Below are 134,173 nucleotides of genomic sequence, written 5' to 3'. Positions count from 1 at the left end.
TTAGATGAAATTTCAGCAGGTAATTTATCTTTTTTTTTTTTGCCAAATGGAGTCTACTTTACTGTAAGACATCCTATAAAACTGTGGTAAATCTTACCTGTGCTGAGAAAATACATAAAACTGCTCATTAGAGAGCCATGTTGACTGAGTAAGAGCGATCCCAAGTTTTAAGTGCTTGTTAGTAAGAAGTCGTTTATGTTGTTTTGTGTCCTAATTTAAATTTATGGATGGAGACAGAGATGTTCACTGCACACACATCACTTGGGCAGGCTCAGACATTCTCACCCACTCTACCTGTCAGAAGTCACTTCTAAAGAGATTTCAGAAGTCACTTCTAAAATCTCTTCCTCAAGACAATTAACAAATGTTTTTCATTGAATCAAAAATTAACAGGACATGAAGGAAAAAATTTGTTTTCAGTATTCTTATTCTATTCTCATAACACGAGTCTCAGCATTATTTTTTAAAAACGCACAGTGGACATTCTTTATCTGTTGGTTTTTCAGGTGCTTTTCAGTAGTACTAGTCCTGAATTAATTGAATGTATTCACCAAAGAGTTAAATAGGAGGCTCTACCTCTTTAAAAATATATCTGGAATCCATCCACTGTTTTCCAATTTTGTCACCACCAACTACCTAGATCAAAGGCTGCTACAGGAGTCTCCCAGTTGGAATTCCTGACTCCCTTTTACAAGTCCTTATTTTTGCAATTGCTGCTGCACTTAACTTTTAAACACACACATGATCGTATCACTTCCCTCCATAAAACCAAGAACTTAATTTAGTGCATAGAAGGACACCAACCCTCCCACCTAGGCCTTCCAGGACCTGTGTGATAGGGCTCCTGCTTCCCAATGCTTATTCCAAGTTTGTTGCCAATCCCAAATACTCTTCCCTTTGCCTGGAACATTTTCCAATCAGATCTTCATCTGTCTACTGCTTCTCAGCTGTGAGCCGAGCTCTCTCCACAGCGTCATGCTTCCTTACCACCTATTGCCTTATTTAATAGTATAATAATCCATCAGCCACCTCTTCCTACTGGAATATGTTACATGACAGAGGGATTGGTCTGTTTTCATTTCTTTAATTTCCAGCATAGCATCTAGCACAAGGCACCCAATACACGTTTGCCAGTGAATGTTGAACATGCTAGCACAGTAGCTAAGAGCTTGGGCTTTGGAGTTAAGCCAATCTGGGTTTAAATACCAGGTTTTCAATTGACAAGTTCTGTGATTCATTTGGGTTAAGCTCTTTTTTTTTTTTTTTTTTTTTTTAAAAAAGACTTGATTTCTTTATATGATATAAATATTTGTAGGGCAAAACAAATACAAATATAAATGAGCTAACTGGGACTCAAGTTTACTTTGCCAGAGTTCACAACATTCATCTATTATTCAAGGAGCAGGGAGACATAAAAATACAGGAATATCAAGCACTTCAGATCATCACTAGAAAATGATTTTCTTTCAAGACCTAAGAAGCGCTGTGCCTTAGGAGGGTGTGCATAGGCTCTGAAGTCAAGACTACCTGGTCCACACCTTGCTCCTGCACTTGCACATTGGCCAGTTGGCTGCACTCCCCATGCCTTGCTCAGCTTCCTCGTGAAGAGCAGTATCTCCTTCAGAGACAGGCAGCGATGCCTGGGACAGTTCTCAGCACCTGGCTACTTCGCTCACACTAAGTGTACACTGGTTACTATCAGACTGAATTAAAAATAGTTCTTAGACTAAAAATCTAGTTATCAAGAATTCCACTGGAATGGAAAAATGCACTTCATCGATGTGCAAATCTGAATGAGTTTAAAATCATGTCAACAGGTGAACCATGAACAGAGTGGGCTTTGACTTAGCAACTCAGGGTTTCTGCTGGCTGCAAACAACTGACACCTTCCTTTGAGGTTCATCATCATTGCTCTTAACAATTGATGTTATGGGGATAGTCATATTGCCTTCTCTATTTATGGAAGCTCACCAGAAAATTTCCAATACATATAGAATCGTGGGAAGACTTCATAATGCATTCAACAAATTCTCCCTACTCTTTCAGTTATTTAAATACTTCAATTCCCTGTACTTGGTGCAGAGCTGGTCTTACATTCCATGTCCAGTGAATTTCAGGTCAGAAGATATGCTAAGGCACTTCCTCCCAATGCGCACTGCCCATTAAAGTTCAAGAGATAATCGTACTAGATGCAAATGAACTGAATCCCTTGTCTAAAAGGAATTTACACATGCTGTCTTATCACACGTTGGGTGGGGGATAGCCTGTGTGTATACCAGGGCAGAGGAGGAAGGGGAGGGAACAAAGGGCGGGCAGGGGGCAACACGAACAAATCAATTTCACCTACATTTCCTCTTCTTTTTGGCTGGATGGAAATATTGCTTTGTTTGTTCAGGTGACATAAAGGTGAAAATGGTAGGTCTCAATTTATATTTTACTTCAAATATCAAAGGTCATAAAGGGGCCTGCAAACCAAGGGCTCTTTAGACTCTGTGTGCGTGCATACGTGTGCTGAAGTGGTTCTGTTTTAATGCCACATGGGTTTTTCCACACACTGGTTTCTGGCATCAGGCTCTGGTCTGCAGGACACCAGAGCGCCTTTGTGTCCCTTGCTGACACTATGGCATTGTGTTTTTCTACCCATTATCCAAGGATAAATGACCTAGATATTGTGCCTATTAAAGCCTCCTTTTTTCCTTTGCCCTTTTGTTCTTCGGTGTACCACATTATCACATGCTGCACACATTTTTAAGTATTCTCCGTCTCAGATGCCCTTTGGGGGAAGAGTAGGAGGAGGATTTTGTGTGCTTTTTCTGTTGAGATATCCGGCATAGAACTGTGTGAAGGTAATTCAAGGTTTTCCTTCCCATCTAGTCTCAAAGACAATCACTTTAGGGTATTACTAATAGCTAATCTGGTATAAGAGGATATATCAAGAAACTGTACAAAAGCCAGAATGCTGTATTTGCATCTATTGCGAATACAAAAAATAGAGTGAACACCAGTTTCCCTACATACTACATTCTATAATTACATCTCTGCATATCATGGGTCACTTTTATTAAAAGCATCATTACTACAGTTGGCAGCAATTTACATTTTATCTTACATGATAGCAGTTTTCAAAGGAAAAATAAAAGGACATCACAACAAAGAAAAACAATACATTTACAAAGTCATGTCTGTAAACTTCAAGGCTAGTTTAGAGCTGAGGTAATGCTGTTTTAGCTTTGTGGCTAAAGTAACAAAGTCCTTTAATTTAAAAAAGGTACCTGATTCTCACTTCTCTCACTCTTTATTTATTTTTCTATTTATTTTGTTTATACCAGTGCATTACAAGACCACGAGACAATGGAACTGTAGTTCTGTCTGGCAAGAACCCTCCCAGTAGGTTAATTTTCCAAAGGGACCCTTCACATTCAACAGCTGCCTTATTATTGCTGCGCCTCGGGACAGAGGCGTTCACACTAGCGTGGAGATTGTCAGAGTGTGTGGATGTGTGTGTATGCGCAATGTGGGAACCCCCGTACAGTCCAAAAGGGAAACGAATGAGCAAGTATGATATGTATGGTAAATTTCATCTTGACCTTCACAGCAAAAAAAAAAAAAAAAAAAAAAAAAAAATTAAAAGTTAAAATTAAAAAATTAAATATATAACTTCATACTTCCTTTGAGCAGCACTTCCTTCCATTAGTGCCACTCAGTTACAAATTGCTCTTTATTATAATACCAATGGTACCAAAAGAAAAAAAAAAGCAGAGCATTATGTAAGTTTCCTTAAAAAGACATGATCACCTCTCAAATTTCATCTCTCCTAGGGATAATAAATAATGCACTGCACAATACTTAATGACCAAGATACCTTTTGACACACCTGTATAACATGACTTGGACTTTTTTTTTTTTCTTTTTTTTTCTTTTGCTACACTATGTTACAGAACAGCTTATAAAACTAGGTATGAACATTAACTGTGAGTGTAAACAGTAGGACTACCACTTGTCAAAAGTTTTAAACACTTTAACTGGAACTGGTACTGGTTATTCATCATTTTCATTGTTTTCTATCTCGTCCCCCCCATCGAGCGAGTCGAGCTCTTCACCCTGTGCTGTCTCGTCTTCGAGGACGGAGGACTCCGCAGTCTTGTCCAGGCTCTCCTCCGCATCGCTGCCTTCCAGGTTCTCTGCATCCTTAAAGGGGCCTCCCTCGGCCTTGTCAGCAGCCTTTTCTTCACTGGAACCCACGGCATTCTGGAGTCCGGCCAATGCGGGGAACCCAGGCAGCGTCAATCCCCCCAGTCCTGGAGGTAGAAACATGGATGGGTAGAAGAGGCCTGGGGCCATGGTGGACAGGAGGAAAGGGTTGAAGGCGAGCGGGTTGGAGGGCAATCCGGCCGGGGCAGTAGCAGCACCAACAGATCCATTCGCAGAGTCAGTAGCTGAAACAGCATCTGTGCTTTTCTCAGAGTCTTTGTTCTCGTCTTCCTTCTCCTTTCCTTTCTCTTCTCCTTTTGAAGTGCCGTCTTCCGGTTCTCCTTGACTAGAAACAGTAGTGGTGTTTCCAGTAGCAGCTGAGAGAGGGCTGTTCAGCAGCCCGCCCAGTCCGAACACGTTGGGCAGGCCTGCCATTCCTGGCAGCATCAGGTTCAGCACGGCAGCAGGGTTCTTAGCATCGCCTCCGGCGGTGGCAGCTGTCGCCAGTCCTGGAGGGAAGCCCATGAGACCCGCCAGCTGGAGGGACTGGAGATTCTGGAGGTTCTGCAGGCTCGTCAGGTCCATCCCAGCAAACAGGCTGTTCACCAACAAGGGATTGATCCCTGACGTGGAGGCGACAGCAGCAGCGGCTGCAGCTGCTCGGGCAATTTCGCTCTTGGGCCTTCTTCCTCTTCTGCTTGCTCCTTCTCCCCTCACCACAGGTCCAGTGAGAAGGCGGTCAAACATGGACTCGGGAACAAAACCCTAAAGGAACAACGGCAAAGGCAAACAATGGCTTCAGAGGTTGCAGAAGAAGAAAACTTGATTTCACTGTGGGCACCTGTGATAACTGGAAGTGATGTTCTAAAGGGAAATACGTCAGCCATCATTCCCATTCTAAAAGCTCAATGGTAAAACTTAGGAAAGAAAAAGTGTGTGTTCATTATCATCATGCCAGCTTGCTGAATTGCAGAAAAATTGTCCAAGGTAAATGTCACATCAGCTACTTCCATCATGCAAGAACTAAGTCATCAAAAAGCAGCCGATGACTGGTGACAGTATGTGACGCATATACACACCATACCACCACGCTGTACCTCTTCAACGTGGATAATTTTCATGTGCAAATTAAATAGCTTTCAATTAAAAAAATGACTATGGGAGAAAATTTATCAAATAATGAAAGTTAAATACCTTATAGGATTTTTATACACATGATAATCTTTTCTTTTGGATATTTCAAAAATTAAGTAATAGGAAAAAAGTAATTGAAAAAGATGGAAAATTGAATTAACTCAGATTATATGTTAGTGTCCATCCTAGAGAAATGAAAAGTCATGTTTACAACAAAACCTGTATACAAATGTTTGTAGCAGTTCCATTTTAAATTTCAAAAATCTGAAGTCCACTCAGAGGTCCTTCTGTGAATGCTGGACTAACATGTGGAGGTATATCCAAGCAATGAAATATTCAATAATGGAACAGAACCAACTTTTAAGACACACAACCCCTTGGATGAATAATATAATAAGCAGAAGAAATCATCTCAGAAGGTTGCAGACTTTATATTTTCATTTTACCTTCTCAACAAGATAGAACTCTAAGGTATGAAGTTAGGTCAGTAAAGGTTAGGAGCTTGGGTCGGGGAGAGGATAGCACAAGGAGACAGGCGGGAGGGAATCTATCCTGACCATAGTGGCAGTTCATAGGACAGTGATGCATGTCACAACTGATGGAAGTACACACCAACAGGAAATAGTCAATTATATTGTATAATCCAAACATATATAAAACAATTCATGTCATTAATCAGTAATTTTAAAATTGGAAATCATAATTAATACTTTTTTTTTTAAAGAAAGAGTGAGAGAGAGGAGAGAGAGGGAGAGAGAATTTTAATATTTATTTTTTAGTATTTGGCGGACACAACATCTTTGTCTGTATGTGGTGCTGAGGATCGAACCCGGGCCGCACGCATGCCAGGCGAGTGCGCTACCGCTTGAGCCACATCCCCAGCCCAATTAATACTCTTAATGAACTCAACCAGCACGAACTCCACTGTATAGAGGAGCTGTTCAATAGGCTTACCAGGAGCAAGTCCACCTCCAAGACTGTGAATGTGTTTCTACACAAGCCTTTTAAACCACAGTCAATTCACTTCAGATTAATGATGTATTGACGTAAGGAACGATGATGTGTTAATGAAATAGTAAAATCATGTACTATGTCCGTTCTTTTAAGATAAGAATAAGTTACAGCTAAATAATCAATGGCCAATGGAAGATAAAGGAACACAGTTGTATATGGATACCTTTCTAAAAAGAGATGCAGAGTTTGTACTTACAGACTGCTTAACTATATCAGTCCAGTCTGGAGCAACTGCAAATTCAGGATTTTCTTCTAGCCACCTGGGTAGATCCTTCATTGGAGGTGCCATAGCTCCACCCATCTGGGAAAGGCATTTTAGGAAGGATTAAAAACCCCAGAGTCTTCCCTCCCAACTCCCCTCATTTCTTCTTCCTGCCCCACCTGTATACACACGCATACACATACTCTAAGAGAAATGGAATTCTTCCTCCTTACAAACAATGGCAGGAAAAGACACTTCTTTCGGGGTTTAATAAAAATCATGGCAATCAAGTCCCTTTTCCAACCTTTACCTTCTTCCCATTTCGCTTATTGACAACAGGTACCCTTTCTTCTCCTGTCAAAGTGTTTATATCCAATTTATTAGGATTTCGACATCGATGTCGTTTCTGTTTCGGTTTCTGAAACGAGGAAAACAGCACATCTGTGTTCTTCTGCAAAAGAAAAAATGCATTCAGTAAAACTGTTTTTAGCACCAACTCTTTCCTATACAAATGCCAAAGAGAAGCGTCAGGTCATTTTCAACTCTTATGGAGGTTTCAAGAACCATTTGAAGCATTCAGAGGCTATACTGTTCTTTAAAAGGAACCCCAGGCCCTGGACTATCAAGAACTAAGCAAACATATAAGAATCTGCTCAATCAATAACTCCTTTAAAGGGTTTGTTCAAAAGTTTAACTAATTTATGGTATTTAAACAACAGCTTTCTATAGTCCCTTCACTGATTTCTAGTCAGCAACTTGAACACAGAGAAAAAGTGAGATTTTTGTTCCCGAATCTTGTGTATTGATGATGTGGTAAGGGTGGGGCAGCGAGGAGGTCTTTAACAGCAAGAACTGAGTGGGCCTAAACTAACAACAACAACAATCCGAAACCAAGGCCCAGAACACTTTATATTTTTAAAAACACCAATCACATAAGTATAGGAAATAAAAGATTTGTGTTGCCAGCTAGCAAAGGGTTTGTAACCAATTATCTGGAGATATTAACCACCTATCGCTTGATATTAGTCAATAAAATCTATGGCCATCAGGGCCTAGTGGCATGTATCTGTAATCCTAGCAACTCGGGAGGCTGAGACAGAAGGATCTTAAGGCCAGCCTTAGCAACTTAATGAGGTCCTAGGCAACTTAGTGAAACCTGGTCTTGATAAATAAAACAAGTTGGGGAAGCAGCTCAGTGCTCCAAAAAAAAAAAAAAAAAAATCGAGTCAAATTAACTGGTCAAATCTCTGAAAGTAATGACCTTGCAGCTTTCTAGGATGGTTAAACCTTGTCTGAAACCCCCTAAAGTGCATTTGAGACTGTTATCCCAACAATGAGTCCACCTGGGAAGCACGCTATGGGAAGACCAGCTGAAGAAATCATGTCTCTTATGTGGGAGAAGTGTAAAAATGAATAATGAACATCTATAAGGAACTCTAAGAACGTACTTCAGCAGGACAGAACCTGTAGCTAGTTTTTCTAATTTAAGAGACACAATGACAAGAAACTGGGGAAGGTTCAAAGAGGATGCATTCAAGCAAAAGGCAGAGGGACCTGTCATCAGGGATTTCCATGTTGGATGGGAATGAGGAGGCCTGGCCCAACAGGGTTCCTGCCAATTCTAAACTCCATAATACTTACTGGTACGTAACTTGGCATGTCAACAGTGTAAGTAGGGTGCAGCTTCAGCCATTCCACTAAATCCTTATTTTTAGGAGCATCTTCCCCCACCAGCCTTGTCCCATCTTCTAGATTGATAACAGGGATCCGCGTGTCTGGGTCCAGCTGTCCGGGAGAAGGAATGTTTCTTATTGGTGGAGTTTCTATATCTTCTTCAAAAGCTTTGGTCACCTCAGCATCCTCCTGCAGAAAGTTGACAATGATCTGAATTCTCAGATGAAGACAGAGATCCTGACAATGTCCCATCCCAAGAAAACACTCTTGGCCTAATGGATCTTTCAAAGAGGGGGAATATAAGTTCCTTGAAACAATGCCAGTTTTGGAATGACTATTAAATTAGAACACGATGCTTTATACCATTCTTCACAATGTAGAATTAGTAATTGGGTAGAAAATTCGAAGTCCATCATGGCTCCATGCTTTGAAATGCTAGGCAAGCCGCTAGAACACAATGTGGGCAACAGGATCTGAGCTCAACAGGCACAAAAGGTGGGTTGAGAAGCATCTGTTCAAGGTATAGTTTTGTTGGTGGAGTGACATTTTGTGGTAGGTTATGTGGCAATACTGGAAAGAACAACCCTAACAGAAGCCAGCATCCAGTTACTGGTCCTTAAACTCTGTTCTCTCAACCTCCAGACCCCCATTTCTCTACTCCCACAGCTTTATCTTTTCCCACCATGGTCTTCCAACTTTCCTAAACGGTCTGATTCTAGTCCCAGCCCACTTCAATTCAATCTCCCCACTGCTACACTGGAATGAGTTTCCCAAAATACCACTTTGGTTCGATATTTAATGCTCCCTTACTTAAACCACTGTGACAACTGGATCCCTTGCTTTCAGGGTAGTCCAAGTTCCTCAGCATGGCAACCCAGGCCCTCCACAATCTGCACCTGCCTTATCTCCAAGCTTCTCTCCGCTGAAGTCTGCCTCCTCACCAAGTTTCCCAGCCAGTAACTTCCAGTTCATCAGACACTGAGGCTCTCTCTCTTGCTCCATACCTCTGGCTCCTACGTGATCTTCAAAACTTAATAAAAATATGACCATCTCTGGAAAAATTTCCTCCTGGATCTCCCTCCACCTCCCACCCATGCACTCCACCCATATCCTCCTCCTTCCACTCCCAGTCTTCTTTTGGACTCAAAATGTACCTGGGGCACACCTTGGTCATGACACACATATACAACTATTATATATCATTACAAGTTGAGCCTCTCTTTGAAATGCTTGGAACCAGGAAGTGTTTCAGATTTGGGATATTTTTTAGATTTTGGAATATTTGCTTATACCTAATGAGATATATCTGGGATAGCCGTCAAGTCTAAACATGCAATTCATTTATGTTTTATATAACCTTTATACACAGAGAGTAAAGGTAGTTTTGTGCAATATTCTTAGGGGATCTACATTTTGACTGTGACCTTTCATGTGAGGTCAGATGTGGAATTTTCTACTTGTAGTGTCATGTTACTTGAAAGTGTCAGATTTTTGAGCATTCTGGATTTGTGAATTAGGGATGCTCCACCTGTACTTATCTGTCATCCTAACCCCAATTGTTAGAATGGGGTTAGGAACAGCAAGACCTTACTCTTTGAATCTCAATGCCTGTCATAAAAAACAAGCCCTGCTTCTACAATTTTTCTGGAGAGACCCTGACATATCATGGCAGCAGGAAATAGTCTCCAGTTAGAGTGTTGACTAATGTAAGATTTTAGGGTTCATTCTGCTCCACAGTGCTGGGTAGTCAGGTATGCATTCCCTGGGGCAGATCGGCCCTTGGTTTTGACAGGGTTAAAAGGCCTGGGCTAGAGAGAGCCCTCTGTAGAGGGAGGATGGACACCAAGGGGCTCCTGCTGCTCATCTGTCATCTGCTTCAACTGTCATTTTTGGATATTCGCAGTGATCCAGTGGTTCCTGTGATTCTGATTGGCTGCTAGCTCTGTTCTAATGTATTGTCTAGCACAGTCAGGATTGCAAGAGGTATCAGCTCTGCTTGCAGTTAGGCTACTAACCACAACTGTCAAAGTCTTCAAAAAAAAAAAAAACAAAACACTGGGGCAAGAGGGATCTTGAATTGGTATATGTTTTGTTGCCTGTGTTTTTATTCTGAATTAATATCACAGATCAGGCCAACAGTTAAACAGCACATCTGCCTAGGGTTTGTTGTAGCAATTCACAATATGTTTTTATTCATTATTGCTTTAATTATGGCTCAGAATTCTTTTGACTCTCTTTCAGCTAACAGGTGGTTTTCTGACCATGATAAATGCTAAATGCTATGGAGGATAAGGCAGTTAGGCATTGTTTTCCTAGCTGTGGTTACACCTAGGCCCCAGGCAGCTTCTGATTTAGCAGTTTACAACAGATTGGAATTCCTGGGGGATTTCATTTAACCCTTAGTTTTTCCCAACCTGTTTTCAATGCACTGCTGGGTGGGGGCTCCCCATTACACCCAGCTGAGCAGCAGATGTACTTTTTGTATCCTGGGAGGTAGCGGGAGGGTTGAGGGTAGGTCAAAAAGTTAATATGTCAATGTTCTGAAGGGTGATGGGAGTAAAAACTTGGTGATATTAAAGATGATTTGAATTTAGATTTTTTTTAAGAATAAAAGCATTCTTTTATATATCTGCAATAGATGATAACAATTAAATAAGTCACACATGAATCATTGAAATTAGAGTGAGGGCAAAGACCTATTAGATCATCCAACCAATTCCCCAGCGAACACAGAATTATTCCCTACAGGGTTTCAGGGGTGCTTTGTACAGTCTCTTTTGAAAGACTGGAGCAATTGGGGCCCTCAATTATTTCCTGAGAGAGATGCTTTCTCTTATAAAGGACCACACTGTTTTCCTCCTTTGGCTGATATTTAAGCTAAAAAAAAATATGTCTATATGGTGCATGCAAAATCATTTGCACAAGGAGACTGACTGGAGGTAGAAATTATACCTACAGATCTACTAGAAAATGGCATGCTTGCACTTGACATTCTTTTGGCACTCTTATTTATGGTTTTTGCACTTGAATTTGCATACTCCTTGGAGGTGGCAATAGTTCTCAAATATTCTTTGGAGACCTCCCTCTTTTGGACATAACTATCATCCATGGGTCAGGGGTAACATTGCATCTCTGAACATGAAATTAGGGGAACACAGGCTATGGAATAATTTCTGTTTAGACTGTCCATGTTTTCAGGGTAAAGAACACTCAGTCATCCAGGAAATAGCAACTGCTTAGCATTCCTCTCTCTTAGGAACAGACTGGTATTGTCTTTTCCTGGGCTGTTTGCATTGGACAGGCTACTGATTGTGTGCACATGACGCACATGATGGGGGTGGTGGTGTCCAGGACAGACACTCCACCCCCAAAGATTCAGTAATCAGGGGCATGGAGCTGCAGAGCCAGTCTGGTGTGGTGTGTGCGTGTGCACAGGGTGTGTGGGGGGGGAGTTGTGGCGGGGTGGGGTGGGGTGTGCGGGAACAGAAAAAAAACTTCCTGCTCAGTTGCTGTGCTTTGTGTCAGACAGCCTTTAAAAGAAAGTTTTCAGTTCTATGAGGTCAGATTTTAAGATTTCTAAGAGGCCAGTTGCAGACACTGAAAGGGATGAATTGCAGATTTTTAAGAACTCTCATAGAATGCTGTGATAGGAACACCTCCCATCCCATCCCCCTCACCCTGCCTTCCAGAGTGGTCAATGTGCAGGCAATGAACTTGAAAATGAAGAACAAAGAAACAAGCTTCCTGTCTTGGAGGAGCTCATGAATAGGTGAGGCAGGCAGGCGTGGAAATAATTTGGAAGCATTAAGGGCTATGACATGGAGGGGGTGGGGAGGCCAGGAGACACAGGGGAATGGTAACCAAACAAGCCTGGGACTTGGAAACTTCCTAGGGGAGCTGGACAGGAAGCATGATGCCAGGAAAAGTGGAGGGAAGTTTTCAAACAAGAGAGGATTCGCAGAGGCAGGAGAAGCTTTCAAGTTGGGTGGGGAGTCCATGCCAGTTCCCGCAGTCTATAGGAAGGAGCTCACTGTCCTCATTTTGCAAGTGAGAAGAAGCAAGGTGGCCACTCACACAGCCAATGGTAGAGCCTAGATGCAAAACAGGTCCTTCTTAACATACTGCCCATGCTCTTCAGGGAAAACAAAAGCAAAAACAAAAACAAAAACAAACAAACAAAAAAAAACAAAGGATGTCAGAGTATAAGTTCAAGGTGTGCATCATTTCCTGAAGCAAACAGGTGCCCATAGGAACAGCAGAGCTGAGGGGAACTTCTACTGGGCCAGGACCTTCTGTCACCACCTTGTACCAGACAGAGGCAGGGCTGTGCCTCTGATTACAGGAGAGAAGAAATTGGTTCCTGCAGAGTTTATCAGCTCTTATAATTACTCTGGATGACTCAAGCTGTGGCAAAATCAAGGGCCTTCTGCAGACTGACTGTCCTGACCAGGGCTGAGTCAGCTGGGGCTGTGGGAGCCACAGTGGGCCTGTGGTCATGGTCAAGGAAAATATGTAGCTTTGTGGTCATGTATTTCCAACAGGCATGTGAAATATGGGGAAGCTGTGGGAGTATTCTATAACTCAGAAACAGGAGGAGGGTGAGAAGGACAGAGTGGCAGAAGCAGAAGACAAGCAACTGGACATGTGGGATGGATATGGATGTTGGGCTCTCCTTGTTATGTGGACATTATTTCCACTGGTATGATGTTCCTGCCTATTTCCCCATGCCTTAGTCACTCGTACTCTGTTATTTCTGTGGAAACTGCTCAACTCTGCCATTAAAGTGCAAAAACAACTTGTCTACCTGTAAAAAAATGAGTGTGGCTGTGCTCCAGTAAAATTTTGTGGTACTTTCTTAACCCTTTTTAGGCGCTGTAACAAAATACCATAAACCAGGTGGCTTATAAACAATAGAAGTTTATTTCTGGCTATTGTGGAGGCTGGGAAGTCCAAGATCAAGGGGTTGGCAGATTTGCATTCTGGTGAGCATTCACGTCTTGATTCATAGATGGTTGTGTTCTTCTCAATAAGGAAGAGGCAAGGCAACCCTTTAGGGTCTCTTATAAAGGCATTAATCACATTCATGAAGGTGTGCCTTCACCATCCAATCAAGTCCAAAGCCTACCTTCTAATGCCAGCACATTAGTGTTAAGGTTTCAATATGTTCTTCCATGTAGGATGGGATTACTTCCTGATAAACTCATTGTGAGTTGAAATCATAAGTTGGAAATATATTTAGTATATCTGACCTACCACCAAACATCATGGCTTAGTACAGCCCACTTTAAATGTTCTCAGAATATTTACATTCACTTACAGTTGAGTGAATTACCTAGCATAAAGCCTATTGTATAACAAAGTGTTGACTATCTCATGTAATTTATTGACTACTTGACTAAACATGGGAAACAGATGTTTGTATGGCTAGATTTTCCCTCCATTGAAAAGTTAAAAAATCTTAAGTTGAACCATCAGCAACTGGGGGCTGTTTGTACTTTACATGAGAAGGTTAAATAACATAATATGGGAAAAAAGCAGTGCCTGATGTTTTGTCATATAAGTATTTAGTAAATGTTCCTTTTCTGTTTTGTGCTTGGAATCTGCACCAATAAGGCCGAGGTTGACCTTGGTGGAAATGGGGGTGCTGTAAACTTTTCTCCTGAGACATAGTCCACCCATAATTCAACCTGGCAAAAATCCTCTTGCTTATGGTGAAAATGTATAGAGAGAAAAATTGTGAAAGTGTACTATGGAAATAAACTAGTGGCTCCCATCAGAAAATTCAGGCTGTGCCCACCTGACCTGGGGGACTCATCTCGAGTATGTCAATACCTGTCTTAATGACACACAGAGAGGATATGTGTAATCGTATTCCTGCCTTGAATAAATGTGGACATTTATCTGGCTTTTAATCCCATCTTGAAAAATGGATTCAGCTCCACAAAATATGTAAGAGAAATGAGAAATGTATATCTAACTGAAGATACGGAGGAAAGTCAGGAGGGAGAATCCATAATGCATTCCATAGTGCAAAAACACAAAGCTACGTTCCATTAGATTTTTTTTTTATTCTGTTAGATCTCTCTCTCTCTCTTCCTTCTTTCTCTCCCTCCTTCCCATCTTCCTTCCATCCCTCCTCTACCTTGATCTCTTTTGCAGGGCCTCATACGTGCTAACCAAGTTCTTTGCCACCGAGCTACGTCCCCAGCTCTTGCCAGTATTTTTGGTCTTCCTCTCTTCTCTTGCCTCCAAGTCCTGTCTATTTTCCTGAGCAATTCAGCTCAGCATTTCTTGTTCTTTCCCAGAATATCCTGCTGGGATTATGTTCCTTCTAAGTGTTCATCCTTCAGATGTTCCTTTCTTAATTGTAGATGAGTGGTAAACTGTTCAATTTTTGTTTTACCAAAATATTATTTTTTCTTTTTTTTGTTAATTATGAAAAAGTCTTTAAGAAAAATTAATAGATCCCCAATTCAAAGAGAAACATTTCTCATTCTAGTTTTTTTTTTCATTTTAAATCTTGTAGGTTAAGTTCAAACTATTTTAAAGTTCGTTTTAGGAACAAAAACACAATGCTAATCCTGTAGGGATTGGTCAGACCTTGATTTAAAACTTTCTTTGTATTATGATTTCCTTTTGAGTGTATTTTAATAAGTGAATCTTGCTAAATTTTTAAACTGTGTGTGTGTGTGTGTGTGTGTGTGTGTGTGCGCGCGGGCGTGCGCTGAGGATTAAACCTAGGACTTACATGTGGATTTTTGTAGCACACCCTTGTGAACACTGGGCAGATATGCTCTTTTAGAAAACTCAAAGACACTCGATCCCTAGGGTTGGGGATATATCTCAGTGCTAGAGCATGGCCTCTCATGTGCTGCAAAATATCCACATTTTTTTGTGTGTGAGGATTACTGGGGATTGAACTCAGGGGCACTCGACCACTGAGTCACATCCCCAGCCCTATTTTGTATTTTTTATTTCGAGACGGGATCTCACTGAGTTGCTTAGAGTCTGGCTTTGAACTTGAGATCCTCCTGTCTCAGACTCCAGAGCCACTGGGATTATAGACCATGCCACCTTGCCCAGCTCAAAGATCCACATTTAACATACTTTAACTCAAATAACATCACTCTGAAGTATACTACCAAAATGTTACTCAAGAAAAGCAGAAGGAAATAGATTTTAGTTTATTCAATCTCACATACTAGAAGAAAAGTTTGCATGAGAAAGCACCAAAGAGGTATTTTTTTTTTAATTCCAGATATCACAGACTCTTGGTGCAAAATGGGTTCCACAGCTTCCTCTATTTATAAGTTGCTTTTCACTACTTGTTGGCTGCCTGTGAAAATTTGATTGAAATAACTCAAAGGTTCCTACAAAACTAGTCTTCTCCACCCATGCTGTTCTGACTGATGTAGCCAGCCCATAATAGCCCCTCACTACATGACTCCAATATGGTGGCCTAGGCCTCCGACACCTCTAACCCTCCATCATCTGGTTGCTGTAATCCCCACTGCTGGCCCCTGTTGTGGAATTTGGGAACAGTTCTATGTGTCTGTGTTGCACGATGGCCCTGTATCTTGACATAGCCTCCACAGCTTATTTGTAGTGGCAGATTGAACGTCTGCTTTGCCTATCATTGCTCCATCAGGGCTAGTCTCAGAATGGATGCTCACCATGTTGAGTGTAGTTGTAGATATTGTTCTCAGTTGCTTTGTAGGCCAGCTCCCCGACCCCGACTCCATATGGATACAGTGGCTAGTGGTGCTCTGAACATGAACTCACCATCTCCATGTCTACAGTTATACATGCCTGGAGATTAATTGAAGCCTCTCCCAAATGGTCAGTGGGGAAACTGTAGCCGCCACTGAGGCAGCTGAACTTCTCAAAACCTCCAGAGCCTGCCCAGTAGGCACCAGACCTCATCATCTCCAGCCCTGCCCACCTCACAATGCCATTGTAGTTCCAGGCTCTGCCTGGACAGTCATAGGGCCCTGGCCACTGCACCGACATAACTTTAGAGGCAGATCAGAGGATAAGTTAACTTCCTCCTGACTGCTTTTAAGCACTTCCATATACCTATGCCCTCATCTCTCCTGTGCTTCTCAGCTAACCTGTGAGGCAAACTGTACTAGGACTCCCCTGTAGTCTTGCCTTCAGGGTCCACAGGTAACATTGATCCTTTTTGGCTTGATTTCCAGTCCTTAGAAGAACTGAATAATTTCTTCCTTTGTGCATCCAAATGGGACTCCCTGAAGCTACATGAAGCTGTCATTGGTAGTGTCAGAGCTGGTGAGACCCCTATGCTTCAACACCCAATCCACCTCAGTTTCTGTGTGCCTGGAACATCTCAAAGAACCAGTGTCCTATGTTTTTGCTGTCTTTTCAGGGCCATTTTATTTTTTTAAACATCATCTTCTGATTCAAGTTCAACAAAAGCCTCACCACTCTGTCTGCCTTCTCTAGTGAAAACAGAATGGACCCCAGGACCCCAGTGTGAATTGTGCAGTCACACAGAATTGAGCAGTAATAGGACAGGCCACGGAGCTTGATCTCACCTCCTTTATGGACAATTGACAGGGCAGGTGTCACACAAGCTTGGGCACAGATTACTGTGGCTTATGGAACAATCACGGAACCTTCAGTGGAAGACTCTTATATTAGGTAAAAAATTGTCCTCTGAGGAAGGAAGGGCTGATTTTTAATTTTATCAAGCAGCATAGCTTGGGCCACAGAAGCCCAAATTCTCCATGATGCTCCAACATGCAGAGGGCTCTGGGAAAGTCCAGGTGCTTCTTCTTTTTGTTCTTTTTTTTTTTTAATTAATTTTTATTGTAGGTTGTTCAAACTTCTTTTTGTTCTTGACCTTCCTAAATAAGACATGATGCAGTCCTGCTTCCATGATGGAGCCAGAAGAATGCTATTTTCTTTTCTTTCTTTCTTCTTTGGTACTGGGGATTGAACAAAGGGACACTTAACCACTGAGCATCACCTCCAGGCCTTTTGATTTTTTGAGACAAAGTCTCATTAAGTTCCGGAGCCCTGACCTTGAACTTGTAATCCTCCTTCCTCAGCCTCCTGAGTTGCTGGAATTATAGGCATGCACCACTGCACCTGGCGTATTTTCTACCATTCTTGAGAGAATACTTCCGATGCCATTCTAGGTTGACACTTAATTTTCTCTCAGCCTTTGATGACACAATTCCACTGCCTTTTGGTTTCATAATTTCTGGTGGAAGTCTGCTTTCAAACTATTGTTATTTTGTGGTAGATATTTTGTGGTAGATGCTTTGTCTTTTCTCTTCCTACCCGCTGCCCCCCCCCCTTTTTTTTTTTTGGTTACTGGAGATTTAACCCAGGGGTACTCAACCATTAAGCCACATCCCCAGCCCTTTTTATTTTTATTTTTTTTTTATTTTGAGTTAAGATCTTGCTGAGTTGCTCAGGGCCTCACTAAGTTGCTGAGGTTGGCTTGAACTTATAACCTTCCTGCCTCAGTCTCTCAAGCTGCTTGAATTATAGGAATCTGCCACCATGCTCAACACTTTGTTTTTTCTTTCCTGTTGCTTTAACATTTTCTCTGGCTTTGGTGTTTCACATGATGTACCTAGTGTATATGATTATTTTTTTGAGGAATTGTTCTGCTTGGGATGCATAATTCCTGTCCCTGTGGATTTATGTCTTTCATTAGTTCTAGCATTTTCTTAGCTATTATAACTTCACACAGTCTCTCCTCCATTCTTTCTGTTCTCTAGTGTAGAACAGTGTTTGGATGTACATTAGAACTTCTCATTCTCTCCTTCCTTTCTCTTAACAGTTTTCTATTTTCTTATCTTTTTTGAGTTGCATTCTTTAGAACAACTTTCAGTTCACGGCTCCTTTCTTCTTTCATATTTATTTTGCAGTTTCACCTATTAGACTACCATCTTTGCATACACATATGTATATATGTATAGTTTAATGTAGCCAGATTGTTTAATTAAATGTAGCTTTCATTTTTATAAATTCTACTTCGTTCATTGTGAAATGTATTTGGTCTTTTATTGTCCCTTCTTTTTTGTGGTACTAAATATTGGACCCAGAAATGCTCTACCACTGAACTACACCTTTGACTCTTTCTTTTATTTTGAGACAGGATCTTGCTAAGTTGCCCACATTGGCATTGAACTTGAGATCTTCCTGTCTCAGCCTCCGGGATAGCTTGTATTACAGGTGTGTGTCACTACATCCAGCTGTTTGGTCATTTTTTATAATCCCCCTTTCCATGTTCATTCTTTTCTATCTCTTTCAACATTTTATACATATTTTATATATGTATGTATGTATGTATGTTTTAATTGTGATAAAATATACATAGCATAAAATTTACCATACTAACTAATTTTAAGTATACAATTCAGTGGCATTAAGCATATTCACATTGAACATAGTTATTTTATAATCTATATCTGGTAATTCTAATATTTGAAGTCCTCTGGGGTTAAATAATGCTTATTGTTTCTATTGAATCTCACTTGTGGTTGTTGGTAATCTATAGGTTTGGTAATTTCTTTCTGTTTTTTGAAACTTAGATTTAATTAAACTTAACCCTCTCTACCCCATCTACTGTAATTCATTTCTCTCCTTGTTTTTTTCCCCATTCCCCTCACAACCTCTTATATGTAGTTTTGTATAACAATGAGGGTCTCCTTCCATTTCCATGCAATTTCCCTTTTTCTGAATTACAGTAAATGGGGTAGAGAGAGAAGATGGGAGGGAAGGGGAGGGGGGATAGTAGAGGATAGGAAAGGTAGCAGAATACAACAGTTATTAATATGGCATTATGTAAAAATGTGGATGTGTAACCGATGTGATTCTGCAATCTGTATTTGGGATAAAAATGGGAGTTCACAACCCACTTGAATCTTATGTATGAAATATGATAAGTCAAGAGCTTTGTAATGTTTTGAACAACCAAAAAAAAAAAAAAAAAGAAAAGAGGTGGGAAGAAATCAGTAAAGATGATAAATATTATAAAAATTTGTATGTCAAATCTATGAAATGCCTTATGCAAAATGTATATTATAGTTATAATGCATTATATGATATCTTATCTATGTTATTTTTTAAAGTATTATAATTTGTTTAAAATTTCAGGATACACACAATTTATAATGGCAAGATATTTTTAGTGGTGGGGTAAAAATAGCTGAGATCAAATAAGTTGGTAATTAATCTACAAAATAAAGTAAATACATTTCCAAAAAAAAAAAAAAAAAAAAAACAATAAACTTAACCTGTAGCAATCTTTGTAGGACTTTGTAGGAGAGAATTGGCATTTTCCTTTGCCAGACATTAATTTTCTCTGTTTGGGGTGTTTAAGATTATCTGGACTGGGCACAGTGGTCTACGCCTTTAATCCCAGCAGCCAGGAAGCTGAGGCAGGAGGATAGCATGTTTAAAGCTAGACTCAGTAACTTAGCAAGACCCTGTTCCAAAATGAAAAAAATAAAAAGGTTTGGAGATGTCGCTCCAGAAAAATAAGAGTTGATGCTACTCAGGAAACAAATACTAATACCAGAATTCTAGAACAGTGTTGGCAAAATAGCGCTCAGGCCAAGCACCTGTCTTTAAAAATAAAGTTTTATTGACACATGACCATGCCTATTCATTATGCACGGTCATTCATGCCCATTTATTTACAAATGGTCTATGTCTGCTTTTGTGCTACAATGGTAGGTTTAAGAGCTTGCAATTGACCCCATATGGCCCACAAGCCTAAAATATTTATTGTATGAACCTTTAAGAAACCTTTCATGGTTATTCAGGGAAATACCATCTCTGGAGCCTGCACAAAGAGGAGGGGTAAACCTGAGACTTAAATAATGCTTTGCAGTGAAAGGGTGTCCCTCATGAAAGCAGGCACATAGTTAGCAACTCCTCAGGAGACTATTGTTATTGTTTGGATACAAGGTGTCCCCCTCAAAGCTCCTGTGTTGCTACAGGATTATTCAAAGGCAAAACAATTAGATTGTGAGAGCTGTAACCTAATCATTCCATCCTAGTTTGAATGGACTCTATAGTGGTAACTGTAGGCAGGTGGGGCATGACTGGAGGCCTGGGTCAAGGGAGTGTGCCCTGGAAAGGTTCATCTTCTCTATGGCCCCTTCTCCCCTCTCTCTCTGCTTCCTTGCTGCCATGTGAAGGAGTAGCTTCCCTCCTCCAAGCTCTCTGCCATGATGTTTTGCCTCACCTTGGGCCTAGAATAATGGAGTTGTGTATCTATGGATGGAGACTTCGGAAACCAAGAACCCACACATTCTTTTTTGCCTCTAGGTTTTTCTAGTTAGATGATACAAAAGCTGACTAAAACAACCATCTTTGTTGTTTTTATCATTATTACTACTAATATTTTCCACTGGAGCTATGGAAAATTGCCCTTTGGCTTGTTTTGCAAGTTGGATTTTTTTTTTCCTAGTCCACCCTTTCACTGCCAAGTGAGCTTCTTTGAAGGTTTAAGCATTATTTAAGTCTCAGGTCTACTCCTTCTCTTTGTGCAGGCTCCAAAGGCCGTAGTTCCCTAAACAATCATGAAAAGTTTCTTAAAGATTCATACAATAAATATTTTCGGCTTGTGGGCCATATGGGGTCAATTGCAACCTCTTAAACTTATCATTGTAGCACAAAAGCAGACATAGACCGTTTGTAAATAAATGGACATGAATGACAGTGCATAATGAATAGGGATGGCCATGTGCCAATAAAACTTTATTTATAAAAACAGGTGCTTGACCTGAGCGCTATTTTGCCAACACTGTTCTGGAATTCTGGTATTAGTGTTTCCTGAATAGCATCAACTCTTATTTTTCTGGGGGAGGAGGAAGGTACATGGTTAATTTTGTTTTGTTTTACTTTTTATATTTCTGGAAATTTTCTTTATTATCTTGAAAGTTAATAAACTCATTTGACACATTTAACATTTCAATTTATCCAACATCTCAGTGTTTTGCAATGGAAGGATTTAAAAAAAAATATCTTCTATCGTTCCTGTAGCAAAATCCCACAATTTCTCTTTCCTCTTTAGTTGATATATGAGCTCAACAAAAACTCATAAGTTAGCTAAATGATAGCCATCTGATTTTCCTTAAGCATCTCTTGAGTTCTTTAACATCTTGTCATAACAATTTATAGTTTCTTTTGCCTCTGAGAATTTATAGTCTCAAAATATCAAGATTTCCAATGATAAATGCTAAGATTCTGACTTCTTTTCTGTTATGTCAGAGGATGGAGTATAGACAGTCCCCACCTGACTTAATGATGATTAGACTTATGAGCTTTCAACTTTATAATGGTGTGAAAGCATACCTGAGCAATTATTCAGTTTTTCCACTTTCAGTACAGTATTCAAAAAACTACATGAGATAGTCAAAACCTTTTGAAATTGTGGGGAAAATAAGAATTTTATAAGATACTCATTTTTCAAATATGACATAAACTGAAATGTGGCATGGCTTAGAGGAGATGATGTAATTTAAGGAAAGGGAATGCATTTGATTTTGGTGCATAGAATATCCTCCTTTAGACAACAGAGGTTTAATGACACATGGTCCAGTTGCTATATTGAGATTTTTTTTAAAAACAGCTTTATTGAGATAACATTAACATATGAAAATTCTATATATTTAAGATGCACAACTTGATGTTATGATATATGTATACATTTTGAAATGATCACCATGATGAAGCTAATTAGCATAACCATTACCTCTAATTGTTACTGTGTGTGTGTGTGTGTGTGTGTGTGTGTGTGTGTGTGAGAGAGAGAGAGAGAGAGAGAGAGAGAGAGAGAGAGAGAGAAAAGGTGTGTGGGGGAGAGAGATATGATGGTCTTTTCAGTGAGAACAATCAGTGCTATAGTGTGTAGTATTTATGCAGCATCAGTAGTATTGTAAACATGTTTTCCAAGTTTAAAGTTTTAGGGTCAACCTACATTGACACAGCAAGGAAGTCCCAGCTATCATTAAGGAAAATGGTGAATCTTACAAATCTGGGAGTTTCAGAGGTCTGCACACAGCTGCCTGTGGCTGGGAGGACAAAACCCTCCAGGAGTAATCTTGTCTCTAAATTAGTAGTAGTATGAGGGGTGAGAGTTTGAGGGAGAATTTATGTTTTAAAAGTTTTGGTATGTTCTAAAACTTTTAAAACTCTCTGGATTTTTTTTTTTTTTATACCAGGGAGTTGAATCTCAGGGGCACTCAACCTCTGAGCCATATCTCTGGCCCTATTTTGTATTTTATTTAGAGACAGGGTCTCACTGAGTTGCTTAGCACCTTGCTTTTACTGAGGCTGGCTTTGAACTTGTGATCCTCCTGTCTCAGCCTCTCTAGCTGCTGGGATTACAGGCATGCACCACTGCACCCGGCCTCTGGATCATTTTTATAACCTTGCTTTAGAAAGAGTTATCCTGTAGTTCTTTTATTTCACAATATTTATGGAACATTTCCTACATTCCATTTGTCAGGCACTGAGGAAGAGAACAAGAGAAAAATATCCTTGTCCCCATGTGGCTTATATTTCACTAGGGGAGAATGTGCCTTTCTACAAATGTCTTTAGCAATCAGGGAAATGCAAATCAAAACCATCCTGAGATTTCATCTCACTGCAGTCAGAATGACCAGTCATCAAGAATATAAATAATAATAACTGTTGGTGAGGTTGTGGGGAAAAAGGTATGCCCATACATTGTTGGTGGGATGGCAAATTAGTGTAACCACTCTGAAAGCAATATGAAGATTCTTTAAAAAACTACGATTGGAACCACCATATAACCCAGCTATCCCACTCTTTGGTGTTTATCCAAAAGAACTAAAATCAGCATGTTATAGTGATTTGTGCATACCAGTGTTTATAACAGCACAATTCACAATAGCCGAATTATGGAACCTAGGTGTCCCTCAAAAGATGAATGGAAGCCAGACACAATGGGGCACACCTGTAATTCCAGTGGCTCTGGAGACTGAGACAGGAGGATCATGAGTTCAAAGCCATCCTCAGCAAAGGCGAGGCAGCGAGGAGCTAAGCAGTTCAATGAGACCCTGTCTCTAAATAAAACACAGAATAGGTCTGGGGATGTGGCTCAGTGGCTGGGTACCCCTGAGTTCAATCTCCGGTACCCCCCCAAAAAAGAGATGAATGGATAAATAAAATGTTGTATACATATACAATAGTGTTTTACTCAGTCATGAGAAGAGAAATTATGCATTTGCTGGTAAATGGATGGAACTGGAGGACATCATGCTAGGTGAAATAAGTCAGACTCAGAAAGTCAAGAGTTGAAGGTTTTCTCTCCTGTGTGAAAACTAGAGAGAAATAAGGAATGAACAAAAAAAGGGAGGGGGGAACCTAATGAAAATAGAATGTATAACTGTGTATAATTTAGAGGAAGAAAGGAGGGATGGGGAAGGGGAGGAACTACAAAATGAAATTGACTAAATTATGCTATGTCAATGTATGAATATATCACAGTGAATTCTATTTTTATATATAATTATTGAACATAAATTAAAATGAATTAATAAAATGTTTTAGAAAAATAATAAATGAATAAATTAGAAAAAATAAATTAATAGAAGGAAAACCAATACAGTAAAGGAAGAGGATTGGGAGAAGGTAGAGGGGAGGTAAAAGGGTAGTACTGAGGATTGAAATGGAGCAAAGTATGTTATGTGTACTAATGAATATGTCAAAATGAACTCCAAAGTGGTGTAAAACTCTAATGTACTAGTAAAAGCATAAATAAAATAATTTATCTTTTGGAAAATCCTTAAAAAAAAAACCCTCCAAATTTGCCAAAATTTCTTAATAAAAATTATATTGAAAAAAAAGGGAAAGGAATTGGGATATCATTGATATCTCCATCACGTTTAGCAACAGTAGGTTCTAAGGCCCTGTATACTTTGGTGATTCCTTATTCTCTATCTTCAATCCAGATCTTATTCCACAGGGTCAGTTCTGCATGTAGGGGTGTCTAATGAACATCGCAAACCCCATCTTCCTCCAGTATCCTGCAGCTCCATCAAAACACACTCCTTCCATTTTCCATCTCCCTTCTCTTCTCCCATCCTCCCACCATCTAGAAGCAATCACTGGAAGCTCAGGCTTGCTGACTGTACCTCCTGTGTAGCTAGAGCTCAACTTCCTGTCTAGGTATGGTACCCACCACTCCTCAGTCACCATCTCTCACTTGGATTATTGCAACATGCTTTTCAATGCTCTCCAATCCATCCTCCTACATGGCAGTCAGAGCCTTGTCTCAAACAGAAACTATCACCTCATTGATCTGCCTAAAGACATTCAAGAGTGTCTTAGACTGTTCTGTGCTAACGGAGGAATAATTTATGATGAACACAAATTTGTTGGCTTGTGGTTCTGGAGGCTGGGAAATCCCAGATCAAGTCTGGCAGCAGATGGGACATTTTGGAAGGCAGGAGGTCAAGAGCACAAGAGAATGAACCTACTCCCACAGCCCTTTTTATAACGGCACTAGTCTACTCATGAGGGCTCATGGCCATTCTCGGTTCTGGGGTCCTACCTTCTTCATTGAAATCTTGATACTATTCCTTCCTTGGGCACGTTATTTAACTTCTTGTAAGCTCAGTGAGCACCTGTGACATGGGGATCATGGTGAACTTCACTTCTTGTGGGTTGTTGGAGACTTGTATTTTGCCCTGTAGCACCTGGTACTCGTCTCTCACCATCTGGTCTCAATGAGGTTCTCTGAATGGCTTCCCCATGCCCTCTGCTTGTTGCTGCCCTGCTCTATCTTGATGACACACACCCACTTTGTCATCCTGGTAGATTGTCTGTGAGAGCATGAGCTCCACCATTGTGGAGACCACTGCCCTGTTTTCTACAACATTCCCAGTGTTCTCTACAGTGCTTGGCAATGGGAGGGCTCAGTAAAAAAATGAGGAACACCTGAGACAGATGCAGAAGTCAGTTAGTCTGGCTTGATCTTGGGAAGAACACTCTGACCTTGAGGTCTCAGGGACCCTGGACCCTGAAACACCCAAGCAAGACAGCTCCACCTCTGGCAATGCACCAGTCATTGTATAATTTAGAAGATCTTTAGTAAGTGTATTCCTTCATCTACCCTTAAGAATGCTGGTTTCTCCACCGCATGACCCAGCTATACCATTGAAGAATTTAGGGTAATTTTGGGGTAGCATTAGAATTTACCTTGAAGAATTTGAGTCATCTTACCATAGTGATATATGCATACCGATATTTATGGCAGCACAATTCACAATAACTATACTATAGAAACAGCCTAGGTGTCCACCAGTGGATGAATGGGTAAAGAAAATGTAGTATATACATACAACAGAGTTTTATTCAGTCATAAAGAAAAATGAAATTATGCCACTTGTAGGAAAATGGATGGAGCTAGCGACCATCATTAAGTGAAAAAGTCAAACTCAGAAGGCATGTTTTCTCCCATGCAGAAGCTAGAGAGAAAAAAAGGAAAACAAAGGTAGGGGTGGATCTCCTAAAAACTTAAAGGAAGATCAGTAGAGGAAAAGGACCAAGGAGTGGGAGGCAGAGAAGGAAGGGAAAATGCTGGGGAGTGATATTGACCAAACTATATTGTTACATTGTGTGCATGTACGAATATGTAATAATAAATGCCATCAATATGTACAACTATAATGCACCAACAAAAAATGTGGGAAAAATGCTGGTTTCTCAGCCATATTTCTAACTTAAATAACATTAGAAGACATGTCTACACATCTGAATGGTACCAGATAACCTGTAGGGGGATTTAGGGCTACATTTGTGGAGTGCCATGTAGTCCTGGGTAGGCAGTGTCTCTGCTGGGAAATTGCCTTATTTTATGGGGAAGTGTTTTTTATTCACCGATGCCCCCATGTAAACCTGCCACAGGACCAGCCCTCCTCCTGCAGGGAGGAGCTCTCAGCTGAGACGGGTGGACCCCTCTCATGGTGTGACAGGAGCTCAGGCAGTGATTTGGCTCCTTTAAGAGTGGGGACAGGCTGCTAGAGTTCCAAGGCTCCCACTGCTCACAGCCAGCAGCAGAGCCCAGCTGTCTGCAGCCCCGAGGGGACTTCACTGTGTTTACACGGATGGTCATATGGTAACCTCTTCCAGCTCACGGGCAGGCTGCACAGTTACCTCATCTGCAGTCCAATGACTTCATCCACGTAAAATGTAGCATGTGGGAACTGGGAGCAGAGCAGGGCCAGCCTCTCATTGGAGTCCAGGAGAAGCTGTCCTCCATGTGGGCTCAGGGAATCAGCCCTAGAGCTGTCCACTTAGTAATTATTTCCAGCCCAGAGCTGACTCAGAGCCAAGTGGATGTGTTCTCCTGGGAGGGGAGCTGGGAGGCGCCTGTGCAGACATGTGTACCCACACCTGGAACTTGCTTATCGCAGGTGATTCCTCCTCCCCCACCCCAGTTGGGCCACACTGGGTAAAGCGGCTGTTGCCTCAGATTCTTAGGCAGGAACCTCCAAAATGTTGTTGCACAAACAGGATGCAAAGCACAAGGAGAGAGAAAAAGGCACATGGTGTTCTAACTTGGGGGCGGAAGCATCACTAGATATATATATATTTTTATTGTTTATCACTACCTTTGAATTATATTTGTTCTCCCCCTCCAAAAAAATATTGCATGTGATGACTAGGAATATAAAATAAATTACCTTTGCCATAGGCTGCTGGGTTTATTAGCCCCTTTCAAGCTCTTCACCATGTAAAGGACAGGTTGACCTACAGTTGTCTCCTCCTTCCAGCAGGCTCCTTCTCTCTCTGTAACAGGAGCTCTGCTATTTGTGCATTTAATAGCTTAACCCTTTGAGTCAATCCAAGGCTCTATATTCTTTCTGGGATTTCTTTTGGGAGAGCATTACAATTTTTTTTTCCAGCTTTATTGAGATACAACGGACATTTAAAAAATATATATATTTATCGTGGACAACAGCATGTTTCAATGTATGTATACATTGTGAAATGATTAGCACAATCAAGCTGATTATCCTACCCATCTTTCACATACTTGTCACTGTGTGTGTGTGTTTGTGTGTGTGTGTGTGGGGGGGTAAGAACATGTAAGATCTACACTCTTAGCCATTATCATGTATAATATACATTATTATTAACTATAGTTACAATGCTGTACAATAGATCTCCAGAACTTATTCATCCTGTCTCACTGAGCCTTCATCCTCTTTGACCAGACATCTTGTATGTATGTGTGTGTGTATAAAGATATATATATATATATATATATATATATATATATATATATATATATACACACACACACACACACACACACACACACACACAGATGGAAAAACAAGCCCAGGAAATAAAATGGAAAGAACAACACAAAAGTTAAATAGCCCTAGAGGTCAAGAATTTATTTGGATAAGCTTTGCACAGCAAAAAAGACTCTTGAAGGGGAGACTGCTCATCTTAAAGAGCAAATGTTAATAAACTTACCATCATCCCCCTGATTACATGAAGCTCAATTAGCAATACAGGACCCGTTGCCCTTGTTCTTTAAATGCAGGACAAAACCAGTTATTAGTGTGGTATCTAAGTCTTGTGGGGGTGGGAGGCAAAGTCATGGCTATAATGAGCAAAAAAGCAGGGGTCATTATTTTGATGGTGTGTTTGCTGTTGACTCCTGGTTGTGCACTTGACATATTCTTTCTTATTAGCAAGCTTGGAACAGCGGTGGAGAGTGTTCAAATGATTTTCCCCAAAAATCTGAGCTTTAGGACAGTTCTCCTACATGTAGATGAATACCTCTCTAAGCAAATTGCCTCCCAGCCTGTCCAAAATCACCTCTGCTGCTGGCAAATGGTTTTTCAGAGTAAGGTAAGCACTGCAGAGAACCCGAGGCTGTATATTTAAACAATTACAGGCCTGTGTGTATTTCAGCCTCCTGCTGCATGGTCCGGAGCAAGATGGTGTAATATGTGCATTTTACATATCAATAGCAGAGGAGGCTGTTTCCAGATGGCTGTACCTATTTCAAAGCCACCTTTTTATTCAGAAGGAAGACTGTGTGACCTCCCTCCAAGTAAATGTGTTTTGTAAGCCCTGGGAATGAATGCTTAAAAAATGGTCCTGGGCTATATTTCATGTCCAGTCCAACGTGTTGTGTGTGCACAGCTGTTCGGGGCTGGCATGTGGTAGCATATTAAAAGGAAGATTACCATTTCCAATTTTTTCCCCTTCTGAAAGCTTGATATGCATATATGAAACTTGTGGAAAAAAAATAGGCATAATGAGACAGGGAAGCTGGGTCTCAAGGCACTAGTCGGTGCACATCTGGAGTTTGTAGCATTCTAGAGATAGTTACTTATTCCCAGGAGCCGCAGCCGGAGTGGGAATGGTAGCCCGGTATCCATGGTGAGCTTCCCTATCTCACCATGCCAGGTGTGCGTGTGTGTTATTTCTTGGAAAGGCTGTCCTCTGAGGGGATGGGGAGGGGAGAGGACAAGAGAGGAGAGAAGGGAAAAAACAGAAGGGAGGTAATTAGGCACCACCTTGCCCAGCAGAGCCAGCTCAGGCGTCTGAAATCGAGGATGGGTATTGGAAGGGCGCTGGTGGAGTCAGATGATGCATTCAGAGTCTTCTTGCCGCCTGCCAACTCCAGGCTTGTTTCTATGGGTACGAGGCCAGGGAAGAGAAACCCTGGGGTCAGAAAAGGCGCACAGATAACAATACCAAGCAGGATGGGCCTTGCTCCTTGCCTTTTGTGCAGTTTCATTTTAATCTTGAACTGGCAACCTGAATGCATGCTGGTCCCTCCACACTGTCCCTCTCCCCCAGTTAGGAAATTGGAAATGTTTCAAATCTTGTAAGCTGTTATTTAGAGAAAGGCTTCATGGAATATTGCTTTCATTGCATAATTGGCCCATCTTTCTATTCCCATTTAGCGGACAGAGAAAGTGAGGAGTTGGAAACTGTATGGACCCGCCTTATAATAAGAGGGAAATGGCACAACTGGGAAGTTTTCCCAAGAAAAGAATTTGTTATAAATTTCATAGATCCAGGACATGCGTGATTTTCTTTCTTTCTTTCTTTTCTTCCCCCCCCCCCAAGCTTCAAGATTGTGAAGTTCCAGATGCTCTCTGTAAAAAACAATGCCCCACAGGGAGGGGAAGTGTGAGGTCCGGCTTGAGGCCACCCTTATAGAGGGCTATAAACAGCAGCTGCTTCTATTGTGCGTGCCAAGTGCTGCCTATTAGGGTAGGTCTCCGAACTCCTTGTTTCTTTCTCTTCAACCAGATGTGACCAAGCGGGAGTTTGTCAATTCAGAGGTGGACCCCAGATGGTGGGAACCAGGAAGCGGAGGGGGCACAGGGGGCTCTGGGGAGGCCCTCGCCTCTTTCTGCGGTGCTTTGGCTTCCATCTCTGCGTCTCATCTGCATTCCCTCCGCTCCCAGTTCTCTATAGCGGAGGCTGAGAGGAAAAGGGGACCCGAGTGTGTGATCTGCAAGCTCAAATGTGGGCATGTGGCGGGTGCATGACACACTGGAGGGGAAAGGTGACAGCGAAAGAGCACTCGGAGGAACCCCATTTAAATACCCCCAAAGGGAGGGCATGAAGAGGGTAAATAATGCTGCTTAGACCAAGCAGGACTGGAGGGTGAAACAAGAAAATGCGGGCTGGAAGAGACACAGATGTTTCTCTCAGCTCACCTGCCAAGGGCTCATCAGTTCTTGGGTTAGCAGGGCATAAACTGTCATTCTCAACCTCAGAATCATGCAAATCTAGTTACTTGTGCACACGCGTATTTACCCATTTGCCATTTAAGAAACCGAGTTCAGCATTCTTAAACCCTTATTTTTCTTATCCTTTTTGGTTCTTCTCGCGTGATAGAGGACCTTGGAGACAAGACTGAAAACAGCTGTCCGCCCAAGTTCCCTAGCTAGCAAGCACAGAGGGGGAGATGGGGAAGGAACATCTTTCACAGAACCCTCGACAGTCTCTGCATGCAAGTAACACGGCCCAGGCAAGTGGTCCTCAAAGTAACGGCCTCTGTTGTTTTGCCCTTTCCTTTTCATGGAGATGATGAGAATCGTCGAAAAGTTTATCTTCTGAAGTGCTCAACTGTATTGCCAGAGCTGTTTCTGTCACAGCGATTTCCCAATTATACAAGCAAATTCTCCAACACAGCTCGTAGAAGTAATGGGTGGAGTGATACAGAGAACAATTCAAAAGTATAGTATGGCCGAATTAAAGATCTGAATAGGTCATGGCACATCATTCCTATAGATGCCAGAGAAACTCTTGCATAGGTGTATATGGAAACAAATGTATAAAGATGTTTCAGTTGGAGTTGGAGGCAGCATAAGTACTCAAAATTTGGGGAATGGATAAAATGTGGCACGAGTTTATGGTGGAATATCCATGCAGCAGTTGTCATCATGAAGAACCACAGTTCTTTTTTAAAAAATTAATTTAATTTTTTAGTTGTAGTTAGACACAATACCTTTCTTTCACTTATTTATTTTTATGTGGTGGTAAGGATCGAACTCAGGGTCTCACATGGGCGAGGTGAGCTCTCTACCACTGAGCCTCAACCCCAGCCTTGAACCACAGTTTCTTTAGAAAGAAATGAAAATGCAGGCAGCAGAAGAATACAATCTATAGAATGATACCTGTTAATCAGCTTTACATTACTGTAACAACTTCCTGCGATGAATCAATTTAAAAAAGAGGAAAGTTTCATTTTGGCTCACAATATTAGAGGTTTCAGTCCATGGTTGCTGTAAGCTTATGGGGAGGCAAAATATCATGGCAGAAGCATGTGACAAGGATACTGCTCACCTCACGTAGGGAAGCATAAGGTAGGCAGGGGCTGGGGTACAAATATCCCCTTTAATGGCATGTCTCCAATGATCTAACTTCCTTCTACTAGGCCCTACTTTTTAAAGACTGGGACATTCAAGATACAAGCAATAGCAATACCACTTTAATAATGTTAAGGAATGTATATTAATATAAACAATACTGTATTTTTATATCTCCAAGGGCAAATTCCTAATATGTTAGATGAGTGTCTATTGGGTGGGGAGAAAGGAAGGAGACAAGACCCTGGGTATCAAGAATAAAGGGAGCCAGGCATGGTGATGCACGCCTGTAATCCTAGTGATTTGGGAAGCTGAGGCAGGAGGATTGCGAGTTCAAAGCCAGGCTCAGCAAAAGTGAGGCACTAAGCAAATCAGTGAAATCCTGTTTCTAAAGAAAATGCAAAATAGTCTGGAGATGTGGCTCAGTGGCTTAGTGCCCTTGAGTTCAATCCCAGTACAAAAAAAAAAGAAAAGAAGAAAGGGGAAAAATTAAATAAAGAAGAGAGTGGTATGGTTTGAACTGACCAATGATGATAATTAATGTGCCATAGAGTGAAGAAGCCATTAACTCAGTTTTGCACTTAAATTCGTAAGTATAAAATTTTCCTTTTTCTGTCTCTCCCCTATCTACCTGCCTAAAAAATAGCAGGGTTTCTGTGGTAAGAAGTACTAAAGAAATGCACAATTCATATATAATATTATCATCAACAATCAGTCATCAAATACTCTTTAGACCTATACTGTGGGTTTAGTCCTGCACTAGATATGACAGAAGCATATGAGAGCATATGGTATTGTCCTTGGCCTTATCATGCAGATTGGAAATTTTATGTGAAAAATAACCTGCAATTCAAAACAGCTTTTAATTAAGGCCCAAACTGTGGAAGATATACCACATGAGCTGCATGAGGTTTGAAAAGAAAAAAAAAAAAAAAGATGGTAAGGAAAACAGTGGTTTGAGAAATTTTCCTAGAGAAAGACGCTCTACATTGGCCCTTACAGGAGATGGGGGTTGCTTTGGTGGAGGGATAGAGAACTGAAGCCTGGGAGCAGCTGTATTCAGGGACAGATCCCACAGAAAATGCAAGTTTGAGGTGTGAGTTGGGGTGTAGTATCCACTTACCTTCTGGTAGCGTTCAGCTCTGGGGACTGTGCCTTGTCCCCAGGGTTCTGCAGGAGGTCATTGGCAAAACCTCGTTCAGGCTTTCCTGCACCCTGTTCAGCATGTGGGTGCTTGAGAGTGGGATTTGGGATTTGGTCATGAGAACCTATTGGTCACCACAGGCATCCCTGTAACTTTATTTGCCCTTTCAGACTTGGGCTGTCTCCCAACATTGCTCCATTGCTCCTTCTGTGAGAAAAAGGGAAGGGGTCACGTCTCAAGGCAACAGGCCTACATTAGCAACGTTGCATAGACAGTTCTCTGCATGCCACAGACAGATCTTCCAGTGATCATTTAAAAAAGCTTTTTAAAAGTCAAAATCATACTTGTGGGAATTTAAAGAGTTGACTCACTATGGTTTCTTAAGGAAACCAGAAGTCCCAGTCCCCTCCCTCCCATTTCTCCCTGCTCAGACACAGTCACTTGAAGCTGTGTGGATAGATTCCTTTTGCATTTACATCTATATTTCTGCCTAATGGGTGTGATATTGCTGCCTTTTGATTTTTTCGTTTTAGGCACTATCTATGGACCTCATATTGTATAAGCAAAAGGTCAGTTAGCTTTCTTTTCATTTCCTCCCTTAGCCACGAACATTTCCTATCCCCCGTTTCCCCAGGTACTTTGGTTGGATCAATATTCAGAGTATGTTATTCAAAACTGAGCCTTTCAGCAACTATGATTATTTTTTTCTTTTCCGGGTAACTTTTTGATCTTTGGATCTGGTGGCTATATCTACCAGCAGTGTGGAAATATAACTAATGCAATTATAGGATTAATTCTTTATATCATTCGATTTTAATTGTTTTTACATCTAAACTTAAAAATGGACAGTTTTTGAGAACTTTTGAGTATGTTTGGCATACCTTGGGTATGTAAATCGCTTTTCATTTTCTAATTTAATGAAAACTCAATATAGCTGAAATAAGTATTCTAAGAAATTTTAGTGTGCAAATTGTGATGGGTGGCAAATGCAAAAAACACATTGGATCTGAAAGATTTAGTTTAAAAAAGAACATAAAATATCTAAGTACTAATATTTATGTTGATTTTATGTTGAAATCATATTTTGGGTATATTAAGTATGATGTACTATTAACCCAGTAAGTTCCTTTTTTTTTTTTTTTTTTTTTTGTGGTTCTGAGGATTGAACCCATGGCCTTGTGCATGTGAGGCAAGCACTCTACCAAGTGAGCTATATCCCCAGCCCCCTAATTTAATTCTGCAAATATTTCAACAAAATTGACATAGGTGCATTAAAATAGATTGGAAAACTTAATCCAGAGCTTATATATTATTAAAATAATTAGTATTATTAGAATTATATTCTTTTATCATATCATATCTTTATTACATGCTATATAATTATATATTATCTATTAAATTTGAGTTTTCAATTGGGCATTGTGGTGCACACCTGTAATCCCAGTGGCTCAAGAGGGTAAGGAGGAGGATCCTGAATTCAAAGCCAGGCTCAGCAAAAATCAAGGCACTAAACAACTCAGTGAGACTCTTTCTCTAAATAAAATACAAAAAATAGGGCTGGGGATGTGGCTCAGTGGTCGAGTACCCCTGAACTGAATCTCTAGTAACCACTTCCAACACCCCACCCCCCCAAAAAAAAACAAAAAAAAAACAAATTGAGTTTTTATAGGTGTTTCACATCTGGAGTGATGGGAAAATATAAATGAAAATGAATTTCAGCTGGCTTTTTAAAACATGATTATAAACTGTTGAAAATGGCACATTTCTATTGGATATGGCTGTGTGGTATTACATTTCATTTATTTGTTTGGTTTTTCTGTGAATTTATCGACCTCCAATCCTACAGCAGTGCTCTGAGTTTCCTCTTGGGATGGGCATTCCCACCAGCATTCTGTATCCTGTGTCCTCTGATGAACTCTCATCTGGACTGGCAGCTGTCATCCTGAGGCTCCCCTTCACTAATATCCTGGGAATACTTACATTGTTCAATTGTGTTCGTGCCTGTTTACCGAATCTTATGACTTTTCCCTTTTTGTTTAATGAAACACCCTTTCCAGTAGTTTCCTAAGAAAAGTGTGTGGGAGGTAATTTTTTTGCAACCTCTTACATTTGAAAATTCTCTATACACCCTTGATGTAGTTTGTCTGGGTAGGTGAGTCCTGTATGGAAATAATTTCTCAGAAATTGGAAGCCACTGTGCCATTGTCTTCCAACTTGTTGTGTTGCTGTTGAAGCTCTAAGTCGTTTGATTTGTTATTCTTTGTATGCACCATTTCTCTTGCAGGTATTGCTCTCTGTCTTCTTGTAGAATCACCTTTTTTTTTTTTTTTCACCAGCGCAGCAAACTTTCATGATGATGTGTCTTGGTGTGAGTCACACACTTCAATTTCGGGAAATTTCCTTGACTTACTTCATTGGTGATTTCCTACCCTCCATTTTTTTTCATTTCTTCTCTTTTCATTTGCATGAAATAGTTATTGGTCTCTACAGGTCTCAAATTGTCATATCTTTTCTCTTTTATTTTCCACTTATGTCTTTTGCTCTTCTTTCTAAAAAGTTTAGCTTTTTTTTCCAACTCTTCTGCTGAGTTATTCATTTATATATCATATTTTTGATTTTTCAAAGCTCTTTTTTTTTCTCCTTGACTATCTTTCCTTTTTAATTGCATCTGGCTCTTGTTTTATGGATATGTATTTTCTATATCTCCTTCTTCAAGAACGATAATGTTTTTCTTTTCCTTACATACCCTCTGTTTCTTCCCAATTCCATTTCTTCTGTGTGTTTGATATCTCTTTATGATAAAGGATACTCTAGATGGATAGAATTCTGGGGTTGTTTGTGCCTGTTTAGTTGCATGCGGTTGACCTTCTAACAGCAGGGTGCTGTGGGGGAAATCCTCAAGTGAGTTAGTTGCTTTAGGTATTTCCTGGAGAGCTGGTCAGATTTCCCAGAAGAGATTTGGTCAGTCTGGCAGGTAAAATCTTGGCTGCCTGACTCCTGGGAGTTGACTTGAGGGCTTGGGATTTCAACATTTAACATGTGTACATTCACTAGCCCTTGTTTTCATAGGGCACCCCAGCCTGCTCTTGGCTGCCTCTGCCAGTATCTATTTCTGCATTAACAAACTTCATGGTTTGAGACAACCATTTTATTTTGCTTCTGATTTTTTTCTCTCTTTTTTTTTTATTTATTTCTTACATACATAACAATAGTGGAATACATTACATTCACAATTATCCATTCACAGCACAGTTTTTTATAACTCTGTATGTAAACTATGTTCACACCAAATTATGCCATTACACATGAGCTCTCTTATTTTTTTTGCATACAATTCTTAATACACCTTTATACCACCATTTATCATATCTCTGTTTGTATATAAGGTATGCCAACTAGGATGCTCCTGATCTTTAATATCAGGCTTTTGGCAAGCTTGGTTGGGTGGTGTGTTGGGTTACATGGCCTCAGTTGGTGCAGCTGGGACTGAAGGTTCATTTCTATGTGGTTTATTCCCTGCATGGCTGGAGCTCCTTGGCCTCTCTGTCTCTTTCCATCTCTCTGTCTCTGTCTCTGCCTTTGCCTATCTTTTTCCAAGGTGTTTTACCCTCTAGGGCCTCTGTGTGGCTTGGGCTTCTCACAGCATGGAGGTCTCTGTGTGGTCACATTATTTACGTGTTGCCAACTTCTAGTGGGCATGAAGCAGAAGCTGCTCGTGCTTAGAACTGGCATGGTTCTCTTGCCTTGTCCCTCAGATTCAAGGATATGAAAAGATAGAAGTACAGGGGATGGAACCCAGGACCCCGTACAAGCTAGGCAAGTGCTCGACCATGGCAGAGACTTCTATCATCTTCTGGATGGAAGAGGAAGGCCACATTGCAAATGATCATGTAGCTTTAGAGAATGTCATCCTTGGAAACTTTAATCTGCTGCACTGTCAAATTAAAATTGATTTAAAAGAACTTTTAGTGAGCATGATTTTCATTGGATGGGAATATTTATTAATTTTGTTTCCTTTTTATAGCTGTTCTTTATAATGTCCGTGCAACATTGTTGAAAATTCAAATGAAAGATTGTGCTCAGCCAATCTTTCATGCACTTGTAGTCCCAGGTACTCAAGAGGCTGAGGCAGAAAGAGCTCAGAAATTCGAGGCCAGCCTACTTAACATAGAATTATTTTTAAAATAAATAAATAAACATTTTCCCTGAGTCCTCAAATCATTTTCTTTCTTTTTGTGTCTTTTTTTTTCATGTTTTGTGTTTTTTTTTTTTTTTTAATTCAGAAGGGGATCTAAATTCATTCACTTTGGAGACTTAAGATGATTTTGTCAGTGATAGTGTTGGTTCCTATTATCTTAGTTCCAAAGGGTAAATTTTTTAATTTAGTGAATGGTTTTATCTTCCTTTCTTGGGTGTCCATTCATCTGGGAGAAGTTGGTTTGGAGGGCAGTTTTTTTTTCTCAGGGGTTCACTGTTTTTCAAAACAGTTCCTTATAAGCCTTTGTGGGCAGGTACTGATGGGACACCTCAGGTCTCCCCAAGTCCCTCCTGGGCAGCTGGCAGTTCTGAGGGGCATGGCTCTCACTTGCCACAGTTCCATTCTCTTCCAGTTCAAGTCCCAGAACTTCCCAGATCTTTGGGCAGGATTCCACCCACTTACTTCCCACAGGGGCTTTCTTTGTTGCTGTTGAATGGTGGTTGTCAGTACTTTGATCTGTCTTTTCCACCATTATTCACACAGCCTTCCTCCAAGTTCCTCGCCCATTGAGACCATTTTCCCCCTTAATTTACATTAATGGTATCGACTTTTCTCATCACTTAGGATAACTCTATTAATATCATTTCATTGAGATTTTGGGAAGGGAGGGGCCTTAAACAAGCTCAAATTACCATCTTTTAAGTTTCATTGGTCATTTTCTTCTTGATTTGAATCAGGTCTAAAAAGAAATGCTCCAAAAATTTGATTGTGTTGAAAAGAATGGGCATTTTATTTTCTATGGAAAAGAAGAGAGGAAACACCTGCAGTAGGGACACTCAATCCTGGTTGCAGGGGGTGTGTTGACGAAATGCCAGTGGCCAGGCTACACCCCTGAAGCTATGATTTGATTGGCTGGGCCAGTGCTCAGCCACCAGCTTTCATACAAACTCCCTGGGGTGGATTTGGAATTGAGTGAGCTGAGAACTATGGATCCTGAGCCTGTGAGTGCCCTGGGAATAGGGGAAAAGGAGGCAAAGGAAACATCAAAAGGAAAAAGGAAGACATCACCAGGAAGAGGGAAGAGCACCGGATTTAATCCCTGTGTCCTCAGCTCCAAAGGATGTTTGTGTAACCTTATGTTACTTCTTTGGGATGCTGTTTCTCTCTGCAAAATAGTAACAAGGATGCCTACCTCATAGCATTGATGCAGGACAAAAATCACACGCCTGTGAATGTGAATGTTTTTTATGAGAGAGAGAGAGAGAGAGAGAGAGAGAATATTAGAAGAGGGGAAAAGTAAAGTGAAATAAAGGAGAAACTCTCAAGATAGAGAATAATGGTTTTCTTTTTGTTGGCTGCCTGACCTTGACCATGAATCTAAAACACCATTTTTTTTTTTTTAACAGTAAGAAACTTCAGGGGACTTTCCAGGAAGGGAACTGAGAGGGGCCTACAAGTGAGTTCCAGGAATTTGAATGCTCACCTCTAGGGCCATCACAATTTCATCAGCTCACTGAGTGTACCCTTATGATAGGTTATCCATATTTCATGCCAATTCTCCCAAGAGAACATCTGCAATGTAACTCAGGATTGATGGGCAGGTGGAGTAAGTCTTTGAAGAAATTTTATTTTTTTTAAAATAAAGTTTGTGCAAAGACCTCACACCTAACTAAAACAAAAGAAGTCTCTATCATGGGGGCTAGGGTTACGGTTCAGTAGTAGAGTGCTTGTCCAGCACATGTGAGGAACTGGGTTTGATCCTCAGTGCCAAAAAAAAACAAAACAAAAAACAAAAACAAAAACAAAAAAAAAAACAAAAACAAAAAACAACAAACAAACAAACAAAAAAACAAAACTAAAAAAAAACAACAAAAACTAAAATAAAGGTATTGTGTCCATCTACTACTACTACTAAAAAGAGAGAGAGAGAGAGAGAGAGAGAGAGAGAGAGAGAGAGAGAGAAGTCTCTAGCATATTCTTCAACAAGACTCCCAAAACACAAGAAGTAAAATCAAGAATCAGTAAATAGGATGGTAATAAACTAAAAAGCTTCTTCATAGTAAAGGAAACAATCAAAACTTGAAAAGAGAGCCTACAGAATGGGAGAAAATCTTTACCACCTGCACTTCAGATACAGCATTAATCTCCAGGATATATAAAGAACTCAAAAAACTCAATTCCCCCACCCCCCCCCAAAAAAAAAACCAAAACACCAAATAACCCAGTCAATAAGTGAGTAAAGGAACTTCACAGAAGAAGTATGAAAATATATGAAAAAATGTTCAGCGTCTCTAGCAATTAGAGAAATGTAAATTAAAACTATACTGAGATTCCATGTCACTCCAGTCAGTATGGCAATTATCAAGAATACAAGTAACAAGAAATGTTGGTGAGAATGTGAGGAAGAAGGTACACTCACATATTTCTGGTGGGACTGCAAATTTGTGCAACCGCTCTGTAAAGCAGAATAGAGATTAATCAGAAAAAATTAGAAGGTATTGACTTTTCTCGCTACTTAGGATAACTCTGTTAGTAAAGGAACTTTACAGAAGAAGTATGAGGATATATGAAAAAGTGCTCAGCATCTCTAGCAATTAGAGAAATGTAAATTAAAACTATACTGAGCTCAAAGAAATCTCTCCCTTTTTTAACTCCATCCTGCCCCAGATGTGAATCATTTGTTCAGTGTACCAACCCTGTGCATGTTAATCATCCAGTAGTCCCTTAATAGCATTCTGAATTATCAAATTGATTGTGGTTGTACTGTAATACTTATGTTCAAGTTACCCCTACAGTGTAGCCTAACACTACGTCACAATGTCTACGTCATTTACCTCCTTTCATCTCATAATAGGCATTGTATTATCTCACATCATGACAAGAGAGTTGACTACCAGTATATGCTTTTAGAAAGAGAGGTCACACATAACTTTAATTATAGTTTATTGTTATGATTGTTCTCTTATTATTATTTAATGTTATTAATGTCTTATTGTGTCTGATTTGTAAATTAAACTTTATAAGTATGTACCTGTCATCCACAGTGTGTACATATATTGGGTTTGGTACTATCTGCAGTTACAGGCACCTACTAGGGGGACTTGCAATGTATTCTGCATGGACAAGGGGGGTACTACTATTGGGTTTTGCACATACCACTACAGGGTTTTGAGATGAGTTATCCTGGTTTCGGGTTTGTCCTACATCCAGTGATTGGTGTTCTTATAAGAGACTGGAATTAAGAGACAGGAAAAAAAGGAGAAAATAAATGCCATTTGAAAATGGACAAGATATACCTGGAGCCACTTGAAGATGGGAGAAGCAAGGAAGGATTTGGAGCCTTTAGAGGGAACATGGTTCTGTTTCTACCTTGAATTTGGACTTGTGGTTTCCAGAACTATGAGAGGATAAATTATTTTGTTGTTTTTAGCCACCAAATTTATGATAATTGGAAACAGATATGCCCTTCCTTATTCTGTCTTTCTCTTTCCTTTCTCCTCCTTCAGCTTAATTATAATGTTTAAGATAGGACCTAATTATGCTGGAGCAAAGAACACAAGTCCCAGCAGAAGGTAAGTGATATGCAAGTTAAATGACTAAACAGGACCACAAAATGAGTATCACAAGCCAGCAGGAAGCCAAGTGCTAAGGGAAGAGTGCCTGCAATAAGTACAGGAAGGTCAGGGGCTTCTTTGTCCTCCAACCCAGTTTTTCTCTTGATCAAACATCCCTTGATGCTGAGAACTAGCTTCCTCTCTCACTGCCTGGAGAGATGCACCTAATGAAATGACATCACTTTTGTCCCTCAAATTCTGAGCCTCCAACTAGACTCTTTGAGTTCCAAGATATTTTCCAGATCATGTTTATAGCATTTTTATATATTTCTTACCTCCTATAGTTATTTTTAGAGTATGTGTAACTTAAGGATGGCCAACAAAAAAATCTCTGGGTTGTTTAATCCCTTATGAAATACCATGAGAAAGTCAAGACCCACCCCCCACCCCACCACCGCATTGAAGAAATGCTGGGAAGAAATATGTTCTTTAAAAATAAACAAGGCCATTAATCCTCCAGCCCCAATCCCTTTGGAAGGCAGACATGTATGGAAATCTCGGTCTTGTCAGTAGCTGACTTCTGAGATAGGAACAGAAGCTCCGGTGACTACACAAAACAAACACACACATTATAAAAGTACTTCTGAAAAGTTAATTTTGAAACATCAACAAGCAAGATTTAGCAATCAGGTACGGGAGAATTGAATCTCCAGAGTCACCCTATCATGATACTCAAAATGTCTATTTTTCAACAGCAACAGAAAAGCAATGTATACACAGAGAAACAGGAAATGTGACTCCTTCCTAGGTAGAAAGAGTTTCCCTGAGAAATTCTGGACATTGAAAGATGAAGATGTTTAATTTACTGTCTTAAATATGTTCAATGTGCTAGAAGAAACCATGGACAGAGAACTAAAAGAAATCAGTAACACCATGGATGAGCAAAATGGGAAAAATCAACGAGAGAGAAATTATAAAAACCAGTCAAGCAGAAGAGCTGGAAAGTACAAAAACTGAAAAAGAAAACTCCCTGTAGGGATTCAGCAGCAGATCTGAGCAGGCAAAGTGTATGACTGATGAACTGGAAGGTGAGACAATTGTAATAATCCAGTATGAGGATCAGAAAGGAAAAAAAAAGATGAAAAATGGTCAGAGCATGATGGATCTGTAGATTAGTATAAAAATATGAATATCAGCATTGTAGGAGTCACAGAAGGGGAAGAAAAAAATGTGAATAGATAATTGCTGAAATATTTGCCAAATTTGAGGACATGATCATACATATTCCGAAAGCCTAATGAACTCCAAGGAGGATAATTTTTTGAAACTCAAAGAGAATTTTGAAAGCAATGAAAAAGACAAGTTACTACTCCTTACCAAGTCTCCACCATAAGATTAACAACTGATTGCTTTTCAGAAACCATAGATGCTGAAGGGCAGTGGGCTGACATAAAGCCCTGAAAGATTAAGACTCACTAAGCATGGCAAAACCCAACTTTTAAGAATGAAGGAGAAATTATAAGTAAAAGCTGAGGGAGTTCATCACCAGCAATCCTACTCTGCAAGAAATGTCACAGTTAGTTTTTCAGTCCCAGATGCAAAGGTAATAAATTGAAGCCATAAGGAGAAATAAAGACCATTGGTAAAAGCAACTAAATTTGTGAATATAAAATCCAGTATCATGGTACTTTTGGTTTGATGTGTAAGTTCACTTTTTTCTTGTATTATTTGATAGGCAAATGTACCAAATGATTCTAAGTCTATGTAAATGGGCATGTAATATAGGAAGGTATAATCGGTGACAATAACTATATAAAGGAGAAGGAAAGGATATGTATATAAGTAGAGAGTTTTTATATTATTGAAACTAGGCTAATATTATTCTCACTAGTTTGCAATACATTTAAGATATTTTTTTAAAGGGAGAGAGAGAGAGAGAGAGAGAGAGAGAGAGAGAGAGAGAGAGAGAGGGAATCTTTTTTTTTGTAGAAGGACACAACACAATGCCTTTATTTATTTTTATTTTTTATTTTTGAGAGAGAGAAAGAATTTTTTTTGCGGATACAACATCTTTGTTTTTTGTATGTGGTGTTGAGGATTGAACCCAGGCCGCACGCATGCCAGGCGAGCGCTCCACCGCTGAGCCACAATCCCAGCCCCATTTAATATATTAATTGTAATCCCCAAGATAATCACTAAGAAAATAACTTTAAAAATACAGAAAAAGAAAAAAAAAAGAAATTAAAAATGCTATAAAACCAAGCACTACCAAAACATTCTACATTTTTTTCAGAGCACCTTCTAATGTTTTTTATTTATGAATTATCACAAAGGGAATCATTTATATACACTAGACTTTGATAACTTGGGAAACTTAGCCATGAGGTAGTGCATTGAGTCACTTTTACAAGGCCAAGTGCAGCCTTGGGTTAAAGAAAGAACATAGTAAAATGGAGAGATTAGCAGACTAGAAATCAGTAAAAGTGAGTCCTAGCTGCCTGGGTTCTTTGTATTAGCAAGCCATGCAATATTGGACAAATGTTTTCATATCTGTAAAGGGAAGATGTTTATATTAGTCAGTCTTTTGTTACTGTAATTAAATACCAGAGACAGGTTAACTTTACAGAGAAAAAAAGTTGATTTAGTGCACAGATTTGGAGGTTTCACAGCATGGTGCTAGCATCATCTTGCTCATGGTGGATGATACTACAATGTTGAGAGCATATTTGAGAGGGAAAGATTATATTAGCAAACAGAAAAATCCAAGAGATTGTGATCCCATACTCTTTCCTGAGGTCAGTGCCCTTATTGATCTAAGGAGCTCTTGCTAGGCTCCACCTTTTCAAGGTCCACCACCTCCTCACACTGCCACACTGGGAACAATGAACCCTTGGGAGACACACTCAAACCATATCCAAGTCATCACAGGGTTGGACTAGATAATTCCAAAGGTCTCTTCCAAGCTTATGAAATGCACTATGGTCACACCTTCTGAATCGATGAGCATAAATAATGGAAACTGCTTTTTACTCACTTCCAGTGCAGATGTGTACTCCCTGATAGTCATTTTAAGACAGATGAAAATATCACATGGTTGGAAGAGATGCTGAGACATGATTTAGTGCAAGAGCGACATCTGCACAATATAGAAACCTTCCCTCTGTGTCAGGTGTTTTGGATTCTTTCCAGAGGTATCCCTCCCAGGCCCTGGGTTAGGGAGACATTTAGTTCAAGTAAACAAATATTCATGGAGAGTCCTTTTGTGTGCCACGTCATGTCCTCAAATCTGCACACAGAAAAAATCAGAGTGAGTTCTTTCTACCTTAAAGAGTCCACATACTATATCTACCTCGGGAGGAAACTGGTACTTAGAAAGACCAGGTTTTGTGAATGACATCACACAATAAGAGGCATGGCTGGTACAGGAAGCCAGAGATCTTGCCACACTATCAGGCTATCATGGGTCAACCCCTGGACCATTTTGTTGATGTCCAGACAAGGTTACTGTAGAATTCTTCTTGGAAGTAAAACTCTAGTCTGCCACACCAGACTGTGAGGATTTTGTCGTAATCAGTAGCCTGACCCATCTCATATTGAGATTAATACTTTTTCTTCTTAATTGAAAGACATAATCTCTGCCCTTTTCTGTGTCTGGTCAGTGACTTACGTTCTCACTGAACACTCTGCAGAAGACCCAAATACAGCATCCTTGGGGCAGGATGGGAAAAGGAGAATTGGAACTCCTCACTTGAGCCCTGTGAGATCTTCAGGGCCAAGCACTGTGCGTGTTCCAGTGGCCAGGTTGTAAAGTGTGTGCTTTCTTTCTCCAGAGGTGAGGAAACAGGCCAGGTTCCTGTCCTTGGCCTTGGTGAAAGCTTAGCTGTTAAAGGCTTCCCTTTTCTCTAACCTTTGACTCTTAACTAATTATAGATGGTCCTCAATTTATGATGATTTGACTTATGATTTTTTTTTAAAGAGAGAGAGAGAGAGAGAGAATTTTTTAATATTTATTTTTTAGTTTTCAGCCGACACATCTTATAATGCTGTGAAAGGGATTTAGTAGAAACCATGCTTCTGATTTTGACTTTTGATCTTCCTCTGGACATACGCAGCATGACCCTCTGCCCCAATGCTGGTTGGTCAGAGTGAGCAGCAGCTGCCTGTCACAAAGGGAAGCAGCCCGAGCTCTGCAGGGTGCTGGGAGGCTAAGCCCTGAGGATTAGGAGATCAGGAGTATTTTGTGTACTTTCCATTTGCCATTTTACAACTTACAATAAGTACATCAATGTAACCCCAAAATAACTTGAGGTGAGCATTTTTTTTTAATGGGCTTTGGTATGGGCATCTATTTTAATTTGATGCCTGCTTCATCACATCCTTGAAATAATTTCATCTATTTTAAAATAATACTCAAGGTCAGAATTGAACAGTCAATTAAAAATTAAGCATAGGGAGACTGAGGTAGGAGGATTGTGAGTTCAAAGCCAGCCTCAGCAACTTAGAGAGGTGTTATGATTTAGATGTGGTGTCCCCCCAAAACTCAAGTGTGAGACAATGCAAGAAGGTTCAGAAAACAAATGATTGGGTTGAGAGACCCTTAACCCAATCAGTGAATTAATCCCCTGATAGGGATTAACTGAGTGGTAACTGAAGTGGTGGGTGTGGCTGGAAGAGGTGGGATTTAGGGCCTGGCTTTGAGGTACATATTTGTATCTGGTGAGTGCACTTTCTCTGTGCTTCCTGATCATCAAGATGTGAGCTGTTTCCCTCTGCCACCTTCTCCCTCCATGATATTCAACCTCACTTTGAGCCCTGAGGAATAGAGCCAGCCTTCTATGGACTAAGACCTCTGAAACTGTGAGCCCTTAAATAAACTCTTCTTCCTCTATAATTGTGCTGGTCGGTTCCTTTGGTCACAGCAGTGAAAAAGCTGACTCAAACAAGAGGCCCTAAGCAACTCAGATCCTGTCTCTAAATAAAGTGCAAAAAAAAGGGGGTAGAGATGTGGCTCAGAGATTAAGTGCCCCAGTACTAAAAAAATCAAGTGAATAAGTAAACAAGTAAATAAATAAATAAAATGAAGCATAGGGACTGCTGTGGGCTGAACGGTGGCCAAAACACATCAGGTTCAAAGGTTGCTAATCCCTGGAACCTATAAATATTACCTCATTTGAAAAGAGGATCTTTGCAGATGTGACTGAGTTAAGGATTTGGAGAAGGGGTGCTTGTCCTTGGAGAGGGAGAGGGAGATGACACAGAGAAGAGGGGAGGTGTGTCAAGAAGGTGGTGGAGATGCAGTGATAGGGCCACAAGCAAAGGGAAATGGCTGGAAGAGGTGGGGAGGAATGGATCCTCCTCTAGAGCCCCAGGAGGGTGGCCTGTTGAGACTTTGATTTTGGCCTGGTGATGGTGATATTGAATTTTTGACCTCCAGAACCATGAGAGAAGAAATTCTGATGTTTGAAACCATCAGAATTGTGTTGTCTGTTATAGCAGCCACAGGAAACCAACAGAGATGAAGGAGCCTGGGTGCTGTTGTTAGGGCAGTCTGGTGAAGCCTAGAGATCCCTTCTCAGACGATGTTAAATTGTTACAATAAGATACACAGAATTATGCAGAGAGCCAAAGACACTGAAATAGGCTTGTTAGAACACAAAGAAACAAAGTGGTGCAGCTTTGAGCACATTAATCAAGACAAGGCATTCCAAGCAGCGTATGGTGGTGTACGGTGGTAAACACAGCTGCTTGGGAGGCTGAGGCAGGAGGATTGCAAGTTCAAGGCCAGCCTGAGCAACGAAAGAGGCACTGTCTGAATATAAAATAGAAAGACTAGGGGTGTAGTTCTGCATTTCAAATACAGAGAAGTTAGAGATGATATTATTTATTGAAAGACATCAGAGCACTTCACAGCAGGTTGCTGTGACTCAGCCTGAGCCAACCCAGGAAAGATAGAGGGGCCTTTGAAAGGAGGTGGAGACCATGTGCCATCTACAGAAGTCTCCGCTTTCCTCTTGTTTTGAAGTCCCAGATTTTTACAGTGACTGCAGAGTCACTGGAAAATATCTGGTGTCCCCTGGTGACTAAGTTATGGAGATGGCTCTGTGGTTGCCTGTTTGTAATTGGAGAAAATGCTGAATTTTGGGTCATGAACCTAAGGCACAAGACCCCAGTCTCAATGGCAAAGGAAGAGCGCGGGGTGACCTGAAGGCCAGGAGGGCCAAGCTGTCAGGGTGTTTGCAAGGACGGCGGTCTGCGCAGGCGCGGGTCCTCTCGCGCCCTGCCTCTGTAGGAGGCAGCAAGCGGTTAAGGCAGGCATGGCAAATTGGACAGGGTGTCAGGTTGACTATGAAACATGACGGATTAACAGCCGAGGCTGGTGGTGTGACCTGCTTTCAGACACTTCATTTAGAAGTTATCATATTGCTGGATGCTTCCTATAATTTGTGATGATGCTGATTGTAATAAATCGTGAGTTTCTGGCAAACTCCACCAGCCCGCTCCAATGACTGAACAGAGAAAATGTGTAATTCTATGGGAACATTCATGCCACGAATGAGAGCGAGGGTCTGGCCGTAACAACAGAATGCTCAGTCAGTGAACAAAGTAATTAAATCAAGCTAATTAAATCACAATAAAAAATAATTTTAATTTAATTAATTTCTCTGCACTGATGGAACATTATGTGGAAACCAAGAGGCTTTCTGAACGCTAATAGAATTTAGGAGCTGGGACACCAAAGTTGTGGTCACTGGTGTGGTACGTGGGTTAATGTTGAGGGAATGAAATTAAAATACACTTACCCGAGCTGCTGATATGTTGACTGAGTCACAAATGGAAAATGATTTTGGAAGCAAGATAATGGGGTCTTGCCCTTTCCCTGTTAGGTTTCAGTACTAACTGGGCCAATAAATGTCAAATTTGGCAATAATTTAAGAGTTCCTAAGTAAAATAGGTGGTGCATGATTGCCTCACTGTGTTGGAATTGGAGGGAATAATTGGTGAGTAGAAGTACTATACTAGGGACACTTGCCTACTGTCAGCCTACCCGTAGCCCCTGGGGTGATAACAGCCATAAAAGCATTACAACTAGAATCCTGTGAGATCCCCCATCAAGGACTAAGCAAGTGGCAATGAGTTTTTCACATGAAAAATTTAGATGAGCTATAGAGAAGGACTTCCTGTCTGGGACAGATGTTAAGCCAGTTACTTACTTCTTGAAGACATTAACTATGGCAAATCTCTCCCAGTCCCTCAAACCTTTTATCCCAAATCAAGCACAGAGCTCTATACTAGCTGGAACTCAAATAATAATGATTAAATTAAATCATTGTGGTCTCATGAGAAATTTCTTCCCTCAGGGCTTGAATGTTAGGATGCATACTCTTCTTCCAGGGTTGCTTAGACGTTGTTGGGTTCAGAAGCAGGAGGAGGCTCACACAAGACGACCTCTCAAGGTCACCTCCCTGAGACTAATTTTGTCATGTAAGCAACACTGGAATTCTAAGTGTGTGTTAGCAGGCGCTCGCATAATTACCAACTGTGATTTTAGAGGAGTTCTGTGCTTTGGATCCCAATATTATTTATCATGCACGTTATTTTAATTAATATGTTGTGTGTGTGCCAACATTTGAACCAGACCTCATTATGACTAGTCGGGGCACCACATTGTTTGTGGAGTGGAATTGTTTTCTGGGATGCAGCTGTTTTCCCTCCTCGGCAGCCAGCAAGGGCAGGAGAGCCAAGAGCCACAGAGTGTGCAGCCATCCTCTGCCCTTGACTAGCCAGCAAGAGTTGTTTCTCCATCCCCTGGAGGGGTGGGCTTACCCCAGGGAGGACTCTGGAAGATGCATGAGGTTACCCTGGAGTAGGAAGGTGTCTGAGCAAGATGCATGAGGTTACCCTGGAGTAGGAAGGTGTCTGAGAGCTACACCACAGCCTCAGAAATACAGGGTCCAGGTGCCTGAAGAGGGAATTGAACCTTTTTGTTGGTTGCTAGATCGTGGGTGCAATTCAAGATGGCGCCATGTACCTGAGCTGCAGCTACCAATGCACACAACCAGAGGCCTGGTGGGTCCTGTTCTTCCTGCCAGTGCTTCCCACTCATCCTCTGAGGTTTAGAATGACATATTCCTGGAGGAGAATTTTGTCTTTCTGACTTAACCTATATTCTAGCCAGTTTGTTTGGTTGAGTCCCAGCTTGGTCTACACCCTATGCTCCTTCTCCCCCAAATCTCCTTTCTTGTCTCCACAAATGACCTTCCTCATGGAGGGAAGACATGGTACAGATCATCCCAGAGGAACCCCTTTTCTTCCTAGGACATCTTTCCATTCTAATATCTGCTGTCTCTTATATGATACTTCATGTTCTTGTATTTGCTAATAAGAATGAAAACTATACTGGCTTTGATCATTTTCCCACACTCGAAGAGACTCATAAGGTCTAGTCTTATCATATGATTTAAAACAGTGCTTCAGGGTTGGGGCTGTAGCTCAAAGGCAGAGTGCTTGCCTAGCCTATTCCAGGCCCTAGGATTAATCCCCAATACTGGGGGGAGGGGCAAAAAAGCTTCCAATAATACTATAAATGTCATTCACATCCAAAACCTGCCAAACAACGTGTTAAGCACTTTATCTGCATCATTGCATTAAATTCTCCCAAGAACTCTATGAGGTAGGTGCTGTTTTAATTTGCTTCCTATAGATGAGGTAATGGTGGCTTATGGGACTTACATAACTTAACCCCAGTCACAGTGAGGTGGAGGCAGAGCTGCTGCTGGAATCGAGGTCCCTCTCTTTCCAAATCTCCTCTTCACCCTCATCCTGATGCACCCTGGGTTCTGCTCACCTCCTCCCAACACTGAGCTGTCCACCAATACACACCTGTTCACCTGTACCCTTTGCCTAAGCTCCACATCCTCTCCCCACTCCTGTTTCCCAACCTGAAAAGCTATTTTCAAAAGGAAAATTTGGGACTACTTGAGAATGTTAGGGCTATCCCTCCCCACACACTCACTTACAAAGTCAATTAACTACACACTGTGTATCTATATTGGTCCAAGGATTCTGTTATGGGAGAAATCTCTTTAAAGGGCTTGCTTTAAAGTCCTAAGGATGTGTCAAATATTGGGCTTTCAATTAGCTGCGAGTCCCCAGCCTCTGTGCATGTCAAGTGGCTGTGTGTTCAGTGGTACACTCTGTGTTTTAGGGATAACTGGGGCCGTTTGCAGGCAATAGACAGCTCCTATGCCACCCTGAGAGCTTCACGTTAATCATCACTGCTCTCTCACTTTTTGATCTTTTTCTCCAAATTGACTTTGTCCGCTCTCATCCCCATCTCTGAGCCGGCCCCGCCCTTCTCTGTCCTCTTGACTCTGTGCAGTTGACTCCACATGATGATTGTCTGGGTGGCCTTTGCCTGCTTCATCCTTCTCTGCTGAAAAAAGAAGAAGAATAGAAATCCCCGAAAGAGAAAATATTTACCAGTTCTGCAATGGCTTGAATTAATGAAATAATGCTGTGGGGCATTTAGATTGAACCTATGTAATTGTAGGTTGCGAAGGATAATAGTAGCTCATGCAGGGATATCATTTTGTGCTATTTTACTTTCAGGTTTTTGTTAATCCAGTGGGTTTGGTGGAATTAGAGGGCTGCTGTGAAGGAAAAAAAAAAAAAAAAAAGCCCCACAACCTGCTGGTGCGAGAACGGCCTTGTCAAACTAGCAGGTAGTTGCACGTTTAGCCTTTATCCAGCGTACAATAAGGGCAATCACCAGGGCCTGTAGAAAGAGTATTGAACTGTCGACACAGGACATTTTTGTTGAAAGTAGTCCTTTTGATTTCATCTTCCTGGACTAATGTAATAAAAACAGACATTATGGAACACATTCATCTCAGTTTGATAGAGACCATCATGAATACCCAGCAACGTTTGCAGTCATAAAGGTTATTTGACTGCTGTAAGTGACTTGGAAGATGATTGTTGATCCAGAGGTTGTGAACACCTTATTCCAGATAAGGATGGATAGCCGTTCCATGGAGCGGGCCAGTGTGTGGAGAGGGTTGCCATTCTGTTTCTACTCAGGGGATATAGAACTTCTAAAAGCACCCCCAATCTCAGCCGCAAGCGCAGTTCCTCTCATTAGCAAAGCCTCGTGTTTATCTTCAAGGAGGAAGAAAGGAAAACAAAGTGAAAAGAACTCAAAACTTATATTTGCTGATCAGATGGCTGTTTCTATGGAAACAGTAATGGAGTCAGGAACCAGCCCATGAGCAGCCAGGGTCAGAGGCCTGGTTCATGTCAGTCTCTCCATATTCTTGAATTCCATCGTCTGTGGCTCTGGGAGTTTATGACCTCAGTGGGGGCCATTGGCAAAGAAAGGAGCTTCACATAACTGGAGAATTTAGGAGTTTTGCCCCAAACAAAAAGCTCACAGATGTTAGGCTAACTCTGGCCTTTGAAAGGATCCAAACTTACTAAACCTTCTCATTTCTTTGCTACTTGAAGCATTCCAAGTTTGCTGTAACACGGTAAACATCACTCCCAACATTTATTTGGGTGGTTACTAGGGTGTTATTTTTCATGCACCCGTAAAAGGGCACTGGAAGGAACAGCTTATTCTCCATCAATTATATCCTGCCCTGAGTTTCTAGGTAACATTGTGCTGGATGATAGAATGAGAACAGGTGAGTAATTGCAGATTGGATTCGAAATACAGTATATAAATATAAATATAGTTCCTTCAACTGAATGAAAAGCATGAGCTGATATTTCTTTGAGACTCAAAAGGCTTAGGTCTCATTTTTCTAATAATTACTCTTTTTTTAAAAAAATAATTTTTCATTTGTTCTAATTAGTTATACATGGCAGCCGAATGCATTTTGACTCATTGTACACAAATGGAGCACAACTTTTTATTTATCTGATTGTACATGATGCAGAGTCACACCATTTGTGCAATCATTCATGTACATAGGGTAATAATGCCTATCTCATTCCACTATCTTTCTCACCCCATAACCCTTCCCCTCCCCTTAAGCCCCTTTGCCCAATTCTTTAAATTCCTCCATTCTTCCTTTGTCCCCCCTTCCCCCATTATGTATCAGCATTCGTTTATCAGAGAAAACATTTGGCCTTTGTTTTGGGGGGTTGGCTTACTTCACATAGTATGATATTCTCCAACTCCGTCCATTTCCCTGCAAATGCCACATTTTCATTCTTCTTTAAAGTTAAGTAATATTCCATTGTGTATGTATTCCAAAGTTTCTTTTCCATTCATCTATTGAAGGGCATCTAGTTTGGTTCCATAGTTTAGCTATTGTGAATTGAGCTGCTATAAATATTGATGTGGCTGCATTACTAGAGTAAGCTGATTTTAAGTCCTTTGGGTATATACGGAGGAGTGGAATAGCTGGGTCAAATGGTGGTTTCATTCCAAGTTTTCTAAGGAATCTCCATACTGCTTTTCAGATTGGTTGTACCAATTTGTAGTCCCACCAGCAACGTATGAGTGTGCCTTTTCTCCCACATCCTCACTAACACTTATTGTTGCTTGTATTCTTGATAATTGCTATTCTGATTAGAGTGAGATGAAATCTTAGGATTTTTTGATTTGCATTTCTTTAATTGCTAGAGATGTTGAACATTTTTTCATATATTTGCTGATCAGTTGTATTTCTTCTTCTGTGAAGTGTCTGCTCTGTTCCTTAGCCCATTTATTGATTGGGTTATTTGGTTTTTTTTTTTTTTTGGTATCAAGTTTTTTGAGTTCTTTATATATCCTGGAGATTAGTGTTCTATCTGATGTATGTGTGGTAAAGATTTTTCTCCCCTTCTGTAGGCTCTCTCTTCACATTATTGTTCCCTTTGCTGAGGAAGAAACGATTTAGTTTGAATCTGTCCCATTTATTGTTTCTTCATTTTATTTCTTACACTTCAGGAATCTTGTTAAGGAAGTCATTTCCTAAGCCGATATGATGAAGATTTGGGCCTACTTTTTCTTCCATTAGGAACAGGGTCTCTGGTCTAATTCCTAGGTCCTTGATCCACTTTGGGTTGAGTTTTGTGCAGGGTGAGAAATAGGGATTTAATTTCATTTTGATGCATATGGATTTCCAGTTTTCCTAGCACTATTTGTTGAATAGCTATCTTTTCTCCAGAGTATGTTTTCGGCACCTTTGTCTCGTATGAAATAATTGTGGGTTTGTCTCTGTGTCCTCTGTTCTGTTCCATTGGTCTATGTGTCTATTTTGGTACCAATACCATGCTGTTTTTGATTCTATAACTCTGTAGTATAGTTTATGGTCTGGTATTGTGAAACCTCCTGCTTCACTTTTCTTGCAAAGTATTGCTTTGACTATTCTGGGTCTCTTATTTTTTCAAATGAATTCCATGATTGGTTTTTCTATTTCTGTGAGGAATGTTGTTGGGATTTTAGTTGGAATTGCATTAAATCTGTATAATGTTTTTGGTAGTATGGTCATTCTGACAATATTAATTCTGCTTATCCAAGGTCAAAGGAGATCTTTCCATATTCTAAGGTTTTCTTTAATTTCTTTTTTTAGTGTTCTGTAGTTTTCATTGTAGAGGTCTTTCACCTTTTTTGTTAGGTTGATTTCCAAGTTTTTTTTTATATACTATTATGAGTGGGGTAATTTTCTTAATTTCTCTTTCAGAAGATTCATCTCTAATGTACAGAAATGCATTTGATTTTTGGGTGTTGATTTTATATCCTGCTACTTTGCTGAATTCTTTTATTAGTTCTAGAAGTTTTCTGGTGGAATTTTTTGGATCCTTTAAGTATTGAATTATGTCATGGGCAAATAGTGATAGTTTGAGTTTTTCTTTTCCTGTTCATATCCCTTTATTTATTTTGCCTGTCTAATTGCTCTGGCCATTGTTTTAAGGACTATGTTAAATAGAAGAGGTGAAAGAGGGCATCCCTGTCTTGTTCCAGTTTTTAGAGGGAATGCTTTAAATTTTTCTCCATTTAGAATGATGTTGGCTGTGGGCGTAGCATATATAGCTTTTACAATGTTGAGATGTTCCTACCATCCCTAGTTTTTCTAGTGCTTTGAACATGAAGGGGTGCTGTATTTTGTCAAATGCTTTTTTTTTTTTTTACATCTATTGAGATGATCATATGATTTTTATCTTTAAGTCTATTGATATGATTTCTCTATGTTGAACCAACCCTGCATCCCTGGGATGAACTCCACTTGGTCATGGTGTACTATCTTTTTAATATGTTCTTGTATGTGATTTGCCAGAATTTTATTGAGGATTTTTGCATCTATGTTCATCAAGGATAGGTATTACAGTTTCTACCTTGTAGACTCATAGTATCCCTGCAGGTTTCTAATACCTTGTCTTTAAGGGGGAGATCAATATTAACAGCACCCAATACAAACAATCTGCAGCCTTAAACCAAATAGCTCCTATTAAGACATTTATAGTTTTGTCACAAAAAAAACAGAAGTGATGTGTTTGATTATTGTCTACAATATAAACAGTAGGTTTGCAAAAATGTCCACAGTTTATAATGGTGGACAAAGAGATACAGGGGGAGGGGTGTAAGATGAGATGTTACTGAGGTAAGAGGTGAGAACGTAGAGTATTAGATCACAGAAAGTGTGAAAGAGGAATCAAAATAAATTGGCTGTTAGTAGGAGAAAAGGGAGAAAGAGATTCCAGGGAGACAGACAAATGGGCAAAAATATAGAGGGACAGTAAAATAAATAAATAGATAAATAAATAATACAAATTAAAAAAGAAAAAGAAACAAAAAATGTAAAAATAAAATAAAATAATATACAACAAAAGCATAATATACTACTCAGACATCCCAGTTCTCAGTAGCCTGAAGCATGAAAATTACTTGGTTTCACAAATGTTGGGGATGTGGGCGGGAGGTGGTGGGAAGAAAGAAAAAAAAATATCTCAAAGGAAAATTGAACCATTGTTTCTGTTGGAGTTTAGTATCCTCCCAGCATCTCTTCTCATCTGATAGGTGGGGTTGTCTGGAGTTTGCTGGTATATCCACTCTCAGGATGATGAGGTTATTAGGATGGGTGGGTTAGTCCTGGAGGTGGAACTCTTGGAGGTGGGGTACAGCAATTGCGGGCCCCTGTTGGAAGACTGTACCCCAAGAATCTCCTTTGGTGTCTACTTGTGTGATGTGGGAGCCTGGTCTTAGCCCCTTACCTCCCCTGTGGACCCTATAATTCCTGGTCTCTAATTTAGTCTCTAAACTATATCCCTCTTGCCCCAGCTCTTTTGATTTCCCAATCAGGAACCACTCTCTCCAGACCTGTGTACCTGTTGCGGACAGCTGTTTTGTATCAGGCAGATCAGGACCAGGCATCGAGAGCTGTGGGATGGCCATGTGCCTGCAAGCGCTGGGCCAGGTTGGTGGCTGGGGTAAGGGTTGGGAGGCTAGGATTGGGGAGCCGGAGGGCCCTGTTGTTGCCAAATCTGAGCAACCAGGTGATGGGTGGATGCCTGATTGGGAACGGAGACAGGGACTAGGCTGCTGTTGGGTCCCAGCAAGTGCTGCCTGAGTTGGTCCTGGGAACCCAGTGGGTGCGAGGCTGGTTGGCTGGGTGACCCAGGATCCAGATGCCCTCATACCCTCTTCTAGCCTACCAATCCCAATCCTGTGGAAAGCTCTCTCCTGCCTCTGCAGCAAGATGGTGACTATTAGTATACCTAGCAAGGCGACCTCAAGTGTAACCAATCCTACAGGGACCTCGGTGATGGTCTACCAGGCCCTGACTGTAGTCCCTAAATGGAAGTGGCTGCATCCCTAGTTGGTGGGGACGGAAGCAGCTAACCTGTAGGTACCTTGATGTTGGGCTTCCAGACCCTGCCAGTGTCCCAAGATGGAAGCTGCACCAACTTAAGATGGCAATGGCAGCAGTGTATGTAACCCAAGATGGCTGCGGAGGTGTCTCAAGATGGAGGTGACAGCTGTCAGAGATGGGGCAGCCAGTGCGGGCCATGCTGTGGCATTGGGTAGCCTGTTTGGAGATGCAGTGGTGTGGTGGGCAGTGCTGTGGCAGGTGGCTCCTGTCTGGGGTCCCACAGTGGAGGTACCACATCGAGGGGGCTATGGGTGGCAATTGCAGTGTCCCAAAATGGAGGTGGCCCGGGGAGCCCTGCAGCAGGGGTGGGGTCCAGCGAAGCGGTCTAATAATTACTCTTGAATTCACTGTGTTTCATACTATTCACTTACTCATGCATCTGCTCAGTAAGCAACTCCACTAGTGAGAGCCACGGTCATTTGGGGTGTGGTGATGGTCCAGTCTGGAGAACTGGGCAGTGCTCCTGCGCTTAGTTGCAAGGAGTTTATTTGTTTAAGGAAGAAAAGAAAGAATAACAGCGGAGTCAATGAAGAACAGGAAAAGATCTGAGATTTGTTTTGTGTGTGTGCCTGGTGATTTAACAAAAAACAAAAACAAAAACAAACCTACCTTTCAAAATTTAACTTCAGAAGCTTGATTTCCATATATCTATATCTATATCCCATATCCCTATTTTCAAGCTTTCAAGGAATATTATGAAGGTCAAATGAGATAGTGATGTCAGGTACTCAGCACAGTCCCTGTTGCATTGTTCATGCTCAATAGCAGTGATCATTATAATGACAATGAGTGTGGAGGACAAGGACTAATCAAAGTGCCAGTGGGAAATGGTGGTGGCCAGAAATGGGCTGGGGAGAGCAGTGGATCTGACAGCTGTGTGGTGGGCAGTACTGGCAGGGTCAGTAAGTGTGGATGTCTTGGTGAGACAACTTCCAGGGGTCTGGTTGGGGGCTCAGTGGTTCCTCCGCTGAGATGAACACAGAGGGAGCAGCAGGGAATGCCCACAAAGTCAAAGACCACACAACACTGTCAGTCTGTTTTATGTTGCTGTCACAGAACACCAGAAACTGGGTGATTGCCTGTGAACAGGAATCTACTTGGCCATGGTTCTGAAGGTTGGGAAGTATAGATCCAGGGGCTGCCTCTGGGAGGACCTTCCTGCCGTACCATAAGTGGCAGAAGGCATCACGTGGGCAAGAGATTGGATTAAAGCCTCTGGAATCAGTGTTGATCCATTCAGGAGGGTGGAGCCCTCAGGACCTACACCTCCCACCAGCCCCACCTCCCATTACTGTTGCATTGGGGATTAAGTTTCCAACTCACACTTTTGGGGGGACACATTCAAACCACAGCAAACACGGATATCCAAACCAGTGATCTTCAGAGCTTGTTTTACAACCCTGAACTGAAATCAGAACTATGCAAAACAGCATAGTTGAATGGGGAAGTGGGGATGAAGAAAATCTCAGTAGGAATAGATGGGGCTCACAGCATCCTGGATGACCTCTCCTCAATGCTACGTGATGTCGTGCACCTCCTCTTCTCAGTCTGCCTTGCACATACTGGTGACAAGGCCTGCTTCTCTCTAGCTCCCCGACCACCTGTAAGAATCCTGCCAGACTTCTCATTGCCACCCATGACCTGCCCTGCCAGTGACCTTTGATCTTCTCTGCACACCAGACCTAAAACCATTACACATAAACCCACTGCTGGAAATAAAAAAAAAAAAAAAAAAAAGAAAGAAAGAAATAAAAAGAGTTGGGGAAGGGGAGTTATGAATCCTGCTTCTTCGTGTTCTAGCCAGAGCAATAAAATTTATTCCCAATACTAATACTGCAATTTAAATTTATTATCTTTGTGCTTTACAGTATCCATAGCAGTAAAATCTATTCCCAAGAGAATCATTACAATCTCTAACTACTTAAGAAATTATTTTTGTTTATGTTTTAAAGCCACAGCAATAAAATTTAACACCAACAATAATACTACAACTTTGTATGCCTTTAAAACGCGCCATAAATGATAATTGTGAGAAGAATGTCTGTAAACAAGTAAATGTTTTTCCAGGAGAATAAATTTTTTTTTTGTCTCACAGTAAGACTCAGATGTTTCCCAGTGTGTGGAGAGACACACTCCTTTCCAGTTGGTCGACCAGTCCTGTTGACCCTCTGTCCTCAGTATGTCTCCAGTTGGCTTATTCCTCTCTCCAGATTGTTGTTCTGGTCCAAGGAGTATCTTGGTCCTGGGTAACAACATTGCCTCCTCCTCACCTCCTGTCCCACCCTGTGACCCATTCTCTACACAGCAGCTAAAAAAGAATGTTTCCAAACACAAATCTTTCCAGTTTCAAGGGAAAAAAAAACAGCAGGGGGGATAGAAAAGAAGTTCTATAACAGTTCAAGAAGGTGACCTGCAGAATGCCAACACTGTACTGGGCAAATGATCTTGTTTCTGTAACAAATCAGAGACACAAAAGACCTAGGGGGGAAGGAAAGGAGGAGACCATGATCAAACCAGAGAGAACCAAGAACTCTAAACACAGCCACCAAGTGTCACCTATGGGCTTTGTGTGGCTTCTGACCCCAAGAACCTAACTGTATAAAGACATATTTGAGAAACCAGGGAAATGTGAATATGGCCTGGATTTTACATGATATTAAAGAACTACTGTTAATTTTGTTGGCCTGTGGTTTATGTTACCTAAGCAAAAAGGCTTCATTTATCAATTAGAGGTACGCTCTTGGGTATTTATGGGGGAAATGACATGATGTCTTGTGTTTGTTTTAAAACACCCAGCCCTCTGTTTCCCCTGAGTGGATGGTGGTGGGATAGATGAGAATTAGGAATGACAGAATGCTGATCCTTGCTGAAGCTCAGGGGCTAAACACCCAAGGGTTTGTTATATGTTCTGTTTACTTTTCTGAATGTTGGAAAAGTGGTATAATTAAAAGTAAAAACATTCAAGAGATGAGGCCACAGGAAGTATTTTTTTTCTTTTCAATAGTAACTGATTTATTAAAGAAAGATATTTTTTCATCACCTACTTCAATGAAGATTTTTTTTTTTAACTGAATACCTATCTTGTGCAAAATTTGTTAAGACAGCTTTTTTGTTAAGGAAGCTTGCCATCTGGTAGAAAAGAGGAGACTTGTGTGTGAAAAGGTAAATAATAATAATAATAATAATAATAATAATAATAATAATAATAATAATATAAGAAGCTAGTCAACAACATATAAAACAGTCCAAAGGGAGACCTCGAATTTCAAATTACAGAACACCATGCATGTTATGCTACTTTTTGAATGTATAAGGAGAAAAATAAGAATCTGTACTCATATTTGTTTGTAGAAGCATAAAGCTAGGAAGGACATATAAGAAACTATGAGCCAGGTGCGGTGGCTCACACTTCTAATTGCAGCAGCTCAGGAGGCTGACATAGGAGGATCTCAAGTTCAAGGTCAACCTCAATAATTTAGCGGGTCCCTAAGCAACTTAGTGAGACCCTGTATTAAAATAAAAAAAATAAAAGGACTGAAGATGTGACTCAGTGGTTGAGTGCCTCTGAGTTCAATTCCTGGCATTAAAAAAAAAAAAAAAAGAAAGAAAGAAACTAAAACTATGAAAAATGGTTTTGATTGTTGGAAGGAGGAGAACCAGGCCAGGAGGTGCTTTTTACTGAATAGCTTTTATACTTTCTGGTTTTTGAAAACATGTGAATATATACCATATTCAAAAATTAAAAATTGGGGCTGGGATTGTGGCTCAGTGGTAGAGCGCCCACCCTAGCACGGGCGGGACTCAGGTTCGATCCTCAGCACCACGTAAAAATAAAGGTATTGTGTTGTGTCCATCTACACCTAAAAAAAAAATTTAAAAATAAAAAGCAAGTGCTTGGACTCGAGGTGTGGCTCTGTGGCTCTGTGGTTCTTTGGCTCTGTGGCTCTGTGGCAGTGTACCTTCAAGCACTTGCAAGGCTCTGGGTTCCATCCCCAGCCCTGAAAAACAGGAGGGAAGAGGAGGAGGAGGAGGAGGAGGAGGAGGAGGAGGAGGAGGAGGAGGAGGAGGAGGAGGAGAAGGAGCACTCTAAGCTCCTCTTCCTATGGAATCCTTATGAAGGGTTCATTATCCTAAGTCCTTGCCATGGCTTTTCAGGACAGCCACAATCTGGCTTCTGTGTTCTCCCTCTAGAGTCTCTACCTCTTGAGTCCTGAGTCCCACCAGGTTATGCTCTCAAGGATCTCAGCTCCACCCTGCTCCTTCCAACACTGGACTCCAATATGATTTTTTGCTCCATCGGCTTGCTTTCCTTTCCCATGTGGCCTGACCAAATCCCACCATTGCTTCGGGTTATACTCAAGAGAGACCTCTTGCCAGGCACAGCACACCTGTCATCCCAGTGGCTTGTGGGGGCTGAGGCAGGAGGATCAAGAGTTCAAAGCCAGCCTCAGCAACTTAGTAAAGCCCTGAGCAACTCAGTGAGATCGTATCTCTAAATAAAATATAAAAAAGGGTTGGGGATGTGGCTCAGTTGTTAAGCACCCCTGGGTTCAATCTTGAGAGAGAGAGAGAGAGAGAGAGAGAGAGAGAGAGAGAGAGAGAGCTCGCTCTTTCCCAGGCAGCCATCTGTCCCTCATCTCCTTGAGTGACTGAAGTCCAGTCAGGTACTCGCTTTAAGCCCCTTTGGTATATGCTTCCAGAAAACCCTGAGACTCTTTTGACAGGGTGACATGTCCAACTTGCATGCAATCATCTGACTTCATCTTTTTTACTGTTCTGTAAACTCTGAGGAGTCCAGCTAACTCTTTTTTTCCTATGCTCCATCACCTTTTCCTGAGTTTCATATTTTGCGGAGTTCAACTCAGGACATGTAAGTGAAGGAGCCACCATTACAGAAAAAGAAACAGAGGATTGGTTTTTATGTATAGAATCGAATCCGTGTAATTCAGGGGCTGAGAGAGTTTCTGCAGGAAGTGAATGAAGACAAAGAGAAAACCTGCTGCTAGGATGATCAGAAAGAATTGGCACCAGTGGGCAAGTGGTGAACAAGAAGGGCTGTTGGAGTCAGAGATCTTCCTGGACTTCACGTAGGGGATGGCAAACATTTGTACTAGGAAGAGGAGAGCTGTGGGGAAAAAATGGACGCAGAGAAAAGACTTTCAAAGTTGATTCAAAAGTAAAGGGAAACGACTTATGTAGGGGTTCTTGGAGAGGTGTTGGTGTTTGCAGAGGTCTAGTAATTCCACCAAAAACTCCATGAGAAAACTTCGTTGTGTTTTGAGGATTCACAAAGTCTGGTGGTTTAAGAACTAAAGGTCTCGTCAGATTTAGACAAACTAAGGAGAAGAGAAAGAGGTGAGTTACAAGAGCTGGGATATGAGATGGGGAAAACCAGGAGGTGAATTGGGGAAGTATTTCAGGGTAGACAGCTGCATTGAGGGGTGGGGGTGGCATGGAGGGGTTCCTGGAGGAGCCCCGGCATGGCTAGGATTCGTAGCAAGTGATCTGCTTCATTGACACATGTTTTCACTGCTGGGAAAAAGGAAGGCGCTATATATATATATATATATATATATATATATATATATATATATATATATATATATATATATATATATATATATATTCTTATCTTCCTCACAAGAATGTCATGAGGGCCTAAGGAAAGACTCTTTGCTTCTGAAAAGTTGTAGGTTGTTTTTCTTTCTTCAATTTGTTTTCTGCTGTTTCCATTGCATTTGATGTAAAAATGACTGCAGTTAGTAGTGAATGACAGGGAGGAGAAAGCTCTTAGGATGCCTTAGTCTTTAGCCCCTCATTGACTTTCTGAAGATATTTATAGCATTTCCTCACACTACACAATCTTTTTTCTGGTTGGTTTATATGCTGTATTCCCTCCTTATCTGCAGTTTCACTTTACGTAGTTTCATTTCCTTGAGGTCAACAGTGGCTCTAAAATATTAAATGGAATAACTCCAGAAATAAACAATGCGTAACTTTTAAATTGTATGCCAATCTCAGTGTGTGATGAAATTTTGGGCTATCTAGCTCCATCCAACCCAGGATGTGGATGATCTTTTTGTCCAGTGTATCCACTCTCTATATGCTACCCATCCATTAGTTACTTAGTAGCCAAGTAACTAGTCATCAGGTTCACTATCACAGTGCTTCTGTGCATGCAATCCTTCTTTTGCTTACTTTTGTTAAGTGCCAAAGTAGTGATATTGGCATATCACTACTTTGGCACTTATGCTGAAGTCATGGAAGCCATAAATTGCTTCCCCTAAGTGAAAATGGGAAAGTTCTCAATAAGGAAAGAAAAAAGCTTGTATGCTGAGGTCACTAAGATCAACAGTAATAACAAATCTTCTGTTTGTGAAGTTGTAAAGAAAGAAAAAGAAATCAATGCTATTTTGCTATTTTACCTGAAACTGCAAAAGTTGCAAACACCATTTATGATAATTGCTTAGTTAAAATGGCAAAGACATTGAATGTATGTACCCTTGAACAGGAGGGGAAAAACACAACAACACCACAATATGTTTAGGGTTTAGTTCTATCTGAGGTCTCAGACATCCACTGCCAGTTTTGGAACATAACCCTTGTAGAGAAGGGGAAATCAAGGCATTGTCAGAATGGAACATTCTTATGCTAAAGTTTCCAGCATATACTCCAGAAGTGGTTTCAGCAGGGGAAAGCTCAGGAACCCTGAACCAGCCTAGGCTCTTGTCCTACTTTAATTCTTACTGTTGACCTGATTTAGTTGCTTCACCTCTGTGCCTTGGACTTTTCATTTGTGAAATAGGACAATGGTCGTCCAAAACCTATTGAGCTGTGGTGAGGATTATCTGGTTTAGCACATATGAAAGCATAGGAGAGCATCTGTTCCGCTCAACTATTGGCTCTTTTGACTGTCCCAGCAGCCTCCAGGGAGGGAAACTCTTCTGAGTGGCTGGGCTGGGTCAGCCCTAACATGGCAGCCAGCAGTACCACCTCCTACTGACCTGCCCCATCAGTAATGTGTCCAGAGCTTCCATAGCCTGGCAGGTTGAACAGCCTGCACACAGGGCAGGGTTTTTCTTGTCTTTAGGGGTAGGGAATGCCCTTTTCTTCCCAATGTCCCTGAGTCAAATAGAGAAGATCTATTTTCATTCTCGTTCTGCCATGTTTTAATTTTGGGCTTCTGAACAAGCTACTTTCCATTCCTGAGCCTTTGTGTCCTAGCTTCAAAATTGAATTCAAGATGGGTCCTAACCAATGGGTGTTCTGTTCTTGATTTCCCCTCCTGATGGTGCAAAAGCAATATGCATTCAGTAGAATCCATGTTTTTTTTTTTTTAAAGAGAGAGAGAGAGAGAGAGAGAGAGAGAGAGAGAGAATTTTTATTATTTATTTTTTAGTTTTTGGCGGACACAACATCTTTGTTTGCATGTGGTGTTGAGGATCGAACCCCGGGCCGCACGCATGCCAGGCAAGCGCGCTACCGCTTGAGCCACATCCCCAGCCCTAGAATCCATGTTTTGAATCTGAATTTGAACCTTCTCTCAGACTGGTGAGATGTGGTGTGAGTTTCTCCAGATGCTAGCAGAGCAGTGGTAGTCCCCTGAAGCTCCTGGTCAGCCCCATGATCATGAGGGGTATCAACTTTCTATAGCACACTGTGTGGTTCAACTGGAGTGTTTAGTCGTTTAGGTGGATTAAATGCATTTTTGATTTACAATATTTTCAAGTTGCAATGGGATTATTAAGATGTAGCCCATTGTAAATAAAGGAGATATTGAATATTGGCTCCTGGAAAGGTCTATTTTTCTGCTCAGGCTGTCATAATAAAGTGACATAAACCAGGCGGCTTGAAGAGTAAAAATGTAATTTTTAAATTTTTTTTTTTGTACTGGGGATTGAACCCAGGGGTGCTTAACCACTGAGCCATATCCCCAGCCCTTTTTTATAGTTTATTTAAAGACAGGGTCTTACTGCGTTGGTAAGTGCCCCGCTAATCTGCCAAGGCTGGCTTTGAACTTATGATCCTCCTGTCTCAGCCTCCTGAATTGCTGGCATTACAGGTGTGTGCCATAGCGCCTGGCTAGAAATTTAGTTTTTTAACAGTTCTGGAGGCTGGAAGTCCAAGATAAAGGTTGGTTTCTCTGAGGCTTCTCTCCTTGACTTGCCCATGGCCATCTTCTCCTTATGACTTCTTAAGATCTTTCCTCTGCATACCTCTTTATTCTAATCTTGTTTTATAAGGTCATAAACTATATTGAATTAGAGCTCATCCACATGACCTTCTTTAACTTAATTATCACTTTAACAGTTCTGTTTCCACATACACTCGCATTCTGAAGTATTGGAGGTTAAGATTTCAACATATGAATTCAGGGTGGGATGGTGTAGGGACATACTCCATCCCATAACAGAAGGTTAAATGAGAAACTGTGTGTTAAAACTTGAAATAAATCAGCACTTGATAAATGCTTGTTCATACATTGACATATATCACTGTACTGTATTTTGCCTGAATTTGGAAATTGGGCCTTATTTTTTTCTATTTTACAGTGCAATTCTCTTACATCTGTGCCTGCCTCTCTGATGTGCTACCACTGGCTAGGGGTGAAAGAGCTAATACCTTCTTTAAAAAAAAAAATTTGTGTGGCAATACTATTGAATGGAAAAATTGATTTGGTAAATCTCCTTAGGCCACTTGTTATTAGGAATTCTAGGACATCATCTCGATTGTCTGGATTTTGCTTTTACTGGTCACATGCCATGTGTCTCTGGAACACAAGGTCACAGTTGTTACCTTATGAATAGAGGAAAATCTGTCCTGAGCTGTTCAGGTTGCTTGTGGGATCTTTGCAAAATAGCTTTTCAGTATTTGCAAAATAGCTTTTTAACAGTTCTTAAAACAAAAGCAACTAAATAGCTGAAATGACAACAATAAAAGAAGTAAAAAAAGAGGGAGCAAGAGCTGCATGGCTCCAAAGATAAGAAAAGTGCAAATGTCCTTTTCCTAGGATCAGTCCCTTGGGAATTCCACCACAGGCCCGGCTGCTAGTGGGCTTCTATTTTCTTTATTCTCTTCTTGTTCCCAGGCTCGTGCATCCTACAAATGTCACCACCAGTTATGTATTCCTTTTTGTGGTGCTCTTGTGGCTCTCTGTCACTCAAAATGTCCCTCTTGCTGAGGTTAATGACTGTGAGCAAGGACTTGCTGGTTGGCGCCTACCCTTCTTCAGGAGCAAAGCAGACAGAGGCTTCAAGCCCCGCACCATTGCCTGCGACCTCTGACTCTCCAAGTCCTCTGCATTCTGACCTTCTCTGCTCTTTTGCTTAATGACAATTATAAATGTTCAAGAGGCACACCACTGAGGCAAGAGGCCTTAGCTAATTGGGCAACATGATTAAATGGAGGTAGACTTTTTTTCCTTCCCGCTAGTATACAGTTATGTATATTTCACGAGTAGAAATAATGAATTTGAGAAAGAAAGATTAAGGCTGAAACCTAATGGAGGTTTTGTTTTTTTTTTTTTTTAAATTATTTCTAGATTTTTGGGTAAAAAAAATTGCTGGTTGTAATTTTGGGTTTCCTTGATGGATGGATCCCCTTCAGGTGGGGGATGTCAAAGGCTCAGGTGTGGGGGGCAGGAGGAGGGTGGACTACAGCTGCAGTGCAGAGAGGCCAGATGGCTTGCAAGGAAGGAGCGGAAACTCAGGGAATTCTAATGATGAGAAGCCCTCAAAGAGCTTTCAGAGAGCTGACGGACATGCTGGGAATCCTGGGAGCTGCCACAATTAGCATCTAGAAATGATTGCAGGACATCCTTGCCTAAAATATAGGTTTTCAGTGCAACACAGCCTCTGCAATTGGAGCATGTGGTCTGACAAACACACAGGCCAACCAACTGTCTATACATTTAGCATATACATGTATTCATGTATATTAGTCCTGTGCATAAATAAATAAAACTGGTACACCTTTGTTAAATATATACTGATGAGAATACAATCAAACAAGGGGAGCTGGTAAGTCCCAAGGTCCCCAGCCTCCCTCTCTTGCAAACTTTGTTGCCCTCAGGTACAAGCTCCTGGTTGCCTATCTGAGATGGCAACACTTCATGCTGGAGTGAAGGACGATGCCCAGCCAGGCACAGGCACAGTCACAGGCAAGTACCGTCTCTGCCTTTCATGAAAGCTGGGCCACCAACAAAAGGTGAGGCTGCCACCATTCCACATGTTGCCATCAAGCTCTCTTTTATTTTTTTGGAGAGAGGGGTACCAGAGATTGAATCCAGGGGCATTTAACCACTGAGTCACATCTCCAGCCTCTTTTTAATATTTTTATTTAGAGACAGGGCCTTGCTAAGTTGCTGAGGCTGGCTTTGAACTCTTGATCCTCCTGCCTCAGCCTCCCAAGTCCCTAGGATTGCAGGCATGCACCACCATGCCCAGCAATCTCTGTCTTCTTGAGCTGTGAAGAGCCGAACACTTTCTTTTAAACAGTACAGGTCACCTTGGGTAAGCAATGGTCATTGTCAAAAGATGTTCTAATGTTTAAGTAGGAGAGTTCATGAGAAAGGAGTTCCCAGCCCTCTCAGGAGTCCTCCTTGTCCTCAAGGGTTTCTGGTGAAAGCCTGTGTATCTACAGTGGTCGGAAGGCTGTGAAGAGGCTGGAAGGAAAACATCTCCCTTGTAGAAAAACAGATGCCCTGCGTTGGTGCTTAGCCCATTGCTTCCCGTAAGCAAAGAACCCATGCAGTGCACTCCTAATTGAGCACTGTCTCAGGGATGACAGGACACCAGGAGAATGGGTCGGGTCTGGTCTTGTTCTCTCATAATGGTTCTGGGGATGTAACTTGGCAATCACTTTGGGAGAGGACAGGCAGAGGGAGGAGGGGGCACTGCATTGTTTTAGTCAGCTTTTTCGCTGCTGTGACTAAAGAACCTGACCAGCACTATTATAGAGGAGGAAAAGTTTATTTAAGGGCTCATGGTTTCAGAGGTCTCAGTCCATATAGAGCCAGCTCCATCATGGTGGAAGATTGTGGCACAGGGAAGCTGCTCATGTGATGATCAGAAAGCAGTGAGATAGAGTAACTCTACTCTCCAGATACAAAACACACAAGACACACAAAATATATACCCCATAGCCACACACCCCAATGAACCACTTCCTCCAGCCACACCCCACCCGCCTCCAGTTCACACCCAGTTAATCCCATCAGGGATCAATTCACTGATCAGGTTAAGGCTATAACCCAGTCATTTCTCCTCCAAACCTTCTTGCACTCTCTCACATGTGAGCTTTTGGGGGACACCACATCTAAACCATAACGTATGTCAATGAGGGGAGGGCTGGCTTCTTCTTCCCATGACCAACTTGATTCCTGCCCATCCCACTACATCTTCTGGCTTAAACTCCCTCAACCGTGCTTGGTGACTTATTTGACTTGATTCATTGCCTCAATGTCACACAGGAACACTCATCTGCAGTTTCATGGGAAGACACAAATGTCTGCCCCGTGGTGACAATCCCCCGAGTGAGAGATAAGGGTGGGAGTGTCTCTTCTTTTCTGTGGCTCTCCTGTCTGGTTTGGCCAGACTGTCACACTTGGGGACAGAGGAGATGGATTGGGATTGTAGGAATTCTACTTACTGCTTCCCACCCCTGGCTAATTTGTGCCTTTTAGTGTAATATTGTATTTTTTGCTATTTGGGTTTGTTCCTGGTCCTGGGAGTGAAATTAGTAAACATGGCCTTCAAATCTCCGTGTACAAAGAAGACAGTCCACAAAAAAAGCAATGCTTTTTATTTATTTTTTGCAAGTTTTTCTTTGCCTGTAGTGCAAATTTGTTGAGTGTCTCACATGGTGTTGTTTGTAGGTATAGTTACTTATGCTGCCAGAGACTCTGCCTGTTGGGTTTTTTGCCCCCAGGAGTACTACAAAATACATTGTGGCTGAGAAAATATACAAACATGGGTGAGCCTCTGGGTTAGACAACTTTTTGTTGCTTAGACCAAAATACCCAACAGGAACAATGTAGAGGAAGAAAAGTTTATTTTGGCTCATGGTTCCAGAGGTTTAATCCATGGTCAGTGGAATCCATAGCTCTGGGCCCAACGTGAGGTATAGCATCATGGTGGAAGGGTGTGGCAGAGGGAAGTTGCTCACCTCATGGCAGTGGGGGGTGTGTCGGGGTGGGGGAAGAATGGGGAAGGGGGTGGAAGGGGAGATAAATCCTTCCAGGACATGCCCCCACAGTGACCCATCTCCCCCAGCTACACTGGACCTGTGTCCAGTCACCACACAGTCCATTCAAACTAGGATGGACAGGTTAGGTTACAGCTCTTGCTATTCAATTATTTCACCTCTGAAAGTTCCTGTATTAACACAGGAGCTTTGGGGGCACACTTCACATCCATACCATAAAAAGCTTCCAAGATTTTGTAGCCCCTGGTGGTTTGGGGACACCCAGGACAATCCTGCCATGAAGCGGCTAGCCAGTGTCTTGGAGTATGGAGGAAGAGGATGGGATAGAGGTGGTGGGCAGAGAACCAAGAAAAAGCCCAATGGTGAAGGCTCTGATGCACACAAAATGGCAAAAAGAGTGGCCCAGCCCAGTGAAGGATCCATGCTTTGAGAACCTGGAGTCCCACGTACTGCAGCATGAGTGGCAGGCAGAGAGAGAAGGGTCACCACTGGGTGGGTGGGAGAAAGTCAAACAACAGTCTGTTTAGTGAGTGATATGGTTTGGGTCTAAATCATCCCAAGTGTTGTAAGCTCGGATTCCAGTTGGCGGTGCTGTTGGGAGGTGGTGTTTAGGAGTGGGGCCTAGTGGAAGGAAATTAGGTCACTGGAGGTCTGTCCTTGAATGGGATTTAGGCACCAGACCTACTCCTGTCTCTCTTTGCTTCTTGCCTCCCACAATGTAAACAACTTTCCTCTCCTGTGTGCTCCTCTTCATGATGCTCTGCCTCATCACAGACCCCAAAACAACAAGCCAAGCAACCATGGGCTGAACCCTCTGAAACCATGAGTCAAAATAAAACTTTCCTCCTTTTAAGTTGATTGCCCCAGGTGTTTTGTCACAGCAATGAAAAGCTGACTGACATAGTAAGTCTGAAGGGAGTGGTAGAATTTATAATGACTTAGACAGGTGGAGTTGGCTTGGATGTATTAGAGTTGAGAGTAAGAAGGGAGGGCTACATCTGCAGACTGAGGTGGTTCACCATATCTGACATTTATGACAGATGAGATCTTTTTTCAAAATAGCAACCTAAGAAAGGGACTTAAGTCCTGCCTCCTCCTGCCCTCCAGAAGAGACAACACTTCCTTATTTTCTCTCAATTCAGTGCTTTGGTTCAAACCGGAAGATAAAGCAAATGGAAGAGAGAGCAGAGAGAGAGAGAGAAAGAGAGAGAGAGAGAGAGAGAGAGAGAGAGAGTGTTCCAGCTCTACTTGAAGAGAAGGCAAGTCAGGCTTCTGCATTTGTGTCATGAGAGGTAAAGGAAAGAGTTTCTCAAAGGAGGTGACAACATTGTTCTTCCCTTCAGGAAGGGAGCTGGTGAAAAGGGGATGATTGTAGTTGATTTAAGGGGTGAACTTTGAGAGGCAAGGGACGACCAAGGGTGAAAGGGCTTCTCTGAGTGGTTCTTTTGTTCGTGGGCAAGATGTTGTTGCTGATGGGTTCAAGGGGAGTGGGAGGGCACGGTAGAAGTGGGAGGGATGATGGATTACCCATGAACCTATGAAGAATGAGGCAAAGCAGCATGAAACCATTTGTTTGGGCTTTATAGATTTTCTAATAAAAACGTCAAGGTTTTTTCACACCATTTTGAAAATGTCATCAAATGCAAAACAGTTCTCCTTGTGCTGGTGACAAAGGCTGCATTTCCAATGGTAAATTCCAGCTCGAGATGCAATAACAAACCTTGTCGGGTTTGCCTTCGAGTCAAATCAGGGGTCAGGTTTGATCCAGGACCCTTCAGGGTGATCTTTGACCCTTCACTGTAACTGAACCCTCCCAACAGAACCCAGAACTTTCCTGGCTGAGAAGTATTTGGAGAGTGATTAAGGGTTCGTGTTTGCCTACTGGGAACATCCCTAAGACCTGGGAGTCCACCCTTGAGCCACATTTGCAAAGTAGAGCACATATCTTTGAGTCACTGACTCATTCAGATTCTTTCTTGTGTAGCCATTAAAAATATGGAGAGCTGGGAGTGTGGCTCAGTGGCAGAGTGCTTGCTTAGCATGTGCAAGGCCCTGGGTTTGATCCCCAGCACAAGGGGAAAAAAAAACAACTTACAGTGGACTTGCTTGTCTCTATCTCTCCCCTTTACAACCTGCCACACACACATTTTCTAAATTATCTGTATTTTAGAGCACCTCACTCATATAACAGACCAGCTCAAAAACTTTCAATGGTTCCCCTTTTGCTTTTTATAATTTTCCTTTCTATAGCATTTTTCTTCAATCCAAGAAATTCAAAACAATATCATTTTCAAAACACAATCCACATCAGAGTGATGAATAAGGTATTTGACATCTTTTCTTCCTACTGAGCCTCAAAATCCAGTCTGTCTCATCAGCACGTCTTACAGCACATCACAATGTGGAAGTTAGATTTATCAGATATGCTTGATCTTTATTTAGCTTTTCCTAAGATTTCCAGGTTTAAGAGAAGATTCTTAAACCAAACCTACCTTACAGTTTTCCAATAACTGAATCAAATATCAGCTGTTTAGAGTTGACTTAGACTACTTATATTTGAGCCCCCAAACCCCACTCTGGTTATTATGGAGAGCAGTCCCACTGAAGGAATGGCCCGTTCCCTTTTGCCTTTTAAGTGCTAGCTCTGTTGGCTGGCTGGTTGCACCCTGATTTGCTTGCTGCCTTATCTTTTGAAATTCCTTGGCATGTATTCTATGCTTGGCCAAAATCAACTGGGCTCCACCCTGCCTCCAGCGTTGGTGCTCTGGCTCTCCACTGCAATGCCTTTGCTTACGCTGTCCTTCCATCCTTGCCTGTTGGAAATCTGCCGTTCCTCAGCAGCCACTTCTTTCATGAAATCTTCCCTGATCCCCTTAATCTGTCAACTCTGTTTTTTTTCCATGCTTTTGAACACATCAGTATCTTCAATCAATCCCCTTTAACCGTGTATTCTAGTTCCTGTGTTCTGATCTAATTCAAAATGCTCATCTCTTTGAAGTAGAAATCCATGCCACATGCATTTTTGAGCCCCTTACACCCACCACCTGCAAGGCAACATGGATCTGGCGAGCAGCTAGAGGCAGGGCAGTGAGGGTTACCCATGCTCCCCCCTCGACTAGAAGACATTGGTGTCAGTGCAACAGGTCTGCTGCCGGGCGCTTCTCTGGAGTCCCCCAAGTGCTGGCAGTACAATTGGTAACATCTAGGCAAGAATTTTGCTTTTTGCAGGAAGAAAACTTTGAGAAGTTTACCAGAGCATCTCCCAGACATGATTTGCAGGGTATAGAAAGCCACTGCTAAGATAATTGGAAGCAGCTCAACCTGTTAGTCACAAACAGAATAGTTTAGTCATAGATCTGTTAGTGGTCTGTATCGGAATACTGAACATGGCTGCCTCTGAGTTTTCCATTTCTAGGAAGGATTGTTACTTGTCATTTCTGGCAATCTGACTAAACATTATGACTATTTAAGTTTCAAGGTGGAAAATAAAAGCAGCCTTATTCATCCATTTATTCACTCATCCATTTATTCATCCATCTGCCAATTTATTCATTCACTCATTCATTCATATGTCCATTCATTATTCCTTCCTTCCTTCCTTCCATGCACCCATTTATTCATTTATTCACTCATTCACTGAACAGAAATCTTAAATACCTGCTATGCTTTAGGAAGATACAGCAGTGTGAAAAACAGTCAGAATCTCTCATCTCACTCACACACTAGCACAAATACATAGACAGTCAGGCCTCTGTATATGCACACTCCTCATTTGTCGATTCAACCAAACTCAGACTAAAAGTATTCAAAAAGAAAAAAAATGTGTACTAAACATGTACAGACTCTTTTTTGGTCATTATTCCCTAAATAATTCCATATAACAATCATTCATAAAGCACTTACACTGTATGAGGTATCTTTGTTCCATCTTAAACATGGGGAACAGACCTTTTGTTTATCATTAAACTTTATGTACTACAGTTTTTCAATGATTTAAATATTTTATAGTGTTTTCACATTTATTTTAAAATATTGTTCAAGAAAAATGAGGTAGGAAGTAAATTGAAAAGCTGTAATTGTATAGTACTATACCTATCAAATATAACGTGTCTACCAAATATCATGTAGGATGTTTGTATATATTTATTGAAATGTAATCTGTATATAGTCTGTATAAAATTAAGTGTTCCCTTCATAATGTGAAAATAAGTGTACATTGATCACATATCCTGACTGTCACTGAGTTTAAAGTTTAGGAAAAGGAAAAATCTTTTAAATATGCTGTGTACTGAATGAAAAGATATAATCTAGAGGTGATGTAAAGTGTGATATGCATAGGTTATAGGCAGATACCACACACCATTTTATATAAGAGATTGAGAATCCTCATATTTTGACATCTTCAGGGGTCCTGAAGCCAATCTCCTACAGAGACTGAGGGAATAATATATACATTTGAAATCAGGTAGTGATAAATGCTCCAGAGAAAGATGGTTGAAGGGACTGGAGGTAACACAGTGCTGTTTGAGACAGAGCAGTCTATCTAAAGAAGCCTCATCTGAAGGTGTGGCATTTGAGCACAGACCTGGATGAAGTGTGTCTCCCTGGGGAAGCTCTGTGGTATCTGCAGAGAGAAGAGTTCAGTGAGACAAATGCACCAGCTGCATGACCCTGGGCAAAATAATAAGTTCTGTGAGCATTGGTTTAAAATAAGCCCAATAATGCCCACCTGGCAAGGTGCTTGTGCACATTAAATGCAATAATGCATGCAAACTGCTCAGCATATGGTAGAAAGTACCCAGGTGGCTGCTATCAATGATAGTGGATGCTCTTATATGGAGCCAGGGTGGGCAGATTGAGAGCTCATTCTCTCTCTCTCTCTCTCTTTTTTTGGTGTGGGTATTGAATCCAGGGGTGCTTATTCACTGAGCCATATCCCCTGCTCTTCTTATTTTTTATTTTGAGACCGGATGTTACTAAGTTACTGAGGCTGGCTTAGAACTTAGGATCTTCCTGCTTCAGGCTCCATGAGATGTTGGGATCACAGGTATGCGCCACCTTACCCGGCTCCTTCTACTCTTACCTAAGTCTCCTATCATCCTTGAATCTCTCTCGGTTTCTTTTTTAATCTATAAATGGAGAAGCAATCCTTCTTGCACTCTTCTCCCCAAGGAGGAGAGTAAGACAGCAACTACAAGAATACATTGAAGAGCTGGCAAGGCAGTTTAGCAGTAGAGCTCTTGCCCAATATGTCTTAGGCCATAGGTTTGATTCCCAGCACTAAAATTAAGAAAAAAAAATTCATTGACCTAGCCCTTCAGTTTTTTAAAGGTGTGCAGAAAGCAAGAATGCATGTGAATCGTCAGTCTTTGCCACATAGCTTTCGGCTGCAAAGACTCTAGTACAAGTCCTGCCCTTTAAAGGCCTGGATCATAGACCCAGGCAGAGTCACATTTGCTAGCACAAGAGAAACTGGGAAGGAAGCCAGCTCCAAGGTGGAGACGCTGCTGAAGGGCAGGCTCAGAGTGACCGCCAGGAAGCAACAAAGCAGTGACACAACAGGAAGCTGGTGACAGAGTGGGGCCCTGTGAGGGCCAGGAAGAGCCCGGGGTGGTGGGGGCTGCCTGGGAGCTGAGATGACAGGATGATGCATTTTAGGACAGGAAGGGAGGTAAATCTGTGCAGACCCTGAGTGAAATTCACATTGATATTCAAGATTGAATAAAGCTCCCCTTTTCATTTTTCTTAAAAATACAACAGAAAGCTACCTATTCTGTAACTTCCCTACCCAAGCTCTCCGCCCACCCCCGCCACCAATGTTGGGAGAAGGGTTTTCTACCTCATCCCTCTTAGCCACTTACACATCCACCTTGCCATTAGTGGAATATCACCCCCAGGCCTGCCATTACTCTGCTGATCCCAGAGGCTGGAAATCGGAGCCTGCCTTATTATATAGAAAACTGCCTGATGGAGGCATCTAGCAGATGATTGACTCCCAATGACAACAGGATCGGCGTCTAAAATAATACAAGTAGATTGCAGATTGATTCATGGGACAGAGTACCCAACAATCCAAACTCCATTCTGTCTTCAGAGTTCCATCTCCCATCTCCTGACAGTTTCAAAATTGATAGAACAGCCTGAAGCCATTGAACAGAGTTATGTCGGCAATCACCTTTCTAATTCTTGCACATAGGTGCCAATATGTCAAGAGGACCCAGGCAAAAGGACAACAGGGCGGCTTTATTTAGTATCATGACAAGCAGATGCTTGAATACCAAGAAACTTTACAGTAGAAGGGAAAAGGGGTGGGGGAACCCCCGTACGGATGCCCCGTCTGGAACTCCACTAGCCCTGCAGGGTGCAAAAAAAGGCGATTGCTAACAAAAAGGTCATTCAACGGTTCCCCGAAAAAAATCCCAAGGTAACAAGTACGGACGGAGCAGATGTCAGGAGACTGAGCACTACTTTGGAAAACTGCCGAGATATTTTTAAAAATAGCGCTTTCTTATTAACCGAAGCATAATGCTGAAAGTCCTTTAAAATAAAACTTCCCAGATGCCACCTGCATCTGACATGGCAATAGGATGAATGCCAGTGCGTCCACTGATACTGGAAATGCTCTTAAGAAACAGCCTCGACTGATTGTTCCGGCACAAACAAATCACAAACTAATTTATGTATTCCTGCAGCTGCAGCCCGGCTGAGGCAGGCGGAGGAGTCAGACCAATTCACAGTTGACTAGTGCTGCCTCATTCTTCGCAGATTTTGGCATTTAACTATAATTAAGATTTATTGTTCACTAGCTTGCAGGTCAGGGCAAGCATGACAATATGGGTAACTTTTCTGTTTACTAGTAAAATGTCTGGTAGGAGGAAGTCTCAAACCTTCCAAGCAGAACTTGACAGAAATAAATAGCGCCTCTTCACTCCAGGACTAGCGCATTACCGATTTTAATCAGACGCGAGGAGTCACTTGAAGCGAGGGCAGGGACAAATCGGAAAGAGCTAGTGAACTGTGCTGTTGCGTTTGCACCAGAAGGGTACGGGCCAGAAGCCAAATCAATTATTGCTGATCTTCTGGATTTGGGGGAAAGGATTGTCTGCTTGGTGTGGGAGGGAAGAGGACCCTTGATGCCGACAAAGGTCATGCAGAAACGGGGGGGATCTGCGGGTTTTCGGTGCCCCTCCTTGCCACCCAGAGGAGAACCATTCTTCATCTCTACCCACTCTCAAGGATGCCCTTGGATCCAGTCAGATGGCCCCGAGGAGGGGGGAGGCGGGGTTCAGCAGTCAGCGGTCACTCACCTGCTTTTACCGTCTGTCTGCTGAGGTCCCTTGCGGGTGACCCGCGACACAGTGGGTGTGAATGCACAAACGGTGGTAAGCAGACAGATGAAGAAGGGCATCTCATTCCCACTGGTTTCTTAGAAGGCAGAAATGCTAAAGCCTAATATGCTCCCAGTTTTCTAACATCTATAATGTTTTGTGTATTATTATTGCTTGCCCTCCTTGGGGATATTTTTAGGGACCTATATAAAATAGAAAAATGCCACCGGCGTGGACCAAAGATTCGGAACCTGAGCTTGTTCAGTTTCTCTTGCTCCCTCCTAAAGGAGGGAGAGAAAATCCTTTGCTTTTCTATAGAGCTGCTGACTACAGAGCACAATCTTACACGATAATGTAAAAATGTCTTTGTATCTCACTTTATACTACAACAGATTCAAAACTGGGGCTTTGAAAAAATCCATGTAACACTGAAGGAAAAATTAAGGATAAGATAACAGAAAATTATACAATTCCTGCATTGCCTTGTTTCATGTTGCCTGATAATATTTGAGCTACCAATTCATGGAAATTGAAGAGGGTTGGTTCTGCTGGGATTTAGTATTCCTGAATTGCCTAGATTCAAGCACATTTGTTTTCCTCTTAATCGGAAATAGAGGAGAGGCTAAGAAGTAAAAGGGAACTTTTGTTTTGACATTAGGAGAAGGCTATAAAAGTAAGCATTTCCCCAATGTTGAAAAGGGTGTGAAGTTCATGTTAATGGTGGGCAGAGACAAGATCAGAGAAAGGAATTTAAAGAAAACTACTTTTTTTTTTTTTTAAAAGCACCTGAAGGTGTTTTATAGCCCTAGATACTAGATTTCTAACCAGTTTAATGAAGTGTTTTTGAATCACAGGAGGGAAATATATTTGTGGGAGGAGACTCTAAAATTCAGATTTGATGGCTAACAGTATTTTTAACCATTTTGGAAAAAAAGCAAATCCCCCACTTTGATGTTCAGACCTTGCCACTTTACATGATAATTACCCTATTCTATGGAAACTTGAAACAGGTGGAGAAGGGTTCAAGTAAATCTCACAGGCAGCAAACTTGGCCCCATATGCAAAAACTCCATTACTGCACCATGGAACTTTGAACTTGGTGGTGTTCCGCAAGGTCATTTCCAGTGAACATAAACAGTCACCACTCAGCTCTCCTGCATTGCTGATACAAGCAAAACACATTTATAAATACGAGCCTCTGCCATCGTGGACGCAGATGCATAGAAAAGGACAGGCAGGACATTGCAGCCATTTAGTAGCAGGACATTGTTGAGCCTGCTGCCCTTAGGTGCACATGGGGTAGGAGGAAGGAGGGAGCTGCCCACGCTCAGAACAGGTGGGAAGCCGGAGGAAAATCACTTTGCTCTCAGCTGGGGAGGGCTTTGTGGAGGAAGCAGGATTTCAGGAGCTGCTGGAATGATCACAGGAGACAGCTTGACAGGATGGGATGGGGCAGGATTCCAAGCACAGGGACTCCTGCCCAGGAACCAAGAAAATCTTGAAGGAGGGAATATATGCTTAGTTGAAAGGGCAGTGGGAAAAATTCCAAGGATAGAAAAGGAGGAACAGGCCAGATATTAACAGGGCAACTTGGATGCCCAGGATGCAGGAGTTCCTGTGTACTCAAACACAGTCATTATTTTCCAATCATTGCAGAATGTATCATTACTTCATTATATGTTTTTTAAGAGTAATATGGGGTTGGAGATGCAGTTCAGAGGTAGAGTGGGTATTGAGCATGTGCGAGGCCCCAGGTTCAATCTCTAGTACCAAAATTAAAAAAAAAAAAAAAAAAGGTCATATGGTATCACAATAGTTGCCATGCTTGTACTCTTAATAGAATATTAAAAAATGAGAGATGATTCATCACACTGCCTGGAAGAGATGTAAAATGAATCAAAACACAGGGAAAACAACCCTATTGTTTGAAAAAAAATTTAAATGTGTTTTTTAAATTAGCAAAGAGAGGACTTTGGGGTAATGATTATTTCCTGAAACAGTAAAAATTTGGGAATTTACTTTTAAAAGGAGGAGTGTTAAAAACAATTTTTCCTTTTCCTTGTCCTTCTCTTTCTCCTTCCCAGTGTTGTGGATGCAACCCAAAGTCTTGGACATGCTAGGAAAGCACTCTGCCACTGAGCTATACCCCCAGTCCTAAATAACAGTTTTCTATCTTTAAGAAAGAAACACAGAGACATCAGAGATTTTAGGTAATTTTGACTAACACTGATGAGTTATCCCTCAAAACTGCTGTAGTGATATATATACCTGCTAATAATGTTTGAGGGACTAGCTGTTTCCCCAAATCCTTCTCTATTAACTTTATGTTATTCTAACAAAATAACTGAGATAAATACTTGTGAGGAGGAAAAAAAGGTATATTTTGTCTCACAGTTATGAGGTTCCACTCTGAACTCATGTGTTCCATGGCTCTGGAACTCTGGCAAGGGTAGCATGTCATGGCAGCAGTGGGTGATGGAGCAAAATGGCTCATGTCACAAGCCGGGGAGCAAAAACACAAAACACAAAACAAAAAAACAACAATAACAACAACAAATAAACAAACCAAAAAAAAAAAAAGAAGATAAATCAGGATACCACAGTCTGATTCGGAGTTACGAGGCATGCCCTCAATCCTCAATGACCTAGGAGACTCCTGCTAGGCCCCACTCCTAAAGCTCTACAGCACCTCCCCATAGCACTGTGCTGGAGACCAAGGCTTTAGCACTGAACCATTGGAAAACACTCTTCCAAGCCACAGTAACTTCTCAGGAATAGAAGTTCCCAAATTTATGATGTCATAGGCCAATAACTGCTATCTTGCTTTTTTTCGACCTTCTCTAATTGTGATGGGAAACATTTGTGTATATCTGAGTTCCTATCACATCTGAGTCGATATCTATGCCTAATCTGTCTCAACCATTGGCATCTCTTCAGTGAATTGTCTGTTCAAACTCTTCACCCATTCTTTGGCTCTTTGTATTTGTTATTTTATGGATGTTCTTTGTAAATTAGGAATATGGATCTCAGTGCCAGAGAGTACTCACTCTGTTGCAAACTTTCTGGCAGTCAGTAGAACTGATTTTCCTTCTTTTGCGAGTTAACAGTTTAAAAAAAGTATTTGGGGATTGGGGGATGTACTTCAGGAGTGTAGCACTTGCTTAGCAATTAGGTTCTATCCCTAGCACCAACCAACCAACCAACAAACAAAAACCCCCAAATAGCAAAAACCCAAAACCCAAAATCAAACCACCAAAACAAAATAAACAACCCCCCCCCACAAAAACAACAACCATGCTCCCAATATTTTGATATTTTTAAAAATTGTATTTGCTTATTAATGAGGTTGAACAATAGGAATGTATATTTCTTTTGTAAAGATCTCCTTACTTTTGGGAAATGCTAGGACATGAGCCCAGGTTCCATTACTTGTTATAAATATTTTTTCATAAAAAATTTATGCACTTCAGGTATCCATGAGCTCTCTGTGAGCTTTTCTGCTTGGTTTTCAGGGCAACTTCTGGTGCTGTGGACAGCCCTCTGAGATTCACTGTCATTGTTCACTATCTTGGTCCCTGTTCTTTATGCCATGATACCAAGTTATATGATGAGCTAGGCCTGGTGGAAACTTCTCTAGTGCATCCCCACACTTTATGCATATGGAGCCCAGCACGCATTAGGTGGCACGGCACACTTGGTGGGTATAAATTCTAAGTTCCCCCATATTTGTTACATGATTTTCCTTATACACCTGCCCCCCAGTGCTGGATTATGAGAGACTCAGCACTTTTCTCTGGAGAGGTTGCACAGATGATTTTTCTTTCTAATTTACAGTTTTAGTTTGCACAAATATTCCTTTATATTTGATACTGTTATCACCCAGCCTCATACCCACACAAATTTGCTCTGCTGGGATGCCCTTATGGAAGGTATACATGCCTTCTAGCAAGGGGAGCTGGTATTGGGACTGATGCAGCAGACAGGACATGGGTCAGACCGCCAGACATTGGGCACAGCCCACATAGGGAGCCAGGGCCCAGCATGTTGTAGGGCTCTTGTTAACAGAAGGCCCCAGAAGGGCAAAGGGATCTCAGCCCTCCCTTTCTTGCATTCATTCCTTCCCTTCTTTCTTCCTTCATCTCAGGTCTGCATCCCCCCCAGTGCCCTTCCTATTACCTTTTTTCTAACACTCCTCCCTGTTCTGCTTTTGCCTGTCTTCCCTCTGCTTTCCTGAGCTTTCTGACTCTCCCGTTCTCTCTTTTTCTTCCTCCCACTCAAAGAGCACTTACTATATAGTGGGTATCTTACATACCTTTGTTTAGTTTTATCATTTTAACAATGCTACAGCATGAACATATTTATTTCCATTTTTTCAAATGGAAGTTGGGATTGTTAGGAAATGAGACATATTAAGGAAATCTGGCCAGAGAGTGAGATGATGGCTTTGGACATGGATCTTCTGACTGCATAGCCTGCATTTGTGGGCACCATGTTGTACCACCGTGTAGCCTTCAAAGGATACAACCTCAGGGGCATGGCATGTGTGTGGGCAGGGTGGGTGTCCTGTGCAGCACTGACTGAACACTCCTCCACCTTTATCCCTGACCAGACTTGGTGCTATGCTCTCTCTTCCTCTCTGCATCTGCGCCAGCCCCCCCCCCCATGACACTCTATCATCACCTGCCTTCATTCTGCTCCCTTGTTTTTCATTCATTACGCTGTAGGTCTGCTGTTTCCTCCCACATCTAGGGAGGGATTATTATTTTGCAAACAAAACATGTCCTGCTCACCCTGGAAGATGGGTTGTCTGTAGAGATTTCCTGCAGACTGCTGTGCTCATGGCTCAGGATTTTTGTAAACTGCAGTCATAGAGGGTGGCACTTCCTGCCAGAGGGAACCTTGTCCTCTCCCTGACCTCTGTCTTATTATCCCTTGTTGTCCATCTTGGAATCCCTCTCCCATTTGCACAGAGGTCCTCATCCTACAAACATCAGGTTATCCCAGGCAGGGAAAGAACCGTGTCACTTGGAGGTGGCAGGGGACATATAGACATGTAAAACAGTTTTACATGTTTCTGCCTGTGTCCTCACTGCCCATTCAGGATGACCCACATCTCGATCCTCCCCTAGAACCACTGAAGGCAAAGACCTGCTGTGTTCCTGAGCTCCAACACAATCAATTATGTCACTCGTAAATAAAGTCTGAGAGACATGGGATTCCTTCCAGGCGCCTATAGAACCTTCTTTGAATGACATGAATCTGATCCCTGGCTGTTGCTGAGAGAGGATTTCAGAGGCTCCACCTCAGACAATGGTGGCTGCTGTCCCTCCCTCCCCAGCTCTGAGTTACGGTTTGCCTCTAGTTCGGGAGTCTCTGCTTCTCTCTCCTCGAAAGCTCTTTCTCTCTCTGAGCCTCTTGGTCATTCTCTTTCTGGGTTTTACAAAGGGGCAGGGACTGGGAAGCAAATTCAAACCCTGCTTTTTTGAGTGGGGCGAAGCCTTTCACATGAAGAAATAAAAGAACAGACATTAATAGCTTGGAAAACAATGGTAATATTTAATTAACCTTTGGAAATGGCTGATCTGCACATCTGCACGCGTCAGCTCCTCTTCAGAACAGAGGCACTGTGTGTGCCGATGCCAAAATCAACACGCTGGTCCGTGTATTTCCTCCATGGGGATTTCACGGGGGGAAAAAGTAAGAATATATCCCCCTTCCCTCCCCCTCTCCCAAATCAGTTGTTTTACTTTTAAAAATTCATGTGATCCAGCTGCCCCCGTCGGGGTTGGACATGGCCTGTTGTGCTGCACATCTGAGGGCCCCAAGTTGAAGCCTGGCTCCTTTCCCTGTCATTGTAGCAGACAGGCTGCAGGCCTCCTGGGGGACTGAGGGTCAGTTCTGATGACAGCAGATATCAGCTCAATGCACTTGGAGGTCTCCCAACAGGCACATATCCACAGGACAAAGGGAATTAGACTCATCTGCAAGTGTCAACGCTCTGCCTTTTTTAGAGATTTTTTTTTTTTTCTTGTAAAGGTGGCTTGCTCTCTTAGTTTGAGGAGTCATGTCATCCAGGGAGCATGGAGGTTGGCTCATTAAAATATCACCTGGTTAAAGTAAATCAATGTTGATGGAATTGTTTAAGGTATTTCCCCTCGTGGAGCTGGTGTGTCATGCTGATCAACTTGTTACTCCCATCACCGGCTAAATGGAAACCCCTCCTTCCTGCTCTGTATCCCATTCCTGCTTTAATGAGCACGTCTCACATGTAATCAGAAGCTTCAGTTGATGGGTAAAGATTGACAAACACATTTCATTTTCCTTTTATCAATAGCCATAGCTGAAAGAATAAGGGAGGGTAATATTTTGCTCTTTGCAACTTCCAGGAATGAAAAAGGACCAGTTGATAAGTACCTTTAAGCTCTTTGTACATGTCAATCAAGCAACAGAGTACCTTTTGAAATGTTAAAAGAAATTGTTATGACTTGTGATAAGTCTTTCATTCGTTGTTTTTCATGTGCTTTATGTGATCAAAGTAAAAGGTTTGGGGTTTCTAAGAAGCATGCCCAAACCATAAAGCTTTGGGTAAGATTGAGGGTGTTTGAAGACTCGGTAAGGGTGGAGTGAAGCACAGTTGATCCAATAAACTTGATTACTAAGATGACTTTCCCCTGATGGGAAGGACATACTACAGTTGGGCACAGCGATTGCAAAATGATCTTCTCTCTGTTTTTCTAGCAAGATCAATAAATGTGGAGATCAAGAAATGAGACTAGAATGGATGAGTTCCTTTCTAACATGACCAGGGAGCATGCCTCTCTGGAAGAAGCCGCCTATCTGTGTGGGCCCGGCCATCAGTGATTTGACTCACATGGAGAGGACAAGAAAGCCAATGACCTCAATGACCCACAAGTGTCATAAATATCAAATCTACCAGTGGCAATTGCTGGGTTGAGAGCTAGGGTCTTTTCGATCCCTAAAAGCACGGAAGTAAGGTTTCCTGGATATAAAGGAAAATTGGTGGTTGTGTTAGGAGCCCATACTTAGAGACCACTTTCTACGCTCCAGAGTTACACTAGGTACTTTATATGTTTCATCACACTAAATCCTCAAGATAGACCTAGGAGGTATTTACTAGGCGAGGAATCTGAGACACAGAGAGGATACCTTGTCTCAGGTCACGCAGGACGTACTATTTGAGGAATAATTGAAGAGTTGAGTGATGAAGGGAGATATGAGTTATATCTGAGGGTTTGTATTTGTTAAATGCATTTCTGTTTTTCATCTTGTTTTAAATGTGTTAATTAGGTTCAGCTGGCCACCCTGACTCATGGTGTATAGTAGTGTTCAACTCCCCTTATCCCAACCCCTCATCTGCCTGGGGACACAGAGTCTTTCCTCCATGAGAGTGGAAGTAGGGTAGATCTGAGATTTTTGGAGGAACCCTCCCATTCTGAACATATTCGAGGATAAAAGTGAGGCAAATTAAAACATGAGAGTAACAGGGAGGAGAAACTGTATGAAACTCTTTTTCCTTACCTTATCTTCTTCAAAAAGGGACATCGAGCTTCAGGAGAGAATTGAAAAAGAAGACCAAATGGCAAACCAAAGGAGATACTTATTATAGAAAAATGTGATAGCTTTCAACCTGGCCACCCATCCTGGGCCTGTCTGACTCAGGTGATGGCTAAAGATAGATGGCCTGAGTGTGGGACAGTAGCTCATCAGGGTCCTGAGAACATTGAATTGCAGAGCTGAGAAGGACCTCAGTGCATGAATGGTTGAAGTCCCTGCTATCTGGCCTGGGCATGATTAAACCATCCAGAATTAATAAAACATGGCAAACTGGGCAACTTCTCATTAAGGAAACAGCATATGGATGCAGTATTCTGGGATCCTGCAATCCAAAGCATCTTAGAGATAGGTCTGTTTTAGTTTTTTTTTTCTGCTGCTGTAACAGAATATCCAAGACTGGATATTAGAAGGTTTGAGAGACCAGGAAGTCCAAAAGCTTGGCAGTGGTATTTGGTGAGAGCTTTGGTGCTTTGTTATCCCATGATGGAAGGCAGAAAGGCAAGGGAGTATGCAAGGTGGAGTATAGGGACTGATCTTTTCCTTTTATTAGGGCTCACTCTCGCTGTAGCTAACCACTCCCAGGATAAAGGCATTAATCCATTCAGGAGAACACAGCTCTCGCAACCTCATCACATTGTAAAGGTCCCACTCTCCACCCACCACCAACACTGTCACAAGGGCAAATAAGTTTCCACAGGGGTGGACATTCAAACTATAGCAGGGTCATAAGAGAAAGGGAGTTAAACCATCTCCTGAGGTTCCTCTTGGGCCAGGCAACAACCTCTTCACCAAGGGCTCCCTCTGAAGTTTAAACTAGAGACTACCAAAAGGCAACAAGAATAACAGAGTCATTGATGGCTATGGATGGTGGGAATAACCACCAAAGCCAAAGGGCTTCTTTAATATCCCATGTATTCATTCCTGTCTAATCCCCGAGTTGCTAAACTATTACTTTCAGTGATCAGCTTTGTCAAAAAACCTAAGGATGCAGGGAGAAAGAAAATTGTGTGTGCATATGTAAGAGTGGAAGCTATGTAGATGTGTGTGTGTGTGTGTGTGTGTGTGTGTGTATGCATTTTTTCTCCAGCTATGTGTGTGTGTGTGTGTGTGTGTGTGTGTGTGCATTTTTTATCCAGTGCTAGGATCGAACCCAGGGCCTCATGCATGCCAGGCAAGCACTCTACCACTGAGCCACATCCCCAGCCCTGCCCGTGCATTTTTGCACACAAGTGATGAGAAACTGAGGGTCTGAGCAGTTTTCCGAGATTCCCCAGAATACAGGAGGCTTGTGGTGCATATGGGAGAACTGACAAGTATACCAGAAGGTGAGAGGAAATGGCTGGAAGCAACACTAATGCCACTCCATCTGGAAAGAGGGGTGCTGTTTGGTACATCTGGAAAGCATTATTTCTGCAAATAGCTCAACCTCTATCAACTTTCAGGCAGGGATCCCTATCTGCTGCCAAAATGAGATCTCCCTGACGGCAATGTGGTGAGGGACGCTGAGCAAATGAACAAAGCAGGAAATCTGTAGAGATGGCAGCCGTTAAGGTACCACACAGCAAGCACCTGCCTCTCTCCAAAAAGACAGCCGGGGCTTCACATCACATTAGGCTGGGGCTGTGCTGGGGAAGGGATGAACCTGGTGGGATTTGGAGCTCGGCAGCCATATCCAACAATTTCTCACAATTTTTTGGGCTCAGAAAAGCCCCCAATATAGTTAGCCAAATGGCTTTCCTGCATTGATTTTTATACCCGTGGGTATTATGAAGGAAATTAAATCCATGTGTTTCTGATTCAGTTGCCATTAGCACATGAAAACGCTGTTTTGTGAGAGTTATGGTATGCCGTGGGTGCCTTCGCACAGTGCTGCTAAATGCCATAAAACCGTCTAGCCAGACACGGAGGTGCAAGAAGCCGGGTGTATTCTGCTGAATGCCATTTCCCTGCCTGTCCAGAAGGCAACATGTTTTTGTCATTTGCATCCTTTCTGAATGTAGCACAACATGTTTTCTCGTGCCTGTTAATCATCTATCATTTCCAATTTGAATGAAGCCATATTAGTGTGGATGATGAGAAATTGCCCTTAACCACGAAGAGCTGGACAGGATTCATATGAAAGCAGCCATAAAGGCTGGTACTAGTCTCCAGGTCCAGAAGCAAAGAACCCAGTGGAAATGCATCCCCTGGAAGGGCCATTCAGGCTTGGATCTGCAAAACCCTGAAGCGGGGAAGCATGTGTTGGTAGTGAGAAATAGCAGGGAAGCCTTGGTCTGGGAGCAGGATGGGCGGTGTGTGGGGCTCATTGGTTGCTTGCTATTTGCTGTCTCTCAACTGCTTCCTCCTTGATCATCTGGTCAAATGCCTTTGGTTTAGGTGCCATTCTAGGTCTGCTATTCTATGAATTAAAGAATGGCCCTTAGCTGGTACAGTGGTGCATGCCTGTTGTCCTAGCATCTTGGGAGGCTGAGGCAAGAGGATTACAAGTTTGAGGCCAGCCCTAACTTAGTGAGGTTGTAAGCAATTTAGTGAGGATGTGGCTCAGTGGTAAATCACCCCTAGGGTCTAGTACTCAAAATAAAGCAAAGAAAAACAAAACAAACAAAAAACTGGCCCTTATTTGACCCTAGTTATCACCTTCATTTTGTGATTGTGTGGACAGACCCTACCTTATCATGGGTCCATCTTTATTGACTTTACAATAGTGCAAAAGCAAGACACATTCAATAGAAAGTGCACTTGGACTTTTGGTCTTTCCCCAGGATACTGATGTGCAGTCCAATACATTCTCCCATGATACTGAGTGGAGGCAGTGAGCTGCAGCTCCTGGTCAGCCCTGGGACCTCCAGAGATCAGTGACAAATGACAACCAACACTTCAACACTATGGCACATTTTGTAGCTCAGACATGATGTGTGGCAGGTTAGGTGAATTAAATGCTTTCCTGACTTTTGATGTTTTCAACTCATGATGGCTTACTGGGATGCAAACCCATCATAAGTCGAGGACCATCTGTACTAAGTCCCTACTGAAGGTTTTTGCTTAATGTTGAGGACACAGAGATTTTGCCTTTGGAGGAAAGATGCAAGAGAAAGGGGAGTTATTGAGTACTGGCTGAGTCCAGCCCAGGGTTAAGGTCTTTATCTGCCAATCACATGTCATCCTTCCAAGAACTTTCTAAAGTAGACATCATTGCCCCCATTTTACAAATGAAATTTTACTGAAAATCAGAAAGATTGAATAATCTACCCAAGGACACAGAATTTGTAAACTAAGGAGTTGGAATATAGAATTTCTTTTCTCCAACCCCAAAGCTCATGTTATTTTCTGTCTTCCTGACTGTCTTATATAATTTAATATGATGGGTGTTAACCCTATATACATAATATATAATATTTTATATCTGGAATTACAGTAAGGGGAGCCTAATTCTACTTTGGGGACACTGAGATCTCATGAAGAAAATAGTATTTGTTTAGGTTTTGAAGGACGAGCAGGAGTTGATCCAGTGGAGATGGAAGATGGGTTGCAGATGGTAGAGAGAATGGTGTGTGCAAAGATACAGAGTAAAAAATGAGAGAAAAATATCTCAGGAACAGAAAATATACTCTTTACCTCACTTGACAAGAATGACTAATGGATACCCTGCTGAAATTTTTTTGAGATTTTTATTTCTCCTGTGGAAGTAATCATATCTCCATTGTGTGTTTTCTAGACCCCCAAGTCTGGTCCAATCCTTTCATCTACTGGGCTACACAGGATCATCTTGGAGATCAGGTGGCATCTTTAGGAGTGGTTTGATTGATTTTGACTTTGGTCAACCTTGACCAACTAAGTCGAAAGGTGTTTCCTCAGTTTTTCTCCAGTTACATTATCATCTGAGATATTTTTCTCTTTACATGCAATTGGGAAAATCAGTTTGAGCACAGCTGGTGGCAATTTTGCTCTGAATTCAGAGGTTGTGGAGCAAACGGGAAATTTCATGCTGCAGCCGTGGTGGCAGCCAACTGAGCTTTAGTAACTTACATGGTGTATCCACAACCTGCTTCCCGTGAAATTGCCCATAAGCGTGGACAACCTGGGAAGCTGCAGCTGAGCTGTTTCTCTAGAAGGCTCTATGGATTTCACAAGGAGGCTTGTTCTAGCCTTAATACAACTGCCCTCTCCTATGCCTTGGACTAGATGCGCTTGTCCTGTACCCTCTTCTGAAGGTTGACAGGATTTCTTATGCACTTTACAGGCAGTTCATCAAGAGTGGTGAAATTCCATCCTAAGTATTCCGGAAACCTCTAGGTTCCTGAAAAGGAGTGTGCTGTGTTCCTGACTCGACAAACTTGTCTACTTCAGTCTAGAATTTAATCTGAGGTATGGAGTACCTTTGGTGACAAGTCCATGGTTCTAATAATGTTTAAATAAATCCTTCTGGTGCTGATGATAGCCAATAACACTCCATTGAGACTTAGAGGGGCAACTTTTAGTTCAGAATCTTCCCCTAAACTTCATCATTGATCAAATGAAGAGGTTTGACTCAATGATCCCTAAGGACCTATCAGTTCTAGAATTTTTCTGATTTATTTTATCTCTGCTGGAAGTTGAGACCAGCTGTTTACTCTCATTCAATTGGATAATCTTACTTTCTCATTATCATTCGAAAGACTGTCATAAGGGTTCATGTCATTCCCATTCTTGCTTTCTCTCTTAGTTCCATTAAACAAATCCCAATTTAACGGCTTTTTCTCAGAATGTCATTTTCCCCAGACATATATATCATCATGATATGGACGTGAAACTTTGGGACCCTCTCCACCAAAGTCTTCACATCACACTGTAATTGCACCATCTAAACACAGCCATAGCACAGGCTTATCTGCGGCGGAGTATGTGGTTGGGTATGGATATAGTGAAATTCTGCCTTTCCAAGCCTTGTTTCTATGAGAATGAAACCATTTCAGGGAGCTCACAGCCCACCATCTTCTGTGGTTGGAGCCTTTTAGAGTATAGGAAATATTAACTGTGTTAGAAACATGGAGGCCAACAATTAATGTCCTGGACTCAGTCCCCTCTTGGCTTATGCAGAGAGAGGCCAGTCAGGTGGCCTGGAGACACTGTTGGCAGGAACCATTGCTCCCTCTATTTGGGAACGAAGGACTGTAAATGGTGGCTGCCTTCCAATCTGCCAATAAATAAGTAAATATAGAGAGTGTTGACACTGGTCTCCTTGCCAAACACCAGTCTGTTTTAAACTTCATGTTGGGGGAGATAAAAGAGAAAAGGGTTATTGAATAGGTTTTTGAGAAGTAATCTCAGTTCTACTTGGAATCTCTCCCCTTTTTGGAAATCTTTCAGTTGGCTTTCTGGCCCCTATTGGAGAGTGAGACAATTCTGTCAAACATGAGATTGTGTTAGTTTATTCATAATAATTATCAGCAATAGGCTGAAATGGAGCCATTTCTAAAGACAAACCGTTGTCAACAGATACTTCAGCTGTAGTTTGGAAAAATGGCTTAGCCCCTTAAAGAAGGTTCATTTTGCCTACCAATAACTCCAAGCAGTTTAAGGTGCTGGACAGTCATTTTAGGAATACTCAGCTCTGAGGTGCAATTTTCCTCAGTCCACAGATTCATGAAGTGTTTAATTCCTGCCTTTTGAGTTACAGAATTTTGTGCATTGATAGAGTTTGAAGTCAGACAAAATGGTGGCCATCGTTCTAATAAGGAAGGCAGTGTGGAGAAATATTTCACTTACTTTTGCATGTCTAGTGATTGATATGTGCCCATCACATCAGAGGCACTTCATAAATATTTGTTGAATGAATGAATTTGGAGATACTTAGCTTCTTCTTTGCTGTGATCCATCATCTCTGGCTCTTTCCATATTTTGAATTACTCTAGAGTCACACTTTTAAGATGTCTTAAATTTAAGATCTGACACTTTCATACGCTTTTTCTTGCTACCAGTTCTCATCAAGCTTTCTTCTCCTTAATACCTTACCACCTGTATCATGGAGGAGTCCCTGTGAAGACTGTTCTAGCCCATATTGCACATATCATTTTCCTTTTCTGGAGCACATGCCTAAAGATTCTATGTACTTGTCCCCCCCACCCCCAAAAAAAGTTTCACTATTTTCTATTCCTTTTCCTATTTTCTTGAAAAATTTCAAGATCCTCCAATGGGAACAACTGAGAGAATCTGAGAAACTAAGGAGAGAGAATCAAAGGAGTAAAGAGCATGATTATTTCTCTTTTCTTGAGACCCACGGGGATGGCTGTTCCCCTGTGAAGAGTCACCAGCCTTGAAGGTCCACGTTTACTTCAGTTTTCCACTATTGTTTTGACAGCTGAAGTCCAAAAGTGCGATATATCCTTTGAGTCAATATCGTCTGTAGTTTGGTTATTGCTTTTGTTCAAAGTGTGATGCATTATCTACAAAGTAAGGCATGACGTAAGGCCATACTCATGTAGATCCACACCTCCTGGATTTTACTGGATTTTGGTTAGTTTAGATATCACTGCACATTCTCATGGCATCTGAACAATCTGAGTTCTTACTAGCAGTTTCATGACGAGACTTTTCAAGTAATTAAGGAGATTCTGATTTCCAAGAAAGGCTTATCTCTTCAGGACTCTGGTTCCAAAGAATTGTGGATTAGCCGTGTGGAAGTTTCAATGGACAGCCCTCCATTTAGGGGCTGGTGTGGTTTATTGGACAGTTTACACCATACAGATCCCTAACATGTTTGCGTCTGCAACAGCCCGCATAATTGTCTTTTCCTGGGGTTCTTTGTAAACTTTTGTTTATTTTTTAATCATACAACTATTTTTAATTGTTTGAAAATATCCATAGGCTTAGCAACAAAGGAAAACAGTTGTAAAAAATGAATTAAAAAACCCCCCAAATTTTAAAAAAATCTGAGTAGTGATGTCTGACTTCCTCTATTCATGTTATTGCTATTCTTGTTGCTTTTTGGTTTTTGTTTTGCTTCTTGACTGTTGTTGTTTTCCAGGAAAGCTGTCATTTATCGTGAGAACAAGAGCAGCCATGTGTTGATTTTTCTGGATTCTTTTTGGATACTATCCCAGTGCTAATGAAGGCCCTTCCAAAGTGCTAACGAGCTGGTGCCAAAATCAGTTATGCTGAACACAATAGAGGAGAGTGGTACACAGACAGCATGTATACTCCTCTATGTATACACATGCATAGATATATTTGAATTAATGTGTGTGTGTGCAACTCCCTCTATGCAAATATATATACACCCATTCATGCAAACACGCAGGAGCCACACTGAGGAGAATGTAAGGGCTACATTTTTATATATCTGCTTCCAGAAAATTGTCTTTGATCAAAGTTTTAGTTTTTCTTTCAATGTGCTCATCTTTTATTGGGGGAGCTAATGGAAATATATATTCATCAATTTAAAAAATGTTAAGGGGCTCATAATATGGTCACAGATTTTATTTGTTTCATTAAGAAATGAGGAGCCTATTACCAGAAGCACCTGAAAAGTGCTTAGCTTAGGCTTGGCTGTGGGCTCATTTTAATAAAGTCTTTAGCATTGATGTTTGAGTACTTTTGAGGTAGTTTATTAGGTGAAAGTGGGATATTTAGTAGCTGGGGCATTCTCTGCCCTCAATAGATTGTCCCTGCCTTTCTCCCAGTGTGTAATTATTCTCTCCTCAATTTGTTTACACAGCTTGGAGACGGGGACAGGGTTCTCTGGCGACCATGCAACTGACGGCAATCACCCTAAAGAGAAGCATTTAGAAGCTATAAAACCTAAGTGCCCTGCCATGCACCATTACATCGCACAGTTATTCAAATTTAGTAAATTAAATTAAATAATCTCAAATAACTTGATTTCGGGGCTTTAAAAATTCATCTCTATGGTGCCCAGTAGTCAATTTCCTTTATTATTATTGTTCATCAAGTAGAATTTATGTTTTTTATGAATCAAAATCTTCGCCTGCCTCGCGGTTCCCAGCCGCTCAGGGCTCTCTCGGCTAAGTCGGTAGCTTGGTGCGCCATCTACCGGCCGCCTCTGGTACCGCGTCCGGAGTCCCCTCATCAGCCACCCGCTTCGGAGTTGGGGGAGTCGACCGGAAAACCAGGGTGGCCACTTCGCACTTCCTATAAAAATCATAGACGGGACGATGCTGTCAGCTACTGTGCTGACTACTCCCCTGGGCTTTGCAAGTGTGGGTTCGCTTGATGTCTCGGAGACAACCCGGAGAGACTGCGGCGGAGCCTGGAGGAATGTTTTCGGTTCCCCCTGCAAAGCCAACACGTTTGGTGGAGTTCTGAGGCTCCCTTTCTTTATCAAAGTCCAAATGACTAATTGAACCGCATTTGCCCTACAGATCTGGAAAGCCAAGCCGTCCCTTCCTTACCCAAACCCTTTCTCTGCTCATTCACACTTACTGTTCAAAGGGGCCATTTGGTGCATAGAGACAGTGGCTGCTGGTGCTAAAAGACCTCCCAGATAAAGACAGTGATAATTTTGTCTTGTTTTCGATTTTTTAATTTTAATAATTCATTTCCGGGGAAAATCTTTTTTAACATTTTTGAAACGGGGTGGTAAGGGCAATGGCAAGCCATGCATTGTTTTAGAGGCTGGTTTAAATTTACATCAAGTTTAATCATAGTTTAATTATGGTTTTACAAATGAACGGCCATCCGACAATGGTGATCTGGTTGAAGGAGGGAAATCCTTTCCAAACAGCATTAAAATATTTCTTTATAATTCAAACTTCTCTGCTGCCTTTGCTTGTTCTATCTTGCTTCCATAAAGTCACATAAATGTGCCACTTATGTGCTTTCCATATTTTAAAGAATAATTCAAGCATCTCCAAAAGGCATCCAGGAAGTTCCTTTTCTCTAGGCTTTTAATATAGAGGGAGCAGAGTGCATATGTGTGGGTCTGAGTGCTTTCCAGTTTATCAGCCATCTTCCTCCCTCCTGCCGCAGTCGAATGTTTCAACATAGCAACAGATGGTGTTTTGGGCTTTTGGTGAGTTTAAGATGATCTATTTTGTGCTTTCTCAGGAGAACTGTGACCATAAGTCTATTCTGTCATTAATAAGTGAAAACCTCCTCTTAAAAATTATGCTTCATACAGTCTCCTGGTTCAAAGTTTTTTAATCTATTTTTTCTCATCTTCAAAAGGAAGTCTCTGTCCTTCTCCTTAAAAGGAAATTGTTTCTCCCACCTTGTTTCTCCACTCCCATAGTTCCTAAGCATTTTTGTTCTATGTTTTGTGCAGAAAAGAAATGTAAGAAAAGATTGACAGATTGGAAGAAAGACAATTTATGGTTTCTTTAGATGTGTTAGGTTGTAAATCTCCAGAGATTTCAAGATCATTTTATTTTCCCAGCAAAAACCAACACTAAAGTAACAAAACAAAACAAAACATAACATTGAATTCAAGAGATGCAGATTGAGGGCTGGGGTTGTGGCTCAGAGGTAGAGCGCTTGCCTCGCACATGTGAGACCCTGGGTTTGATCCTCAGCACCACATAAAAATAAATAAGTAAAAATAAAGGTATTGTGTCCAACTACACGAAAAAAGTAAATATTAAAAAAAAAAAGAGAGAGAGAGATCCAGATTGAGGGCTGGGGATGTAGCTCAGTGGTGGAATGTTCCCCTAGCATGTGCAAGGCCCTGGGTTTGATCCCCAGCATTGCAATAAAGTAAAAGTTTGAATGGTGCTGGGGGCTCTTGTTACTGACATTATATTTAGTGAAGAAAATGCCATTCTCAAAAGGACTGCCTGAGTGCTTTCTTCTTTGCTACTCAGTGATGTGAAGAAAAACCAGTCTCTTCTTGTAGGTTGTTAAGTTCAAGGTGGAACCATCCTTCTTTTACCTGTTAACTGAAGGCTAGTTCTTCTAAGATCCTGGCCTCATAGTTCATGTCCTTTAGTGTTATTACCACTAGTATTAGGGAGGCTTTTGTTAAAGATTTGCCATGGTGTGAACGAGCCGGCATTGCATTAGTCCAGGTTCTACAAGGCTTCACCAACCAGCCACTGTGCTGACCCAGGTGCTACAGCCTGGATTTGCCCACCTCATGCTGACCTACCTCAATGCTGTGGCCTTCTGGTTCTAGTTTACACCAGTAATCCTTTATTTTCTTTTTCTTTTTTACAGAGATTAAAAGAGTTGACAAAGAAACAGGCATTAGCTAGCTACCCCAGAGTCAGTCCTTATTCTGTTTTTTCCTTAATAAAGAAAACCAAAACAAACAAACAAACAAACAAACAAACAAACAAAAAACTAACCTTGTGACTTTATGCTTTCTGAAACCAAAACACACATGAGACAGTGTGATAGGCTGTATGGTATCCCCTTCCCAATTCCTCTGTTCAAGTTCTAACTCTTACTACCTCAGAATGAGACCTTATTTGGAGACAGGGTCTTTGTACAGATAGTTAAAATGTGACTTTTAGGATAGATCCTAATGCAATATGACTGGTGCCCTTTTAAGAAGAGAAACTATGCACACAGACATGTGCAGAGAAAAGACAATATAAAGACACAGGGAGAAGGTGGCTGTCTGTCTACAAGCCAAGAAGAGCAGCCTGGCACAGTCCTTCCCTCACAGTTCTTAGAAGGAACCAACTCTCGCACCTTGACCTTGGACTTGCAACCTCTAGAACTGTGAGACAGTACATTTCTGTTGTGTGAACCACCCAGTCTGTGGTCCTTTTTTATAGTAGCCCTTGCAAACTTCCACAGATGGTGAAGAAATTTATTCAATCAAGTGTATATTTTGGTATTTCAAAATAATTTCTGTTTTTCAAAAGTTCCTGGGACTCACCTTCCCAGGTAGAGAAATTGCATGAGGAAGACCTTGACCGCACACTAGAGGTCTTTGGTGGTCTCTGGTCTGGGCTCTGCCTAACTTATCCTCTGAATCCTCTGTAAACCACAACTTAGCACTGGAGTCTACGGAACACTATGGCCACCAGCAAATCGTAGCTATTAATGGGAACAGATGTCTTCTATGTAACTTTATGTACCTGGACACAAAAAGCACTTTCCTGTTAAGGAACAAAATACTTCAAGACCTTAGTGCTTTATGGCTCTTTCTTGCAAATCCTGAACATGATTTTGTACAGGGTTATACCCTGCGGACCTGCAAACTTTAATACCAGAGGTTTTGATGCCCCTTTGTGTGCCACCCAGATGGAAGGCTTGATTGAAAGAGAACTTTTTACTTGTGCACTTGAAAGGTGAGACCTTATCAATAAATGCTCTTTCAGGGCTTTTTCTGATTAGTCTTTTCATCACTGCAGTTGTTTTCTCCCAGGAATGCTTGGTCAATGCTGATTCTTTGCTGGATGCCATGGACATTGGGTTGATTCCGTATTGTGTATGTAGTAACCTCACAGAAGCTAAACTAGCTTGATATCTGGAGACTAAGCCCAGCAAAGATGGATTTAAGTTTCGTAGATAAGAAGAAATACAGCTACAACATTTAGCTGCATTTTTTTTTCCATTCTAGGTCAGTAAGTGCACATTTCAAAACTAAATCAAATCATGAGAATTTAATCCCATTGAAAAAGAGCGTACTTATTTTTATTTTTTTAAGTAGGGATAAAATTCAGAATGAATCTCAGGAAGGCAGTAGAGAAGCAGAGCAAAGCAATATCTTTTTATTGAAGTTTCATAGAAGTTTTGAAACATCAGGTGTTGTTACCAATGTCCCTGTAAGAAACTGAGAGATTACTAATGGATACAGGTCATGAAGCCAGCCGTAAATAAACCTTTAGTAATAAGTAAGTCATGTTGTGTTTTTATCCATTAGCCATTATATCGTGCCTGTTCTAGTGTAGGTCAACGAATGCGTGAAGGAAATGAGCATGATGCATCATATATATATTCTGTCACACCCGAAGAGTGAAATGAACTCACGGGGGGCTCACACTGTCTTCCTGATAAAAACCAAGAAGAATGGGAATTAATAGGGATCTTGTATTTTATAATAAACTATTCACTGCCCTGTGTTAGGTCGCGTCTTGAGCACGCACAGACACACACACACACACACACACACCCCAATACCACCATCATAGAATACAAGAGAATTCAATAGACATAGACATTTGCTCTTGGGATTTGGGGATTAAATACTGAAGACCTAATCAAATGTCAAAAATAGGAACAGAATTGATAAAATTGAGTTGTCTAACTCAAAATGGTATATGTATACCACCCTTGCCATGGGTTTATGCCTCGAGACCCTACATAAATTAAGTTCATAGTTTGACCCATTTAAAAATCATTCTTTTTTGCTGTGGAGGTCTTTAAGGTCAAGTTCAAGAAGTATTAGTAGTATAATGATTTACCGTTTCCAGTTTCTTTTCTGAATATCTTTGTCTAGGATTGGTGTGTTTTGTTTCTTTCATCCCCATCTGTACCTGAGAACTGATGGACTGTATATTTTCAATATCCAGTACCTGGTTAGAATAATGTGACAAATATCTGTATTGTTTTTCATTTTTCACTTGTCATCAGGATATTTGAGGCTATATGCCAGATATACTCCTATGAAATCACATGCCTTAAAATATCATTTCTCTCAGGGTAATCTCATTCCAATGTTCACATTTAAAAACATGATTTTGTTTACTGGTGAATCTACTATCCTGTGATAATGTGTGTTAAGCAATCAAGAGAATATTTTCATAGTTTAATAGCAAAGAACCTGATGTTTTTCCTCTCTTGATGGCCCTTGAGATGAATGTGGTGCAAAAATATGATACGTTTCATTGCTACAGAAGCCGCTCAGAAATCTTTACATGTAACGATGGGCTAACAGCTGCAAACACAAGGTGACATCTTTAAAGATAAGGACACTGAGGTATTGATTCCACAAATCTATTTGGCAAGGCAACAGTGATGTATAGATAGGAGAAGGGGGTGTCACGAGAAACTTGTGAATGTGCTAATAGAAAATGCCTTGCGCAGTTCATAAATAATAATAATTATAATAAAGGCTCCGCCAGTGGTTTAAGGAACCGAGTAATATGAATTGATTGTTAACATTTTACTTTAAAGATAGAGTAAATTAATGCTGAATCATACAGTAATTCTTATGAAAGTACTGTACATATGACATTGAAATTAATACCAAATGAATTCATTACAAGTGAGATAATTACAATGAATACCCAATAAATTAGTGGCGACAGGACATTTAGAGTTCTAAGCATTAAAATACAATGTTGAGGGTCACAAATGTCATGGCTACTGCCGAGCGGTCAGGTCGCCTCAAGCTCAATTCCACAGGTTCCTCAACCTTTGAGGTGAGTCTTCTTATGCAGACCCTTAAAAAAAAAAAAAAAAAAAAAAAGGGCTGACCAGCCAAGCAAACCACACCTTCTTGGTGAACATGGAACCTTTAAAGATGAGGATCTAGTAAAACTCTCATTGTGCATAGGTTCAGGCTGGAATGCAGAGAGGTCGAGGGATTTCCCTAAGAGCCCCCATCTGGACATCCCCAGCCCAGAGCTCTCATTTCTACACTGACCAGGAGACAATAAACATGATAACTAACATTTATTAACAACTTACACAGACCCAAAGGTTGTGCTAAATGTTCTAGTTGTATTTTGATATATCCCTGTGAGTTGGAGATCATATCTATTTTACAGTTGTGACATACAAGCTGATAAGGTGCTCAAGGACACACAGCAAGTTAGAGGAGGGTTAGGAACTCTAACTTATGTTCATTCGTCACCAATATTTGGCTCTGAACCCCCAGACTGTCAAGCAGCTGTGAGGTTCCACCTGGCGCTGGTGAGACATGGTGTTCTGGGAGTGACTGGGTTACAGAGGCCCCGGTAACTATACCAGGAAACTGGGTCATCTGTGGGAAGGGCAGAAGAGGCTGGCAGAGAGAGCGGCATGAGTGGAAATGAAAGGTATCACTTCTAGGCTGAGGGTTTGAAAGAAGGGATGCCTTTACCCAGTCTGATCTCCCGTCTGTGGTGGCATGGTACAGCCACAGATGAGGGGGGGCCTGGCAACAGGAAGCTCTGGGGTTGGATTCTATTCTGTATCAGAAATATTTTTTAATTGTTAGGTCACAAAAATGTTGGGGTTCTTTGCTCCCTTAACATTTGTAGAGTGAAAAACAGGAATACAGGAATGCAGGTCTAGGGTGATTTGAATTCTCATTGGCTCAGTGAGTGTGATTTGATAACTGCCACAAAGCAGGAAAATCATGTTATGATCAGTGACAGTTTCCTGGGAGAGAAGGGTCTTCCTACACCTGGCCTCTGAGTCAAAGAGTTCAGAAGATGTAATTGCATCTGAGGTATCCCTGCAGAAATTCCAGATGCCACTGGAATTTTCCTGAGGCTCTGGCTCAGCCTGGCCTCTGGCCTCTCCCAGGAGCTGATGGTGGCCCTGGGGCTGCAGATCAACACCTGGGCCAAGCAGCGCTATGCTGACCACGTGACCCTCACATGTCCGTTTCTATCCAGGCCAAGCACGCAGCAGGGACTGGAACATCCCTTCTTCGGAAATAATTTCAGTATTATTGGAGAAATGTTTCTCTCCAAGGAACTTAGATCACTCTCTAGGAGAAGGGAAGCAGAAGGCCAGAGGAAATTCTGAATTTACTGTCTTTACCCAAAAGTGTTTGAGAAAAAAATGATCATGAATTGGCCAGACTAAATTTTTCATCTGTGGGGGTAGGGGTGGGGGTGCAGAGAGATCATTAAGCTTGGCTATGGAGAAGTAAAGGCATCCTTGCGCACATGGATGTACTTTGTACTTTACGAATGTAGTGACTAGTTAATGCTGGGGAAAGTCCTGGGCTCCTCTAGGGTTCCAGGCAATCATGACAAAGTCCCATTAAGATAGGATCTGCCCAGTGATGCAATTCTGGGCTAAGAAGGTGGTTACTGTACAAGCAGGACATTCATTCGTTCATCCAACCGGTATTTATTGAGCACATATACAGGCATCAGGCTTTCTAGAGTGCTAAGAAGCTCTGTGCCTAAAAGGATGACTGTTTTACTAAGTGAACATCCTCATAAATCTTAGCCACACCATTGAAAGACTTCACTGAGATCAGCCACTGTGCAAGAGAAATGCAAATCACTGAAAAGGTGTAGGTTTGGGGATATGGTCACCTGGTACCAAGTCTCAGCTGGATTTGTAACTGGGTGAGTTATGAATGCTCTTCAGACTTTAGTTTCTCATTTGTAAAACAAAGTTACAGAGTAACCCAATTGAGTAACCCAATCCCAAACTCCCAAACCTGAAATATTAAAAAATCTGAAACATTTCTTTCTCTGATGTTGGGGAATGAACCTAGGACCTCGAACATGCTAGGCAAGCCCCCTGCCACTGAACTATTCCCACAGTCTTTTTTTTTTTTTAAAGTAGGCTCCCAAATCATCTTATTTATCTATCTATCTATTTATTTATTTATATTTTTTCTAATTATTTATTCATGACAGCAGAATACATTTTGACAAATTATACACAAATGAAGCACAACTTCTCCTTCCTCTGACTGTGCGTAGCGCAGAGTCAGTTCAGTAGTGTAATCACACATGTATGCAGAGTAATAATGTCTCATTCTACCATCCTTTCCATCTGCACAGTCCCACCCTTCCCCTTACTCCCCTTTATGCAAACCTAAGTTCCTTCATCCTACCACCCCTTCTGGGCCAACTGTAGATCAGCATCCACTTATCAAAGATAACATTTGGCTTTTGGTTTTTGGGGACTGGCTTATTTCGCTTAGCATGATATTCTCTAGTTCTATCCATTTACCTGCAAATGCCATAATTTCATTCTTCTTTAAGGCTGAGTAATATTCCATTGTGTATATGTACCACATTTTCTTTATCCATTCATCTGTTGAAGGGCATCTAGTTTGGTTCCATAGTTTAGCTATTTTGAATTGAACTGCTGTAAACATTGATGTTGCCACATCACTATAGAATGCTGATCTTAAGTCCTTTGGGTTATGCCAAGGAATTGGATAACTGAGTCAAATGATGGTTTCATTCCAAGTTTTCTGAGGAATCTCCACACTGCTTTCCATAAGGGTTACACCAGTTTGCAGTCCTGCTGGCAACGTATGAGTGTACATTTTCCCCTATATCCTCACTAATACTTATTATTGCTTGTATTCTTGATAACTGCCATTCTGATTGGGGTGAGATAAAAATCTTACAGTAGTTTTGATCTGCATTTCTCTAATTGCTAAAGATGGTGAACATTTTTCATGTTTGTTGATCAATTGTATTTCTTCTTCTGTGAAGTATCCATTTAGCTCCTTAGCTCCTTTGTTGATTGGATTATTTTGTGTTTTTTTTGGTGTTAAGTTTTTTGAATTATTTATATATCCTAGAGATTAGTGCTCTATCCCACAGCCCTTTTTATCTTATTTTGAGGCTAGGTATTAGCCTGGTCTTGAACTTGTGATTCTCCTACTTCAGCTTCCCAAGTTACTAGGATCATAGGCCTGTGCTACCACACATAGCTAAAATTGGAAACCCTTTTGACGATATGACACCATAAGTAAAAAACTCCACACCACAAAATTTTATTTAATGTGCACAATTATTAAAAATATTTTTAAAAATTACCTTCCGGGGGGGGGGGAGCTGGGGTTCTGGCTCAGTGGTAGAGTGCTCGCCTACCATGTGAGAGGTGCTGGGTTTGATCCTCAGCATCACTTACAAATAAATAAATAAAGTAAAGGTATTATGTCCAACTACAACTAAAAAAAATTAAAGAAAATTACCTTTGGACTACATGCAGAAGGTGTATAAGAAGCAAACGAACTTCCTTGTTTCAAGTTGAGGGTCATCCCTAAGATATCTCCTTATGTATATGCAAATATTCGCCCCCCCCAAAAAAATCCAAAATTTAAGCCACTTCTGATCCCAAACATTTAGGATAAGGATGACTCATAATAACAACACCCATTTTGTTGCAGCTTATTGTGAGGATTAAATGAGTTCATTTATTTAAGATTCAGAATATATTTGATCAGAGTCTATATAGTTATGAGCAACTCAGTAAATTTAAGTTAATTATAATAATTGATAGAAACTCAGAATTTCAGTGATTTAAGGAAAGAAAGATTCTGCAAGAACAAAATAGGATAGGATGCCAGGTCTGGGTACTTGGTCAGTGAGTCCTTAGCTTGGGCTTAGGGAGAATGGGTTGGGGTCAGGAGAGTCATAGGAAAAAAGGCTTTGTGCCCTTGGCCTGTCCTTCTGGTCACTGAGAAGCCCCCATACTGCACCATGGCATTTGCCAAACACTTCTCATTGGGCTTACTGTGGCCATCTTCCCAGGAAGCAGGCTCTTCCCCATCCGGGACTAGCTCACCTCCTTTCTTCCACCTCCAGCCCTCTTTGTGCTCACATCCAGACTCACCCAGAGCAAAATGCTAACCCGTCCACTTTTGTACCACCGTGGAAGTGAAAAGCAGCAGAATAATTCATAATGCCCCAATTTTTCTCTGTGCCTTTGAAGAAAAGGATCGTTTTATTCCTTTGAGTTTCACATTGTTATTTCCTCATTATTCCCTGTTTGGAGTAGTGAATGAACAGAACTGCACAGCAGAGAAAATAAACCAAACAAATTGCAAAGTTCCTGGCCATTGAGGAACCTTGAAATCTAGCAGCGTGGGTGGCGTAAATAATTCAATACAGAATGGGGCAAGGTGATTAGTGGCTTTCACTGATGAAATCTTCTATCGCACAGGTGGGGTTTCAGGAGGAGCAAACTACAATTGAAGCAAGAAAATACCAATTGGCATGGGCTTTAAATGAAGGGAGAAAATAGGGGGAAAGTCATAAAATGAAGATTTTAGAATACAGAAGGTAGAGGATTGAAAGTTTTCTGGATTTGGGTAGAAGGATTTAAGGAAAAAAATAAGATAAATCCTAGGACAACATAGCAGTAGAAATTTTGGTTTTCAGAAAAACAAATATGATCTTTGTGTCAATTCAGAAATATTGTATGTTAGGGGAACAGGTGGGGCAACCCAGTCAGAAATAGCTAGCCCAGAAAGCAGCTCTAGGCCTGGGAAGTGTATGTAGCATCAAAGATGACGAAACTCTACCCTTGACTAGAGCTGCTTCCATTCCAAGGGGAGAGGCCAGAAGGTGGGATCAGTCAAGGCCCTGGGGTGACAGAAGCTAAAAAGGGCCCTGGGGGTTGGGATGAGCTACGTATTAACACACCCCTGCCTCTGTGGGTCTTCATCATTTGAATGCCTATTGCTGTGCTTTCTCAGACCAATGTCAGTGGGAAACTGGAAACAGGACTTCATTACAAGTGGCTGCCTCACTAGCAGCTACCTTTCCTGTGATGACATCTGCACTGCCGCAGTCTGGCTGGGCACAATTCAGGAGCCACTTGTCAAAAGAAACTAACTTTATTTTTAGAACCACACACACCAAACAAAACCCGCTCCTCAGGAAAAACCCTCAGAGCCCAACTGCCACCACCGGCTTCCCACAAGCCACTCCCCCAACCACCAGCCTCTCCACCTCCCACAATCCTCCTGCTCTTGAGGCCCATTGGCTGGGTTGCGTGGGCGGAGCCAAAAAAGTCCCCCAATGAGCAGCTCCGTGGCCTGAAAGGGCAGGGAAATAGTCCAATGAGCATCACCACAGAGGAGCCAATCAGCTAGATGTTGCTGGGGCTGCTGTGAGCCAATCATCAGCTGGCAGTCTGAAAGTTTGCTGGGGCCCCTTCGGCTGTGGCTCTCAACACTCCACCTTAGAGTCTTTTTCTGGAACCACCTCTTCTCACTTTCTGAGGATAGTGTGAGTGAGGCAGACCAGCCCTGAAACATCCCAGAAACCATCAACAGAGACATTTTTTTTTTTTTTACCAGTTAGGCCTTAGGGGATTCAGGGAATATGGTAGGCCTCTAGAGTTCAAAGAAAGGAAGACAGAGGATGGCTTCTTCTGCGTGTGACACATCTCTTCCATTTAAGCATCTAGCATGTGAGATTCAGGAAGGGCGACAATAGGGAAAGGGCAGAGAACAGGTGCCAGGTTCTTTAATTCTTCTTCCAGTGCCTTCTAACTTTCAAGCTTCTTCTTAAGTATAATTGCAGTGCAGTGGATCAAAATGTGTCCCCAAGGGCAAGCCCAACAGGATGTCTATCACTAAGCTATTGTCTCAATATTCTATCAAACTTTCTCCAAACTCAAGAATTTAAAACAACAGCCACGTGTTAGTTTCTACAAATGGGAGGGTCTGAGCTCCAGCCAGACATGGTTTTGGCCTAGTTTCACTTCTTTTCTTGGTGCAGCAGGCCTGACCGCTTTTTCTTCTCAGGAGGATGGCAGAAGTGCAGTCACACGCCCTTTGCTTGTTTGACATCTCCCGGCATTCCCAGTAAGTCACAGGCCTGGGCCCAGCAACATCCACTGTCTTAGAGACTCAGCTGGGTCCACACGGTCAAGAAGCCTTCCTTTGCCTGATCATCTGGTGCTGTCAGATCTGCTCCATCATCCATAAGTTCAAGGGGAAAGTTCAGAGCCAGGGTCTCATAAGGTTTTACCCTAGGCCCACAGTTCAGAGGTTAGAGATTCCTTTCCCAGAGCTCCTGGGGCTGGAAATGGCCTTTCTACCCTTGGGCTACTCAAAAGCCATTAACTAACAAGTTGAGGAGTTTTTCAATCTTATTGATTGATGGAGTATAAATTAACAAAATTGTGATAGTGTATGTTTGTAGGATACAATGTGACGCTATGGTATGACAATATGAAATGATTAAGTTAAGTGAATTAGCCACCTAATTGACATGCCCATAGCCTGGAATACTTATCCTTTTTTTTGTGTGTAAAAACATTGGAAATTTATTCTCTTAGCAGTTTTGAAATATACAATGCATTGTTTTTAAATATAGCCACCATGCTGTGCAGTGGATTTCAAGAAAGTTATTTCTTCTATCTAGTTGAAACTTTGTACCATGTGACCAACAACTCCTCCTCCTCCTCCTCCTCCCCTGCCTCCCTGTCTACACCATGCCTCCCCCACCATATTGCTCCCTGCCTTTATCAGCAGGATTGCCGTAGGTTTCCCAACAAGTGAAATCGTTGCAGAAGTTTTTCCAATGCTCTAAGGATGGCCCCCTTTTATGTCATTGGGTCAACTTCATATTGCAAAATCAGGCATTACTTTCAGCATAATGAGACTTTATTTGCAATTTATTCATTTTGCAAATAAAGTGAGACTTTATTTTCAATTTTTCTTCATGAAAGTTGTATTCAGTGGTTCCTGGAGAAAACCAACACAGTGACTGCAAAAAGGAAGCAGATGACTTGGAAAAGGATTGGGGGTAGGGTAGAAATACAGGGGATCAAAAAAACCCAAAAAACAAAAAACAGGGCATGCTGGATTCAAGTATAGCAAACACACAACTTTCCCTGTACTTGTATATGTTTTGAATAGTACATATAGCCTGCTTTCTCAGACTAAGGGTTAGACTTAATCCCTTAAGTTCAGAAGTGTTTCATCTGACAAGGGATCTGGAGGTTTAAGGAAATACTGAGCATATTATTTAAAACTTAGTTTACCCGATATTTTCTGATTTTTCGGATACCCTGAAATTTATTTGTTGAAGATTGACAATAGAGATGCAAATTGCATCAAGCAAAAGTAAAAGCTTTAGTTTTTTCTTTGGATGAGATCTGCACCTTTCAGTGTTCTCCTCTGACCTCAATATTGTTATGTGGTGGGGAGGGGGGGAGGGTCTGAGACTCATTTACTAAAGTTGCACCATTCCTAAGAGCTAAAATATCATAGTGTCTCCATCATTTCCTTCCATTGTTTGCATTTTCCACTCTGATGTTCTATGTTTTTTTTGTTTCTTCTTTTGAAAGTCAGCTAGTAAAATAAAGGAAAGACATCAAAATGGTGATTTTAAGATTTTGTAGCCTCAAAGACCAGGAGAGAGGTTGCCAGCACTTTGAATCTGATCCTGAAGAATAGGTGTGTAATGGCCCCAGGCTCCTGTGGCCAGACCCTCTGGTGACTGAGCTGTCTCACCATTACAGAGAACTGGTCTGCATTGTCAGGGGATGGCCAGAATTCAGAGAGGGGGGAAAAAAGGAAGGTCTGTTTAGTGTAATCTAAATACCAGCACAAAGCTGCAGGTGTCTGCCCAGAAGAACACAAATACCATTTCTCTCAGGCACAGGAAGCCTCCCTTAGACTTGTTTAAAGAATGGAGACCAGGCAGACACCTTAACAATGGTGATAAATTACATCTCAAAGGGAGCAGAGTGCTAGTAAACCCCGGGTTTTCCCTTCCCTCCTTGAATCCTTTCATTTTTCTGTTTAAATTACTTGAAGGAACTATCCTTACATACAAACTGACCTGCCTTGACATCAATAATAAAACATATTTATCTGAAAAAATTCCAATTCAATCAGATTTTTGGGTACAGGCAAAGCTTTTCTTTGTTTTCTTCTTCCTCCTCTTAAAAAAAAATTTTTTTTTTCATTACTGGGGATTGAACCCAGGGTCTCATGCATGCTAAGCAAGTGCTTGTCCACTAAGCTACACCCCCAACCCTTTTAACATTTAATTTTGAGACAGGAGTCTCACTAAGTTGCCCAGGCCAGCCTTGAGTTTGCAATCTTCCTGCCTCAGCCTCCTGAGCCACTGGGATGTGACAGGCCATTGTGCCAGTCATCTCAAAAATTTTGGGGGTGTAGTTCTTTCTCCACAACTTCCTTCCTCATTTTCCACATTGCACATTCTACATCCCCCCTCTGCCTTCATCGCTGTCCATGCCACGCTGACGTTCTGGGTCTGTGCACGTGGGGTTAAGCTTTTGTATTGATGAGATTGGTGGCCTTATCACTTTCATTATACTTTCTAGGGTTTCTTAAGAGACAGTGAACTAGAGCAAAGGAGAATGGAAGAGTTGATCTTGTCCTCCTACCTACCCAAGGAAGGGGAAAGAAAAACAAGAGGAAATGAGGTCTTTTGGAACTCCAAAATGGGGATTTGAGAACAATGCATCCTTCTGGAAACTGTGGAGTGTTAAGGGAAGTTGTCCTCTGTGACAGGAAGAGTGAGTGAGGCAATGTGTAGGAGGGGGAGTGGGGGGACCTCTGGCCAAGGCTCTAATGGCAGCTGCAGGGGGGCAGCACCCTGGGAAACAAGAGCAGGCTCCACCTGGTGACACTAGATGTGAACTGGAGGAAGACACAGAAGCCCACTGGAGTGAACATGTGTCCATCAAAAGAGGCCAAAATGTTGACAATAACTTGATTTAAATGTTAAGAATCTGGATTTGATTTCCCCTCTTTTTGTTTCTCCTCAGGAGAACTAGTAGAGCTCACTGGTTAAAATCATGGTGTCTAGTTTGTACCCTTGTGCTCTGGAGCTGTGCACCCTTAATCAAGGCATGGAACCTTCTCTGCCTTGATTATCTTTCTGTACAGCATGGACAATCATCAGAGCTACTTTGTAAACACTTGTCTTTAAGAATAAAATTGTGATTTTTTTTTAACTCTTTGGGAATAAAACACATCTTTCAGAATACACTAGTGTGATATGATTCAAAACTATTTCTTGATTCAAGATTCTCTATCTGTCCATCCAGTGAGTATTTATTTCTAAATACCTGCCATGTGTGGGGCATGGGACTCCACATGTGGCTTTCTGATCAGAGGATAGGAAATCGGCAAGCTCCCCTTACTACTGAAACAAGCATTCCCTGTCGTCTGAGTGCCAGGTGTTGGGTGTCCAGGGAGAACCCACAGTTATCGCAGAGTTTCAGGCAGAATGCAAAACTTTCCTTTTGTATGTGGCCAACATTTTTAGTAGTTATATGTCATATAAAACATGCACCATGCTCCCATATATAAAATATGCACCATGCTAACATGACACAAAAAACATGCATTTGTGGGTTAATAAACACTTGATATTTTAAAATTCATTTTGAAAATCTGTGTTTAAAAAGCATGGTAAAATACACATACATGATTTAGAATTTACCATCTTCAACATTTTTAAGTGTATGGCTCCATGATAAGTAAATAAACTCCACTACGGTGTGTATCACTACCATCCATTCCAGAGCTCTTTCTGCCATCCCAAACCCAAGCTCTTCACCCAATGAACAATTCTTCATTGCTGCTCCCTCCCCTCAACCCCTGATAACCACCATTTGCTTTCTGTCTCTGTGAGTTTGACCACTGTAGGTAAAAAATTTGTAATTGTGATTTAATTGATTAATTGCAATTTTAATTGTAGTTAAAATATGTAATCTTCAAATAAATGGAATTATGTAGTATTTGTCCTTCTGTGTGTGTGGCTTCTTCACTTAGCATGGTATCTTCAAGGTTGTGCATCTTGTGCTTTGTATCATGATTCCATTTCTTTTGAAGGCTGAATACCATCAGTAGTATTCCTACTGAATGTCCATATTTTGTGCATTCATTTATCCCTCACTGGATGCTTGGGTTGTTTCTACCTTTGGTTATTGTGAATAATGTTGCTGTGAACCTATGTATATCAACAAGTAATATTTTGATAATAATATAATCTTATCAAAAAGTGAAGGAAAAATAATTGCTTAATGGTAAAATACAGACAACAAAATTTCATTTTTTTTTTTTTGTGGTGCTGGGGATCAAACCCAGGGTCTCATGCATGCTAGGCAAACACCCTCCCACTTCGTACACCCCCAGCCTCTTCAGTTTTATAAAGAGGACCCATTTACTACTGAAACAAGCATTCCCTATCGTCTGAGTGCCAGGTGTTGGGTGTCCAGGGAAAACCCACAGTTATCGCAGAGTTTCAGTCACCTGGGGAAGCAGATATTAAACAGGTGAGCACACCAATTAGCATATGTAATTATTCATTGCAATCAGAGCTTCCAAGGTAAAGAGGAGGATGTGTTGGAAGCATTGGTTGGGGGACGTTGCTCTGGCAGGGTGGTCAGTGAGGAGCTTTCTGATTAGGTGACATTTATGCGGAGGCTTTTGGATGAGAAGAAACCAGGCCAGTAAAGAGTGGGAGGAAAGACCCTTCCGGGTAAGGACAGGACCCAGGCAAGCTCTGGATAAAACTCCCTGACTGTTTTTCTAAAGCCCACTTTGCAGATCAGTTCTGAATGTGCTTCTCATCGCAGAGCATGACTTGACTTCCTCCATTCCAGCAGCTCAGAGCTTTGGTTTATGAATCAAGCATGAAATTGCCTGCTATGGAAATGATTTGTGACTTTGCAAGTGCAGCATCTTAGGATGGATAGAAGCATGAATATCCTTCTTCCCCAGGCGCACTGACCCACCTCTATTTTAGGCTCTGGGCCCCTAAGGAGTCCTTAACCAGGATTCTTGCTGGTGCATCCCATGTGGGAGGCAGTGATAAGAAGAGCAAAGCTCTCAGGACCTTTCAGAAGGAAGGTGTTCATTTAATATGAAGTGTGACTCATAGAGAGCCCTTCCTGAGTGAAAAGTGCGCTGAAAACTTATAAGTTTCTTCCTTTCCCTTTTATGCTTTTTTTTTTTCTTTGACTGGAGTAGAATACATTTCAAGTCAGGAAACTTTGTTGTGAGTGGATTGTTAAGAAATCCTGGGTATCTAGGTGGCCAACTAAATAGCAGACCAAAACAGTGGCACTTGGGAATACGAAATGACATTTGGGGTCTTGAAAGTCCTTCTTCAGGCACCAATCACAGGTATCTCAAGTCCACATGAGCCTCCTGGGTCCTTATTTTTTATGGTTTGGATCTGGAATGCCTCTGAAAGACTCCTGTGTTGAAGTCTTGGTCCCTAGTACAGTAATGTTCAGAGGTGGGGCTCCTGGGAAGCTATTGGATGATGAGGGCTCTGACCTCATCAGTGGACTAACCATTGATTGGTTCATGGTTGAATGGACCATTGGGAGGTGGTGGAAACTGTAGGAAGTGGGGCCAAACTGGAGGAAGTAGGTCACTGGGGGCTGCCCTGAAAGTGGGTAGGTCTCTCTCTCTCTCTCTCTCTCTCTCTCTCTCTCTCTCTCTCTCTCTCTCTCTCTTTCCTCCCCAGCTTCCATGAGAGGAGCAGTTTGGCTCCCCAACATGCTTCTCACCATGATGTTCTGCCTCCTCTTCCACAAGCTCACAGTGACATGGTCACATGACTATAGACTGACACCTCTGAAAACATAAACCAGGATAAATCTTTCCTTCTTTTAAGTTGTTCTTCTCAGGTATGTTGCCACAGCGATGAAAATCTAACACACACACTATTGTTCACGTTCAGCTTGGCAGCAAAGACCTCTGCACTAACGTCGTCTTCTCCAACCCACTTTATGCTGAGATAGGTGCTCAGCATGGGTGAGTGGAGGTGGGAGCAGGTCTTTTATGATGGGCAAGGCCTCATGCTCTCACAACGCCTGTCTCTACTAGGTCCATGAGACAAGGTCACGGTCACCGCAGGTCTAAACGGCTCTTTGTTGTTGTTGTTGTTGAAATGTAATGTTCCCCACACTACTTTTCAGGGATATGACTCTTTAGGCTATAGAAACATTTATACTTATAATTTATAATTATAGTCATCTCAGATAGCCAAGGAATTTGCTTCTGTTTTAGTCATTCAATTTTCTTTTTAGATTATGCCAATTCAGGGCCTACTTTGCCCCTTGATGGGAGGCTGGCCTGTTTGGCTTGTTTGCTTGTGAGCATAATTTTACATATGTTCTATGTGGTTTTTTTTTTCAAGAGTTTCTTTCTTTTTTTTTTTTTTACCTCAACCTATAATAAAAATACATTTTACTTAATCTGAAGTAACAAAATTTCACAAACCAATATTTATTGTAACTACAAGGTATATAGTCTGACATCTATCTATCTATCTATCTATCTATCTATCTATCTATCTATCTAGTTTTCTGTCTTAGGAATATTATCCTTAATTGTGGTTTATTTCATTTTTAAAAAATCTGAGTCAAAATCTATTAAAGTGGGTTGAGATCTTCGGTTTGAAAACTGGTGTCCAGTCAGGCTGCGGGAACTCCTGTGACCCCTTCCTGTTCAGTGAGGGCAGGTTCCTTCAGGACGGCATGGTGTGTTTTTTCCGAGGATTCAGTACATGGCAGGTGTTCCAATGAGAAATCATTCAATTAGATAATGCAATCTCTTGAGTTTTGAATTTCCTAGCATTACTAGGTTGGCTTGAATCATAAGGGGGGGGGAGAATTTTTTAGATAGGCACTGTCTGTAAATTAAGAGTTCTGGAGAATTTGACTTCCCCTGGTCAAATTATCACCAGCTTGAATCTCTCTCTCTCTCTCTCTCTCTCTCTCTCTCTCTCTCTCTCTCTCTCTCTCTCTTTCTATTGATTTTTCTATTCGGGTGGTCATAAACAACTTTAGGGAGGCAATTTGAATCCTGGTTACCTCTCCATCTACAAAGTGAAGAAACATCTCTCATCAGATTGTAAAGATTAAATAAAAGAATGAAGGATAAACCTTAGAATGTTTAGTAATATACTTGCCCAATGTTAACCATTACTCATATTGTCATTTTTGCTTCCAAATCTGTCAGCTGCTGAAAATCCACAGTATTCTCTGTCTTTACATTCTGGTATTTCAGCCTGTGATGTTAAGAGAAGGTGTTCCAGAAAAGGTCATTGTGATCTTTTCAGGCTGCTATAAGAAAGTACCACACATTACATACCTATGACCAAAGTTCTGGAGCCTGGTAGTCCAAGATCAAGGTGGAATTTGTGTCCGGTGAGGACTTGCTCTTTGGTTCATAGATAGCATCTTTTCACGTGTCTTCACGTGGTAGAAGGGGCTACCTAGCTCTCTGTGGTCTTTTTTATAAGGTACTTATCCCATTTGGAATGGCTCTGCTTTTATGATTTAATCACCACCCCAAAGGCCTGCACTTCCTGATACCATCATCTTGAGGGTTAGGATCTCAACATATGAACTTTGAGGGGACATAGACTTTCAGACTAAACCTAGGTAGGAGAAAATATTTCCAGGAGTTTGGGGAATATATATATATTTGTGTGTGTGTGTGTGTGTGTGTGTGTGTGTGTGTGTGTGATGCTGGGGATTGAACCCAGGGCCTTGTGTATGTGAGGCAAGCACTCTACCAACTGAGCTATATCCCCAGCCCAAACGGTATCTTTTCTACACCTATTTTCTAACCTAATATCTATAGTGCCATCATGGGCTTCACATTATAAACCTGGCATCAGAAGGGAACAACAGTGAAAAAGAAAACAGAAGGTCAAAGTCCCAGTGAAAACTCATGATCTATTAGCCCAGTCCCAAATGCAGGCCCAGACTCAGACACAGAACCCATTGGTTAAAGGCCAAGTCCTAATAATGAAGGATTCTGTGACACGGAGGCAAGTGTGTGCACTAGAGATGTCCCCAGTTTTTTCTTTAAGGAACCTGTGGTCATGTAGTTGAATAACTAACCTCTTAAGAATAGCTTGTTCTATAGCTATTGGTTAAAAGTTTGAATTCATGTGGATTCCGGGAGACCCAAAGCACCATTATCATGTTGCAATTAGTGAAAGGCTTTTATAGGGCAAGTAATACATAGAGTCACGGACCATCTGATGGTGGGTATCTTTGGTCCACAGATCAACTGGTGGTCATCCCCAAATGCCTGAATATATAATCAGTAAGAACATACCTAGTTTGACAGAATCTTCCTATTGGTTTCTTAACCTGTGGAATGAGTTATTATAGTAGGAAAAGTCAAGTGGAGGCCCCTGAAACTGCCTTTCCTTATCAGGGTAGTAAAGCAAAAGCAGTATGGTATCTGGAACAAATGAGAGAGGTCCTTGGTACACTAAGTGACTTATATAAAGTGAAGGAAGAGCTTAGTTGGTAGTCTAGTCCTTCCAAAACCAGATGAATCATGGAGAAGACAAGGGACTATGGAAAGCTTACCCAAGCAATGGCTCCCATCACAGCTGCTTTATCAGAAGCGCCATCTTTACTGAGAAGGTCATCACAGCCTTTAGGTATGAGGCATGCAGATATTGATCTGGTGAGGGCTTTGTTTTCTATCAGGAAGGAGGAACAAAAGCAGTTATCATTCATCTAGGACAGACAATAGTGCATAGTGATGATCTGCTCATAGAGATATGTCAGTTCTTCTGCGCTCTGTCCTAAGATATTCTGAAAGGACCTAGGCTGCCCTGACATTCTGCAGAACGTTGATCCATTAGGTCAAATACTCTGGGTGCCTCAGTAAGAAAAAATGCTTCATAAAATGGGACATAAGCTCATCAAAGACTCAGGGTCCTGCCACATTGTTAAAGGCTATAAGTATTCTGCCATCTGGGGCATGCCAGGGTGGTCCCTCCAAAATAAGGGACCCCGTGTTCTTAGTAAAGTGCAAAGTCAGAAACAAGTAGATACTTGGCACTGATGACTATACATAGAGAAGCACCGCAACTGTCAAAACTCTTCTGAGTTTGGGAAGTGATATATTCTGCACTTGAGAATATTTCTCTCACTCGTTTTTCAAGGGGGAATGGAAGGCTGCTAGTTTTGAATTGGCTCCAGAGTAAAACAAGTCCTTGTAGTACAAGCATCCTTGCTGTTTGAACTATGTGATCCTGCAGATACAGTGATCCTAGAGTGGCTCAAAAAGTCTCAAAGGAGAGTTCCAGCACAGACTCTGGGGTTCTGGAGCCCAAGGTCATGACATTTAAATCAGAGTGCTACACACGCCATTTGAAAAACATCCCTTGCCCTGCTATTGAGTAGTGGTAGAGACGGAACATCCAAAGATGGACGGACTATAAATTGCCCACATGCCAAACTGTCTTTCATGAGCTGAGAATTATTAGCCCCAACAAGATAAAAGACAGGAAGGCCCAGAGATACTGCATTTTAAGACTGAAGCGATACAACCTGGATTGGACTTGAGCTGGTCTGGCGGCGACATATAGGCTACATAAACAGGTGGCCCGGCCTTCCATGCAACCTGCTACTTTGCACCAATGTCTTTCCCTCATCTCACACCTGTTGCCACATAGGGGATTATCTTGTGATCAGAGAGGGAAGAGAAAAACAGAGCTTGGCTCACACCTGAATCAGCTAGCTATATTGATGCAAGATGGAAATCTGTTGCGACACTCCTGCTTCTCTTGTGACCTTGAAAAACATCACTGAACAAAAGGAACCCTTCCGTGGATATAACTTCATACCACAGTTTCCTCTGACTGCCCGCTTTGTAGAGGAAGAGAAGTGAGTCAAGGTGGGAACAGACATGGGCTCTGGGAAGCAACCAAAAAAGGGGCATAGGAGGAGTGGGGACAAAAAAATTCTGGGAAGAAGTATGTGGATGGACCTGTGGGAGAGGTCCTGAAGGATGCCCATCTTTGGGGTTGTGTGTAAATGCACCCCATGAGCCATTGTAGCAAAAGTATAACCAACCAGATGGGAGGAACTGGCCAGTGGATGTGAGCCCCTGTTCTTGGCTTCCCAGCAAAGGACTCATGGGTGGAGCAGCCGTGCGGGCAGATATGGAGATGAAGAACAAGCCCAGGGGCATGGGCTTCCTCTCTCCCAGGCTGACTCTGCTGCTGCTAATCGTCAGATCTGTCAGTTCCACAAGATGAACTCCTTGAGCAGATCAGCATGGCTCTTGTGGCAAACCTATCCTTCCTGGTTAGAGAAAAGATTCCTACTCACCGAGACTGACACATATTCTGTGTGATTACTTGTCTTTCCTGCTCACAGAACCTTGGCCTTCACACTATGCAAGGACTTGGGGCATCAGATTCGGTGACATGGGGTCACACTTAACATCTCTTTAGACTAAACCCTCACTTTATGGCAAAGGCTATGCAGCAGTGTGCACATGTCCTCAGGATTCACTGTTTTTACCCTGCTGCATGTCATTCAGACACTGTTTGCCTGAGAATAGTAAAGTTCCCTAAAGAAGCGTTCAATCACTGGCTTGAAGGGAGTCTAATGTGCACGAGAGGATTCAGAAGGCTTTTTAAACTCATGCTATTACATGGCTGAATCTCTAAGAGGTAGAAAACCTGACTCACCAAGCAAGATGTGTTGACACATGCCTGTAATACCAGCTAGTTGGGAGCCCGAAGCAGGAGGATAGCAAATTAGAGGCCAGTCTCAGCAACTTAGCAAGACCTTGTCTCAAAATTAAAAAGATCTGGGAATGTAGCTCAGTGCTTATCTAGCATGTGCAAGGCATGGGGTTCTATCCCCTGTACTGCATACAAACAAACAAAAACCTGGCTCCAGGAAGTAGAGGTAACTTTGTTCATTGTCTCTATCACCATAGTTGACTGAAGAAATTTATCTTTTATTCACATGATTTTAGATATCCTGGTTCTGGAGGTGGCTGCTTCTAACAAAGAACACCGTTGGGATCTGTTAATCAGATGTTTGTCACTGTAACAAAATACCTGAGATGATATATTCATCAAGAGAAAAGGTTTTATCTTGGCTCACAGTTTTGGAGGGTCCAGTCCATCACTGGTTGGCTCATCACTTTTGACCTGTGATGAGGCAGCACATCAGGGCAGGACCTACGGCAGAGACAAACTGCTCACTTCATGGCCAAGAAGCAAAAGAGGAGCTGGGGTCCCGTGATAGCTTTCTAGGGTATGCTACCAAGGACCTAAGGGCCTTTCACTGGACCCCACTTCTTAAAGGCTCTACCACTTCCCAATAGCACCACCCTGGGGACCAAGCCCCTAACAGTTGGGCCTCAGGGAACATTCAAGAACTTCACCCTGGCAGAATCCCAGTAAATGTAACAATGTGGCTGCCCCTCTATCATGTAGGTTTCCTTATGCCGACATTTACCAGGAGGAACAAGCGGTCCTGGTCATCAGGAGGGTGTTGCCTCTGCTGCTTTACACTAGGGACAGGCAGGCCCATGTTGGACATTTTCGTGAGCCTCTGAGATGGTTCTTGGTGTCCTCTGGCTCAGTTTCAGTTGCAGTTGGAACAGTGCCTGACAAGAGCATGCTAAAATGGCTCAGATCCTGCAAATGGTAATCTGGAACTGGTGGTGGCTAGGATTTGACTGTTTTTTCCCAAATTTCAGGAGTTGAAAACTCAACCCCCCAATTCGTATGTTAATGGTGTTTAGAGGCGGGGCTTTGGTGCCAGAGCCATAGCCAAGTAGGAATGACAGCATGGCATTTTTGGTTGAAAGGTGACGCCAGCAAGCCATTGAGATGATATGATTATGTTAAGTTGTGCATTCAATTGGAGATTAGACCCCTGCTGTCCACTTCGGCCTGCTACTTTGGAGCTCTCCCTGCTACTTTGGAGCTTTCGCGGGACTCCTGGAGAGTTCCCATTGGTTGGGGAAGTGTGGTAGGAGGGAATTCCGGAGGAGGGAGTTCCTGTTGGTGTAGTGTGTCCCAGGAGAAGACCGTGTGCGTGGCATTCGCAGGAGTTTTGGAAATAAAGTTTGTTCCTGCTTGAATGGCTCGTGATTTTGTGCCCAGCCAGACTGCGGCACTTTGGGAAGATAATTAGGATTAGATGAGGTCATGAGGGTGGGGCCCCCATGATGGTATAAGTGGCTTTATCAGAAGTGGAAAAAAAATCCAGATCAGCACTCTGTCTCTGTCCCAACTTGGTGCCCTTTGCCATGTTATAATGCAGCAAGAAGACCCTGACAAGATACTACCAGTACCATATTCTTAGACTTCCCAGCCTCTAGCTAAATTACGTTCCATTTTTTATAAATTATCTGGCCTTAGGTATGTTATTATAGCAACAGAAAATGGACCAATATGGTTATAGTACAGAACCATGATGATTATCAGTGATGGCCTTGGAAGCAGCTACAGCAGTGAGGGCTAAAGTTCGTCCTGCTGGCAATTCTCTTGTGAGTTCCCTTAGGAATTGCAACCCTGGGTCCTGGGGAAGCCATGTATGTATGGAGTGAACTCAAATATATGAAGCAAGTGGAAATGAACAGCTCAAGGGTAAACTGTAGTAGGTGCTGCTCATATCTCCATTGCTGGGCTGAGTGTCCCAACTGCTTGTATTCAGCAACTGAACAGTGATCCACTGTCTTCTTCTCCAAGTGCATCTCATTCAGCTGATGGAAACAGCTTGGCCCAGAAAATTCATACTGTCCCTCTAGGTTAGAAAGCCCACAGGCTTCAGCTCGACTGGTATGGAGATGTAATATGTCTTCTTGCATCAGGTGGTGGTCGCGGGGGCAGGGGGGAGAGGGGGACACATCTCTGAAGTGCTGTTTGTGTTTCTGGGCTGCCCCCACTCCTGTCATGGATCAGGCCAAGGCTTGACTTTCCTGAGACAGCAGCCTGCTCAGCTCTTTCCTCTTTTGTCCTTTCTGTAAAGCATTCTGTCTATAAGCGCTGTGTACCTGACTTTCCAACTGAGGCTCTGGTCTCCCCTCTCTTTTGTGATCTGGCCTGGGGAGAAAGCATTCATTTAATTATTTCATGAACAAAAATACACACCCTGGTGAAATGAACCACCAGATGGCAAAATTATCAGAATAATTTCATTATTCTGATAATTTACTATTATTTTTTTTATTTAAAAATTATCAGAATAATCCCCACAGAGCAGAATTTACTCGGGGATACCTCTTATTTTTACATTTTCTTATGGATGCATAATGTGTGCACAGAAAAGTTCATCAAAATGTACAAAATGGTTTGAGTTTTCCCAGGAACACTGACGGAGGGGAAGGTAAAGGGTTCACGTGGCACATACTCTTTTTCAACTTGCCCCAGAAATAACCACAGCACATGCACTGTCACCTCAGAGGCTAGAGCTTGTCACATGATCCACCTATGAAAGGAGGGGAGAGCTGGACATGGGCGAGACTAGAACTTCCTACAGCAATAAACACAAATTTGGCCAAACAATTTATTTCCCCACTGAGCTGGCCTGTTTGTGTCAATTTCTCTACTTTCCTTGTTTGGGTGACCAGCTTATACCATCTCAACCTGATATACAGATGAAGAGAGACTTTACATTCTATGTATTTATTCCAAAGATAAATTCTGAAAGACTTGATCTGATTTAGGCTAAATTTAGTATTCCATTAACTGATAGTAAAGTCACCTTAATTATAGTTTGATGTTCAATTTTGGAACAAAACGGTCACTAATAAACTTTCTAGTGGGAATATCTTTGCAATTTTTAACAGATTGCATTGAAATTTTGCTCATAGATAGAAGCTATAAGGACATATGATTACACCAAGAGAGGCGTACAATTTAGAAAACCACTGATGATGTGAGGGAAAATGTAAAAATAATTACAGATCCTTTGATATTGATGTGCGCTCTTGTAATGACTGCCATTACTGGCTTTGGGGCCACATTCCATAATGAGTCCTTTTTTGGGACTTATGGGTTGCACAGAAGTGCCAGTGATACTGGGTTTCTATTAATGAGCATACAGTTCTAGGCTGTAACAATGGCAATCCTGTATTATTCTGTGAACAAAATTCTGCTGAATTCACAGACAGGTGACATTGTGTGGGCACTAATGTATATGGAGCACTCTGTTGTAATAAGGCTGCCATTATCTTTAGCACAATGATGCTGAATGTGCTCTGGACTTATCGGGGAGGTGCCAGGAGCTAAGACTGGACTTAACTCTTTGGGGTCTGATTTAAGCAGCTTCAGACAACATTATCAGTGATTTCCAATCTTGAAAATTCCCATCCTCATCTTTTGTTTTACTTTCTTTTTCACTGTGTTCTCTCTGCCTTTCCTGCTCTCTTGGAGTATGTTTATGAAGACTCCTTTTTGCATCCACATTCTACTTTATGTGGAAATGCACATTTTATCCATTTATCTGAAGGATTTTTGATTTATCTTGTCATTCATACAGCGCCCTGTCCCCCGGCTCCCCATCCTATCACCTGCCTACAAGGACTCTATGCAGCCAGTAGCATTTCTCTCCAATGATGCCTTCTCTGAGCAAAAGGGGCTGCCCGGGGCTGAACAGGGACATTAAGCATCATTAATGACTGCACTTGGTTTTAGGATTCTGGTCTAACAGAGGTCCATGCAGGGCAGGAGAAAAATCCTGATTCTTCTTTTCCCAGTTAGGGACACCAGCACCCAAGTGTCTGTATGTATCTGGTTGTGACCATGCACAGAAGGGCTGACCTGCACACAAGCAGGGTCCTCTGAGCAATTTCCCTCTCCTTCATCTGCCTAAGGATGATCCACTTCTGGGATTCTCTGGGGGAGGGCCGCAGCCCTAGGACCATTTGGTCTTTGCCTCATTCTTGGTTTTCTCCCGTGCCTTTGGCAATCATCTGTGGCCTGCAGCCCAGCAATGGCAAGGACAGAACCAGGGAGGAGAGGCCACTGCATCCCTGGGCAGCTATTTCTGTCGACTGAAAAGGCCATTTAAGCAAAACACTTAATTACCTTTCCTCCTCTATGCAGCCCCTGGGAAGGTACAAACCCGTCAGATAATGAGCTTAGAGAGAGAGCAGCTTGGGAGGGCAGGGATTTTCATCTGTCTGAGGAGTGACCTCACCTGATCCCATCAGGAAATGGGGGAGCAGAGAGAAAAGCATGGGGGGTGGTGGTGAAGTAAATAGGCTCCTCCACAGCAGAGCTTCATTATTTTTCCTGGCACATGGCAGATTCCTAGAGCATTAGAGGGCTTCTAGATGACAGGAAGAGCACCAGGCCTGCCCGTGATTAGACGGCCTTCCAAGACGGAGACCACTTTCCACAGCATGGTGGTGCCTGAGGAACTCTCAGCCAAGCCTGTCCCCTCCACGGCCACGGCCAGGTAGAAGTCTTGGGCAACTCAACCTGTGGCATTCCGACTTACGATGGACCAAAATGAGGACCCTGAACTTGAGGGCCCCTAACTTACCCTTAAATTCTGTAACACTAGAAAAACTATTTTGGGTGTGGGAGCTGGGTATTGTTGAAGCAAGGGGCCTGGCTGAAGCTGGGGCAGGTGGTGTGGCCCTGCATTCCACTCCCCTGTGTCTCTCAGAGGTGTGGGGCCGGATAGAAGTTCTTCTGGACTTGCCGGAACCAGCAACTGGGGGTCCTGCCCTCAGGGGTGCAGTCTGTCCAGTAAGAGCTACAAAAAGCAGAGGCTGCAGGACTAGAGAAGGTGCTGGCCTGTGGTAGAGCATGGTATCCTCGACGCTCACGTCAGCGCTGCCTAGAGGGGGTGACAGAGTCCTGCCTCAGTAGTCAAGCTCACTGGGCGTTGTTCTTTGGCTCCAATCCATTTTGACCTCAGTGTGTTTCATGCTTTCTGTTTGCCTTGTTTGTCCTTCTCGGACCTGGCATCTACCCTGTGCTGACCCAGCAGAGGGCTGTGGCATGGAGCTTCTGCCCCCTACAGCAACCAGGTCACCCTTTCCAAAGGGCTCTGCCCTACCACCTCCCACTGGGCCCCACCCCATGACTGGACTGTGATTTCCCGCCCACTTGTGCCTGCTGTCCTGTTCTCCTGGCTGGCCTTACCTTTGCTGGTCGGATGTTGCCATCTGGCCTCAGCCTGCTGACCCTGTGCTGCCTCCTTGTCCTCTCTGGGGGACTGTCCAGGAGGAGGACAGAAAGTCAGATGAGTGAGGATTGAAGGCCACCACAGTGAAGCAGGGGTCCGGTGAGGGGACTGAAAAAACCCACCAAATTATACTCATTCAACAAATTATTGAGGGCTTATCACCAGGTGCTAGAGTCACAGAACCTGCTGCAGACAAAGCCACCTTCCTTTGTGAAGTCCAATGATGAGGAAAAAGACTGAAATAAATAAGCAAACGAGTAAAATAAAAATTCAATATTATAAGTAATGGCATTTAAACTAAATGAACAAAGGTAGTAGAACTGGCATAGGTAAAGCAGAGGAGTGAATTAGAAAGCAGCAGGCAAGATGAGTTTGCAGTTCTTGCGAGGTCAGAAAAGACCTTGGGGAGAAAGGATATTTGATTGACAGAGGGATGAGATATGAAGGAATAGGACTCCAGGAGAGGTAACAATAAGTGGAAAGGCCCAAAGGCCTGACTGTGCTTGGTGAGTGTGGGGATGGCAGGGAACCTGGTGTGACTGGAGCCAGGGAGGGGGCAGGATAGTAGGTGGCATCTGAGAAGGAACAGGAGGCAGGGTGTGATGTAGGCGGGGTGTAGGGCTCTGCAGACTTTTGCAAGAGTTGTACTACGAGTGAGTTGAGGGCCACTCAGGATTTTGACAAGGTTCAATTGACTGCTGAGATGAAGGAACACTAAACGAGGACCAGGGCACAGATGGGTGCCCCGTTAGGAGGCAGTTGTGGTCACATAGGCGAGACTGGGTCCAGACTGGCAATAGTGAAAGGGGGTGAGCAAAGGTCCCACTCTTGTCTTAAAGGTGGAATGACATGATTTGCACACGATCTAGATGTGGCACAAAGAGAGAGTAGAGACATGTGTTCTTTGGCATTTGGGGCCACAACAACTGCAAGAAAGAAGATGTGGTTAATAACAAGGAGAAGGGGTCAGAGGAGCAGTTTGGGGGTGATGGTGGTCAAGACCCCAGGGGTGGAGGTCTGTGTGAGATGCCTGCAGGTCATCCAAATGGAGGGGTAGAGCCTGGGGTTCACGGGAGGACGGTACTTGAGATAAAAACTTGGGTGCCCTCAGCAAATAAATCGCATTTAAGGTCACAAGGTGAAGTGAGATTACAGATGGAGTGCAGATGGAAGAAGGGGCGACGGAGAGAGAGAGGGAAAAATAGGTATCAAGGCTCTGAGCCCTGAGCTCTCGTGTGTGAGGAGGACAGAAAGGTAAAGAAGACCAGAGAAATCTGGGAAAGAACAGTCCAAATGAGATGAAAGGCAATGGGGTGTGGTGGAAGGTAATGAGTATGTCCATGAGGTAGAAGTGTTTATCCACATCAACTAAGAAAAGGACTAAAAATGACAATGAGGCATAGCAGAGTGGAGGTTACTGTGGAATCTATTTTCTACTCGGAAAACCCACTCAGTAGGGCTTATTGGGGCTTCTCAGCCGCAGTGGTGGGTTGGTGGCCCAGGACTGGCCAATGCCAGTGGACAGTGTTCTCTTCCCCTTGGCCACATTAATTGGTTCATTGATGAGTTCATAGTATGTCTCAGACATGGCCAGTGAGAGCTCTGTCTGGACATTTTGTCCTCGAGCTGCTAGGAAAGACTGGTTGAATTTTTCTGGAGTCACCATGTATCAGGATTCCAGTCTTGGCTTCTCGCAGACATCCTGCCGGTTCAGCAGATGCACTGTTTAGAAGATGCAGAGCGAGAACCCTGACAGCAGCATTAGAGTCATTTCTGGGTCTGGCTGTCCCTGGAACCAGCTGCTCCCATGAACTTCCACATTTCATTTCCCAGCTAATGAATCCTGTATTTCAAGCTAGTTTGAACGAGGCTTTCATCTCTGGCATCCAAAATGTCCTAACTCATGGAAGGAGATTTCTCTGAACCTGCGGGAGGCTGTTACCCAATAGTGGGCATCCAGCCCTCTGCGTGAAACCTTACTAAGCAACTTCTAGATTCACAACTATTCTTAGCTGCCTGGAGTTGCCTGGGGAAGGCTGGCCTGGGCACGACCAAACAGGGTCACCTCCCTCCCTCCTCCTGTAGCAGCCTCTGACGCAGGCCTGAAATCTGGGGCAGGTAGGGTTGCAACCAGAGAAGCTGGGTGAAGGCATTGGATTTCACCCATGACCCAAGTGGCGGCCTGCAGGCCACCAGGGCTCAGTACTGGGAGTTTCCCAGAAGATTATAAAAAACAAGTGGGGAACCGTGGCAGGCTCAGAGGAGGATGGGATCAGCATGTGGGGAATGCAGACCAAGTAATGGGAGACCAGGGCAGGGGAAGCAGTTGCTAAAACAAACTGACTAATTCTGCTGGGTGAGGTTTCTTTGGCCCCAGTGTTATTAAAGGGCCAGTCACACACAAACTGTAGTGTCTTAAAGACCGTGGGTCATGGCTCCACTCATGCTGCCTTTTGGCTCAGAAGAACGAGACTGCCACCTCATTTGGGTGTCTCCTTGGTGTGTTAGAAGGGAAAGCAATTCATTTTTACTGTTCTACAGAGTTTCCGTGCAGATAGATAGGTTGCTCAGCCTGTCTCATCTGTCTTTCATCCCTGGGCAAATAAATGCCTGAGTCAGCCCTGGGAAGAGCTCGGAGCTGCTCATCCTGCTCCTGACAGATAAATCATGCTCCAGTGATCATCCCTGGATACCTACACTACGTAAACCAGTCAAGACCTCAGAGCCTTCAGCGTCTGTGCACCAAAGCTCTTGGTATAAATCCCTCCTGTCTGAAATCCTTACTCCATTGCTTGCTTCTATTTCTGGGTTTCTTTTGTTCTTAAGAGAAGACACGCCCTTCATCATCTACTCGAGGTTGCAACTTATTCCATTCATGTCCTTTACTCCCACCATGGAATCAAAACAATACCAGTTCAACACATTAAATTCAACCTCATTAAATATAGGGCCACACATTTGGAACTTGTGATATTTGACAGAAGCTAAAATGAAAATTTACTCATTGCTCAGATAATTATTACTAGACTAAACACATCTGCAAGAAGGGTAAAATTAAAGCATCGAAGGGGGAAAAAAATACTATTTTAAACACCCTTAAGCAATTTAAATGTCACATTTTCACCCAAGAAATTGAAGCCAGGTCCAAAATAATTTTTTTTTTTTTTTTTGTATTCACAGAAACAGGTCTTGGAGAATTTCTGGCAGTCTCTGGTTATTTAGCCTACTTTTTATTTACTGAAATAAAACTTCATAAAAACCCTATCCTTCACCAGTTTGGGTTAATTTACTATGGTCTTCTCCACAGTCAGTCTGACAGGGGATGTTTTACTTTATGACTCTGCCTTTCCAAAGGCTACCCACTTGGTGTCACGATTGAATTCTGCTTTCTAAATCATTGAAAATGCTTTCCAAACGCCACATTTCCTGGAGATGGGACACAAAGTGCGAGAGAAAAATCCCTGGAGGCTCAGAAGTAGGTAAGACTTCCTTTCTGAGAAGAGTGGTTTTCGTTCTCGTGGCTCCTGTGCTCTGGGCCTCACATTGTCATGTCTATAAGGTGAGCAGAAAGAAGCCTCTTGTATATGGGTCAAGGAAGGGCTTAGCTGCCTGCCACAGCAGAAGATCCTGCACTGTTTATCAGCTTGCTCACAGAGCACTCCAAGGCTGGTTGTTCTAGCTAAGCAAGTCTCCTGCACGGTGTTCTGCAGGAACCTAGGTTCCTCCCTCCCTGTGGCTCTACCAGGTCTAACAAATGGCTTCAACATGGTCTCAGAAGTCTCTTGTGCCAGCCAGCTGGAAAAAAAATTAAAAAAAAAAAAACAGTTCATGGTGAATTGCACGTGATTTTATGATCCAGACCTGAGACTGATGTGTCAATTCTGCCTGTTTTCCCCTGGACCGTGGCCTTATCTCCCCGCAAGGGAGCTTGGGAAATACAGTTCAGTCATGTGCCAGTATTTGGGTAAACATGTCATGTCCCTGCCTTCTGTAGCCCAAGTCAAGAGGCTTTTGATTCTGGCAGTGACCTGGTTCTTACTTCAAAAATATTTAGAAATACTCAGTGAGTCTCTCAAGATGGATCAAATTCTGTTTTTGATTTCCTTTATTGGCTACTCAGATTTGCTTTTCTATTTTTTATCTCATTGGTGTCCCAACTAGAATTAAACATCTTAAATCTTGGCCTTCAATAACATCTTAAAAAAAAAATAAGCCTAAAAAATGAAAGTCTATTGTGAAAAGATATCTATTCGTCCCCATTATCTTGTAAACTTGGCACCAAAATATTGTAATGACAGTTCCTGTTTCAGGAACAGGACCTCTCTGTCTCTGTCTCTGTTTCTCTAAGCCCTGGATATCACTGATCACCAAGAATCCATCTCACAATTTATAATATCGAACCTCACATAGCCCAACACACCTCTGCTCACTAGAGTCAACTCCTCACCCTTGGAAAGATGTGAAAAACAATCTCAAACCCACCATATTGAAGATGTGAGTTTTCAGTAACTTATTTAATTGTCATGAGCTTATATTTATGCTGAAAATTATTCTCCTTGATTCTTTACCCTGTGAAAATGGAGTTCATGATTCCTGTTGTACGGGGCAATGTGAGAATTACGTTAGTTAGACATTGAAGGATAAATCACCCTCAGCACAAGGCCTGACATCAGCCAAATCTCTGACCTGGCCTTCCTCTCTGTCTTTTTTCTTTCTTGGTGCAGGGAAAGGTAAGCCAGAGATGGGGGGGTCTTTGTCAGATGGCTGTGTGCCTGCTGGCGTAATAGGGAAGCACATCTCCTCCCCCACCCCACAGAATCATCCAAGATCCAACTGCAGCAATAGTTCTTTCCATTCAGGCAGAAATCAGAGAGTGCGAGGGTGAGAAGGGAGTTGAAGCCAGACAAAGGCTCAATTACCCCCACATGACTGCCTACCAAGAATTCTGGCAGCAGAAAACGTTTTTCTGCAGTATGGTTTTGCTAATGCTTCTCCAAGAATCCAAGAGGTAAAGCCTTCAGTGCACCGGACAGCCCAGATCTCATTGTTGGGATTTAATTCAACTTTGATAACCTCTGGCACTTTCTACGCTCAACCTCGCCTCTTCAATATTCCCTTGATTTATCAGCAATCTCTCCAGTTAGCACAGTTTCCACTAACCAAGCCAGGTGAAGCGAGCCTATTCCACGTACACACAGAGAGACAGACAGACACAGACAGACAGACAGACACACACACATGAGCACACATTTCGCCTCTAAATGAAGGGAGGAGATACACTCTGCTTCGTGGGCCATGCCTGAGCACATGTTGGAAGAAGATGAGAGTTACTTCCCCCTGTTCTCCTGAACTTAGTTGATGAGAATCAATTATAATCCGTAAATCTTCTCATTCTTATATAGGCTTATTTTGTACTTAGTTCAGTATCCCACTTTGAGCCAGCCAGAGGAAATAAAAAAGAGCCCTTCGCATTTGTAGTACCACAGGACCATGCACCAACAAGGATGATATTGGAATAAATCAGCAAAAGCCTGGGCTGTTTCCGTAGTAATCCTAAAGATCAACAGAAGAAATGGCTTGAAGTGGATGGATAAAATTCTTAGAGTAATCCTGCCCAAGCCCTCTAGAATTCCTTTATGATGCCTTTATATGTTTCAGCCTTTCACCTTGGAAGATTCCAGAGAGCCACCCAAACAAACGTGCTGAGCTCTTGGAGGCGGGGAGCCCGGCAGCTGCAAGATGGCTTAGGCTTAAAAACTCTTTTGAATGGCTGCTGGGAGAAAAAGTTCTATTGGTGTTTGCTCAAAAGGCTGGGGAGACATTTTAAGTAATTTTTAATGGGACACAGATACAGTAATTTATTTTTTTTTACTCGGCTGAAAATGTCAGAGAAAGCAAAATGACCCCGGGAGCCAGGTCTGGGTCAGGTCAGCACTGATCTAGTTAGAAACTTGTTCAGTGGCTGAAATTGCAGAGGGGCACAATGCCAGCAGAGCTTAAGTGAAAGGAGTGATCTGGCAGACAGGGCTGAGGCTGGCGAGCAAGGTCACTGGCAGCTGGCATTGAGGCTTGTAGTGAGTATAGGGTTTAAATGGGATTGTGTGGGGTGAGATGTGCTTGCTTTAAGGGATCAAGACCAGAGATGGAAACTTGGCTGGTGTTTGAGAAGCTCATGAGCCAGAAGCTGTGGTGGGAGCTACAGATCATTCTCTTAAGTCTTATTCATCCCCAGGAATCTTCTTTCCCTTGTCTTCCTTTCTCTGGTTCAGAATGTCTCAGAACAAGATAGCTGTATCAGTCCATTTTCTGTTGCAATAACAAAATATTTGAGGCTGGGTATTTTATAAAGTAAAGAGGTTTATTTAGCTCACAGTTTTGCAGGCTTAAAGACCAAGATAAGACTGACTTTTCAGACTCTAGTGAGGATCTTCTTGCCTGGATCACAACATGGCAGAAAGAAAAGGGAAACAGCAGCAGGTACAAGGAGCCAAACACTAGGGGTGGCCTAACTTTATGACAATATCCTCTCTCAAGAACAAATGAATCTTGCAAGTACAACATTGATCCCTTTCAAGGGCCATGTCTCAAAGGACCTGATTACCTTGAAGTACGCCCACCTCTTCAAGGTTCCACCTGCTTGACACTTTTACACTCAGGACTAAGTGAACTCTTAGGGGCAGTAAGTGAACCCTTGGGGGCACACCACATCCAAGCCAGCACAATATAAAAAATAAACCATAGGTGGGGAATATTTCTAATTAACCAGCAAATTCTGTTCTCCCCATTAGCCACAGAAGTCAAGGGTAGAAGTGATATTCAATAAATTGCACATTTTAAAAGTGTATGACTTACTCATTTTGACATGTGTATATACCTGTGATATCATCACACCACTCAAGGTGGTGTATCTATCCATCACTCTAACCTCATGGACCTTCCCCATCCACTGTTCTCTGACTCTCCATGCCTCATCTGGTCTTCTCCAGGCAAACTTGTGTCTGTCCTCTCTTATATCAGTTTGCATTTGGTAGAATTTGATGTAAATGATTTTATATAGTACATACTCTTTTTATTTTTGGATCTGGCGTCTTTGGCTCAGGGTAATTATTTTGTGATTCCTCCATGCTCTTTGCGTTTCAAGAGTTCATTCCTTCTTAGAGATGAGTACTATTTAATCTTATGGACATCATAGAGTTTGTTTGTTTATCTATTTGACTCTTGATGGACTTCTGTTTCTGTTTTGAATGTTACAAATAAGACTGCAATGAGCATTCTTATACAAGTCTTTATTTGGACATGATTTCTTTTTCTTTTTTTTTGGTGGGGGAGGTGGTTCTGGGTATTGAACTCAGGGCCATTCAAACACTGAACCACATCCCCAGTACTATTTTGTATTTTATTCAGAGACAAGGTCTCACTGAGTTGCTCAGCACCTCACTTTTGCTAAGGCTGGCTTTGAACTTGAGATCCTCCTGCCTCAGCCTCCCAAGCCACTGGGATTACAGGTGTGCACCACTGCACCTGGTGACATGTTTTCTTTTTTTGTTGGATAAATATTTAGAGGCAGAAAGCCTGCTTCATAGAGTAGTAATACATCTAATCTTTTCAGAGACTGAACAGTTTTTCATTTGATTGTACAATTTTAGATTCCTACAGAGCATGACATGACAGTTTTAGTTACTCCATATATCTTCACTAACAATTGATATGGTTGGTCTTTGTAGCTCTTGTAAAATGTGTGCTGTGGTATGTTGCCTTTTCTTAATGTCTAATGGTGCAGAATGTCTTTTCACATTCTTATGATATCTTTTTCTTTATTTTGCAGTATTGGGAATTGATTTGCATACTCAGGGATGGTTGACTGCTCAACTCTATCCCCAGCCCTTTTTGTTTATTTTTTATTTTGAGAGAGGGTCTTGCTAAATTGTCCCATTTGTAATTCTTGCAATTCTACTGCCTCAGTCTCCAGAGTAGCTGGGATTACAGATTTATGCCATGACACCCGGTGCATTGTGTTTCTTGGTTTAAATTCAAATCTTTTGTCCATTGTTTTTGAGTATTTGTTTTTCCAACTATTGAGTATTAAGGGCTCTTTATATATTCTAGAAACAAGTATTGCTCTATGTAATTGACCTACAAAGAGGACTAAAACTTAAACCTTGTTCTTGAGCAACTGATGGTCCAATGAAAATATTTTGATTTGGGTTTATATGTAACTAACTAGTCTGATATAGAGCTAATTGTTCAGCAGTCTAGTGATAAGGTTTTGCTGGGCTTAGAGGAGCCTGGAGAAATGCAGAAATTTGGCTTCAAATGGATGGATATTTTTCTGTTGATATTCTAGAGAAAATCACATTAATAAAGACTAAATTCAACTCCTCATCCTGTCAAATGAAAGAATGAAGGTCTTGATGTCTAGATACCTACACCTCCATAATCAATGTATCTCCACAGGTTAAGATATGGTGCTGTTGCCATTCACAGTGGGTCCTCTATATTCATGAGGGACATGTTTCAAAATTCCCATGAGAGAGAGTTTTGTTAAAGTCACCCAGGGTCATTGTGTTGTGATCTATTGATTCTTGAAGTTGAGAAGGGTTTGTTTGATGTGTGTAGATGCTCCATTTTGGGGAACATAAATATTTATGATTGCTATGTCTTGCTGATGTATAATTCCCTTAAGCAGTATGAAATGTCCTTCTTTGTTCTTCTGATTGACTTTGGCTTGAAGTCCACTTTGTCTAGTATGAGGATGGAAACCCCTGCTTGTTTACACGATCCATGTGAGTGGTATGCTTTTCCCCATCCTTTTGCCTTTAGTCTGAGGACGTCTTTGCCTATGAGGTGAGTCTCTTGGAGACAGCATACTGTTGGGTTTTGGTTTTTAATCCAATCTGCCAGTCTGTGTCTCTTGATTGATGAGTTTAGGCCATTAGCATTCAAGGTTATTATTGAGATATGATTTGTGTTCCTGGTCATTTTGGTTTATTTCTGGTTTTTGATTGGACTTGATTTCTCCTTTGATTGACTGTTTCTTTAGCATTGTTCCTCTCTTTGCTAGTTTTCACTTTTATTTTCTTCTCACTTTATCTTTCATGGAATATTTTGTTGGAAATGTTCTGTAGTGCAGGCTTTCTAGTTGTGAATTCTTTAAACTTTTGTTTTATCATGAGAAGTTTTTATTTCATCTTCAAATCTGAAACTTAATTTTGCTGGCTATAAAATTCTTGGTTGGCATCCATTTTCTTTCAGGCTTAAAATACATTATTTCGGGACCACCTAGTTTTGAGGGTCTGGGCTGAGAAAACAGTTGAGATCCAAATTGGTTTCCCCCTATATGTAATTTAGTTTTTTCCTCTCATGGGCTTGAAGATTTTATCTTTAGGGGCTGGAGCTGGGGCTCAGCAGTAGCACATTCGCCTGGCATGTGTGAGGCACTGGGTTCAATTCTCAGCACCGCATATAAATAAATAAAATAAAAGTCTATCAACAACTAAAAAAAAATTTAAAAAAAAGATTTTATTTTTATTCTTTGTTAGTCATTCTCATTATAACGTAGTCTTGGTGTGGGTGGGTCCTCTGTAATTTTGTACATTTGGGGTTCTGTAAGTCTCTTGTATTTGATTTTCCATTTCATTCTTTAGGTTTGGGAAATTTCTGATATTATATTATTGAAAAGATTGTGCATTCCTTTGGTTTGAGTCTCTGCTCCTTCATCTCTCCTGATAACTCTTAAATTTGGCCTTTTCATATTATCCCATAATTCCTGGATGTTCTGTTGATCGTTTCTTATCACCTTCTCTGCATGGTCAACCCTATTTCAAGATTGTATAATTTATCTTCATTGCCTGAGGTTCTCTCTTCCAAGGGGATCTATTCTGTTGGTGATGCTTTCTATTGAATTTATAATTTGGTTTATCGATTCCTTCATTTTGAGAATTTCTGTGTTTTTTTTTCAAAACCTCTAACTTTTTATTGAAGTAATTGTTCACTTCTTGTACTTTTTCTTTGATTTCACTCCTTATACTCTCCTACACTTCACAGATCAGTTTAACTATGTACATTCTAAACTTCTTTTCTGACATTTCTTCTACTGTTTTGTCAGTGGATTCTGTTATTGGAGCATGTTGGTTTGCTTGGGGTTCTTTATTTCCTTGGTTTCTCATGTTGTTCTTGTGTTTTCCCATATAGCAGTATGGATCTAAGGCAGCAAAAATTCTACCCTGCAGACTTACAGTATTCCTCAAGATTTCCAGTACCTCATCTTACAAATAAAAACTAAACAAAGAAACTCTAGATCTAAATAATACAATCAATAATATAGACTTAACATGTATAAATAATAACAAGCGAATATACTTTCTTCTCAGTAGCACATAAATCCTTCTTAAAACAGACCATATATTATGCCATAAAGCAACTCTTATCAAATACACAAAAATAGAGATAATACCCTGCATCCTATCAGATCATCATGGAATGAAATTAGAAGTCAATGATAGAATAAAAAATAGAAGCTATTGTAATACCTGTAGACTAAATAATATGCTATTGAGTGATGAATGGATAAAAGAAGAAATCAGGGATGAAATAAAAAAATATTTAGATGTAAATGAGAATAGTGATACAACTTATCAAAATCTCTGAGACATCATGAGGACAGTGCTAAGAGGAAAGTTCATTGTTCATTCTTTAAAAGAATAAAAAGTCAACAAATAAATTAAATAACATTACAATAAATTAAACTAACATTACAACTAAAGCCCTATAAAAATGAGAACAAATCAACACCAAAAACAGTAGAAGACAGGAAACAATTAAAATCAGAGCTGAACTCAATGAAATTGAAATAAAAAAAACAATTGAAAAAATTGGCAAAACAAAAAATTGGTTCTTTGAAAAAATAAAGAAAATTGATAAACCCCCACTTAAAGTAATGAAGAGAAAAAGAGAGAAAACTCAAATTATTAAAATAACTGGTAAAAAGGAAATATCACACAACATCACAATGGACATGACTGAAAACAGAAGACAATTAGAGACTATTTTGAAAATTTATACTCCAGTAAAATAGAAAACCTTGAAGACATCAACAAATTTCTAGAGTCACATGACCATACCAAACTGAATCAGGAGGGCACACACGATTTAACAGATCAATTAAAAGTAATGAAATAGAAAACGCCATCAAAAGCCTACCAAGCAAGAAAAGCCCAGGACCAGACGGATTCTCAGCCAAGTTGTACAAGACCTTCAAAGAAGAATTAACAGCAATATTCCTCAAAGTATTCCATAAAATAGAAAAGGAGAGAACACTTCAAAATTCATTCTATAAGGCTAATATCATCCTGATACCAAAATCAGACAAAGACACACAAAGAAAACTTCAGACTAGTATTCCTGATGAAAATAGATGCAAAAATTTTCAATAAAATTCTGGAAAATCACATACAAAAACATATTAAAAAGATAGTGTACCATGATCAAGTAGAGTTCATCCCAGGGATGCAAGGTTGGTTCAACAAACAGAAATGAATAAACGTAATTCATCACATCAGTAGACTTAAAGATAAGAATCATATGATCATTTCAATAGATGCAGAAAAAGCATTTGATAAAATACAATATCCCTTTATGTTAGAAAAAGTAGAAATAATTGGAACATATTGCAACACTATTAAAGTTATCAATGCTAAACCCAAGGCCAAATTCATCTAAATGGAGAAAAATTTGAAAGCATTCCCTTTAAAAACTAGAACAAGACAAGGATACCCTCTCTCACTACTTCTATTCAGCATAGACTTTGAAACTGTAGCCAGAGCAATTAGACAGAGGAAAGAAATTAAGGAGATACAAACAAGAAAAGAAGAACTCCAACTATCATTATTTGCCAATGACACGATTCTATATTTCAAAGAGCCAAAAATTCTACCAGAAAACTTCTAAAACTCATAAATGAATTCAACAAAAATATCAGGTTATAAAATCAACACCCATAAATCAAAAGTGTTCCTATACTTCAGTGATGAATCCACTGAAAGAGAAATTAGAAAAACTACTCCATTCATGACAGCTTCAAAATAAATAAATAAATAAAATAAAATCTTTGGACTTGATCTAACAAAATAGATAAAAGACCTCTACAATGAAAATTACAGAATACTAAAGAAGGAAATTGAAGAAGACCTTAGAAGAAGGAAAGATCTCCCATGCTCCTGGATAGGCAGAATTAATATTGTTGAAATGGCCATGCTACCAAAAGTGTTATACAGATATAATGCAATTCCTATTAAAATCTCAATGACATTCTTCATAGAACTAGGAAAAGCACTCATGAAATTTATTTGGAAAAATAAAAGACCCAGAATAGCTAAAGCAATCCTTATTAAGAAGAGTGAAGCAGGAAATATCACAATATTAGACCTTAAACTATACTATAGAGTCATAGTAACAAAATCAGCATGGCATTGGCACCCAAACAGACATATGAACCAATGGCACAAAATAGAGGACACAGAGACAAACCCATATAAATATAATTATCTCATATGAGATAAAGGTGCCAAAAACATTCACTGGAGAAAAGATAGCCTAATCAATAAGCAGTGCTGGGAAAATTGGAAATCCACATGTAACAAAATGAAATTAAACCCCTATCTCTCACCCTGCAAGAAACTCAAAGTGGTTCAAAGACTTAGGCACTAGACCAGAGACTCTGCATCTAATAGAAGAAAAAGTCATCCCAAATCTTCACCATGTCATTTAGGATCTGACTTCCTTAACAAGACTCTTAAGTACAAGAGATAAAATCAAGAATCAATACATAGGATGTATTCAAACAAAAAAGCTTCTTTTAAGCAAAGGAAACAATCAATAACATGAAGAGAGAGCCTACTGAATGGGAGAAAATCTTTACCACAGGAACCTCAGATACAGCATTAATCTCCAGGAAATATAAAGAACACAAAAAACTTAACACCAAAAAAAAAAAAAAACCCTCACAAATAACCCAATCAATAAATAGGCTAAAGAACTGAACAGTCACTTCACAGAAGAAGAAATACAATCAATTGAAAAATAAATGAAAAACTGTTCACCATATTTAGCAATTAGAGAAATGCAAATCAAAACTACTCTAAGATTTCATCTCACCACAGTCAGAATGGCAATTATCAAGAATATAAGCAACAATAAATGTTGGCAAGGATGTGGGGGAAAAGATACACTCATACATTGTTGATGGAAATGCAAATTGGTGCAACCACTGTGGAAAGCGGTATGGAGATTCTTTAGAAAACTTGGAAGGGAACCACCATCTGACCCAGCTATCCCTCTCCTCAGTCTATACCCAAAGGACTTAAAAGCAGCATACTACAGGGACACAGCCACATCAATGTTTATAGCAGCTCAATTCGCAATAGCCAAACTATGGAACCAACCTAGATGCCCTTCAAAAGATGAATGGATTAAAATATATATATATATATACACACATATATATATCACATTTTAGAGATTTAGAGAGAGAGAGAGAGAGATACATATTTATGATGGAATATTATCTCAGCCTCAAAGAAGAATGAAATTATGGCATTTGCTAGCAAATGGATGGAGCTGAAGAATATCATGCTAAGGGAAAAAAATTAGTCCCCCAAAACCAAAGGCCTAATATTTTCTCTGATATGTGTATGCTAATTCACAATGGGGGTGAGGAGCTAGGGAAGGATAGACTTACTTTAGGTAGAAGGGAGTGAATGGAGGAGGAGGTTTGAGGGTAATGGGAATGATAGTAGAATGAATGAGACTTTATTACCCTATGTACATATATAACTATATGACCAGTGGGATTCTATATCATGTATAATCAGAAGAATGAGAAATTATACTCCATTTTATATGATGTATCAAAGTGCATTCTACTGTCTTGTATAACTAATTAAAACAAATTTAAAAATTAATTTTAAAAATCCCCATGGGATATTTGACATTGTGGATAATACTGAATCCTACCTATTTTTTTTCATACCTTTATTTTATTTATTTATTTTTATGTGGTCCTGAGAATCGAACCCAGGGCCTCGCACATGCTAGGTGAGAGCTCTACCACTAAGCCCTGTTTTTTTTCACTATACTTACCTTCCTTGGATGATGTTTAATTAAAAAATTAGTTACGATAAATATGAACTCCTGAACTAATGGTAGAATAGAATAATTATGACAATATACTATAAAAAATGGCCAGCATAACTAGTCTTGCACTTTGGAGCCATTATTTAGTACACTAAAGCTTGCTTAAGTACAAACTCTGTGCAACCATGATAGTCTATCTGAAAAACAAGACAGTTTCTAGGTGCTTTATAGGCAGGTAGTGTATACAGGGTGAACACACTGGATAAAGAAGTGACTCATATTTCAGGCAGGAAGGAGCAGGATAGTGCTAGATCTCACCATGCTCCTCAGAAAAGGGTGTAATTTAAATTTATGAGTTGTTTGATTTTGGAATTTTCCATTCAATATTTTCAGACTGCTGTTGACTGTGTAAATGAAACTTCTTAGAGTGGATTCTACCAGCCTTAATATAATTTAGCTAATTTACTAATCCCAAGAATCTAATTTAGGTTTACAGACGAGAAAACAAATTCTGAGAGATAAATTAATTTGTCTAAGGACATGGAGCCAGTTAGGGATGGAAGCAAGCTTTGTAGGCCAATGTCAGAGTCCCAGGCTTGCAAACCCTGCCTTCTTCTATGGACTATTCAGAGTATGGCTTGGGGCTTTTTCTTTTCATAGATGCAGTAACCTCATACACTCTGCTTTGGCTCCTATAACCTCCTCTTCCCCAGGGACAGCTTCTATTACTCAGAAGTACTTAAGAAAACTCCCTTGTCTTTACCTTCAAGCTTCAGCATGCTTGACTTTTGTATTCAACCCAGAACCTGCCCTGAATTTCACGGAACAAAAATCCAGCCTTATTCTGAAAATGAAATGACATCTGGTGACTGGAAAACAACCCAGCTCCCAGCTCCCAGCTCCCGATGTGAACACCATCTGAAATCAGGGTTTTTGTTTGGATACTTCCAATATCGGCTCTACACCTAAGGGCTTTCAGACATATCAAATCAGAGGAATAGGAAAGAGACTCTTTCTTTTGCTTGTTGTTCCAGATCAGATAACGTTGCCTGATTAGTTCCTCCAGCATGAATTCACACCGCATGTGCCCACATGCCAGCCTTTTTGCTAAACAGCCGTCAGCTATATTGCTTCCTGTGTAATCATTCATATTTTGCCTCATGTCTCCCCTTCTCCACCTCTGTTTCCGGCTCCTCCCCCTTTAGTAGCACAAATGCTTGCAAAGAAAATTTGTCAACAGGTGAAATTTATAGAAGTTTCCTGGCCCACACAGAAATGTGAACCACGGGCATCCTTAAAGGAGAGATTCCTTTACCCAGACACAAAGCCCTCTTGAATGTGCCCGGATTCATTCACATGCAAATTCTCTATGGAAACCAGTTATCTTTTTTTGTGGAATCAGAGTGTAGAGCTTCTATTTGGAAAGGGTAGCTTTGATGAATGCCAGTTGGGGTTATTTAGTTGCAGTTACAGAAAAACCCAACCCAAACTGGCTTAGTCATAAAAGGAATTGATTGATTGATTGGCAGAAGCTGAAAAGAGGAGGGTTAGCTCCAGGTCTAACTCCATTTGGGACTTCAGCATATCAGTGGCACCTGGTAATTTTTATTTTTATTTCTGTGTTCTGCTTTTCATTATGTTGATTTCAGCTTGAATCTTATGGACACCAAAAAGAGTTGTGTGAACCATTCATTACCTTATGTTTTAGATCTGAGTCTGTTATTTTCAGACTATGCAGTGAAAAATGTCCTTGAATCATTGGCTTTGACTAGGTCAAGTACAATCCATGAACATCAATGGAGAGGGAAATGACATGTGCTAATGGCTTAGGCCTGAGTCACAAGCTCCATCCCTGGGGCAGGGTATGGACACAGCTTTAATGGAACAGCATGGAAATTGGGTATAGTTATCAGGACACTGCTGATGTTCACCGAGTGAGTTTTGCCTTATAAGGAATGATGTGCATGTGTCATATAATTTCTTTTTCCACTGCCAACTATATTCCAGGAGTGTTCACTCCTGTAAAGAATTCATACCCAGCTGGGAGAGGTGGTAAATGCCTATAATCTCCACAGCTCAGGAGGCTGAGCCAGGAAGATCACTAGTGCAAAGCCAGTTGAAGCAAAAGTGAGGTGTTAAGCAACTCAGGGAGACCCTGTCTCTAAATAAAACACAAAATAGGGCTGGGGATGTGGCTCAGTGGTCAAGTGTCCCTGAGTTCAATCCCTGGCACAACCCCCCACCCTTCCCCAGCACCAAAAATGAGAAAAGAATTTACACCCAAATTCAGCCTGAGTTGGAAAAGGGATACTTACTGATTTAATCTCCAGGAGTGAAGGTAGTTCACCAACATTTTTGTGTAAATTCATCTGTACAGAAAACTCATTCTGGAATTTTTCCAAAGTCTACAAGAGAACCACTCTATCTTCCTGAATAGGAAGGTCTTCTACTGCTTTGGTATTAAAGCCAAAATTATGATAAGCTTTTCTTGTCTGTTTCATTGAATTTTTGCTTTCCAGTTACAAAGATCTCTGAAGTGGAATCTGGCTGGTTCTGGAGGGAGGGGAAGAGAAACGTGAAAC

At 41.5% G+C, this 134,173-nt stretch overlaps 1 protein-coding gene and 1 pseudogene across 1 annotated transcript; both read right to left on the bottom strand.

The window, feature by feature from the left end:
• Positions 1-2,953: 2,953 nt before the first annotated feature.
• LOC143388136 (chromodomain-helicase-DNA-binding protein 7-like) lies at positions 2,954-8,467 on the bottom strand. Its single transcript, XM_076842083.2, has 4 exons — positions 8,183-8,467; positions 6,852-6,992; positions 6,536-6,640; positions 2,954-4,956 (listed from the first exon to the last, which is right to left on the bottom strand). Exons 1-4 carry the CDS (start codon positions 8,465-8,467, stop codon positions 4,039-4,041), a joined length of 1,449 nt encoding a protein of 482 aa, XP_076698198.1. The 3' UTR covers positions 2,954-4,038.
• Positions 8,468-15,691: 7,224 nt separating this feature from the next.
• On the bottom strand, positions 15,692-74,263 carry LOC143388137 (heterogeneous nuclear ribonucleoprotein F-like; annotated as a pseudogene).
• Positions 74,264-134,173: the final 59,910 nt, after the last annotated feature.

The sequence above is a fragment of the Callospermophilus lateralis genome, unplaced genomic scaffold (genome assembly GCF_048772815.1).
Source record: "Callospermophilus lateralis isolate mCalLat2 unplaced genomic scaffold, mCalLat2.hap1 Scaffold_286, whole genome shotgun sequence".
NCBI lineage: Eukaryota > Metazoa > Chordata > Mammalia > Rodentia > Sciuridae > Callospermophilus > Callospermophilus lateralis.
Note: the sequence above shows the minus strand (reverse complement) of the source record. Positions and strands in the feature narration are given on the sequence as shown.

Excerpts from the sequence above, each read along its gene's own strand:
- LOC143388136 (XM_076842083.2), bottom strand. The coding sequence starts at position 8,467 with ATGGGACATTGTCAGGATCTCTGTCTTCATCTGAGAATTCAGATCATT. Across the intron at positions 6,993-8,182 it reads ACATGCCAAGTTACGTACCA|AAGAACACAGATGTGCTGTT; the intron begins GTAAGTATTATG and ends TTTCTTTTGCAG. Across the intron at positions 4,957-6,535 it reads CTGATATAGTTAAGCAGTCT|GGTTTTGTTCCCGAGTCCAT; the intron begins GTAAGTACAAAC and ends TTGTTCCTTTAG.